Source organism: Colias croceus, chromosome 20 (genome assembly GCF_905220415.1).
Source record: "Colias croceus chromosome 20, ilColCroc2.1".
In the NCBI taxonomy this organism is placed as follows: domain Eukaryota; kingdom Metazoa; phylum Arthropoda; class Insecta; order Lepidoptera; family Pieridae; genus Colias; species Colias croceus.
This window is the reverse complement of record NC_059556.1, coordinates 9,405,575-9,549,753: the sequence shown is the minus strand read 5'-3', so window position 1 is coordinate 9,549,753 and position 144,179 is coordinate 9,405,575. Positions and strand designations below refer to the sequence as shown.

The following is a 144,179-nucleotide window of genomic DNA, read 5'->3' as shown; positions in this document are numbered from 1 at the left end:
TAATTTATCATGTGCTCGATGTACCTAACATGCAATTTTGCATTTACGGTTCAGGTATCACGAAATTATTCCACAAGTAACTAGTTAGGAACCGGTCATTTTGCAAGTGGCCGGCGACCTAGGCGTTTGCGACACTTCCCATGTGGTCAGGTCGGTACCATCCGCAGTCCGCACGCTACTAGTCTATCAGCATTTTCTAAATTGCAATCACTCATTGGAATAACAGATGCATTTACCAAACCAATTAATTATGCTTCACTTATCAAATGTGTAACGACATTCGATTACAACATTGATAGAATACATACCCATGTAGGACTAGCATTGGATATTTTTGTTATGTAACATGTTACAGGAACTGCTTGGTAAGGAAAACTTTATCCACGTACAAGTTCGCTGATGCAATATACATTGGAAATATGATTTTATCATTTAGCTGATACATTCAAACTATTGGAAATGTTTCTTCAAATGTTAGTTATCAATAGTACCCGTACAGAACTTGACAGTTATGACAGACGTTTTAGAGAAAGTACCCTTGAATCGAGACCGAGAAACTAGACACAATCAAATGCGACAACAAAATAGGAGCAGTTGATAGTAAACAATCTGTGGGCGTTAACAATAAATCAGTCAGCGCGGGAGTACACACCGCAATCAGCTCGATCACACGAAGGAGAAAGTACACTCGTTCTCATTGTATACATTACTTCGGCGATGTAATAGTGCAATTACTGGTAGTGACGCTGACTGTACATACACAACACATGTGTTTAATTTTTTGGAATATTTTAAGAAAATTATCCAAGTTAACGTAGATAACTGTAGGTATTTACGTCCTTCTTGATAACAAAATACTTAATGTAATTTTTCATAGAACTAAATGAGGTACACCTCATTTAGTTCTATGTACAGTACACTGTAAGTTGTAACTAACACAAGTGGTTATGAGTGGTATGATATCGTACACTAGTCACTCTCTTGTTGAACAATATCTACGAATTCAGTTAAATCGCGGATAACAACCGATAACATAACTTAGCGCCATTTCGGAGTATTTTCTTGTTCATAAGTTTTTCTATTTCTATATTCTACTTTCAAAGATAAATAAATACAAGGAAATAAATGTTAATAATCAATGTAGTTCGTTCTTTCGAAATATCTAACGTAAATGCAGAATTTAAAATAGACTTAGACACCATGAAAGACTACAATCCATACTTATTAAAAGCATTATAAGCAATAGGGAAAAGCCATAGCATTAATGGATGTGTGCCCAATAATTCTGAAGCAATGATACATTTCACAAGGCACGGTTTGTTACAAATTAGGAAGAACTAGTTAGGAGGATCCGTATTAGCAGCCAAACGGAACAAAACAAACGTCCAGTTAATGAGAACATAGGATATATGTCAAAGAACGTTTTAGAATAGGAATATTTGACTTTGTTTTAAGAAATTTATTATGGTCAAATTATTATTGAGCTAAGTTTATTTTGATTGTGCTATACTAAATTATGATTAATTATAAGAATTTGTTTTATAACGATAAAAATTAGTAAATTAATTAATGATTAGTGATTACACAAATGGCTTGCCCTCACACCTCGTTAGTAACGTTAGAGATAAGACTCAAATATTTTCCTCACATACCTACGCAACACAAGTACTCGAAGTAGATGTAACTGACGATAAAATGAATGATAAAAACGTTTCAAAACTCTGCAATACTTAATTACAACATATATCTTTTATCTGATATATGATGAATGCTGTTGAGAAAAATACGTATGGTTTTGAGACCTTAGGACTTCAGAATAAAAATTATTAATAAGAAAGGTATTATGTTTGTGTCTGTATGAACATAATAATGACGATTTCATAAATATTAAGTTTTCTTGTGAGATCTTGATAATTAACTGATAAGATTTTAGACTGTCACGTTTACATAGAGAAGATAACCAACTTCAATGAAAATGAAAATTATCTCAAGCAGTCTTAGTATTAAACACATATAAAGGTCAACAGGTAACACGAACATGAGTATGATAAATAAACAGTGACAGTACGAAGGCAGGTTATAGCAGCATCGTAGAGGGAAGATCATTGACAACACAACACGTACCAATACCTTTGCAACCCAGCAGTCATTGAAATCTACGTTTCATTAAACTAAGTTATTTAAGTTTAATTAAGTAATATTATGTCAAATACATGAATTCAAGGGCGTGTGTCAAATGCCATACACAAGACAATTTAATGAGGAGGTACATATAACAATTACTAGTTAACTACACATGTCCAAATTCTAGTCTAGGTGCAGCAATTGGCAACCCAATAAATCAAAGTCAATCTCTAGTGATATTCTCTTGATCCTATTATTGTTATGTATTAGACTCAATGACTGTGGGCGTGGTGACAATGATCTTACCTCGCAAGAAGCCGCGCCGGTCGTGCATCCGCGCGACGGCCGCCGCCACCGGCCCGTCCGGCTCCCCTTTAGGAAAGGGTTATGTTATTGCATGCATCTAATGTTTTGTGAGTTATATATTATGCTTATGCACTCAAATCGGTCACGCTTCACTATCTACGACTGGACAATATAGGATAAAGCACATAAACTTCATACATTATGCCATGTGCTCTTTTAGAATTGTTCGTATTACATTCATCTTTTTTGTAATTATTATTATTGATAGTTTTTATTAAGTTATATATAAGAGCTGTTCAATTTTATAGTTTTTTTATCAACAGATTCGATTTAAAAGTAATGCGATACAGTTTTAGGACTCGAAATATATGCATGCATTTGAAGTCACATGCAATTATTTCTTTGAAAACTTAAGTTAAAAGAGCACATCACAATATTTAATGCAAGCGTATATTATGTTAGTGCCAGCGCGCACGAGCAACTTTGTCTCCGCAACTATTTTGTCTCTCCCATCAATTGTATGGGGAGTTGCGTCGCTACGTGCGCGCACTTTCATACTAGCCCATGGGTGGGAGAGACAAAATAGTTGCGAAGACAAAAAAGTTGCGGAGACAAAGTTGCTCGTGCGCGCTACCTCTAAGAAGTGATAAAAAACTGACATCATGCACACAAAATATATGGTGAGTACGTCAGTTTTATACGGCTTGTTTGTTCCAATTAAAAACAAACAACCCAATGAAAGAAAAATCGAAGACAGAACAGCAACATCAAAATATGTACAATCAAAATCTGTAACGTAAATCATGTAAAACTGATCGATACCATTCAATAATATTGCCGACATTAATTCGTACGATATTGGGTAGTTCAAGTGCAAACAAGGCCACAGGTGAGCCCGCATCTCCATATCAGTGAGTAAGCGTTTGACGAACAATTTACATACATTTTTATCATTATATGCGCTACGTTTGTATTCCACTGATAACTATACAATAACGTAATCTTTTAAATTTCATTAATCAATAATCATAATCATTTCAAACGAATATACCTTAACATGTTATTGCTATAAACCATAATATAATAGACTTGCAATTCAACCTGTGACCCCAGAACAAGGTACTAATGGACTTTATATATATGGAGATTAGTTCAACAGAGCTAAATGATTTTATGATGACAAACGAGATCGTAAACACGGTTGTAAACTTGTCTCTCGTAACTATATTATCAATTTGAGCACATCTGAATGCTATAAAGGAGAAAATTACACCGTGCATATCTGTTGCTCAAGGTAATTCAGATTGGGATTAAACAAGCTAGCACGATAGATTGCATTTTAAGGGGTAGATATAAGTATAGGATAGTTTTTCAGAAAATAATTTAAACGTACTCGTCTGTATATTAAATGTTTGAACGAAACATGTAACTTATTATGGAATTATCGTAATTTTCTGAGAATGATTAAGTTACAATTAGTGAAAATGGGTATCATCTTGATAAATATTTATATAAACCTTTCTGTAAACTGCTCTCTTAAAAGCATTTGTTATTGATTATTACAAAATCTTGTTAGTTTTTCTTCATAGAATCTAAGGCCTAAGCGTATAGTAACACACACAAGTACTACATGTAACAGAATTTTAACAACCAATCGAATGGTTTTCATTTTTTTTTCCTCTAAAAACCTATTTATCAACCAAAAAGGCTTAACGCGAAATCAAATATTTGTATTACATGTAGAGTAACAACAGCTATGTCGACTATCGTTAGTAAGCAGTTTATAAGGCAAGTGTGTCGATCTGAAACACGATAGGTACCCGATTCTTGGAGTAATGAGTCAAATGTGACAAATATATCAATTATCAGCGCGATGGAAAATAACATGGGACCTGTGCTATGTGTCTAGATTCCGTTTATACCAAGTGGAAATTACGACTGATGTTTGAGCAACGCTAAAACACGCTAAAATGACTCATTGCTTACGCACCTCACAAAGTAAACGTTAATTATAATACTTCTTGTATAATATATAATAATATGCAAATAAGAAAATTCACTGCAAGATTGTCAGGCTAGGATATCATGTCCAGCATACAACCAGGAAACAATTATTGTATGTATTCATTAGGCTACAATCCGCTCTCCTTTATGAAATGTAGCGTATGATACGTATCCCACCAAAAACATAAATGTAAAAATTGGAGCCGAGTTCAATCGTTGACTTAATTTGCCAAAAAAAGAAATGAGATCTAAATGTGTGCCAAGTTCTGCAGACAGTCCAGAAATTTATTTACAAAGATGTATTAAGTTCTTAGTTTGACTGAAAACTCAATTGTTTTATTTTCCCTTAGAGAACAATGTTTATTCCAAAATATAACTTTTTTAATTTGAATAATATAATTATTTTCACAAAGCAAACAACTAATGACCTATTGAACCCCATAATTTGATGAGGCTAGTTTTTAGAACCTCACAAAATATAAACAGTATGTAAAACTAGCCTCATCAAATTATGGGGTTCAATAGGTCATTAGTTGTTTGCTTTGTGAAAATAATTATATTATTCAAATTAAAAAAGTTATATTTTGGAATAAACATTGTTCTCTAAGGGAAAATAAAACAATTGAGTTTTCAGTCAAACTAAGAACTTAATACATCTTTGTAAATAAATTTCTGGACTGTCTGCAGAACTTGGCACACATTTAGATCTCATTTCTTTTTTTGGCAAATTAAGTCAACGATTGAACTCGGCTCCAATTTTTACATTTATGTTTTTGGTGGGATATCATTACTTTTTGTACAGAAAATTACTCTGCAAATTTGATTTACTTTATAAATATAATACTTTTTATATACGATTTTTTTTTCTTGCGTTTTCTCTGTATGGTTTGTTTAGTATTATTTTCTATATTTTCTTGTATGTTATGAATGTCAGCGCACATTGCCCCGTCATTATCTGCAATTTTTTAAACTCGTTTTCTGTTTAAAAGATTACATGATTTTCTAAACATCCAGCGTGAATTTGTACACACACTATTTATTCCTACCAAGATGCAAAGATCGTTGTAGAAGAATCGTCGCCTTACTCCATGACGTTACGGTATTGCCATGACGCGATCTTGAAATTTTACTCTAAACGCGCCTAAAGATGTTTCACTCATATTAATATTACGCAAATTAAATCATTTCGACCTTCGACGAAGCCTTCTTCCATTACACCATTTATGGTAATTATTTTTGCATGCTTGTATTGGCTAAACATGTTTGTGCTTTATTATTATAATTGTGTCACCATTGAATACCATGTTTAAAGCAAAATAAAGATTTTATTTATTTATTTATTTATTTACACTGAAATTAAAACTAAACTAAACACTCATAAATAAAGAATAAATAAATGTGAATATGTAAAATTATATATTATTTTTAACTGTATGAGCAATAAAGGCAATATTTTTATTACAATTTTCTTTTATTTTACGTTTAATAACAATTTTGAATAAAGAAATCATGCAATCGAAGTAATCCGCCCTAGCGATACTAGCGCGAGTGAGTGTGATGTCAGAGGCGCTTCGAATCTACAGATGTTTCGTCCTAAAATATGTAAACTTCAATAATCTATATCTCAGTCATTTATTGATGGATTTCAAATTTTTTTTCGGCCACTGATTAGTTTTGATCTATTTTTTAAGACTAGTAAGGTGAATATACTATTTTCTTTTTTTTTAAACTTTTAGATTTTTCCATACAAACAAAATTTATGTCATTGAAAAAAAAATTAAATACAAATAAATTCAGTATTTTCTGATTTTTTCCTTTGTACACTCACTATTACCTAGTTGATTACAAAATTTGAACTTTCTAGGTCATCTGGAAGTGGGTTAGGTTTTGTATATGTCTATAAGTCAGTCAGTCTTAAAAATTGCGATTTTTGGATATTAATATCTACGCAACTGTTTAATCTGTATTTATGAAATTTAAGGTTCTTGTTTATCTTGAGGTCCTCTTGATATGTACCAAATTTGGTTTATATAACTTAAATAGTTTTCGAGTTATAAGGGGGTGAAAAGTGGCTCGAAATGGTTCGTGTAAATATACACACGGCTGCTGCTCGCCAGTTCTCTTCGCTTGAACTCGGCTTGACACGCTGCCGCGTGTCTAGATTACGTCTAAGACAAATCTCATAGAACCGTTGGTCGGTGGTAAATGTGAAAAATATGTAATGACGATTCGAAAGTGCTTCTAAAAAAAGTCTAATTGTTATTCAATTAGATATTATAATAAATGTTTGAGTTTGAGTTGCATTGTTGCGACTTGCAGCTAGGGTAGGACCAAGATATAAACGCGCTTATAATACATAATATATAGTTACATTATACATATAAATAATATTTAACCACAGGGCTCGACCTGTAGAACACGGTAGGTATGTCGCTAGTAATGAGAGAAACAGGCAATAGACGTTTAATGATTTTAATGTCGAGCAGCAAGCAGCCAACCAGAAACTTTGCTGTTTTGTACATTATGCTGTGTGTACTTACAGTTCCAACGAATTCAACAGCCTAATTCATGAATAGTTAAAAAATAATCTCAGAGACGATTGCGTGATGGATAAAGTGGTAAAGGTGTTCTATAGTTTCGAAAAATAACATTAAATAATATTAATATGTTGATGCATTCCTAAATTTACTGAATCTCCATCCATCCAATTTAGTTTCTCCGCTAATAACCCATAAAATAAAAGAGACACGAGACAGTGCTAGTAAGGATGAGTTTCAAGTCAAGAAGAAAATGTAAAATGATTGAAACTACGAGTCTCGCTTAAGTAGGTGTACAGCTTGTGTTCAATAATTACCAATGAATGTTGGAAAAAGCATTCATTATCGTTTGAACGAGAACAAATGCCAGAGAGGGCATCGCGAACAAAAAAGGTCAGGTTTTACACACGCCAAGCCTTCAAATTTATGGCCTGATTCAAATTTTCACTTGCTGCAGTAGTCTAGGGTCAATGAATCTGTAATTGGATTTCTAGTACACACCGTTATTTAGGTTCGTTAGCATACCTAGATATCATTGTAGTTATGGTTGTAACTGTACGATGTATGATGCATTCAATCCAGTTAATCTTTTACCTTCGCAAAGTATATCTTACGATATTTGTTTTTTAATTAAGAGGATTTAAGCGATTTTTCTTTGATAAAAGTATATTATAGTATGTTGAGCTTGAGACACAAACCACAGTACAACGGACGCGCCTGGCTACTTGCGGACAGCGGGAAGAAGTTGCGGTCTGCGCTAACTAGACGTAATTGAAACCATGTACACTTCATGGTTTCGAGTGCTGTACATCTCATTTATTTTATCAAAATTATTAATTAATAAAAGATCGCAAATTCTTCATTAACACTAATGTTTACATGATGTGTTTGTAATTATACATCATTTTATACTAATTAATATTTTCAGGGAAGCATAATCAATTAAAAATAAGATACTTAGCTTTACTCAAATACATGCCAAAATGTGTAATACTAAAATGTTATATTTAAGTGAAAACAAGTTCGGATAAATAACTTTCACTGCAACAAAGGCGCTATTAAAAAGCAATTTCAACTAAATGTCCACCGTGCTACTTCCTGTGCTGTGCTATTGTTTGATTTAAAACTATTTACTTTTAATATTCACTTTTATGTAATTAATAATAAAATTCTGATTGAATTCAACAATACTTCAGCTTTAGTTTAGTACATATATTATCATTTGAAATTATTAGAAAATACATAGACATGTTATGCATTATTTTACATAGCTAAATAGTAAAAAGTATGAAAGGCTCTAATAATTTCTAAACAGGATTTTTTCATAAGCTGTAATAGTTGTTGACTAATAAAAATGTAGTTTCATTTTGAGTCAAGCAATTATGTAACTTCTTTAGTGAAAGTGTAAACTTCTTTAATCATTTTAAAAATAAATTAAATATAAAAGAGTATCAGAAATCTGTTATCTATACATATAATAAATCTGTAGAAGGGTCAATTCTGTACATTGAAAATATTGAAAAAATAAATAGCAGGGGGTGTTACTGGATCGATACCAAACCCAAATATGTGATTATAAAAATTTTTGTCTGTCTGTCTGTCTGTCTGTATGTGAAGGCATCACGTGAAAACTAGCGGTTCGATTTCGATGAAACTTGGTATAATTATACCTTATTATCCTGGGCGTAAAATAGGATACTTTTTATCCTGGAAAAATACGTAGAAAAAAAATAATCTTAATTTTTCAGTTTTATCCATAGACGTTGTTCCGTAGAACCGCGAACACACGTTGCGTATTATTATAGGCCTAGCCGTATTTGGGAATTGGGTCCAATAGATATTTATAAGATGTTATTGTCAGAGGTACTCAAAATGGATAAATAAACCATCCACGCGAAGACCGACATCCGCGCGGACGGAGTCGCGGGCGGAAGCTAGTAAAAAATATAAAAGAAACATGAATGAAGAAAATTGACTCAAAGTTTCCTTCAGCAAGTAATATATTATTAGAGCTGTATCCTGCAATGTTATCAATGATAAGAGCACTTGTATAATATCTACTGATAATATTCTTACATGACTTCATGTGCGAACATTATGTGCAAAGTAATAAGTCAGCCTCGCGGCCAATGTGTTAAATAGTATCCCACCAAAAACATAAATGTAAAAATTGGAGCCGAGTTCAATCGTTGACTTAATTTGCCAAAAAAAGAAATGAGATCTAAATGTGTGCCAAGTTCTGCAGACAGTCCAGAAATTTATTTACAAAGATGTATTAAGTTCTTAGGTTGACTGAAAACTCAATTGTTTTATTTTCCCTTAGAGAACAATGCTTATTCCAAAATATAACTTTTTTAATTTGAATAATATAATTATTTTCACAAAGTAAACAACTAATGACCTATTGAACCCCATAATTTGATGAGGCTAGTTTTTAGAACCTCACAAAATATAAACAGTATGTAAAACTAGCCTCATCAAATTATGGGGTTCAATAGGTCATTAGTTGTTTGCTTTGTGAAAATAATTATATTATTCAAATTAAAAAAGTTATATTTTGGAATAAACATTGTTCTCTAAGGGAAAATAAAACAATTGAGTTTTCAGTCAACCTAAGAACTTAATACATCTTTGTAAATAAATTTCTGGACTGTCTGCAGAACTTGGCACACATTTAGATCTCATTTCTTTTTTTGGCAAATTAAGTCAACGATTGAACTCGGCTCCAATTTTTACATTTATGTTTTTGGTGGGATATCATTACTTTTTGTACAGAAAATTACTCTGCAAATTTGATTTACTTTATAAATATAATACTTTTTATATACGATTTTTTTTTCTTGCGTTTTCTCTGTATAATATTACGCAAATTAAATCATTTCGACCTTCGACGAAGCCTTCTTCCATTACACCATTTATGGTAATTATTTTTGCATGCTTGTATTGGCTAAACATGTTTGTGCTTTATTATTATAATTGTATCACCATTGAATACCATGTTTAAAGCAAAATAAAGATTTTATTTATTTATTTATTTATTTACACTGAAATTAAAACTAAACTAAACACTCATAAATAAAGAATAAATAAATGTGAATATGTAAAATTATATATTATTTTTAACTGTATGAGCAATAAAAGCAATATTTTTATTACAATAATTTTCTTTTATTTTACGTTTAATAACAGTTTTGAATAAAGAAATCATGCAATCGAAGTAATCCGCCCTAGCGATACTAGCGCGAGTGAGTGTGATGTCAGAGGCGCTTCGAATCTACAGATGTTTCGTCCTAAAATATGTAAACTTCAATAATCTATATCTCAGTCATTTATTGATGGATTTCAAAATTTTTTTCGGCCACTGATTAGTTTTGATCTATTTTTTAAGACTAGTAAGGTGAATATACTATTTTCTTTTTTTTTAACTTTTCCATTTTTCCATACAAACAAAATTTATGTCATTGAAAAAAAAATTAAATACAAATAAATTCAGTATTTTCTGATTTTTTCCTTTGTACACTCACTATTACCTAGTTGATTACAAAATTTGAACTTTCTAGGTCATCTGGAAGTGGGTTAGGTTTTGTATATGTCTATAAGTCAGTCAGTCTTAAAAATTGCGATTTTTGGATATTAATATCTACGCAACTGTTTAATCTGTATTTATGAAATTTAAGGTTCTTGTTTATCTTGAGGTCCTCTTGATATGTACCAAATTTGGTTTATATAACTTAAATAGTTTTCGAGTTATAAGGGGGTGAAAAGTGGCTCGAAATGGTTCGTGTAAATATACACACGGCTGCTGCTCGCCAGTTCTCTTCGCTTGAACTCGGCTTGACACGCTGCCGCGTGTCTAGATATTTGTGTTAATTATATATTTATACCCATGATACACACTTCCTCTAAATAGTTGTGTGATTGATAATGTTACTATACATGTTTTATACTTATTTGAACAATTGATATCAAATTGTTATCAACTGTAAAGGTTTTCAAATACATATAAGTAATGAAATAATAATTAATGTAAATTACTGAAGCTTCTTGTAACCTTTAATTCAATACCTTTTTTGCAGGCATGTTTAAACAAAATATATTGAGAAAAAAGTATTTCCTATAATTATTTTTTGAATATATATATTATAGCATATAGACTTACCTTTGATGAGAGGCTCGTTGACAACATTAACATCTTCCTGTGGGATCAAGTCCATGAGGCGCGCGATGTCAGTGGCCAGCATGTGGTCCACCACCTCCAGCAGCTTGGGTTTCAGTGGGTGGAACTTTGTGAAGTCGTGATTAGCTAACAGCTCCTGCATCTTCTTGATGTCAGGGAAGTCTCCGGGCGAAATCTGCTGTTCCCTTTGAATTCTGTCGTACACTTGAGCTAGGTTCTTTATTAATTCCTTCTTCTTGCCATCCTTGCCGAACATAGATGGCATTTCTTTCCTCAACTCACTGACAATGTACGCGTGAACTTTAGCGAGGCGCGCCCTTTTAATCAAGTCGTTCAATTTTCGTAAAGCAGCATTCCTGGGGAGGGACTGCATGTCTCTGAAGAGATCTTGCTCTTCATCTTCAAATAGACGTCTGTTAACATCGTATCTCAGAGGCTGGTCCCAGAATGAGCCAATGTACACTCTAGCCACCTCTGGGGTCTGCAACACCTTCCCTAATGACCACATGAGCGCTCCGTACACACGCATTAGCTGTTGGTGGTCAATCATATCAGCTTTGTTCAATACAATTCGAATTTTATCATCGTGACCCCTCAGCGCCTCTATACTTCTCCTGAATTCGTCAGATATGTCGAGTTTGTGGGCGTCGAACAACAATATAATGCGATCGACACGCTCCGCGAACCATTCTAGAACTCCTGTGAAGTCGTAGCCCCTGTCGACGCGCTGCTTTTCCCCTGACAATATACCGGGCGTGTCGACGATGGAAATGCCCCGCAACACCGGCGACGCAACGGTCGAGCATTGGAATCTGTTCAGGAAGGCGTTTCCGAATTTACTTAGAGGTCGAAATTGCTTTTTGGGGTCTACTACGAGCGCATTACCGGGTATTACACCCTCTTTCTCATCGAACATAACAGCGATAAATCTGTCCGTAGTGGGCTCGGGTCCTATTCTAATTCCGGGGAAATCTCGCTCTAGAAGGTATTTGATAAAAGTAGTTTTACCCGTCGAGTATTGTCCGACGAGCAATATCATAGGTTTAGCATCGAAATCGGGCTCTTCCAGTTGGGGCGAATGAAAGTCGTGGAACTGATGGTGCAGCTCGAGCGGCAATAGTTTAGTTTTGTATATCCTTTTGAGACCCTCCACGACATTTTCGATACTTTCTGTTTTTTCACCTTCTTTCTTAAGCCAGCTAAACATTTTTGAGTTAAATTGTTTTCTTTTTATAGAACCGTATATGCACTTTTCACTCACTACCACTTTATACAAGAATAAAAATAAAACTATTTGAGCGAGACCACTGCGATCATCCTCTTCCACAAAAATGAAAATGATTAATGAATGACGATTGACGTATGACGTGACCAGTGACGTCTTTTCCAAGTTTGCCATTATAATATTAACCTACATGTTGCCAAATAAAAAAATACAATTTCAATACGGATAAAAATCGTTTAGTCACTAATCCTTAGCTAAAATCTTGTTAAAATCAACAAAATACTGGTAATGTTAATTAGATTTACGATAAAGTATCTATTATATAGTTTTTAGCACCTATCGTAGACACTAATATACATTGCTCTGTGCTGTGTATATCTATGCAATATGGAAAAAAAAGGAAAAAAATGTTTGACTTTTGACGACTGCGGAGTGCGGATTCACATTGACATCAGTGTAAGAGCGTTTTCACATTGTCCGGTCCGATATCGGATATCGGGCGCCGATAGCCGATATCCGATATCGGAGGCTAAGTAAAATGTATGATTTAAAGGCCCTACTCACGGTTCAACACAACCCACAATCTGCTGACACAATTTGTTGAAGTCGCGATTGAGCGTTCTCTACTCACGATTCATCCAACCCTCAATCTGCTGATACAATTTCATTCCGCGATTGCTTGCCACAACGTGTGCACGTCACGTTGATGCCTGGCCTGATGCTAAACCTCAACGCAATAATACGCATTATTAATGGATATACTAATTTATGAAATATAAGATAATTATCTTTGTAAAGCTTGTATTTTTTCCAATTTTATTGATAGATTTCAAGGGCTATAAAGTATAAACGGCTATAAAATATAAACATCTTCCTCAAATATGTAAAAATGTCTTTCCCGCGTTTATCTCAAAACCGCCATTTTGCGATTACTGCGCAGCGCGATTGAGCCGAGATTGGAGCAATCACAATACTCACGATTCAACACGCACACAATCTGCTGAGACAATTTGTCGGGTTGCTTCCGCGCCGATCCAATACACAACATGTTGGGTTACGCCCCCAACGTGCCCTCAACTATACTATTCACGACACAATCTGTCAGCTCACTGCAGATTGTGTCAGCAGATTGTTACTGAAATTGAATCGTGAGTAGGCTACTTTAGGTACCTGTCTTTCACATTGTCCGGTCCGATATCGGATATCGGAGCCAACACCGATATTCCCGTGAACTATCGGACGATAATGTTCAGTGTTACCAACTCAATTTTCGAAAAGGTAGTATACCAACAGCAAAAAAAGCACTAGTTTGTGTATTTTCAGTCATTTCTAGGCGCTAAATGTAAAAAAAAATCCTTTCATTTACTTTAAACCTTTTTATTAAGAAAACATTCATTTAAGTATATTTTAAAGGCATTAAAAATACTATTTTTACGGGAGCTATTTTAATACCGTCCTTTAATATACGGCAATTGGCTGAACTGAAGTAAACAAAAATATATTGCGTTCCTAAATTCAACCGTATCTTCGAAATATTAGTGTCTTTTATCTTTATTTACTCATTCTGCCTCGCTCCTCCTCCTACTTGGACTACTGTTGTGCTGTAAGCTGTTTATTGTATTGTTGTCATTGAGTCACAGATTTAGTGCTTTGTTTTAGCGCCGATATCAAACCTGTATAATAAATAGCACATCTAAATAATATTAAGTAATTAATAATATCAAATCTTTTTTTATATTTTACTTTTCCAGCTGTTTTTGAAGTCGGTTTCTTTTTTGTAGTTATTTTTACTGTATGTACAACTACGATGTATCAGTTGATTTTTTTTAAATCAAACCCTTTTTATAAAAAAAAAATTTACAATACGGCAATTTTGTTTAGTTTTCTCTAAAATTTCAGAATTAGAATGCGGTGACCTTACATTTTGTCAAGAACGCGCGGCGACTTTTGAGCTTGTTTGGTTTGTTTACTATTTTGGTTGTCATGGCTCGAATGGCTATATTATTATTAGTCTGTGGTACTACGTAGATAATTTACTGTTCTGTGGTAGATAACTACTACTTGCTCTGTGGTATATGTATATCTTTTTTTACGTCTCAAAATAAATACAACAAATAAATATTTTTATTATAGTTTGCCATGATGACCAGTGTTGCTAGACCTTATGATTTTTCGGGTGATCAACTGATTTTTCAAATAGGTACTAGCTTGGAAAGAAAGGTGTAGTTATAATATTTGTTAAATACTACCCAGAATATTTTAAGAAAGGAAAAGTAAATTTGCATATTATGTTAACGAGGTATCAAAATATACTGCACTTTCCAACATGTACAATAAATCAACAAAAATAGTATGACATATTTTAGAAGAAACTGACGAAATAGTTAATGGAGAAACAATTTTATGACATTCAAGAATTTATTACATTGCGGAATCTGTGACAACGAAGAATTAGTTTAGTTTAATTTATTTCGTTAAATATTTGCACACCCAGATAATAGGTAGAATGATGTACATTCTACCTATTATTTATAGGTATAATATATTATTATTAGCACTATAAAATTGTAATAACAGCACCTACATTTGTAAATGTAATTTGAATTTATATTTGCCAGTTTCGTCGCTTTAATACTGAGTTGAATTTTATTTTATTTTATTTGTTTATGAACATAGCAGTCGTACATGATTTAATATAAAAAAGTTATAAAATTCACTAAGTAATGTTTATACAGGGTTACAGGTTAAGTCGACCTATTCCTGTTAAGAGCGTATAGTAGGGGTCAAAACAAACTGATTTGATCTTATAATACCATATCCAAAAGTTAGTCGTTGAAGAGTTATTGCAATTTTAATTTTTTTCTTGAAAATGCCACTTTATCTTCGCATTTTGCGTTTAATTTTGTATTTTACTTATTTGGTCTGGGTTTTTTTGAGTTTTTATGTAAAGGTTGAGTTAAACAATAATTCTCAGCAATAAAAATCCATATCGCTGCAAACAATTCAAAGAAATGGCTTTTAATCTAAAAATAATAACATTAAAGTAATTTAGTTAACTCGTTTTAAAGAAAGATATTGAAAAAAATCTCTATGAAAATGTGTCTGCAGATGTTTGTAAAAACATGTGCATGTTCTTAGCTATGTAAAAAGGTATGATAACCTCAGGTAGCATTCGTAGATTCCAAGAAATCGGGGATAAACATGGGACAGTGGTAGTAAAGTACAACATCAGAATAAATTTTGTCATAATTTATTTTTCTTAAAAACTTTACAGTTCCTGCTCAACATGACTTCCTCTATTGCGAACACATATTCGAAACCTTTTCCGCAGACTCTTAGTCAAGAGCCAATTAACAACTGGGGTAGTCACCCCAGTTGTTAATTGGTTCCTCATCTTATAGGCTGCATCGATAATTTTTTGTCGTAAAATATCATCAGATGGAATCGGGTTCGGCTCATTGTACACCAGACTCTTCATATGCCCCCATACGTAAAAGTCCATGGGGGTTAAGTCTGGACTTCTAGCCGGCCATGGTATGGGCCCACCTCTTACGATCCATCTGTTTGGATAGTTGATGTCTAACCATTCTCTAACACTTCTTCTGTAATGTGCAGGGCAGCCATCATGTTGGAACCACATGTCTCTTAACAAAGTCAGGGGTATGTCTTCAAGTAGGTCGCTTAAATGTTGGCGCAGAAAGGTCTCATAATTTTCACCATTTAGGTTGTCCGGAAGGAAGTATGGTCAAATTAATTTATTTGAAATTATCCCCATCCACACATTAAGACTGAATCGTCTTTGTGATTTTTTTGGATTCTTCTTGTTATGATTGCCACGTGCTTTCGGAGCCCAATAGTGAGCGTTATGGTAGTTTGTGATCCAAGTTCTCGGGCAACGGTTGCCCGAGAACTTGGTCTGTCTCAGTGGAAAGTATAGTTCACAATTAACACTTCAGGATATTACCCATATTACTACATGCCCGTGCACGTGATGGAAGAAGGAGATCCTTTAAGAGGACTAGATTTTTATTAGATTCATGTTGAATGCGGATCTGAAAAACCCCTCGTTTTTCAAAAAAAAAAATATGGACAGATGAGTCCAAATTTTATCAAGACGGTATCAACGGTGAAAATTATGAGACCTTTCTGCGCCAACATTTAAGCGACCTACTTAAAGACATACCCTTGACTTTGTTAAGAGACATGTGGTTCCAACATGATGGCTGCCCTGCACATTACAGAAGAAGTGTTAGAGAATGGTTAGACATCAACTCAGAGTCTGGTGTACAATGAGCCGAACCCGATTCCATCTGTTGATATTTTATGACAAAAAATTATCGATGCAGCCAATAAGATGAGGAACCAATTAACAACTGGGGTGACTACCCCAGTTGTTAATTGGCTCTTGACTAAGAGTACTCTGCGGAAAAGGTTTAGAATATGTGGTCGCAATAGAGGAAGTCATGTTGAGCAGGAACTGTAAAGTTTTTAAGAAAAATAAATTATGACAAAATTTATTCTGATGTTGTACTTTACTACCACTGTCCCATGTTTATCCCCGATTTCTTGGAATCTACGAATGCTACCTGAGGTTATCATACCTTTTTACATAGCTAAGAACATGCACATGTTTTTACAAACATCTGCAGACACATTTTCATAGAGATTTTTTTCAATATCTTTCTTTAAAACGAGTTAACTAAATTACTTTAATGTTATTATTTTTAGATTAAAAGCCATTTCTTTGAATTGTTTGCAGCGATATGGATTTTTATTGCTGAGAATTATTGTTTAACTCAACCTTTACATAAAAACTCAAAAAAACCCAGACCAAATAAGTAAAATAAAAAATTAAACGCTAAATGCGAAGATAAAGTGGCATTTTCAAGAAAAAAATTAAAATTGCAATAACTCTTCAACGACTAACTTTTGGATATGGTATTATAAGATCAAATCAGTTTGTTTTGACCCCTACTATACGCTCTTAACAGGAATAGGTCGACTTAACCTGTAACCCTGTATATCTGTGACTACGACCACACAACATGTTCTATTATTAAAAAAAGAAAAACAGCATATAAAAAAAACAAGCCTCACAATGAAATTGAATATTGAAACTAGATTCTGACTCTGCAGAGGGTACAAATCCAAACTCCGCAGTCAGCAGATTAAACCGGTTTGAAAAACATAGTTTATTTATTACTATTTATTTTATTTAAAATAAAGTTTATTTTTTGTAACATAAATGCATCCACTGTTTTTTTTTTAATTCTCCATATATCTACTTTTCCAGTTTCTGGCAACACTCATGATATCGGGACGATATTATCGGATAATGTGAAAGGGCAAATTGTGTCCGATATCGGATATCGGCTATCGGCTTCCGATATCCGATATCGGACCGGACAATGTGAAAACGCTCTAATTGTCAAATGTCAATGGAATAGTTGAGTTAACACTTAACCATAGTTAATTATTTAATATCGATTACTTTTATGTTTATCACATGTGATTGCTTCTTGAAAAAAAATAAAATCATTTGAGCAGATTTGAGAATGACTGTGTTTCATGACGAGGTAGAAATTGAAGATTTCGAGTATGATGAAGACGAGGAAATGTATTACTATCCGTGTCCATGCGGGGACAGATTTCAAATCAGTAAGGTTAGCTCTAAGGGTTAGCTGTTCTAATAAGTTATTTGAAAAAGTGTTTGGGCTTCAAATGTTAAAAATACAGTATGTATGAATAATTAATGTACAATAAATAATTATTCTAGGAGGAACTGATGGCTGGAGAAGAAGTAGCAACATGCCCTAGCTGTTCCCTTGTTGTCAAAGTTATTTATGATTTGGTGAGTATTGATTTTTAAGAAGGTACTATTACTAATTACTCTTTTATATCAGAATCATTTCGTTGAATTGTTGTAATAAACAAATATCTTTTTATTATTACAATAATAATATGTAACCTGTTGTTATCAATTTTAGGAAAAATTCAAAGCAGAATCAGAGGAAATGCAGAAAGACTCTGGTGATAAAGAGGCTGTGAAAGCTTGAGAAAATAACTGAAGGCCGCAAGGTCGGGATTGAATAATTCATGCTCAGGATCTACAGCAAGTGACATGGAACAGGGAGCTGTGAACCAAACCAATAAATGATGCATACTGAAACTATGTTTAATTGACTACTCATTAATATTTCATGACTAACTGTAAAATTAATCACAATAACATACCATTTGAATACATAGTTCAGAGATAGCTAAATCAGAAATCAGAAGTTCTTTATGATCAGTTTCTTTAGCTGCAATTTTATTAAATTGCCTAGAGAATTGGTTTTAAGTATATTAATTCATTGTGTCTTTTAATTCTCACAAAAATGGAGATGGAAATTGGAATATTAAACAAGTTATGGAGCCTTTACAATTTGTTACAGTATGCGTCACGTAAAAAGAACGCTGGATGAAAGTGATGGGGTGTGTTTGCGCGTGGATCGAGTTTTGCACGTAAGCTATGTGCCCATTATTTTATTTTTGAACTAGGCTAGCGAATTGTGGCTTCGCAACTACCTATTTGTTATTCTTATACCACCTCATAACACCAAATAGACCGATAAATCGCCAATGCGCAGCTTAACCGTCAGCGTTATTTTTACTTGACGCAACCTTATCAGGAGTATAAATGAAATACAATACTTTCAAAATTGTCCTTTATTTTACACTATTCACACAATTTCTTACACATTGTTTAAGCACTGCAAATATCAGAGACTGTCTTTAAACATGTCCAGTTATCTGAACATATTTCTATAGACGAAGAGAAAAACATGTTTAAAGACAACCCTCATGTGGCATAGTGTTTCAAGTCAGCGACATTTGTCCTTAAAACTACTGGATCTTATAAGTACATAGTACAAGGAGAGCAAAAATAAAATGCGTTTGACTAGCTACAGATAACATCTCTAGATTTGCTATTAAAGTTTATAAATATTGTCTATTTTTAACTTTATATAATATGATCAGTATTATGCAGATATTTATATGCACCTATTTATATTATAATTATTATATTTATAACTGGAAAAAAATAAATACTACAAAGTATACTGTGAAATAACAAACATGATAAACTCATAAAAAAATAATACTTATAAGTACTTATGTATTTAAGGTGTACATAAGTTTCCATATTTTTATGGGTAAATTTCAAATTTGTTATTTTTACATAATCTTTACTACAAGAAATATATTTTAGGGCAGTAAGCTGCTGCATGATTCTGATGAATAAGTTTGTAAGCATTATAACACGAATTTTTTGTATTTACACAAAATTGATATGGCTGTGTAAATACTGAGTAATATTGGTTTTTATGAACTTTACATAAAAATGTAACCATATTCGAAATTTGTAATAACATTAGGATTATTAAAAATACTGTAAATATAATTTATAAATACATTATGACTAGTGGAATCATTCAATTGTGCATTTGGAGTGCTTTATGATTAAATTTTTACATCCTATTTATATGTTTAACAAATGTGATGTGCTTAATAATATATTTGTTTAGATCTGCAATAAATAATGAAGTATTTATGATCTTTTTATTGAAATAATCTCTTGATTACAATATGTCATGTAAAAATTAATAATAATCAAAATAAAATTCTTATGTTCAAATATAAATGAACTAAGTGAGCGTAAAAATACGCAAAAAAAATAAAGTAAAATACTATGGAATATTTTAAAATTAATCATTGGCCGAATTTCCGTTATGCTAATAAAAAAAATATCACACCAAAAAATAAAGCTTTTTGCATTTATCTGTATCTCTTATCTATAAATATTAAAGAGTCAATTATTTTTGTCAGACATAGACTAAATTATTTTTATTATTGCGTTGAAATCTAAAAGAGTGGAGCGCCAGCACCATGGAGATCAATGACTTACATTTTTTAGTTACCATCAAATAAATAATTTTGTTTTTGTTCCTTTCATGTCCATTCCACTCTTTTAGCTCAGAACAAGCTAAGAACTATTTAAATCGTATTCAGTAGTCGTAGTCGTATTTCAGAGATTTGCTCTCTTTAAATAGTTGAATACTAAGGCGAAACAGATTATTATTGTATGAAACTGTATATCTGCATACAAATTCATACATGCCTAATGCCGGCACTTCACATAGGCCAACGCGTTCGCAAGCGCGTTGGCACATGCACTTGTCCAATGTGTAGAACGGGCGTTCGCGCGCTCGTGGTAGGTATTTGAACGTTGGCCAGCGCGCTCGCGAGCTTGCCGCGCGGTGTCGGAAACATCAAAGGACACTTGTCGCAAGCTTGGCGCACCATCCACACATTGGCCGCGCGATCAGTTTGACTGTAGCAGCTATCAGGAGTGCACGTTTTTTTCTTGCGGCGAATTAACACCTAACTTGACAAAATGGCGAACAATATGAGTAACGAGGAAACATTTAAATTTATTGAGCTCTATCAGAGTGAAAACTGCCTGTAGAACCCAAAAAATAAGTACCATAAAAATAAAAATGTTGTACCTATGTATTAAAAGTGCAAAATAAATAAGGTTCTTGGACATGCCGTTTTTCTCACAATGTTTTACTTCACAAAGAGCATCCTACTTTAATATTATTTATTTATTCAATTTATTTCAGATAATTGCAATATCCATATAATTGTTAGTATCTTGGTACCTTAAAAACTACGTTAGTATTAAAATTACACAATTAATTATTAACAATACTATTTTAAATCAAAATGTGCTTGAGACATGGATTTTAATCCAATGTCTCAAGACATTGCATTATAAATGTGAAAGTGTGTTTATTTCTTTGTTTGTTACATCCATTTTGAATACGTCCGCACATTGGCTCGAACCAAACCATACTGAACGACCTTCCAATGTGTGGATTACTCACAAGCGCGTTTGCAAGCGCACCGCCAGCGCGCTGGCGAATGCGCTGGCCTATGTGTAGAGGCGACATTATGCTATACGCACGCTGGTTACATCCTTACATTCTGTATACTTTACATACCTTTTAGCTTAAACAATAATGCTTATAAGTAATATGATTTTCATTCGACTGATTTAGATGGCAAATATTGTATCGAAGTTTTAAACATTTCAGTACCTTATTTTGGCAGTTATATTTTGTTATTTACTTGCATCTTCTTTAGCGCCATTTCTTACTTTAAAATATTTGATACTGTTAATTGGTAATGTTTTACTGCCATATTCCATATCCAATAAATTTTAATGTAAACACGAGTCTTATGCCCGATTTCACCAGTAACCCCTAAACAGTCTCCTAAGTAAGGGTTCCTTATTTTAAGGGACCCTTCAAATCACTACCTAACCTAAATTCTGTTTCACCATCCTAAGGGTCACCTAAATAAGAGAACCCTAGTTAAGTGACGTTTAGTGTGGGGATGCTACGCAATGTTAGTCGAAAAGTGTATCGACTATAGGATTCTATTGATATTTAGTTGAAAAATCACTTGATTTTACTTAGTTTATGTGTAAATATTGAGTTTGTTACCTTAAAAATATATAAAACCATAAAAAAACACAACTTTTTTATTTTGTCTAAAATCAAACTTCACAGTGACATTTTTAATGACAAATGACAATGTCATCGCGTGACTCAAGTTGCTTCGTGAAATTATTTAGGTTTTTTGATTTTGTTGCCGGTTGCATTCATTGTTTGATTCGTGTTATTTTTCTTTGGTGTTTGTAATTATATTAGGTAGAATAATGGCAGAAAAGAGAAAACGTGTACAAAATTTATCTGTCATCATATTTTTTTTAATCCTTTTGATCTTTCGCAGTAAATTCGCGTTCGCCTCGGTTATTTTATAATTCTATAACTTCAATTGCTTCTAAATATTTGTATCGTCGTCGCTATCCATTTTTAACACGTTAAATAGGATAAATATCTGTCACTTAAACGTTAGGGGATCGAATATTCACCCCCTAAATTTTAAGGGCTACCTAACGCCTTTAGTACACCGACGCGTTCGCGTGCGGCAGCGAATCTCTGCGAAACTACAGCGTAGCGAAATATCTGCGAAACGTTAGTACACAGCAATGTTTCGCAACTTTTTCGCATTGATATGCCATTGTCATTTTTGACGACTGCAGGTGCAGACGTAATTTCAGAATGTCATCTCAGTCAATGTCATTTTTAGCAACTGGTGACACATACACAACAATATATTTTTCTTATCGTTTGGGTGAATGCACCGTTTCAAAGATAGTAACTCAAGTATGCGAACAAATTTGGAAAATACTACAGCCAGAGTACATCCCGGTTCCTTCTACTAAAACATGATTGGAAATAGCTGAAGCATTTCAAACAATATGGGGTTTTCCTAATTGCCTCGGGAGTATTGACGGCAAGCATATTGTTATTAAATGTCCACCTAACAGCGGCTCACTGTTCTATTGCTATAAAAAACGATTTTCTATTGTGTTATTGGCAATAGTTGATCCACATTACAAATTTACTTACATAGATGTAGGATCATAATTATGGTAAAGATTCCGATACTACAATATTTGAGAACTCATCATTTTATCAGCTTTTAAAAAGTGGACGGTATCTGAATTTGCCAGCTCCAAAACCTTTGCCAGGTTTCAAACAGACTACACCACATGTATTCATTGAAGATTTAAATTAGAAACCTTTCTAATGAGACAAGAGACGCAGCAATGAATGACAATGATAAAAAAAGATTTAATAAATCATAAAGTAGGGCACGAGTAGTAGTAAAATGTGCGTTTGGCATTTTAGCACAAAAATTTAGAATATTCTTGAGGCCCTTTGAAACAGATTTGAATAATACTATTAAAATTGTTAAAGCTGCAGTATACTTGCATAACTTATTGCAGATACAAGAAGGTGCACACACATACGATAATAAACAATTTTCGGACACTTTAGGAGCATTCGTACCAATGCATGCCAATAGACATAGGGCAGACTTAGCAGCGCTTAATGTTCGATCACAATTTGTAAATTATTTCAAAGAAAATTAAAAACATAAAAATAAATGTATGAAATATAAACAATAAATTTTTTACCATCTATCAGAGTCTTTTCTTGAAGTTTTCTCCATGCTACCTCTTTTTTGTACGTATTTTTATAATCTGCGTGTCCAATTGCGTATAATACGGGATAATCTCGAATAGAATGCAAAAATAATTCAGTATTTTCGGCATCCATGGCCAATGATATTTTATGTATAGATACGTTATTATAATACTCACAATATAGTATATAAATAAACAAATAGTTGCCATGGCAATTGGCATTTTGGTACGTTGGTGGCGTATCTACCTCTTGTTTCTATATACATATAAATATATTATCTGTACATATAATAAATCTGTAGAAGGGTCAATTCTGTACATTGAAAATATTGAAAAAGTAAATAGCAGGGGGTGTTACTGGATCGATACCAAACCCAAATATGTGATTAAAAAAATTTTTGTCTGTCTGTCTGTCTGTCTGTCTGTCTGTATGTGAAGGCATCACGTGAAAACTAGCGGTTCGATTTCGATGAAACTTGGTATAATTATACCTTATTATCCTGGGCGTAAAATAGGATACTTTTTATCCTGGAAAAATACATAGAAAAAAATAATCTTAATTTTTCAGTTTTATCCATAGACGTTGTTCCGTAGAACCGCGAACACACGTTGCGTATTATTATAGGCCTAGCCGTATTTGGGAATTGGGTCCAATAGATATTTATAAGATGTTATTGTCAGAGGTATTCAAAATGGATAAATAAACCATCCACGCGAAGACCGACATCCGCGCGGACGGAGTCGCGGGTGGAAGCTAGTATATATTATTTCTATATCACTTCTATATAATATCATTGTCCATGGACGCGAAAATCTGTCCTCACCGACAGAATGCGAGCGGACGCTATGCGATGCGAAACTCACGCGAAACTTCACTAGCGAAACTTAAGCGTCTGTGTAATGGCCATTTCGCAGTTCCTTGCGAAACAATACTGACAAGGACGCAACTATTTCATCTATCTATGTGCTAGAGTGAGACATATCATATGCGAAAACCTTCCATACTACTGACAGATTTTTCGTTTTTTCGCTGCCGCTCGCGAATGCGTCGGTGTACTAAAAAGGCGTAGTAAACAGCAATGTTTTCGCAACTGTTTCGCAATGCGTCTGTGTAATGGCCATTTCGCAGTTCCTTGCGAAACTATACTGACAAGGACGCAACTATTTCATTTATCTATGTGCTAGAGTGAGACATATCATATGCGAAATCCTGCCATAGTACTGACAGATTTTTCGATGTTTCGCTGCCGCACGCGAACGCGTCGGTGTACTAAAGGCGTAACGATATAAGTGACACTTATCCGTCGGTGAAAGCAAATTTTACGTTAGGTATCCCCTAAAGTGACTTAGGTGACACTTAAATTTTACGGGTTGTTGGTGAAAACGGGCATTAGCGACCTTTTTACACCGTACCATTTATGACAAATCACATATTTTACAATTTCTTCAAAATCAAGTCAGATCGATCATCGAACATACAAATAGTGCATAATATTCGAATATTAATGAAACTGTATACTTATCTCTACGCGGAGCGAGACGGCGCGGGTGAAGGCGAAGCGAGTTGAGCCGTTGTTGGCAGCTGTGGTGCGTTGGCAAGATGTGGCGTGGCGTTGGCAAGATGCGGTGTGGCGTTGGCAAGATGCGGCATGGCGTTAGCAACGTGTGGTGTAGCGTTAGCAATATGTGGTGTGGCGTTTGCAACATGTGGCGTGGCGTTGGCAACGTGTGTATTTGCGCTAGTGTGTGGTGCGGGTAATGCCGCGGGCACACTGAAGTGTCGCACGGCCGCTTCCAGCGCCACGTTGTTGCCGCTGAAGTACGCGGACACCGCGTTGTGGAATAGTAGCAGTTGCTTGTTCATCACTTTCACCTGAAATGTTCAGTTGTTTATTAGTATTTTTGTCTTACAAAATGATGGAATTTGGATATGTGTGAACATGTAGGCAGAATGTATTTTTATGAATGTGCAAGTGTTTGTGCCGGCTATTACATAATAGGTATGTAGTGAGGAGAACGATGTTTACTGCTTGACTGCAATTGTATGCGTACAATGTGTACACTATAGAATACGATATAGCTGACTGTGTGTCTGATTGGTCAGTTTTATGTGTGTGTGTGCTAACCCGGTTCTCGTGCAGCAGGCGCAGCTTGACGGCGGAGTCGTCGCGCAGGCGCTCGTACACGGCGCGGTGCCGCTCGGCCGCCGCCCGCAGCGCGGCCCCGCTGGCGGCCCCCGTACCGCCCGCTGCTTCTGCTGCCTCCGCCTCGCTGCGGTACGCGTCGTACTCCACCCTGTATAAAATAAATATTTCAGGACAATTTTCACACACGGCACGATCTGATCCCATACTAAGCTTTCGCTTGTGTTATGGAAACCAGATGGCTGATAAACATACATATATAATTTTTAAATAAATACCTATATAAGTATAGATAATTAACACTCAGACACAGAGCAAACATCTATGTTCATCACACAAATATTTGCCCCGGGTGGGAATCCAACCCACAACCTCTGGCTTGGAAGGCAGGGCCACTACCAATCAAGCCAACCGGTCAGTCGTATATACACGAATATTTCAATATGCTGTAAATAAAAATATCGTAACTCTCATATACATATAGTTCACTTAAAAAACGGAACCAGGCTTCTGCAAATAAATTTTTTTGTAATAAAAATTGGCACTTGTTTGTTGTACGATGTTATTCTTGTAAAATTAAGATTATTTTTTTCATTTCATCTGCAATCAACGGTATTCGCTATAAGCGAATGTGTTGCCTGGGAAAGTATGACGTGTAGAACGAGCCCTCCAGTGAGGACAACTGCTCTTCTAGTAGTAAATTTATATTATATAAATTAAGAATTTATATAAATAAGAACACTAGTCCTGCCAACCTGGCGGCCTCGTACTGGCGAATGGTGAGCAGCGTGTCCTCCATGCTCTTGTGCGTGAGCGTGTTGAGCGAGTTGTTGAAGAAGTGCAGCGCCGCCAGCAGCGTCTCACCGTTGCGCGTTAGCGAGCGCTGTGTATCCGCGTTGTACAGGAACCTTAACACAATATTATATTGTTATATTGAAAATATTGTTGAATTAATCTTTCCATTATGTTGGAAAAGTTCCGGTGTTCTTTAACCAACTGCGAAAGAAGAAGGGTTGTTTATCGAATGTGTGTATGTATTTTATTATATTTGACACGCTCTACAGCCATAAATGGTGATCGGATTTTGACTAATCATGTTAATCATCAAAATTGTGATAAGAACAAAGTCTTCTATTAAATTCGAATTTATTGTATTCATAATATCTTCTAATTTCAATTAAAAATTGTCTGAAAAACCTGCTGTCAAAACATGTTCATTGCTCATTAATTTCTATACATTACGATTATTGAAAAGTGAAGGTAAAAGCTTAGAAAAGTGTCTCACTGGTTCTGCAGCTCGGGCGACTTCTGCGCGAGGTCTGCGAAGGCCTCGCCGAGCGCGCGCTGCGTGGCGGCGGCCTGCGCCAGCTGCGCCGCCAGCGCGCCGCTCAGCCGCAGCACGTGCACGTACTTGCGCTGCGTCTCGCGGAGCGCCTCGATCTGCGCCTCCAGCTCTGACACACCCACACATTATGATATATCACTCCTAACCAATAAGCTAGAATAATAACTAATAGAGTGAACTTGTAAACTATCTATACTAATATTATAAAGCTGAAGAGTTTGTTTGAATGATTTTATTTAATTTAATTTACGAGTGTAGCAAAAAATTATACTTTTATTTCTATTTATCCGGTATAATTGAGACTTAATAGTGATACATATGATCATGATAAATATAAATAGGAATATAACAATATCATGAACATGTGACAACTAAAATTTTACCGATACCACCTATGGTATTTGTCCCTTTGAATAAAGAGTCAATTATAATTTAATGAGATTTACCTGTATCTACAGTCCGGGAGCTCTTGCCCAGTTTTTCATACAGCAGCTGCTTGGTACACTTGTATGTGGAGACACTCCAGTTCTTTATGTTCTCAAGTTTGGTGGAGCCCGAACGGAGCAGCGTGCTGCTGCCTGCTGCTCCATTCTGAGATACATCCGGTGGAACTGGAATAGATTTATATTATTTTTAGAATTTCATATCAACAATATTGAATACTTCACAAAATAAATTCTAATATGAATTTATGTAACAATTAAAATTATTTTACATTTGTATATGTTAATTTTATTTTCATTATAAATATCTACTTATTAGAAAGATGAATTATTTTAACAGTTATTAATAATTATTATTATAAAGAAATTTTTTTATGATAAATTTGCATTTATAGTAGCTCTATGTAGAGCCAAATATTATATTATTTATTTATTTATTTATTTAACAGTTTTATGTACCATTACAAATTTTACAAACTATAATATTAAAAGAAAAGGAAACATTCACAGCACATAAGGCAACCTTATCGCTTATCAGCGATCTCTTCCAGGCTGCCCAAGGTAAAGGATAAAGATTAATATTAAATGGGTACACGGGTGGCAATGAAAATAAAGATAAAAGAGAGAAAATAAAATACAATATTACTTACCATAAGCAGGTGGAAAAGTCATGGAGCGCGAAGTAGGGAATTTGGCCTCTGTTCCCGATGTTATGGAGTCACTTGATTCGCGTAAGGGTGGTGTATCTTTTAGCATTTCGTGGATACTCCGTTCCGATTGCCTGACACACAATAAACACATATATTTTGTTTATAGCACGATTACATGTTAATTATGCGTATAATCGGCCTACAAAAAAAAATAAACAAATCCTATTTAAATTCCAAACTCTTACACATAAAATGCTTACCACTTCGACATCTTGCCGGCGCAAGATAAGTTGCTCGCTAACAAGATAGGTAAGTCTTCGTTTTCTCTATAACAGTACTTAGAGAAATATATATTGAATTAAATACGTATACGCTTATGCTTATTCAAAATGTCAATCATATTAATTTATGTACAGTTTCTCAGTCTACGAACGTTACCTATGCACTCTATCTTTGACTCTATCATTTTTTGACAATTTTGTAAAGAATCAAGAATGAGTCACAGATTATATATCTGACTGTCAAAATTGACAGCCGCATAGTGTAGCCAGAGCGTAGACAGAGTAGAGCGTAGGACAGAGAAACTCTCTGTCTACGAGCCAGAGTTTTGAGTAGGTATAGGTAAACCAGAATCTGATGGCAATTAGGGAAATCAAAATTTTGAGTGTGCAACCCTAGGGAAAATGGACTGAACGATCTTGATACTGCTTATTTTTTATTTTGTCCTCAACATCATTAGTCACATTACATAAGTGCACAATACTGTACTAAATAATGAGATATCCACTTAATATTATGTAGGTACATACTTACATGTATAATATACATATTACTATTATCTATGTAATACATATTACATATTATTTACACATACCTATATTTGTATATTCATTATCATTATGTCATGTAAAAATATGGATGTAATGATAATGCAGATCAAAACTAGATAATGCTAATAATTTTTTTATAAAATAAATAAAAACTATGTTTATTTTTAGTATTAACAGATAAACACAATATCAAATTGACTTAGACAGCTTGGACTTGACGAATAGCCGTATTGGAAACTCTTGTAATAAGTTTTCATAAAATTATGTTGTAATCAACAAACAATATTATAGTTACCTACTTATAATATTTTTAATTTTAAGTATCAAAACGGGTAAACAATATTGTATTCACTGAAAAGTGCTTCATATTGGTTGAAATGATTGTTAAATCATCTCAATAGATGGCGCGCGGTGTGTCCCTTAAGACACATAAAACTGAAAGGATAGAATAAATTCGATTGCTCAGGCGGGTCACGAGTGGCTGAGTTGGTTAGGCATCCGCCCCGGAATGGCGCGAAGGATGCGGGTTCAAGTCCCGCCTCGTGATCGAATTTTTTCTATCCTTTATAAATTTATATTTATAAATTTATAAAACGGGTAAGTCCAATTTACTAATAAAATATTCAAAATTGAAAATTGTGATGTGTTTGACCCTTCTTCATCGAATGTTTTTCCATACACATTATAAATAACATCTCTTGCTTGTGATCGCAGCGGCTTTTTCGACATTTTCGAAGATTTTTTAGACAAAATCCTAAAAATTATTCATTAATTCCAAAGAAGACAAATAATTTGACAACCAATTTGATAGTTGTTAAATAACATTGCCATATGAAAATCTTTTATTTCTTAATTATAAATATGCCATCAGATTCTGGTAGACCTATACCTACCTACATCCGCTGCTATTCGGAACAAAGTTCGGAACCTGTGTTCGGAACATTAATAATACGTGGATGGTGAATGTGGTGCTGAAATTTGGAAATACGCCGGGCCGGGAATAAATTTGATACCCGAGAAAGGACATAGGATAGGTTTCATCCCGGAAATCCCACGGGAACGGGAACTATGGGGGTTTTTCTTTGACTGCGCGGGCGATGCCGCGGGTGGAAAGCTAGTATGATAATATAATATTCATTGATGATTTATTAAATGGAAGCTTACCAAAACCGGTTCAAGCGAGAGCTTTCCTAACGTTTTGTTGGTTTTGAACGATTACTGGATAGATTTACTGGATTGAACGATTACGGATAGAATTACTGGATTGAACGATTACGGATAGAATTACTGGATTGAACGAATACGGATAGAATTACTGGAAACTGGATAGATTTACTGGATAGAATTAGGTACTGCCCCTTTAGTCAAACGTCAAAACAAGTCAAAACGCAAAGGAATAGAATCCGCTAGCGATAACAATTATTGTCAAAAGCATACGATATTTCGCTAAGGATTTGTTCACCCTACCAACGGCGAAGACGACCACAAACAAAATTTACATTCAGTCGCAATTAAATAAAATTGTGCAAAACACAATTATTAAAAATGAAATATAAGAATTTCCTGTTTGGAAATTTTTTTTTGAGATCATTTGGATAAAAAAAAATAGGTTTTTCATAGAAACGTTGGCTCGTAGAAAAAAATGTATTTAACCTTTTTTATAGACAATTTTATGGTCTACAATTTTGGTCCAGGTGATTTGTAAGATAAACTTATAGTCCATTGAAAAGTTACATTTGGGGTTGCATTTCTTAGAGGACGCAATTTTATTTTTTTGATGTGTAGAGGGGGTTAGTGTGAAGCTATCACCAAGTTTGTGGGGTCGCCACCCTTGTCCCACGGCCGCCATCTTGAAAATAGCGGAACATATGGTTTATACGATATATCTCTTAAACTGTTTATCTGATAAAAAAAATTTCGTAACATTATTTGTTGCAAATTAAATTCTCTACAATTTTGGTCCAGTAACTTTTTGTCATAGAACTATAAATAAAAAAGTTATAAGCGAAAATGTTCAGATAATAGAGATATTTATATTTTTCAATAAAACTTTTTTTTATCATTTTACGAAGAAATGATATCAGACCATTTTTGTAGATTTTTTTTCGAGGAACAACTTTTATATACAACATTTTTTCATAAAGTCAATAGCTAAGGTTTTAAAGCGCTCCGAAATTAGTACTATTTTTCAGTACTCTTAGCTATACATTATACATATAAAATGTGTGTACTAATAATTATTTGTCATCAGTAATTGTTTTTTTTTGTTATTATAATATTTTTAATAATTAATTTTGCAATATTATTAATAATTAATTATTGACTCTTTTCCTCACCACCCAGGAGGTAGAGTCTGGAAGCACGTTTTTTTTACGTCGAAAAGCAGGGCTGAAATGTTCTGTTCTTGCAGTGCTGCATGGGAAAAGAGCCAATAGCCAATATATGTATTAGTTAAGAGTACTGAAAAATAGTACTCACTTCAGAGCGCTGTAAAACCTTAGCTATTGACGTAATGAAAAAATGTTGTATGTAAAAGTTGTTCCTCGAAAAACAATCTACAAAAATGGTCTGATATCATTTCTTCGTAAAATGATAAAAAACAATTTTATCGAAACATTTAAATAGCTCTAATTTCTGAACATTTTCGCTTATAAATTTTTTATTTATAGTTCTACGACAAAAAGTTACTGGACCAAAGTTGTAGAGAATTTAATTTGCAACAAATAATGTTAACAAATTTTTTTATCAGATAAATAGTTTATGAGATATATCGTAAAAACCATTTCAACCACTATTTTCAAGATGGCGGCCGTGGGACAAGGGTGGCGACCCCACAAACTTGGTTTTAGCTTCACATTGAACCCCCCTACATATCCAAAAAATAAAATTGCGTCCTCTAAAAAATGCAAGGTTAGGCCAAAAAAATGTAACATTTCAATGGAATATTACCGTCTCGGCGAAAATCGCAAAAAAACAATTTTTTTATTTCCGAGTACGAATACGGATAGATTTTATGATTACTGGATAGAATTACTGGATGAACGATTAAGGATAGAATTACTGGATTGAACGAATACGAATAGAATTACTGGATTGAACGAATACGAATAGAATTACTGGATTGAACGAATACGAATAGAATTACTGGATTGAATAACTGGATTGAACGATTACGAATAGAATTAATGGATGAACGATTAAGGATAGAATTACTGGATTGAACGAATACGAATAGAATTACTGGATTGAACGAATACGGATAGATTTACTAGATTGAACGAATACGAATAGAATTAATGGATTGAACGATTACTAGATAGAATTACTGGATTGAACGAATACGAATAGAATTACTGGATTGAATTATTGGATTGAACGATTAAGGATAGAATTACTGGATTGAACGAATACGAATAGAATTACTGGATTGAACGAATGCGAATAGAATTACTGGATTGAACGAATACGAATAGAATTACTGGATTGAACGATAACTGGATTGAATGATTACTGGATTGAACGAATACGGATAGAATTACTGGATTGAATTACTGGATTGAACGAATACGAATAGAATTACTGGATTGAACGATTAAGGATAGAATTAAGCCCCGTATTCATGGTAAACATTTGTTTAGAAACAGTTGATCAACATTGTTGGTGAACGGCGAGAATGTTGCTAGCAACTATGTTTAAATCAATACAGGTTGTCCACATGCCAGTCTGCGTTAAAATGTTGCCCGAGGAGGTAGTGTTGTTGTGTTCTCTGTATCTGATGTATAGGATTTCTAATAAAAAAAAGAGAAAAAGATGGTGGATTCGAAACTATCTTTTGCAAAGAGGAAATTTGATGAGTGACCTCAGAATGGGAGATGGTTCATTTAGTAACTTTACGAGAATGTCGAAAAGTGATTACGAACATCTTCTGGAAATGATTGGTCCCATAATAATGGTTTTGATTGAAATAATTCTATTAGTTGCATTATTTTTTCATTGCTCCACACTACTGCCATGTTTATAAACTGTTGCAAACACGTTCACACACGTCAACAATTGTCGCTAAACTGATGTTTACGCTTGTCGGGCGAGAGATTGTCAACATGACGCTATCAACTCTGCAACACGCAGTGTTGCCAGGAACATGTTGACAGCAATTCCGCAACACATTGATTCAACAGTTGCTAATCAAATGTTTACCATGAATACGGGGCTTTACTGGATTGAACGAATACGAATAGAATTACTGGATTGAACGATTAAGGATTGAATTACTGGATTGAATTACTGGATTGAACGAATACGAATAGAATTACTGGATTGAATTACTGGATTGAACGAATACGGATAGATTTACTGGATTGAACGAATACGAATAGAATTACTGGATTGAACGATTACTGGATAGAATTACTGGATTGAACGAATACGAATAGAATTACTGGATTGAACGAATACGAATAGAATTACTGGATTGAACGAATATGAATAGAATTACTGGATTGAACGAATATGAATAGAATTACTGGATTGAACGAATATGAATGGAATTACTGGATTGAACGAATACGAATAGAATTACTGGATTGAATTACTGGATTGAACGAATACGGATAGAATTACTGGATTGAACGAATACGAATAGAATTACTGGATTGAACGAATATGAATAGAATTACTGGATTGAACGATTAAGGATAGAATTACTGGATTGAACGAATACGAATAGAATTACTGGATTGAATAACTGGATTGAACAATTACTGGATTGAATGATTACTGGATTGAACGAATACGGATCGAATTACTGGATTGAACGATTACGAATAGAATTACTGGATAGATTTACTGGATTGAACGAATACGAATAGAATTACTGGATTGAACGAATATGAATAGAATTACTGGATTGAACGATTAAGGATAGAATTACTGGATTGAACGAATACGAATAGAATTACTGGATTGAACGAATACGAAAAGAATTACTGGCTTGAACGATTACTGGATTGAATGATTACTGGATTGAACGAATACGGATCGAATTACTGGATTGAACGAATACGAATAGAATTACTGGATTGAATTACTGGATTGAACGATTACTGGATAGAATTACTGGATTGAACGATTACTGGATTGAACGAATACGGATTGAATTACTTACTTATTAATTGAACGATTAAGGATAGAATTACTGGATAGATTTACTGGATTGAACGATTACTGGATTGAACGATTAGTGGATTGAAACAATATTAATAACTCAGGCCCCGGAACCACAGACACAATAGAAAATCTATTGTGTCTTGGACCGATCGAGCCGCTTGGGGCTCAATGGGTTAAAAAAAACTACTGTAAAATGTGTGTGAAGTGTCGTGTTTGTAGTGTCTGTGTGTAGTGTCGTGTTTATAGTGTCAAACGCTTTTTTTTTTATTCAGGATTAGGCAAGCATTTGAACATCGCTTCGCCGTGACAAGCGTGGTCTAGGATGGAGCATGCTGACCTAAAATATACCTATTCACTTTTTTTTTTAAATGAGTCCAGATTATAATTATCGGGAAACACTTAGGCCGGAAGATTGTTCCATTCCTTGCTGGTACGCACGAGAAAGGATGAAGCGTAACGCTTAGTGCGTAAAGGTGGAATGTCGATGACATAGCTATAGGGGTGGAGAGCAGCGCGTCGACTCGACCGGTGGTAAGAGGAAGAAGCAGGTATCAGGTTATGCAGTGTCGAATGTGGGGAAATTTTGAATAAAATCAATGTCTAAAGTAAATTGTACCAGTCTTATCAACTTTTTAACAGGTATATTTTCATGAACCGCCCTGAATAAAACACAAATAAAACACAATTTGTTATGGCACAAAAATGTAATTATGTACAATGATAATTCAAATCGACCACGTCTTATGAAAAACAAATCACTAATTAAAAGCTAAATACTTATATTATTTATATTTTCTAAGCTTATAATATAGGTACTAACATTAACAATTATTACAATAATAAAATTATACTAACATTAATAATTATTATGAACGTTAATATTTGGGTAATATGATATGATTTTCTGGTGTCATAAAACAAGCCAACAACTTTCTATACATAGAGCATACATGTCACTTAATTAGTAGGTAGGTATTGTTTAATAATATGGTCACAGAATAGTTAATAGTACAGGTATGGTACACCTCATTTTGAAAGGTAGGATAGGTACAAAATATGAATTTTTTGGAACAAAGTTCTTTATCGGGGGTACGCAGGGGCTAAGCGAATGCACAGTCGATTTAAAAAAAATTAAATACCTATCTTAAAAACAATGGAATTTTCTAAGCTGTGTTATTATAACACAAAAAATCACATAATATTATTTTACAGGTTCGAACGGTGTACCTAATTAGTTAGAAATGGATATGTAACTAGGTAAGTATATATTATTATTTACGAGAATATTACATCATAAAATATAATTATACGTAACTGATATTCATATAACCTACCTATTTATCAAATAACCTAATAATATTAGGTTAGATATTATCTACCTTAAACAATAGGTATTATTATGAAAGAGATTCCTTTTATATAAAATGATTATTAAAGCTTTAATCGGTCAAATGTAACAAGTAGTAAGGAGTATCTAGATTCTAGATAAATTGGATTGAGACTTTTGTAAAATTATTCACGTGTCAATTTCTTTTTAGTAGAATTGTTTGTAAAAACCACTTTCGTACAGTAATAAGTACTAATCGCCATGTAGGTAAATTATTAATCTACAGCGTACCTAACTACCTACTCACAAATAATAAATTTTAAGACTAGGTTTTTAACTGGTAACTTATTTGACATTATGTAATAAAAATATGAATAAATTTATATCATATTCAAAAATATTTTTATAATTTGTACATTTTTGCGACTTATTTGTCTTAATCCTAGCCGATATTCTAATTTGTAGATGTGAAAATGGCAGAGTGATCCCACTTCGGACGGAGTGTTTGGGTAGGTATATTCGTTTGCCAGATATATATCTACTATTTAGATACCTCAATGATATTTAATTTTAAGGTAAAAAATCTCAGATTTGAGAAGTATTATTTTTCATGTCTCTTTTTATGGAGTGATTTAACTCCTCAACGTTTTTTAATCACTAGTTATTCTGTACAAACATTGTAGGTAGGTATAAGTCACATGTCACTGTAATTATTGCTCCATAATAATCTTTTATTCCGGGGAATCACAGACACAATAGAAAATCTATTGTGTCGTGGTCTCATTGGGCCGCTCGGTGGTCAAGGGGTTAATATGATAATCTGTATCATTTTGTTGTCTATCTACAAATAGATCACATTACAAAAATCCATCAGCTAAATGCTTTGTTGGGGAGACTAGAATGTTATTCAAAAATGAGATGTTTTTTGGTATTATTTACAGGGTGAGAGAGCTAGACGCAGTTTAATATTTTAAATATCACTGAACATCGGAGGGAAATTTTGTTCAATCGGGTTCCCACTGCGACGGCGGACGAAATTCTTTTTTCTATCGAAAGTTTTATCGGAATATGTGAATCTTGGTAAATGCGGGTAGGTGGTTGTATGTCAGTCGTCGACGTTGAAGATAGTGGCACAGGGGGGGGCGCAGGGGGGGGCACACGGATGGGCACAGGGGGGGGCGCGCAGCGGGCGGAGCTCTGCGCCCGAACTGTCGCTGATCACGAGCGTCTCCTGCGGGCAGCAGGACGTCTTCATTGAGTCCGTGGACGTCTTGTGGTTCTAGAAGAATGAAGAAATTGATCAATTCCTATGTTCATCGCTTTGGAAAGACAATAATAAAGAAATTAATTATTGAAGTTTTAAGCTATGGTATGACGATGTATAGTAATTTAAACCAAGAGTTATTGTAAAATATATCACACCTAAATATAACAATATGGACATGGTAATGCTAACGTGTTAAATCGGCATTCACAGCCATAGTATACATACGCTACATAGTTATAAATAATTAAAGTCAAATTGAAATAAAGACACTTCCGCACACTGAGTAGGTAGGTGCTAAAAATACACCTCCGGAACTACGCCGGAACAACGTGTATGTTGTGTGCATACAAATTCCCTTTAAATGTTACAAGTCCATTTGGGTAACGGTATTGTAAATAATTGTTATATACCTTATCAGTTATCAATTATCATTTGCCTGTGGATACTCAATAATATTTAAGGGCTTTCCTTTGATCTGTCGGGAACTCTACATTTGCGAACATGCAGTTTTAGCATAAATTTAATTTCACGTGCGAATTTTATTATAAATCGAATATGAATTCGCAATAATTACAAACGATACGGAACTTATGTTCAAAGTTAGAAGTTCCAGAAAGTTTTATAAAATATTACTCACCCGCTTAAAACAATGCGCGATGTTATGGCAGAGCTTTGTGAGCGAGCAGTGATGGCGCTGGCGCATGAGCACGTACAAGATCGGGTCCAGCACGTAGTTGAGCAGCATCAGCATGTCGGACAGCGCGCCCAGGCTGTCCAGCCGCCGCCACGACGCCGGGCCCAGCGCCAGGTACAGCGCTGACGTCACCTAACCCACAACAATCACGTGTTCATTTTAGGGCTGATTTGTCAATCCTTGCTTAAAACACATTTGTCGAATAACGTATTAAACTACCATTTCAAAAATGTATTCAAATTGCCCTTATATACTTAATTGGACGGGTAAGTAACCAAGGATTGAAAAATCAGCCATTAAAATCGATCCGTTTTTCTATTTATGATGTGATTTGTGTTTTTAAATTATGTGCGGGTAGTTTGGTGTAGCAATTATTTTGTTGTAACATTGGGTGATAAAATGTTGAAATAATGGTTCCTTTATTCCTTTTTTCAATAGCTATTTCATATTATTAAGTTACATAGATTGTTAAATTCCACATCTTCTATATTAATTCCTAGATACGTAGGAAATTACGACCACTGTCAAGTCGCGATTATTATCAATCGGAGTTAACCAAAAAGAGGTTAGGTCCCAATATAGAAGTGAAACGAGAAAATTAATTGATCCATCAGTTGTAACGAGGTGGACAATACGCAATAACATTGCGAGCCATCAAGCGGCAGGTGGTCCGTCAATTAGATAGTGACCCGCTCCCGCCCACATTCCTAATTGTTCGTTTTGCGGAAAACACCATTTCAACTGCTAATCGAAATTGCTAATGTTTGACAATTCGTTATCTTGTATTTACTAAATTAAGATAATGGCTTTGTTGATATTTCATTAAATTAAGTGTTGAAGTGGAAGACGTTTTGTGGGTGCAGCTTTTGGGTTGTTTTTGTTTGGTTCAAATATTTTTTGTAGCTCCAGCGCGTAGCGTCGCTCGTATGTTATCACTTTCTAACCCTCTAACTAAAATAATATTGGGTAATATCTCCACTCCCCACTAAGCTGATTTCAAAAGGAATCGTTGAATGGTAAAATAATAAAGGAAGAAAAAATGGACTACAAACAATGAATAAGTCCATGGTAGTTAAGTCCCAAATTTTTATCGAAGAAACAAAGCAGATGTACAAAGTTGTTCTTTTGTAAAAAATACGTCTTTAAAATAAATACACACTACTTGTAGGTCTTTAAAAATTAAAATATTCTAACGAAGTGTCAAATCTATTTTTATTGCTACACGGGTCAACGATATGAGTTTGTTCGTCTCTAAACGAAGAATTTTATTCTTTGCCATTTATTGAAACAATGAAATATTTTTGCCGACTATCAGATGTGAGCTGAATGTTAATAGAAGTGACAATTGTTATCATTTATTGACGGAATGTACGGATCTGTATTGTGTTGCGACACGCGACGATTATATAGCACCTTTTAATTGTAATGAATGTTTTCGCTGTATACTAACAAACAAGGTTGTAGAATGCGACATAGTTTATCAGAAAATAGGTAGATTGGTAAATATGTACGTACATGTAATGCCATTTGATTGAAGAGCTGTGCTCTAAATTCTTCTGCATATGAATTAAGGATTGATTGATTGATGAAGATTTATTATATAGGTAATTAAAATGAAACCACAGCACATATCAGATATCAATGAAAGAGCGAACTGTTCAGTCAACAGTATTCTTATTGAGCTCATAACAATGTGCATTGAACCTGAAGTCGAGTTCAGTTCAGTTTAATTTGAAAGGGCATCAGTTGTAATTGTATTACTGAATTCTCTTTATTTTATGGTACTCGATTTAAACTCCATTTGAAATAAATTTTAATGTTTGTGAATAATATCTTACTTATTTCATATTTTATAACATTTTATATTCGTGATAAAAATACGGTCTATGTTTATAATTAAACCTGAAATAAAATTAATATTATGAACTCACGATATGTAGACTTCTGTTAAAATTAACAATATTTTTTGTATTAGTAAAATGTTATCATAATATAAAAAAGAAGAATCAATGCGACATGAGGTCTATTATGTTGCGTGTAGCGCCACTTAAATTTATAGGTTTTCCTCAGGAGGAAGTAAAATAATCAACAAAAAGATCTAAGCCTAAGCTGGATGTTTGATAGGAGCAATTATTATTTGTCGATCGATTTGTGAGTCCACGCGCGTTCAGTCATGTACACGGAACCTTTATTGGTATTCCGCTTGAGAGTGCTAGTGATCAATCTGTGGCCTTGAGTATAATAATATTAATATTGGCTATCGGATTTTCGCGATGCAGTCGAGATGATAATGTAGATGTTAGGTACTTTATTAGTACCTAAGTATAATATGAAAATGGATATTTTATGCATTGCATTTTGTTAACATTTGCGCGTAATATCCAATTGAATGGTTTTAAAAATATATTGTTTTAGGAAAAACTAGCTGTGCCACGCGGTTTGATTCGCAGGAAAGTTCAAATTTTCAATCAAATTCGTTCCGTCGTCGAACGGATGTCGAGAGATTTCATTTACAAAAATAGGTACCTACATAAATTATACATATACATATTCTATCCTCGCAAACTTTCGCATTTATAATATCAGTAGGATTACAGTTACCTACACTTCTTTCTACGAACATTTGCATGTTTCCTGATAGCCTGTTTTAACTGATTGCCTCTGCAATATATTATAGAGCATCATCTTCCCAAACACTCGGAATGACAACAGCCGAACCTGCAATACAGACGTGCACTCACCATCTGCGGCAGCCAGCAGATCATGAAGAGCACGGAGAGCGTGGCCATGAGGCGGCTGAAGGCGACCTCCTCCGCGGTGGCGGCGTTGTGCGCAGGCGCGGTGCCGGTGCCGGTGCCCGTGCCCGTGCCGGTGCCCCGCCGCGCGCGGCAGCTCGACTTGGACACGCGCCGCACCACCGGCCCGCCGCCGCGCGGGCCCGAGATCGCGTACAGCGCGCGGATCACCGCTAGGTTGCAGTACACCAGTATTGCGCATAGCAGTGTGCCTGGTCATATAACAGAATCATTTTTGTATAAGTATATGTAATGCCCCCATTTATATTGTCTACGCCCTACGGTATGTAAAACATCAGTTTTTTTTGTTATTCATCTCTGTACATAAATTGAGCGAAAGCATAACCAGCGTAAGATTTTATAAAAAAAAGAATTTAGTAGTTATCGTGCCGTCAACGTACGTCCTAGGCACTCAATTGAATGTCGTCACTCGTCATTCACTAAACACTATAGTCATTGAATCAGATAACAGATTCAACCAGATGACTGCGATATGTATATCAAGATGATGATAAATAAAATGGGAGATAGGTAGGTACTAGAAATGCTTAAATATTGTAGGCAATTCCTGAGTTCACATTCAACATCATTTACTTTTGCCTTGAGTTTTGCTGTTTGAAAAATCTCTTGTAATATTTTTCTTGGAACTGATTCCGATAATAATTCTTTCATTGGATTATGAAACAGCCATGAATATATTATCGGGTTAAAAATAAATATGTAAGTGCACAAATAATTACCATCGGTATGCAAAGTTATTTTTGTTCATTCAAGTGGGTACATTGTAATTACGAACGTTAGAACAAGACAGGAAATTCACACACGAAGTATTAAATATTTATATATCAACAGTACATGCACGTTATCCTAGTAATATTATAATATTAATCGATGTAAAAATAGACGTAGTTCATGATATTGATCGATCGTAAAATCGTGATTTCCCTGGGAAGAGCGGTGTTTATGCATAATGGCTAATGCATACATTATTGTAACATCGGTTATTTTCTACAGATCGTATCGTGAATATAAAATTGTTGTTGTAGGCCCGCGGCGTAGAGTGCCAATGCATCGCATCAAAATAATAGAGGTTTTATCTCTATAAAGGTTACACTAGAAAAAGCTGTGTAAGGAAAAACAATAATTAATCATCATGAAAATTAATTTTAATTTTTTTTCATAGATCAATAATTCCGTTGGTAAAAATTAATCTCTCCCATCTACTTTTTTCATATATACGTAATCAAGAGACAAATTCAATACTTATTAGAAATTAAAACATCAAAGCGTACATCTTTGCATCATTCGGTTCAGTACTTCAGTCCTTATAAAAAGCTTGAATTGCGATATTTTTAAACCTTAAGTACATTATCTCTTATAATTGCTCTATAATACGGGTATTTTAGTGCTATAAAACTAATTATTATCAAATTCAACTTGAATTCTGTTATATGAATAGTATCTTTATTCTATCTTTAACAATTCTTTCTTCTTTTACTCCAACTCACCGAACATAACATAAAACACAGCATACGCGAAGTCCATGCCGTGCGTGGCGTTCCGGTAGCGCACGCAGCATCGCTTCGCGGGGTCGTAGTACAGGCCCAGGCCGAGCACGGGCGCGCACGTCAGCAGGGCTGCCCACAGCCACGACACTAGCAGCGTCATGCGGATCACGAAGTAGGTCACTTGCTGGTGAGAGATGTAGGAACAGTTTTATCAGGGACAGCACAACACACAGATAATGAAAGAGCCATGATAGTTATTTGATGACGCCGTGAATTATTTTCAATTGTTTTGCTATCTGAATAGGTATTATTTAGTACATAATATTATACAGTATATTTTCCAACTGAAGCACTAAACCTGTATACAATCAATTTTAATCATTATTAAGGTAGGTCAATTAAAAAAAGTGAAATGCAAACTTAAAACCATTTTCTAAATGATCGTGATATTATACAGGGTGTCTCAAAAGAAAGTTTATATTTTGTGGATGAATAAAAAAAAAAGTAAGCGGTGTATTGAAAAAATGTTTATTAATTATTAAAGTGCATAATATGGGAATTTATTTCTTAAAAATAATATCGTCCAAATACTGCATTTGGACGATACCATTGCGTTCACGGCACTCATTTAATCGAACAGTAAAATTACAGTATTTATGACAGCTCGGCAGGTAGACACAGTGATGGCTGCCATTTTTGTCGGATATTTTCTTTTAAATGCTCTAGAGAAGTTGGTTTGTTGGCATACATTTTTTGGCATGGCATTTCTTTTGAGACACCCTGTATTTATATTATCACGATCACTTAGAAAAGCTGGAGAGTGAGACACACGAAATATTGCCAGTAATTGCAAAAGTTTCATAATTGCAATCGCAAGTAATCTAATTCACATAAAATCTATTCGAATTATACTTAATCCCCAAATAGTCCCATCACGCGACTCAATAACCATAATTTGGAGCCATAAAACGAAACTGAACAATATCTATCATCGAATCCCGCGTTGTCACTTGCGATTGCGCAACACGCGGCCCATATAGCGTTGCATCAGTCATCTATCTGCAATAGGCGGGTCCACACAGAGCGAGCAGCCGAGCGAACACAGAGTACTTTTATATTTGCGAGTTACTAAGTGAAGCAGCTAGGTTAATGTGGACGTGTCTCTAAATAAAAGTACTCTAGTCTCGGCCGAGGAAATCGGTTACACACCGAGCTTCGTGAGGCTGCTCGTTCTGTGTGGAACCGCCTTATGCTAACAAGTGGCCAATCAATGGAAGTAGGTGACGAGATGCGCTCCTATATGTTTCGTTTACTCTTTATTTGAGTTTGATGGATTTGTGCCATCGATAACGGGACTCTATTTATGTTTACGACTTAGTTATTATGAGTTAGATTCACTTTCAGTTGTGAAGCTATATGCATACAGCATACTTAGTTTCAATGCTCTGTCTCGATTTTTTATCAACAATAACTACCGACTACCGCCCCTGTCCTTAGCAACAGATCTAGTTCTAGAAACAGATGACCTATCTATATTATTGCTCTATAACCAATGTCTATAACACAATACCCTTTATGTACGCTATCCTATAAGAACTTTTACTGGTTAATATTAATTTTAAAAGAAAAATAACATATTATTTTCTATATAAATGGCCTATCTTAAGAAGGCAAGTTCAGGGCCACGAACTTCCGCTACACAATTAGCCTCTTGGTATTTCCTCTGCAGCTACAAGCCTGTTAAATTGTTGTTAGCCACAATGTAGCACATTCCAATAGATATTCCAGTTATAGATAGCTTGATATCAACAACAAAGAAGTACCTATGTAATGGTATTAACTGAATAGAAGACGAGAGAAAATAAAAATGAAATAAGTATATCGCGAGAAAAACAAGTGCATAAGTACTTACTTGTGTTAGATTTAAAAACATACAAGCCTACAATGGATTAACATGCCAACAATAGTTTTAATCGAATAAGATAAAAAACTAAAAATCTACTACAAAAAATCTTAATAATAGGTAGGTACCTACATAATATGCAGGACATTAATAAACTAAAAGTGTTAACAGCACAGGTAATATTATGTATCTGTTACAAGCAAGTTTTTTTAATCATCATTCAATTTTTATACTGCATGTAAATCAGAAAAATATGTGCGCTTTATCAATTTAAACCGATGTAAGTATGATAGAGAGCAATAAATCGGAACATTTCGCATTCTTTTATGCGTTTGTTTTGACGGGGTTAGGCGGGTTTGATCCAAAATAGAAATACTTTCGCTGTATCGCTATTTGCATATTGTAGGATTGATTTTATGGATGTGACCTACAATATCTTGTATTCAATCATGTTCAAAGAAAACACATTTTGAATCTATGACTTGTGTAACAATTTAATATCTACCAAAACAACGGTATATTATGTAAGTAACTAGTAATATACCTACTCAATATTCAAAAACCAAAAAAAAATATATACAAGAACTAAAAACCCAGGCCGACCGACCTCTACCAGTAATTCAAAAACTAACACGGTGGTCTTTGATAAGCCATTGATCAGTCGTAAATGTCTTTCTTGTATTTCATTATTTATTGAGCCTTCTTCACAAATAAAAAGCTGCTAACAGCTCACCACATTTATAAAGTGAACAACGCTTGGTGTCGTATTGCCTTCAGTTATAACTTGGATGGCTTCACTGGCGGCTTCCTTTCATACAGGTTCCAGACCCTTAGCAAAACCAGAACAGATGGCCAAGATATCGGTATCAAAAATAATGAGTCTATTATTCTTTGTTCCACAACCAACGCGAGGAAGACCGCATTGTAGTGTTCTGTTTCCTTGGAATGAAAAGTTTTTAACTAAAAATTTAACAATCAAGTCTTGTAGTAAATGATTAAAGTTTGAAAAAATTCCAATTTGAACCCTGAGGAAAATCCTTTCCTCAATATGAAAGCAACATTTGTCATTTTCATACTTTTATATTATGTAAATTGATTTACATACCTACTAAATTACTGAACTGATAATAATTTTTACTCAATCTAGAGTCTACACGATAATGCGCGGGCGCGGGTATTATATAAAAGTCTCGTATAATAGGTACCTAACTAAACGGCTACTCAAAGAAAAGCTTTTAGCATGTGACAACTGTCAGCGTCGTATATCATAGGTGTTTTAGCTTAGTTATCGTATACGTCTGAATTCACTGTATCAACCGTGACCCAGATCAAAGAAAATATTGCCAAGTGAAGAGGAAAACGGTCAATAAATAATTTAGTTTATCTTTAGAAATGCAATCTATTGGTTAAGCAGTGTTGAAAGTTATAAGGATAGGTGGGTTTTTACAGTGTAAAGAAATGCATTATAATTTTACGATTTGCAAACGAAACCTGTTGAATGGCTATGATAATCTAATAGCTATAGAACATTAGGGAAATCACGAATATAATATTATCGTTATTTGCGCTAAATACCACTTCTCCTAAGTGTTCGCTTTTATATTATGAATCCACAGGCACCCCGCAACATACAAGAGTACAAGACTAACGACTTTTTGGTATTGATAATGTTTAATGTGACTCAAATGAAAAAGCTTGAGTTGGGTCCTGCTATTTCTGGCAGGCGGATAATGATGACTTACATAAATTACAATTATTGTGGTAAACCACTTAATTTTACGCAAATTTCTACAATGACTGTTGAGTAAAGTCATATTATGTTATATATAATATCCATTTGTTTATAAAAATGGAATTTCTTGGACGTCATTTTATTCTATAATGCCTGAAATATGCGACACTTTTCCTCGTTTGTTTCAATAATTAATTAAATACTATAAAACATTTTCAAAGTTTTTCCCCTCGCGAAATTATTTATTATTTTGTGTTTTTTTCCTGCAAATATTTACGGAATTAAGTACTTTACTCATTTGTATTAGATTTTCCGACGTATCTACATGGAATTATAAATCCAGAACTTGAAATATGGAGTTACTACTATCAATCTTACGAGGTCTGATTTCGAAGACGCGTCATAAGTTTTTTTTATTTAAAATATGTGTGCTTAGAATAATGTCCAACTTGGATAATGTTTTCGTAAACTATAAAGCACGAAAGAATGACGTCAAGAAGTGTCCTTGGTCCTTCGTGGTCGAAACAATGTGCAATTTCGTTCGCGATATTTTTGTTATAGTCATGTTAACATTACACTCCAGCTTAATATGGTGTGATGAGATGATAAGCATAATAAAGATATTGATGCCATACAGGGATATAATTGTTTGGTCCTTTTAACCTTGATATATGAAATCAGTTCAAAAATCTTGACTAGGATCAAACTGTACCAAGTTAAGCTAAAATAAATTTAAATTATTATTAGTTATGATATAGTTTATTATGACCGAATTCGCTTACGCAGTTTATATAGCTCTACAGTCTACTAATCAGTAGGTAAGTAATCTCAGGTCTTGTCAAGGGTAGATTATTAAAATTTTCAAGTGGTATTAGCCATCCCCTTGCCATGCCATAAACTATGCCATAAACGTATGTATGGATATTGTAAAACGAGGGTACTAGAAGGTAGAGTTCTCTGTTAAAAAGTTAGTTATTGGTGTGTACAGGTACTTGATGCTTATACGAAAAAAACGGCTGTAAAATTGATTTAGTTGGAGCTATGTATATTGTGATAGTATGCAGAATCAATCTAACTAAAATTCCTTTTCAATCACAAAAAATACTCTTAGACACTTTACCAAACCATTTTTCTAATTTCCATATCCATTTCCAATAACTTTCCAAACAGAAAATATTATAACGTTTACGGTTTATGAATCAAGCGGTGTAGCCAGCTGTGAATCGATTCACTATTGCTTGTCGAATTTGACATTTGCACTCAAGATATGAGCACAGATAATTTCTATACTAATATTATAAAGCTGAAAGTTTGTTTGTTTGTTTGTTTGTTTGAACGCGCTAATCTCGGGAACTACTGGTCCGATTTGAAAAATTCGAGGAAGCCTAGGCTATAATTATATCATCTCGCTAAGACCAACAGGAGCGGAGCACTGCGGGTAAAACCGCGGAGCATTGCTAGTATTATTATATGGGCAAAAATACTGGCTTGTGACAAGGGTGTGTTTGAGAATCATGTCAGCTCCTGTACATTACAAGGGTCGTAAAGTTTATGTTGTTTGTTTTATTTGCACGGACTTGCGACGTTGTTTGCTGATGGCTTATAATAACTTGTAATCAAATTATACGACTAGATACAGACATAGAATAAAAAATATACACAAACAAAGGGTTACACAAAACTTGTAGGTACATTTTGTTTTACACTAATATAAAATAATGTTTCAGTAGCGAACTGTATTGAGTTGGATGTAGGTAAATAATACCATAACAATGAAGCTTCGAATGGCTCTCGAAAGCTCTCGTAGTACAGAATATATTATATTGTTAGATTTTGAATTGCAAGGGCATTGTTTTAATAACTATAATGTTTATTCAAATAAACAAATGATTGAACAGCAGTAGGTATGACAGCAGTTATTAATTATTCTTTCGATAAAATTTTAACATCGCACATGCAGGAACAAAAGTGTTTAATAATATTTTTGAATATATTACTATGTAAACCTACCTGATGGTAGAAGAAATTCGATCGTTGAAATGGCTGCATAAACGCGGGTTTATGTTTCACCTTACATTTTTTTTTATTTTTTTCTAAAGTTTTGTCAAATATTTACAAGTTAAATTGAATGCCATCAAAATAACATGCAAAAACATAATTATCTCCACTTCATAGTCTCCAGCCTACCTTCTGATACAGGAAGGGTCTGGTGAGCGCCAGGTACCGCTCGAGCGCCATAGTGACGGCGATGCACACGCTGCCGATGCCGAACACGCGCAGGCCGACCCGCGCGGCGCAGTAGTATTGCGTCTTGCTCAGAGATGGGAACTGCTCGGCTACTAAGAGTGCGCTTAGCATGCCCACCTGGGAATTTTATAGGATTGAAGATAGATCGATAGAAATACAATAATGAATTAGTTAAAATCAGTAGGTAAAGGAGTTTTCGTTATTGAATTTTATTATTTTACTTGATTGATGTGATTATTCTTGTGAGTATTTTGTTAGTAAAGTCCTTCAAACTATGTTGGTATAAATTTAAAATTACACAAGAAATACAGTTTCAATTTCATTAATCTGCAATCTGCTTGTACCAACGCAAGACGGTGCTCTGCCACTTGTCGTAGAAGACAGGTAGTATTGAATAATTCGTCTACTTTTAATATCTGAATTAACTTAAAAACTCAAAATATGTAATAACTAATAAATAATTCTGCAATATGCAATATCTATATTTTTGTGGTTGCATATTGCGGACGTAACTCATCACTGCGGCTACATTCACCTAGTTATTATAATGACTACTTAGTCAGATTATTGGCTTTCCTCTTCGATAAAACCAAGCTCGTACTATATGAAATTATAATGAATGAGTTCTGCGAGTATACATTATTATCGCGTTTATCATAATAATACATCATTCATAGGCTCATAGCTCATAATTCTATAAAGTCCTGTAACCGCCTCATAGATGCACCCAGATTGCAAGGCATGAATTATTAGGCTCGTTAAGTTAAAATCTTGGCGCTCATTAATATTGCATGGGGCATCCCATGCAGCCAATTATTTCATTTATCTCCCGTCGCTAAGCTGTGACAAAAACGGGTTTTCTAATGTCAACAGGAGGCGGCCATTCCAGCCTATAATAAGCTTCGACTGAATGGCTTCAAAGTATCTCAAAGAGGCTAATTTAAAAATTCTTAAACTTAATACAGAAAGTAAATCGAATGTAGCATCCTTAATGAGGGTTGCTTGTGAATTTTCTCTTTGAAATAACTTGCCGAAGAGAGTTAATTTTAAACTAGAATCCTTAGTAATATTATTAATGCGAAAGTGTGTTTTTGTGTCTTTTGCTAACGGACGATGTTTTGGTATGAATTCAAAGGCTGGCGCTGAATTGTAAGGCAGAAGAGTACCTACTGAGTATTTTTTTCGCAGTGAAACATCTCATTACCATGGGTATTTCTTTTGACCAAGTGGGCGGTTCTATTATGTACTAACTACTTTTATTAAAAATATTTAAAAATGATTTACCAGCGCAACCAGGTCGTTTACAGCCAGCGAAGTGAGCAGCAACAAATGTTTCCTATTTCGGACTCGTTTCTCGCCGATTCTCAGCGCCACTATCGCCGCTGCGTTGCCAACTATGCCAATAACGTATGCCACTTTGACCACGTACATAAACACATGTTTGTGGGATCGAATGCTCGAGGTGGTTTCCAACGTGGCATTATCAAACGTGGCATTATTAAAAGTGGCGTTTGCAAAAGTGGCATCGAACGCGTAATCTACGGCGCTCGTGTTGTATTCGGGAGCGAATGTTGACAGCATTTCCATTTTGGTTCACAGCATTAGCAGTCAGCTCGGAGGTGGCGCGTGATGGAATGTCTATCGATTGATGAACATTATCGGTGCCTGCGGCTGCAATAAATACGTCGATTTAGTGACTTCTTTAAGATATTCTAAGTGCGTAGCGAAAAGTAAAAAATACTTAAAAGTCAGTATGTAAAAATCTAAAAATAACCAAATTGCTACTACAGAATAAAAAAGTATTGTTATTGTATATTATCTATTTGAATCTAAATCTATGCACGTAAATTTTATAATAACTATCCTGAGACACGACTCACGGTAGCAAAGTATGTTGTTGTATCTATATTTTATTACTAGTTATCTGTTAAAAAATCATTTGAACAGCAGGAATTATAAATTCGAAGAATGAATGAATGAAAGCATGTAGCTCGCGAGTCACGATGCCGTACGTTAATTTATAAAAGCTTTGCTTCCAAGTGAAGCTTTCGCCTTTATGAACTTATATTAAAATTTTAGCGAATTGTTTTGAGATTTTCGAAGAAAGTTTTTTTAGAACTAGGGATGATTTTCATTTTAATGGTTAGTTTTGACCATTACAATGGCCCCTATACATTTAAAAAAGTGATGAGCATTTTACTTGCTACCTATACAGTGGCATACATCGCTACGAAAGCTCTATCTCCTTTTTTAACCGACTTCAAAAAAAGGAGGAGGTTATCAATTCGGCCGGTATGTTTTTTTTTTATGTATGTACACCGATTACTCCGAGGTTTCTGAACCGATTTACTTGATTCTTTTTTTCTTCGATGCGGGATGGTGTCGAATTGGTCCCATAAAAATTTTATTCGGATAGGCCCAGTAGTTTTTATTTTATGAGCATTTTTGTCTGTATTTGTAAATGTTGCAAGTGCAAGTTTGAAGTCGGTTGTTTTTAACGCAGTTATATAGACTTGTCTATGTCAAATACTTCCAAATATTTCAATTAATGTAACGTTATCAAATTTCAAACAGCTGACTGTTGTGATAACAGCGTTAACGACGTGATAAGGCTATCTAAAAATAATATCTGAGAGATGACGCAGCCCGTGGCCCGTGCGGCCCGTGCGGCCCGTTCCTCCCGGAGGCGCCAGTTATCACCTAATTGTGTTTATCTCTAATTTCTATATAAACCTTATGCGTTTTTATTTTTACTTTGTGTTGCGCTATCGCTCTACATAATGATTATTGTAGACATTATACGAACATCTCGGAATAACTACGACCAAAATCAAGTGTTCTAGGCATAGGTACGTTATACCAGCATAAGTAATTCTGAAAAAAATCGCTTTTTAAATCCTTAACTAAGTATCTTTACTTTTTCTTTTGCCAATGAAGATTAACAACTGTGAAAATATGATGGCTTTAGTGAAGAGGTCGATTGATATAAAGCTCGTTGGTTTTGCTCACGGCACATGCCAAATGTCAATGCACAACATGGAAAGCACGGCAAGAAAATTCTAGAGGATGAAAAAGATTCACAGGACTGTAGCTTAGAAAAGCTTTGTGAACTACTTAGTATTTAATTGCATATACATATAAAGAGATTGATTATATTATAATTTTATTATACGTTTTTATTTAGGCCTACACCTAACTAGTAACTACATCATATTAAAGTACTAGGTTTCCGCCCGCGGCTTCTCCCGCGCAGTCAAAGAAAAACCCGCATAGTTCCCGTTCCTGGGGATTGCGTCATTTTCCCGGGATAAAAAGTAGCCTATGTCCTTTCTCGGGTATCAAAATATCTCCATACCAAATTTCATGAAAATTGGTTGAGTAGTTTAGGCGTGATTGAGTAACAGACAGACAGACAGACAGACAGACAGACAGAGTTACTTTCGCATTTATAATATTAGTATGGATGTATAAGTAATATTTAATTTTTAATCATCGTCCCTCTCCCCAATTACATTTATGTTCAATAAAACAAATTGGGCTCACACGTCTGTGTTTGTGTGTGTGTGTGTGTGTACACAGCGCTCAGCAGGCAATTAAGTAATTGCTCTCTTATGAAGTTATTGATTTGTAAATATTTTGAATAGCTGTCGACGCTTGTCCGTAATCGAGCATTACGTATTTACATCAAATGGTTCTCATATTACGCTTTATCGATCCTTCTATTAATAATGTTACTCCCACCAAGAACATACTGTATAAAAACTGATTTTATAATTGTTAAAAAATGTTTTTCTACACTAACAATGTTCGTTAAAAATAAATGTTTATTCGAACTATTATGTCATTTTGTTATCTTTGTACACACATTATGCAAATAAAGTTATTTATTATTACCTATTTATTTATAAAAATATGATTACCAAAAGTCTTTCTATGCAATTTCAAATATTTTCTTCATCATTCATTAATATTATAAGTTCTATTTTCCAGTCCTATTTATTACCACAGTCCATTTACCAAAGTTCGATAATAACTTTGATCTTCACTCGTAACTTCGTAAGTCAAGGTTGCGGGAACTTATAAAAGGAAAAGTTTCAGTGAGAGAGCTTTACGTCATGTTGTGATAGTGCGATTGTACCTTTATAGCCATTCTAAACATTTTCCTATTACTTATATCTATACGTATACTAATATTATATAGCTGAAGAGTTTTTTTGTTTGTTTGAACGCGCTAATCTCAGGAACTACTGGTCCGATTTAAAAAAAATATTTCGGTGTTATATTCATAGGTGTTAGGCCCATAGGTGTTAGATTCATCGAGGAATGCTATAGGTATAGGCTATATATCATCACGCTAAGACCAACAGGAGCGGAGCCACGCGGGTGAAACCGCGGTGCGCAGCTAGTTTGTAATAAAGAAGAATCCAGACAAACATAAGCTTTGAAATTGACATGACATATTTTTAACAAGTTTTAGCTAGTAAAATAACCAAAAAAGAATTCAGTGGACGTTATCAGCCAACGATTGGCCAACTATCACTATCAATCCATAGTGACAAGTAAATTGCGTGCTGAAAGGTGATATTACTAGCGATTTATATTCATATTGGCAAGCAAATAATATTACCTCAGTAAACAAGGTGAAAACATAATTGTATCCCACTACATGTAGGTTATTTACGACGTTATAATATGAACCATAAATTATAGTAAAATAATTTTGCGTTTACAAATCATGCGCTGCATATGCATTAATTCAATATTCAGATTTTTTTTACTTTACAAAGAGATAAGAATCTTTCTTTATATATAATAATGCGTGAGTGGGTAATTAAAGTATGCAAAGAAATGATGTAGGTAGGTAATTTGTAAATACCTATAGGTTGGTACGTACTACGTAGGTGTAAGTCACAAAGTTACAGCTATGCGTTTTTTCCAAGTGATAAAGTTATATCTGTAGTTATCTGAAAACAATATGGATTTATGAATGAAGTCCAACGCAGCTCGGGATCAAGTTTTTGTAGCCACAGACTTGCAAATGCACACAATATTTGGGTCATTTTATTTGAATAATGCTTGTGTTACTCAAGATTGAGAGAGCACCGTTACTGTTTTGAATAGTTACGTAATTCTTATCCTGCACTTGATAGAGATACGAATAGAGGAAACATTATAATTTATTTGTAGGTACCTTATAGTATCTAAATCTAGTACTGAGTTGATTTAAAAAAATATTTTCCAATAGAAGACTAACTAATTTTTTCTTGTTAATTTATTGTTTTATTAATCCAAGATGAATCCGGATGCTGCAGGGACGTTTGCCTAGTCTATACAAATATTATAAAGAGGAAAGGTTTGATTTTTTGTTTGTTTGTTTGTTTGTATGAATTGAATAGGCTCCGAAACTACTTGGCAGATTTGAAAAATTCTTTCACCATTCGAAAGCTACATTATCCACGAGTAACATAGGCTAGGTTTTATCCCTGAAATCCCACGGGAACGGGAACTATGCGGGTTTTTCTTTGAAAACGCGGGCGAAGCCGCGGGCGGAAAGCTAGTGTATCATATTTTACAAATATAATTTTGTCCTAATTCATTTCGAGATGGTGTTGTGTAAAACAACCGGAACCAATACCTATTATTCATGATAACAGCAAAAATTAATTATTATTCAATTTTACCCTAAGATTTTACCTGATGCAATGAATTATTTAACCACGTCATATTATAATACATAATAATATACCTATCAATTGCCAATTAAAAATTTCCTTTTCTGGAATTACTGCTTTTGACGGGGAAAAATTGTATTTGATCTCTTTCAATGTACCTACCTATGACAAATTAGGATTTTTTATGACTTCACCGGGGTTCGAATCTGCGACCTGATTTTACGCTGCTTTGATATTATCAGCTACTAGACCGAGAAGGTGATTGAAATTCAAGGGCTTCTTTATTTAATTAATTTCAACTTTTAAGTAGGTAAGTAAGTAGGTATACAAATTACAATTTTAAATTAAAAAAAATTGATGATCACTTTTGTGAATGAATATTCGTTACCTACTTACTTATATTTTTATAAGTGTTAGACATGTTTACTTACCTGGGTATAAGTAGTTAGTATGTGTAAGTATTTAAATTTAATTAGAAATGTTTGAAAAATTACGTCAGTCACTAGATGAAGACCCGGGACTCGTCCACACGCACTAATTAATCCATTTACACATTTACTCGATAGTTTTTTATTAAATTTAAGTGATAAAACATAAATAATAATATTATAGACGAAACTAAGGTAATAGGCATGACATAATTAATAATTATTATCTTAATTTAACGTTGAGCATAAACATATTAAATTCATGTGTTAAATAACGTTACTAAATCAAAACCTAATCACTAATTTATAATTGTAAAAAAAGATATGATATAAATATTTGTAAAATGCAGTAGAATGCGCGGTTTACAAGTACTGACAAAACTTGAGATAACTTATGGAGATCAACTTTGCTTCGCTAGTTTTCTAATCACAGGTAGGTACGATCGTTTGCAGCATTATCCTTTTAAAACTTAATTTATTTTGTATAGAATATAATAAATCTAGGTATATATATGTAATGTGACATACCTAAGAAAAACTTAACTTGAATATCAAACAAATAACGATATAAAATATACAAAGGTACTTAATATAAAATCTATTTAGTATAATAATATAGGACATCAGTAACTAAATATTAATTAATTAACATAAATAATTTAAAAAAATTCAAAAATATCACATACTTAAATTAAATCATTATCAAAATTATAATAATATTACCTTGAAATTTAAATTTTCGGCACAATCACAAAATAATGTCACAAAATTCACTCAGCTGTTTCGAAATATTGCGTAATATTTTTTGTTTCTATTGTCTATAAATTTTTTCGTAAGTTTTTTTAATCTGTGATTAAAAAAAAGTTTACGCGCCAAGTTCGCGAGCGTCGAAAGTTGCGGCTACGGCACACGCGCGCGCTTCTGCCGAAATCCGACAAAACAGTGGCCACAGAGTTAGTTAACAAGGAACAGTGGACCAAACGCTGGCTATACGCGAATGAAACCAGGATACAATCCATTACATACAATAACAATCGAACATCTATTGTAATTGATAACTACTATTGGAACAGCTTATATCTAACGTCTAAAACTGATATTTAATGCGTGTTTAATTTTAAATATTATAATTTTTAGGATAGATAGACAAGTTTTATTAATTATTTTAATAATACAATTTAATAGCTAATGAAATTTATAAAAATGTTACGCAAATTCAACTACTGTAGAATAAATATCTAAATTATGAGGAAAATCAAAATCATAATTTTTCAATTCGAACACGTAAGTAGTTCCTGAGATTAGGGCTTTCAAACAAACAAACAAATTAATAAGCTTTATAATATTATTATGTATTAGGATAGATTCAATATTTCCATTTTCCAGTCCCTTAACTAAAATTGTTTAATTTCTTAAAAATAATATTTATACCTATGGCTGTTATTTTAAGAAATTGGTTACCTAGTTACTAGCACCTACCTAATTGGCTATTTATATTACCTATGTGATAAGTTCAAATGGGAATATATTACATCATAAAAATTACCACACAGGGAAACCCACTCCTTTGATAAAAATATAATATAACGTAATATGTTATTTGATCATTATTTTTTATATACTTAGGTAACAATACAACCCGCCTACGCAGCTTTCCTATTGATAAAAATTCTCAAGGCAGAAAACCGCTTAGTAACCCGCTCACCAAATAAATAACTAATGTAGACACTTAGATTTATTCAGTATTTATAAAAACACTAATTTGTGAAATATATTGCGTAGGTTTTCAAAGTAGATACTTACCTATCATTTGCTAGCATCTATCATCAATCATAAATATATCAACAAGGTAGGGGCATATTTTATTTTTAATCTTAATAAGTTTCATTGCACTTATCAAGGTAGCGATTGTAGTTGCTTAATTATTTTTTTTTGGGCTGTAAAACATTTTTTTACACTAAGTACCTAATTAGTATATTAGTGAAAATTTTGCTCTAGTTTTTCTTGCTTTGGCAAAAAAGTAAACGTAGTAAAAGCGATAAGGTTGTGTTTATATCCTAGACAGAAAGAGTTGATCCTAAGTGGTTTTTTTTTCTTTTTAACCTAGCGAAAACTATTTGTGTTCATGATGTGATTTTTTATGACTGAAATACCGTGTGCAATTGTATGGAGTATAGTGCATTTTAAATCTTTGTTATTTGATTTTTGTCTCCACTGATTGTCAAACCCACGCTCAGTTAGATTTACAATGCGTTAATCACTGTATCAAGAAGGAGAACTACAAGTAAGTAATGTCATCAAAGTTTCGTACGAATGAAGATGCCAACTAGAGTAGAAATGAATGTTCGATGTGTCGCTAGTATAGATGTTATATAATTACAGTTTGCGAAATATGTTCGGGAAGAATTTCCGTTTACTTTCTTTCACAATTATATTTACGTATTGAACACCCTTTCTTAGTTTTATCTTAGAAAGAAATAAAAGAAAAGTAGTGTAAATACTATGATTTATATTCTATACGAGAAAATTATATTTTACTCTAAGATTTTTCAGAATTAACTTTTAATTTTGAATGAACTTTGGGCCACTAAGTTGACAAGTCGTTTCAGCATTTCGATGTACAACACATAGGTAAAGGATCTATTACTATCTGCTAAGGCAATTCAACTTATTCTATAAGTACACAAGCAATTGGAAAAACGTAATCTAACTTTTTTATTACAGTTCCAAAATAAACCTGAAAATTCGCCGAAAGCTTCAGAAGAACCATTTTCATTCTCATCTATTTTTACTAATATTACTAGCGGTCCGCCCCGGCTTCGCCCGTGGTACATATTAACGTTTTCTCTACATAAGAACCATCCTCGTACTTCAAGGAATATAATAAAAAAAGAATTATCGAAATCGGTTCAGCCGTTCTCGAGTTATGGAATTACAACGAAAAGTGGCATTGATTTTTATATATTAGACTAGCGGTCCGCCCCGGCTTCGCCCGTGGTACATATTAACGTTTTCTCTACATAAGAACCATCCTCGTACTTCAAGGAATATAATAAAAAAAGAATTATCGAAATCGGTTCAGCCGTTCTCGAGTTATGGAATTACAACGAAAAGTGGCATTGATTTTTATATATTAGAAGATAAAGCTGAAGAGGTTGGTTGTTTGTTTGAACGCGCTAATCTCAAGAACTCCTGGTCCGATTTCAAAAATTCCTTCGGTGTTAGATAGCTCATTTATCGAGGAAGGCTATAGGATATATATCATCACGCTACGACCTACAGGAGTGGAGCCACGGGGGTGAAACCGCGCGGAGCAGCTAGTGTTTTTAATTTGTTTGTATCAAAATTATTCATCAATACATAATCATATCTATTTACCTCTATCTTTACGTGAAAGTTTGTAAAGATGGATGGATTTATGGATTTGTTTCAGTTGATGAAAGTAAGAAAATAATCGTGGAATCTAGGTGAAACGAAGTCCACCTAGTTATCTAATATCTAGCCTAGTATCTATTATATCGAGTACTTTAATAAAGGATTGTATCTTTGGCAGCAATACAAACAAAAATGAGTAAGGAAGCGCTGCATATTCAATGCACCGAGTTACATACAAAGTAGTGTGTCATACATAGGTACATACGTCGTCAGTATGGGCGCCGTGGAATTAATAATAATAATTATTTATATGCGGCTGACTTGAAGTGAATTCAAATGGCGATATTTTTGTATCATTGTTTTAATTATGTTTATTAGTGACGAGTCTGTTTGTTGAATATGCTATTGAATCGATAATGAAATATGCACAAATGTGTTTCAGATTTATCCGCGTCAACTTGTATTTTTGTATATTTGTCAACACTAAAAAACAGTTTTTAATTGAGTTTGAAAATTGTATCACCAGTAGAAAGTATTATTCTGTGTTACTCTTGTAACTTCTCTTGGATGACAACAGGAGTGAAATACTTGTTTACTTAATTCTTATATGTACATATAAATATTTCCATTATATTATATTTGAATACAATTTCAAAGACTTACGATTTCGAGTTATGTTAACTTAGGATGTGTATAACTTTCATAAGAAAAGATAAATAAAGAAAAATAAATGTTTATCTCGATAGCTTATTCAATATTTACATAATATGAGAATAAATGGAAATCTATATCTTTTGTCACATCAAAAGTTATGTAGGTAACTAGGTGGAATAAAAGAACTTCATTTAAAAAATAATTGGTCTGTATCTATGGTGAATTTCAATCAATTTTATAAAACTCGCAGTTGAATTTAACGTTTTTTTTGTCATAACAAATTACATTTTATATTTTACATAGTTACTAAATTACATTTAATATTTTAAATCGGAAGCTTCGATCATATAGGAAGGTAGATGACTTTGAGCCATAAGGCCGCCATTTGTGCATTTTGATTGGTTTTGTTGTAGGTACTTTTATTTTATAAGACTTTTACGTTTTGTACAATAAAGAGTAAATAAATAAATAAGGTATATGTGGACGTATGTGTGCCCAATTTAGACATAACTTATGAATTTATATTCCTGAAAGTTTATTTTTATTTGCACCCTGTTATTACAATAAGGATTTGGACCTCAAGGCCGCCGTTCTATTTAAAAGTGATTGACAGTCATTATCGAGTTGTATGCTAATCTGCCATCAATGTTTCAGCCCCTTCAGCATGTGATTCGCGAACAATAGCCGAGCGAATTCCTTTTATAGCGCGCACTCCATCGCTCGTTTCCTTTATGATAATGCCATGTTGTCCCATTTACGGCCAGCTATAGTGTCATTATACGATATATTGTGTTTTGTTCGACGCGATTATCTATTTAGGCGAAGTGACCGGAATGGGGGTGGAAAAAAACATAATGCTCGTAGAGAAATAGAGACGACAATATGCTGAAGATACATGTAGCTACTAAGAATAAGATTACGTGCTATTTATTCAATGGAGAGAGTCTCGTTTCATAAGATGAATTTATAGCAAGTCTATTTTTCTGCCCACGGCTTCACTCGCGGTATCGCGTGATATATTGTATGTAAATTTGGTGTTAAATTAATCGATGACGCATTTTATTGTACTTTGTTTTACCCTTACAATTAATTAGGCAGTTGTACTTTTTTCATAGAAAATTGCGGAACACATTCAGTGATCCAGAATCATCCAGCGAGAGTTCAAACTAGCGGAAATAAATGTAAGTAACTACTTAATATTAAATTGAAAAATAAATAAATTTAAGATCTATTTATCTATGTGACCTTTAATTAAAGACCTTGTCTCGATTCTCGGTGTATTTGTAAATATTAGCAAAACATCTCAATTGAGTCTCTTTTTGTTACTATTCTTGTTCAAGGTCAGCAAATTATTTCCACAGATAATATAATCCTATACTAGTATTCTAGAATTAACTTTATACCTAGGGTATGGAGAGATGTTTAGGTTCTATCGCGGGCCTTGAGCGCGGGGACCGAATCGAGAAATTCCGTAACGAAAAAACCTCACGCTCCCCACTCCGATGAGCGGAGGTTGTGCTTGAAGGCATAGCATGCATTCATGCAATAGCTCGTCGTTTTTTTTTTTAAGTGTTTTGGTCTTTGAGGTTCTTATACACTCACCGGCACGGAATCTTGGCCACTTACAAATTTGCCGATAAAAAAAGTTTGAAGTATTTTTCACGATTTTTTTGTATGCAGATATGTTAACATATTAAATATAATAATTTTATGGTAAGAAATCATTGAGTTTGAGAATAATCTTTTACCACTTTTTAAGAGTTACTCGAAATTTGTGATTTGTGCGGTTAAGCCGAAGTTACGAATTGTTCGTTTTAAACTTTTTTCAATATCTTTTATGCCGTTTTAAGATATTGTTATTGTTGTACTGTAGTCAATGATCATAACAAACAATAAAAAATGCCATTAACATCTGAACAACCTACTCAGGCCATCACAATGTTAGACCAATGACTGCCGCAACGTAAAGTACCTAATGTACAGTACGTACCTCGTTCTGCGATGCACTATGCATGGAGAAGATACCAGTAGACTGGCAGCCACATGTGCAGACCAGGAAATGAAGGTGTGAGGTGCACATCAGCTCGAGAAGACCCGTTTATTGTTCGAGAGATACTCAGAAATGGCTTTCTGACAGTTTTTAGGATACGCCACCGGCTCTAAAACACCAGGATAATAAATGTGAGTGAGCAATCGATGAGAAGACTAATGAAAGAAGTTAATTTGAAGGTTTTCAGACCAGCACGCCGTCCAGAACTCCTCAGACATCACAGAGAAGCACGTCTTCGTTTTGCACGAGAACATGAAAACTGGACCCACAGCCAGTGCGCTCGTGAGGTGTTCACAGATGGCTGCTAAGGCACTTTACGAGCTTCTGATAGCCAACAGTCAGTATAGAGGAGACGAGAAGAGAGATTTTCACACATCACCACACTCAAAATGCGATTTTTCATGGAGGGTCAGTAATGGTATGGGGAGGTATAAGTTCCGATGCTCGCACGGAGTTATTTATCGTAGATAATGGCTTAAATTTGATCAGGTACATCGAGGAAATTCTCCAGGAACATTTTCAGTCCTATTACAGGTTTATCAGTGAAGAAAATTGGCTACTTATACACTATAACGCACGTCCGCGTGTCGTACGATACGTATAAGAGTACCTTCAAGAGGTTATTATTGAAAAATTGGAGTGGCCAGCTCGTAGCCCGGATCTTAATCCAATAGAACATATCTGGGACATGCTTAAAAGAAACATAAAGTTCGATTTCAACCCAGCACTAATGTTAGATGAGCTTAGAAATACAGCTGGGGCCGTTAGGTACACTATAGCTCAAGTGGTCTCCAAAAATGTCTTCTAGAGTATGCCAGACTGGATGCAAACAGTGTTTAAGGCAAGAGAAGGAAACACCCTTTATTAAAAGGTTCAATTTTTTTTTATGGAAACGTTCTTTCTAATTTTTTTGCATTTTTTAAGAAATCATTTAAATTTCACAGGAAAAGCGTAAATTCTTGTTTAATTCATATCTACTCGGTAGTACTTCTTATTAATTTCCAATTATTACTAAAAGTTAGTAAAAACATTAAAGTAACTACTTTTGATAAAATTTTTATTGAATTTTGTAGTAGAAAAGAAATAGTGTTATTTTACGCAAAAATTTGCAGTGGTCAAGATTCCCTGCCGGTGAGTATTATTCAATTTTATAATTTACCAGGAAGATACCTACTATATTTATATGTATAACTACGTACTTACCCAATACACAGCATTTACTTTTTTCTACTTAATTAGGTATAGTAATAATCGTTTAACAACAACAAACATACAAAAAGAATAACGAAATTCGATTAATGAATTACCCACGTGGTTCTACAAAAAAGCTACAAGAAAAACTCAATGAAAAACCGCAAAAAATCTGCAAACCATCGATACTCGCACTCGTAGAATAATAAGTGACTTCCTGATAGGGTAAACGCAGCTATCAACGACCCATCGAAAATCTGAAGGTATTACCGACCTATAAAAGTAATTCGAAATTTAAACGTTTCCAGAACTATTCTAGCTATAGGTAGGCAAAGTTATACACGAATGTATTACTTGAGCATCGTATACTTTTACGTTAGTGTGAGTAACTGTGCAAAAAAGAGTTAAAATACGTAAGTTGCTGCGGGGTAGCGTGGACGCAGGACGTTTCGTACTGTTCCGTTGTTCCTTCGGGTAAGTACTGTGATTTATCTTTTTAAGACATTTACAAACAAATGACATCTATACTTTATTTTATATTACTAAATGTCAATGCATTTAAGTGTCAACTTTTCATTTCTCACAACATTTTATTAATAGAAAGTAATTTGAAACGATAAAACTTTAAATTAAAATGGGACGGTGTTAGCTTCACCAGTTTAAGTCGTGGCAGGTATCAACGACCCATAAGTCGGCAATGGCAGCAACGTAACTTTTTGTTTTAATTTTCTTTTATGTTATTGTATCACACTAACACAAGTGGTTTTATAGACCAGTTTAACTCTAAGCTATGAGTCTTCATAAAAATCTATTAGCGACCTAAACTTTTTTGTCTAGTTTTTACCTTTTAGCGTTGTCAATTTATACAAAGTTATGATATTTTTCGAGGATCGATATCGAATAGTTACAGTAGTAAATCATTGTTTTTTTGTTCAAACAATATGCATTTGTTCATATTTTGTGTGACATTAATCAATTATAATCTATTTTATAGTCTGATGGTCAAATGAATTAAAATAACCATTTTTTTTTTATGGGTCGGTAATACAATTTAGGTTTATACTTACATACTTTATTACCGACCCATGTGGGTCGGCAATAGCAACTATAGGAAGCTATTACCGATCGAATATAGATTGTTTAGTTTCTCATCTACAAATTCGAATTCAAATTGCTTTATTTGCAGAATGTAGAATAAAGATGTTTGTAGATACAGATAATATTGATCCTTAAACATTCTGCTCGTAGTTGAGCGTGCAAATATATTTTTATTACTTTTAGGAAATAATAGGTGCCTATTAAAAATTATATTTTTTTAGGTTAAATTAACATAAAACATATAATTATATTTTTTTCCAGAAATATGGAGCCACGAAAGCGGCGAAAAGTATACAGTAAAACACAACTCGCTGAAGCAATCAATCAAATAGCATAAGGAAATATCCTAGAGTTTGAAATTCTTAATTTAATATATGTACACTAGCGGTTCGCCCCGGCTTCGCCCGTGGTACCTACATGTTTACGTTTTTTTTTCATAAAAACTATCCTATCTCTCAAGTTGGATCGAATTGTACATGGTGTGCGAATTTTATTATGATCGGTTAACTGGTTTAGGAGTCCATCGAGGACAAACATTGTGACACGAGATTTATATATATTAAGATATATTATATTAATAGTATTATGTTGATTAATTTAAAAGTTTATAATTATTTTAGTTCATTACTAAGAAGTACTCATTTGTTTTATTAAAAATAACTATACTAAAAAAAATACGAATATATTTGCATTTTTATTTCATTTTATTAAGATCGGTAATCATCATCATCACTAGCTTCTATACATTCCATTGCTGGAAAAGGCCTCCTCTCACATACGATCGGGAATAGCTGCATAAAAATCGTTAATAGCTTCACAGCCGTTTTTATGGGTCGGTAATAGCAACAATCGACTAAGTCACATTGTAAATTATTTTTTACAAGATAATCCTTTATTAGAATGTATTTTCTTCAATAAAAACATTTTTTAGACATAGCACTAGCATATAAAATGAAACTATAAATCTTTAGAAGAACCAGTATACTTAAAAAATATGGTTGATTTTGAAATTGCCTTAGAGGGGTCGTTAATACCTGCGTTTACCTTATATAAAAAGACTGGATGTGTCATTATCTATTTACGAATTTAATTTAATCTTTGGAAAATCATGCGTTTATCGGAACAATGGTAATATTTTGACCAGAAGATTTATACATTTTTTTTAGACCTACCTACCTAACTATTTCTTTATTACGCAAAGATTTAAACGAACGGCAACAACTCATATTGCACAATGCGGTCTGGTCATTCAACAGCGATTTCTACCAGACAACCTTTATTTAAGCTGACAATATACAATTATAAGCGATGTAACCGTTTCCACAAAGATAATATTATGTACTTACTTATAAAAATTTATTTAATGAGCACCCATGACATACATAGAAAAAATTAACAATCACAATTTTTTTCACGACCTTGCCGATTTTTATACTTCCCTAATTTTTGCGTGATTATATTTTTTTACCCTAATTTACTTCTTATAGAGGCTTTATGGTATTTCCTGCAATTTATATCCGTGTGTTCGATTGTGATCGCTTGGCATACAAAACACCTTTTCAATAAAATAATATGAACAATAGGTTCATCAACTTATTATTTAAAGGGGTGGCGATAATCGTTCATACAAACTTTGTTTTATTGGCATTTGTTTTATTTAATCTATACTAATATTATAAATGCAAAAGTAACTCTGCCTGTCTGTCTGTCTGTTACTCAATCACGCCTAAATTACTGAACCAATTTGCATGAAATTTGGTATGGAGATATTTTGATACCCGAGAAAGGACATAGGCTACTTTTTATCCCGGGAAAATAACGCAATCCCGGAAATCCCACGGGAACGGAAAATACTATGCGGGTTTTTCTTTGACTGCGCGGACGAAGCCGCGGGCGGAAACCTAGTTGAAAATAAAATATACACAGAAAATGCTGGACAGTAGTAATATTTAGACGGCTTATCTTTCTTTGTACGTGTGTAACGTAAAGAAAAGGGACAATGAGACGATTTTATAGTACATATCGGTAAAACACAAATATTTGGGTCGAGAGCTTTTTGTAACATACGTTTTAGCTATATTTACATCTATATATTTACTGCTATAAAAATAACTTTTATCGGAAAGGAAGTGTTTTTGTTTAAAAAAAATGTAACGACAACGTCTACAATATAAAATATTAGGTAATTCTAAATTGTAGTCGTTTTTGTTAATGTAGAGCATACCCATAGCACACAAAATTCACAAAGAGAAAATTCTTTATATTGTGTCTCCGAAAAAATAGAATAAAACAATTCAATTACGAGGATTCATTTCTAACTTTCCTACATGCTATCAAAGAAACTCGTGGATTACCAAAAACCGTTGCTGTCTGTCGAGCTAAATCGATCAGCGAAGCACCCCTTTAACCCTGGGGTTTAATTTTATAAGTACTTCCTATACTACTAATATTATAAATGCGAAAGTTTGTGAAGATGTTTGTGTGTGTGTTTGTTACTCTTTCACGCAAATACTACTGAACAGATTACAATGAAATTTAGCACACATATAGAGGGTAACTTGGATTAACACATAGGATAGGTTTTATCCCGAAAATCCCACGGGAACGGGAACTATGCGGGTTTTTCTTTGAAAACGCGGGCGAAGCCGCGGGTGGAAAGCTAGTAATATGATATGAGAAATATATAGTCAATACTTATTTTCGAAATACATCTTATTTTCACATATTTTACCCTTTTAGCATTTCACATATTATAAGCCTGTATCATGTATGCAATGATTTTTGAAAAGCAGTGTGAAACAGATAGTTATCCAATTATGTATTAGCTCTTAGGATACCTATCATAGGTCATAAAACACAACCCTACAATTTAAGTAGAGCTAACTGGCGCCTCCACCAACGTCCTTGGAATTATACTGAGTTTATTGAATCATAATAATTATAGATTGGTTTGTAAGCTATGAGTAATTCACTATATTTTATATAGACTGTAAAATGAATAATTACCTACAAATTACTTTATTGAAGATATAGATACCAATTTTCTGTGCTGAAGCCAACTCAACCAAAAATTTAGAAATACACATAATATTTTCCATACAATCGTAAAACGTTAAAACCTTGCTCAAACAATATTCTAACAGTCTCTGAGGAGCTGTATACGTTAGTATCGCAAAACTTGGTGATACATATTATAAAACTTGAAGTGGAAGGCTTTTAATATCTCCAAGTTTTGCGGTAATAACGGTTTGCGAATTAATTATTGGATTGTATAACTAACAATATTGCCAATATATTTAATTAAGCTACTATACATTTTTGTTAGAAAATACTATCGAAATAAATTAACGGTAGGCCGTAGGTACCATAAAGTTTATAACACTTAATTGTTCAGAATAATTGTAAAGGTGATGGTAATAGATAAGAGGTCAAAGTTCTCAATTACAACCTGATATTATATGTAATAATATTATGTAGTCTTATAAACAACTAAAATAAAAAAGAGACAATAAATCATTTGAATTTGAATTGAAGAGATTTGATTTTTATCGGCATAACTAGTTACTTAGATTTTTTTCTTTTTTATATGTGCATGTTTAAACTAATATTGTTATGGTATGGCAGGGGTTTTCAGCTAGGTGAATAAATTTAGTAAGTATGTAGGTATTTAAAAAAATGTTCATTGACGAAACACATGACTTTCATTTGTTATTTTGTTTACATGGATCATGGTAGGGGTTCACTAACCCCATAATAAACGTACTTACATAATATACCCTATATTCACGTGGGTAGAAAAGAAACTACGTGTTGAGGTGACCTTACAAAGCCATTTAGTTAATTGTTTTTACAATAATTATAGCAGCTAATTAAGATCTTATATACTTTTTGTAGATATGTTTTATAACTACTAATATTCTAAATGCATTGTTTATGTTAGCCTTTTCTTGGACGTTGGAGAGCGAATTGGTGATATGTCATATGTGGTATCTACTGTAATTCAATATGAATAAATAATTTATTACCGGTAGGATACTTTTATGTATTTAGATTACAGGGTGTAAGCTTGCTGGTAACATAGATTGCTGGTTGGAAGGTAAAAAGTCATTTACAAAGTTTTGTACCGTATTTTATGTGGTATTTTACCAGAGTATGAAATCGACAATAGTACGAATCGTTATCAACCTTTTCTGAAAAAGCTCTAGACTCCTTGCAATCACGCCAAAAATATGTCAAACTGCGAAAATTAAATAAATGTCAATCAGATAAAACACATAACACAAAGCAAAATCCGTAAAAATACTATGAAAATGAAATAAGCAAAATGAAGATGAGTCTGCTGCACGCGTTGGCGGCGCTGCTGACTGTGCTGATGCTGGTGGTGCGGCAGCGGCACGCGCTGGCGGCTGTCTGCTCTGTAGGTTGCGTGTACATGAAGATGAGTCTGCTCACTGCTGCACGCGTTGGCGGCGCTGCTGACTGTGCTGATGTCTGCTCTGACCATACCTAGGCTTTGTTCATAAATTGATTTACTCAGATTTCTTAAGTTTATAGTATTTGCCTATATTTTTGTAAAGTAAAAATGTTGATAATTTTTTACATATGAAATTTCCACTCGTGTCCTAATCCACTAAACATAATATTATAATATAAACATGGTGTTTATAGTAGTTGATTGCTTTCGTGGAAACTAATTACCCTTCCAAACCGAAAATCGTTTTCTGAAGCCCACTGCTCAGAAGGACATTTAATTTGCGGTTCAATCTTGAAATTATAACAAAATTTCAATTAATTCCCTAATCCAAATACTCACAGGCTTATTAGTTGCAATTTTTGTAGTACCTAATTTTAAACTAAATGTCGTTATTTTGAAATGTTGGCGAATAGCCATAAAGATTTATAATAGAAAATGAAAACACAGCACTTCGCTTTTAGGACATGTAGGTACTGATAACTTTGCCTAAAAATCCACGAGATACAACATGCACAGCATTTGTTAATAAAAACAAATTGCATATTTCAAAACTCTTGTGTACAAAATATTATTAAAATTCATATTCCTTCTTTCTTTTACAGAACAGCATAAAGCCGAGGAAACTGAAACTGGAAACACAATTACAAAGCAAGTATTGCGACAAGCCATCGATCAGATCGTGCAAGCTGATGCATTGCGCCCACAGAGAAAATTGCGCCCAGCAGACTTCGTTCTTCCAGAGACCCAAATACAAGAGAGACCCAGAAATAAACATAGACAACGAACAAATCGGACATCGTCCTTGTGAAGATTAAGCTAATAATACCCGCAAAATAAATTGTAACATGTAAAAGCACAATAAATATGTAGAAAAAAAATCAAAGTTTTTTTTGACGAGATAATTTAAGACAATAATTTACCTAACTGTATAACTTTTAGCTATGATATTATGACTATGATGAAGGTTAGGGAAATAAATGATTTTTGTAGAGTCTACGTTAGATATCATCTATTTTACTTAATTAGTAGCGTATTTTTGATAAAGTTTTGTAGTTAGGAACCAATACAACAAAAACGAAGTGGGTGCCTATTAATTTATCGATATAATGCATAATAAATAAAATACATTAGGAACAAGGTCGAGCTGGTGAATTATACTGTCGTCGTCTCGTCGCAGGTACTAAAAGATATCTGACGTTTTTCTTGTAATATGGACAGGCTGGTTCATCGCAACCTAAAACTTCAGCTTCGTGGATGATATGACCACCTCCCTGCAGTAATTCGTCTCCTAAAATAAGTCTTCTCGCACAAGCAAGTAAGCACGGTCCACACACCGCCACAGCACATAGTGCAGCTAAGAACTCAAGAATAAACATTGTTGTATCAAAGTCGCTCCACATTGTAATTTAGATTGTAGGTATCCCACATTAAATCTTCCATGCGTATGTATTGGTTCAGAATTATATTTTTAATTTTATTTTGACTAATATTACGGAGAGAAAAGGGTTAAAAATTATATTGAATCAAATGTCAGTCTATATTATATTTTGATTAACCTTTGTCATATCATAATAATATTATGATAATGAGGTAATACCTGTGGGTAATACTGTGTTGTAATACAATGAAATTTTAAACTTTTTGTACGAAGGAAAATAGTCAACATTTTCGTATATCCTATATATTTAGGCAATAACTAAATGGTAATTATATACGTACGGTACGTATATAATTACCATTTACGTACCTGATGTCTTATATAAATGGTTATCATTTATCAATATTTTTATTTCCGTTGGTTCTTTTCTAGTCTAGATTCTAAATAAAATCATAGTTAAGTATTTTTTATAAAATTAGTAGTAAGATGGCAGCAACCGCAGCAACGTGTTTCTAGAAGATTATGTCCTGGCAAATAGGCATATCTTCTTGCTTGCTTCTTTCCATTAAAAAAAAAGATTATGTCAATTTTAGCCTCGAATTTTATTTTATATCAATGTTTTATAATAGCCAAGAAGCTTATATCCTCTAATACACTGGAGATTGCACTATGACCATTAATCTAAGCTTCTTGATAATAGCTGATAGCTCGACGTTGACAGTGGACATGTTTGACACAACGTTGACAGTTGACACTTACTCTTTGGTTGACACATAAACATGAGTCTTGTGATGTTTCGAAGATGTAATCACTTCGTTATTAAATTAAACAGTGATTGAATCCTACTAAAAACGTAACTAGACTATTAAATCTAAGATCTTAATGAATGAAAAATCAAACATGAAGGGAAAAGTGTTAATTGGGTAAGATAATGTACATTGTTTGTTTCCTTTTTACAACAAAAATTATTAATAATTGCATAAATTGCAATATATGAGGTCAATGACTACCGGCTAGTAAAATTTCGCTACGATCGTACAGTTAACGTTTTAGTTACCGTTATAATATTGGCAACAAGTTTGTTAGTATACATCTAAAATGTTTATTTTTTATACAAAATTAAGTGCACTCCGTAAATAATGTATAATCTAAAGACTTTAAAGTATGTATTATGATTATTCTCTAACATTTCTTTGAATTTCTATCAATGGTGGATTTACAAACAGATGAATAGGTTTAAACTTTAGCTTATGGTGGAAAATGTTTACAGACTGCAAGTTCAGGGACAGTTATGTTGACTGTAATAAGTCAGGCCCCGGAATCACAGACACAATAGAAAATATATTGTGTCGTGGACCGATAGGGCCACTTGGGGCTCAATGGGTTAAAATACTCCTATAGCATAACAAGTATAGCATGATTTTTCTTTTTTTCTATTCTAGAGTAATATTATTTTATAATTTTCTCAATTCATAATCATTGAAGAGCAATGTCAAATGTAAATCTCCCACCACTTTCAATTTGTGTATAAAATAAACATCAAATTTTCCTCAACAAATCTTATTGATACATTTTATTTGAACAACTTTATATTGTTACTGTGAAATTGCATGAAATAAATCTTTATTGATATTATATATGTGTAAAAATTGTCACAGTGCAATAAAATTACGTGAACTATTTATCCGTGCATATTTCCCATATCAGTAAAATGTAGTGTACTATTTATTTGAGTAATGTTTAATAAATGTGTAATAATTTAACGTTATAATGTACAGGTTGGTGCTAATATCATGTGTGCTGGTGACATGGCTGTTTGGACATTTTTACCATGAATTGCTGGAAGCATATGAACAGAATGGGACTCTCGCACAATCTGAATATTCATGGTAAGAAGTATACAATACTGGTTCAATTCTATATTTTAATTTATAGCAATGTACTGTATTGCTACAATTTTGCAAATTTCCTGTAAGTGTTGGTATGTAAGTAATCCATTGATTATTTCAAATTGATTATTACTATTTTGATAATAAATAGAGATAGACTACCTATTGAAAACAATTTTAATAAATCATCATTTTACAATAAAAATGTTTACTGTAATTTTATGTTTTAATTATCTTTCACACACAACATTAAAAATCAAATCTGATGCTAGTAAATTATAGTATTTTTTTTGTTTGTTTAAAAATTATTTTTATAGTATTTTTAAATTTATTTAAGTAAGTATTGTGTTCTTTATTTAAAATATCTCAATTATTATCACTTGACCTATAATTCTTACTTGGATATCAAAAAATGATAATTCATGACATTTCAGGGTTTTACGTCTGCTACTGAACTGTGTGGGTTATTCCACAATAGTGCTGCCTGCTTTTATCCTGTACAAGTATTTAGAACGAATCAATTATTTTGATAAAATATGTGAGTAACTATCTTTTAAAATAAATATGATCCTTTAAAAAATACTAAATTGCTTAAATAACAAAAATTAACTTAAAACCAACCGTCAAGAAACAGTCGAATTAAGAATGAAATTTCATTTAAACTAATATTTGTGTTCATTCATTGAAATATTTAATTTTATCCATGAAAATCTTTATCTTTTGAAATATGTATTTTTAATCTTTATAGGCTATTTGATATAAAAATATTGGGTAATTATGATTGTATAAGGTAGTAAAACAAACATAGATAATGAGAAGAGTTAACAAAGTCCACAGGGTGTTATTTTTCCAAAATTTTTGTGACTCATTTTAAAAATTAGAACGGAATTATTATAAGACCTTATTCTGGGGCTTCGCAGTCCGCTCCTGATGGACTTGGCGTGATGATATATGCCTTTAGCCTTAGTAGATAAATGGGTTATCTAACACCAAAATAATTTTTCAAATCATAGCTGTAGTTCTTGAGATTAGCGCATTCAAACAAACTCTTCAGCTTTATAATATTAGCATAGATTTATGGTGAAATAAAGTAAACATAATGGTGAATGACGAATTGCATTGTGCATGGTTCATTATAACGTAGCTATGAACATAAGCCTATAATTTGCTCTCTGTGACAGTATTTCAATAATTTACGTATTTATTTTATAGCTAGAGAAAATGACAATATTGATATTTAAAAACATTAAAATGTTTTTTATTAGTTTTGGTTTTAGGATATGTTTTAATGTAGGAGTAGGTACTGAGTTTGAAACATTTTAAAAGAATTGAAAAAAAGTATTTATTTATTTAGCTCTTATCAAAGTTCAATAGGCAAAGCCAGAGTGAGGTACCTAGGTATATAAAATTTGTATCAAACTATGTATCTGTAACGGCAAACATTGTTTTGCTTACTTCTTATTACTTAGGGGTATGAAAAATAGATTTTATCCTACCTGATAAGCACACAAAATTTCATGAAAAATTGTCAAGCTGTTTCAGAGGAGTTCAAACATCATAACACAATAATTTTGTATATTAACCTAATATTTTCATAGCAAATACAACATGGATATCGCGCATCCTGCACGCGTGTTTCGCGGAACAGAACGAGCGGCTGCCAGAGTCGGTTAAGCTGAAGGAGGAGGGCCAGCACGAGACCCTGGAACTGGTGTTCTGTTTCTCGGGGCTGATGGCTGCGTACCTTGTGTGGGGGCTACTGCAGGAGAAGATTATGACACAGGTGATTGTGGGGGGTGTAGTAGTGAATGTAAGGGGGGAAGTGAATGTAAGGGGATGTTTTGTGATTGTTGTTGAAATAATAGTTGATTGAAATTCCAAAATTAGAAGTTTGTAAAGGGGGAAGAGGGAGTGATGTATTTGGTTGGATTACCGTTGAAGGAATAACAACTGAAAAAAAAAATCTAATGCAATTTTTTTTGCCGTAAGAAGTCTAGTTTGCTGAGCATAGTATTAACTTAATCATTTGACTACTGTCAGTCATTGGTCTATACTCTATACCATTAATAAAAAAAATATTTATTTTTGATCTCAAAAACTACTGATTATAAAAAAAAATAAGTACCATTTATTTTTATTCTCTTTCGTCAATCTATATTTCAATGTGTCATTGCTTGAGCCAGAACTACACGCTTGCCGACGGCACTGTAGTGCGGTTCAACGACTCGCAGTTCCTCGTGTTCATCAACCGTCTGTCCGCGTGTATACTGGCGTTCGCCCGTTTGCGCTGGGTCGGGGCTCCGCTGTTCGCAGCTCCGCTGTACAAGTTCGGCTACTGCTCGCTCACCAACATCGTGAGCGCCTGGTGCCAGTACGAGGCGCTGAAGTACGTCAGCTTCCCCACGCAGGTCGGTACCGCTATACATTAGGTGCTGTAGAGCAGCTCTACAAGTTGCACTACACTATTACATACTTTAAACAACTATACTCACAATCGCCTATTAAAAGGTCGTCAATATATGTATCAGCGGCGTGGTGTTTTGTTCACACAACATTCACACAAATAATAATAATTATTCCTAAGCTTTTAGCCGATTAACAAGGAGTCAGAAATTATCATTAACTATCTTAAATGATATTGGAATGAATATAACATCATCGAAACACCAATAAATTGCCCGAAAATGTGATCCTTCGAGCCGGAAAAATATATAAAAAAATATTTCTAGTTTTAGTTCTAGTGTGTATGTGGATGGAGGAATATGGCATTCCTCTATCGAAAAAGGGAGGATTCTTGACCAGTCTGCTCGACTGGCCGGTAAGGCCCTGATGAATGTTGTCGGAAAGTTGTATACAGGGTATAATCGTTAAGTGTGCACAGGCGATTATTCCGTAAGTATTACAGATAACAAAAAACGTTAAACTGATATCGAAAGTACTTAACCTAATGAGTAAAATGGCCGTACCTAATAAATTTTTAAAAATAAATCGAGAAATATCACAAAAAATTATCTTTAAACCCTCCCATACATTAAGTATGAAATATGAATATCCCATAATATACATTTAATATGAAAGATTTCAGCTTTCTTTTTCTTTTTATGGTTTTCTGCTTAAATTACTTCGCAAATTTGAAGTGGCATTTTCCACACTTTTCCCGGACATTTTCACGCATTTTCCGGATATTTTCCGGGAATTTGCCGGTCATTTCCCTGTCATTTTCCTGGCATTTTCCGGGGATTATCCAGGCATTTTCCACGCTTTTCCCGGACATTTTCACGCATTACCCGGATATTTTCCGGGGATATCCGGAAAATGCCTTTAAAATATTCGGAAAATCTCCGGAAAATGTCTGGTTAATGCCCGGAAAACTCCCGGAAAATATCCGGAAAATGCGTGAAAATGTTTGGGAAAAGCGTGGAAAATGCCTGTAAAAGTCTGGGAAAGGCTTGGAAAATCCCCGGAAAATGCCTGGTTAATGCCCGGAAAACTCCCGGAAAATATCCGGAAAATGTTTGGGAAAAGCGTGGAAAATGCCTGGAAAAGTCTGGGAAAGGCTTGGAAAATAACCGGAAAATGCCTGGAAATGTCTGGGAATTGCTTGGAAAATTCCCGGAAAATATCCGGCAAATGCGTGAAAATGTCCGGGAAAAGCGTGGGAAATGCCTGGAAAATGTCTGGAAAATGCTTGGAAAATCCCCGGAAAATGCCTGGGAAATTCCCGGAAAATAACCGGAAAATGCCCGAAAAATATCCGGGAAATGGCCTGGGAAATGCTCGGAAAATTCCCGGAAAATATCCGGCAAATGCGTGAAAATGTCCGGGAAAAGCGTGTGAAATGCCTGGAAAATCCCCGGAAAATGTCAGGGAATTGCGTGAAAAGAAAGAAAGAAAGAAAGAAAGAAAAAACATTTATTTCAAGGACATCAATAAAGAACATCAATACAAAAAATAAATAAACAAAACTGAACTAAACTAAAAATGAATATTACATTAAATTTACACACAAGAGAAAAAGTAAAAAAGAACATGAGAAAAAAAAATAAAAATAGAGAAAATCAATTGTAAAACAGTGTCCTTGAAAAAGGGAAGCCAACTCAGCATTATCTATGCTGCAATTGAGCACACACAGAGCTGGTTTTCAGTGGCCCCTAGACATTGTAACGATTAGAGAAACAATATATATACTACTTACTATTACTTACTAATATTAAAATGCGAAATAAAAATAGAATAAATACAGAATGTAATCACAAAAACATATAGAAGGGATCGGTAGACAAAAAATATTTTCATAAAATAGTTATATTTAAAAAAAATAAATAAAATAAAACAATAAATAAATAATAATAATAAATAAAAATATTTGATATATTTACATACATACCATATTTAAATGTACATATCGCCACTAAGGTTGGATTTGTTGCATAAGTAATACAATTTTGTATTTTTTCTTAAAATTCTCAACTGTTCTAAGGCTGGGAAGTGGTGGTGGTAAGTTGTTCCAACACTTAGTGGCACTGTATTTGAAACTTCCTCGAAAACTAGCAGAGTGGTGCTTGGGAATGGTGAGTTTAGTTGCAGCTTGTCTAGTATTATATACTGGATTTTGGTCACCTATCCAGACAAGCTTTTCAAAGAGGTACTGAGGAGTTTCAGACTTAATAATTTGAAAAAGGAACGAGGCAAAGTGGAGCCGTCTACGGTTCTCCATATTTAAACAACAGGCTTTATTAATAAATGGTGTTATATGCTCCCGTGGAGGAATGTTCCAACAGAAACGGGCACATGCATTTTGTACCCGTTGTATTAGCTGCTTCGTACGAGCAAGTATCCGCCTCCCGTATACCACGTCCATGTAATTAAATTTTGATAATACGAGACTGTCACACAGCCTAACACGTAGTTCCGGATTTAGGTACTTTCTAATACGGTACAGGATTTTAATGCGATAGAAGCAGTTAGCTGCAGTAACACCGATATATTTTTCAAATCTGAGGTTTTCATCAAAGATTATTCCCAAATTTCGAGCTTCACCAACACGTTCCAGAACTTTACTACCTATACAGACAGGAATAAGATGACATTGAATTGAGTTTACTACTTTCGGTGTGCCTAGGATCATATACTTGGACTTAGTTGGATTAAGAACTAGTGAGTTACGGTTTGACCAATCGAGTATGGAAGCTAAGTCTGAGTTTAACTTATTTATCGCAGAATGTGCTTCGTTCGGGTGAAATGATATAAATAACTGAACATCATCAGCATATATATGATATCGGCACGATTTTATTTGTTTTACAATATCAGCAGTATATAATATAAATAAAAGAGGGCCCAAAATGGAGCCTTGAGGAACTCCTTGTGTAACAGGTTTACGCTCTGACATCTTATTACTACCGTCTTCCATTGCTACTGACACCCTTTGTGTTCGATTACTCAAATAACTGTTGAACCATTTTATAGTAGAATGACTGAGACCATAGTATGCGAGTTTAGATAATAGTAGTGATGTATTTAAAGTATCAAAGGCTCTCGAATAATCCAAAAGCACAAGGATTGTCCCTTTTCCTTCATCTTGCGCACTAAGAATGTCATCCAGCACATCAGCCACAGCTGTTGTTGTACTTTTGCGTTTTCTGAAACCAGACTGACGATCCGGTAAGATGTTATGATTTTCAATAAAACTCATCAACTGCTTGTGCGCCAGCTTCTCTATTACCTTTGAAAGACACGGTAGTATGCTAATCGGTCTAAGATCTTTGAAATTTTGTGGATTATTAACTTTAGGTATGGGGCGCACAAGCGCGTTTCGCCACAAACTGGGAAATGTATCAGTTGCAAATGATTGATTAATGATATACGTTAGAGTTGATAGCGTCGATGGGAGTGTAAACTTGATCATTTCCAACGAAATATCATCAATTCCAACTGCTTGCGACTTAAGTTCCTGGATAGCATGTAGTACATTGGACTCATTTACAGACGTAAAAGAAAATGTGGCATCTCCGTGTCGATGAAATTCATAAAAGGTCAATGCGGACAATGGTAAACTGTTCGATGGAACATCAAGGAAATGATTATTTAAGGAATCAGGATCGCTAAGATGTCCGGGCAACATAGGCTGCATCCGGGAAAACTGAAAATGTCTGGGAAATGCTTGGAAAATCCTCGGAAAATGCCTGGGAAATTCCCATAAAATAACCGGAAAATGCCTGGGAAATGCCCGGTAAATGCCTGTAAAATATCCGGAAAATCCCCGGAAAATGCCTGGGAAATGCTCGGAAAATTCCCGGAAAATATCCGGCAAATGCGTGAAAATGTCCGGGAAGAGCGTGGGAAATGCCTGGAAAATCCCCGGAAAAAGTCAGGGAAATGTCCGGAAAATGCCTGGGAAATGCCCGGAAAATGCCTGGGAAATGCCCGGAAAATTCCCGGAAAATATTCGGAAAATGCCTGGAAAATGTCTGGGAAATGCTTGGAAAATCCCCGGAAAATATCCGGCAAATGCGTGAAAATGTCCGGGAAAAGCGTGGGAAATGCCTGGAAAATCCCCGGAAAAAGTCAGGGAATTGTCCGGAAAATGCCCGGAAAATGCGTGAAAATGCCTGGAAAATGTCTGGGAATTGCTTGGAAAATCCCGGGAAAATATCCGGCAAATGCGTGAAAATGTCCGGGAAAAGCGTGGGAAATGCCTGGAAAATCCCCGGAAAATGTCTGGAAAATATCCGGAAAATGCATGAAAATGTCCGGAAAAAGCGTGGAAAATGCCACTTCAAATTTGCGAAGTAATTAAAGCAGAAAACCAAAAAAAGAAAAAGAAAGCTAAAATCTTTCCTATTAATTAATGTAACTATATGGGATATTCATATTTCATTTATGTATGGGAGGGCTTAAAGATAATTTTTTTGATATTTCTCGATTTATTTTTAAAAATTTATTACGGCCATTTTACTCATTAGGTTAAGTACTTTCGATATCAGTTTAAAAGTTTTTTGCTATCTGTAATACTTACGGAAAAATCGCCTGTGCACACTTAACGATTACACCCTGTATATGCTCTGAACATTGCACATGCTTGAAAACATTGAACTCAGAGCATGTATGATATCCATGATGTCAAATCTGATGTATAAATTTGCGGGCTCCAGGTGCTGTCGAAATCGTGCAAGGTGATCCCCGTGATGCTGATGGGCAAGCTGATCTCTCGCAACACGTACGAGCTTTACGAGTACGCGACCGCGGTGCTCATCTCCGTGGGGATGGTCATGTTCATGTACGGCAGCCATGATGATTACGCTGGTGAGATTTTAAATCTATAAAAGTTTTGAGGTGCTAATTTCGAATTTGCTTATTTTAAATTTAATTTTGAGTTCTTTAATATTGATTTTGAATTGCCCGTGAATATAATAAAAAGGCCGCTATCGTGTGGGTTGTTCTAGATCAAGAAGTATATTATTGTGTAATATTTTATACTTTTTAGTTTTTGATAAGTCATAAGGCCTTTGATTAAGTGAATCATATTCCGCTGCTTAAAAACTTGTCCGGGGTTGTTCATATTTTAACTTGATAGTAGCTTGTGGCTTATTTACTCAATAGAACTTTAAATAATATTTTTGTAATCGTTTGGGATGGCATCTCTTTTTTAACAGTTTTGGTGTTCCACAAGGGTCGTATCTGAGGCCTGTTTTTTTTTTAATTTTTATTAACGTTAGGTTTAGTGTGATCGAATATGAATGCGTCCCAAAGATTTATTTTGGTATAATTTGACGTTTATAATGCAATATTATGAGGTTATGTACTGAACCCGTGTGTGCGCGTAGCGTCCACAGCGACATCGGTGTCGGGCGTGTGCTTGCTGGCGCTGTACATGTCGTGCGACAGCTTCACGTCGTCGTGGCAGGGCGCGTTGTTCGCGCGCTACTCGCTGCGGCCGCTGCAGATGATGGGCGCCGTCACGCTCTGCTCCTGCGCGCTCTCCGCCGCCGCGCTGCTGCGCGCGCCCCGCCCGCCGCTGCCGGCGCTGCTGCAGGTACACACGCGCTGCTGCAGGTACACACGCGCTGCTGCAGGTACACACGCGCTGCTGCAGGTACACACGCGCTGCTGCAGGTACACACGCGCTGCTGCAGGTACACACGCGCTGCTGCAGGTACACACGCGCTGCTGCAGGTACACACGCGCTGCTGCAGGTACACACGCGCTGCTGCAGGTACACACGCGCTGCTGCAGGTACACACGCGCTGCTGCAGGTACACACGCGCTGCTGCAGGTACACACGCGCTGCTGCAGGTACACACGCGCTTAGTAGTTCTAAATTTAAAACTTATATAAAAAATGTACTAGTTCAGAGAGCGTACTACAGTATTCAGGAATATATGGACGATAAAGACCCATGGAGGGTTGTCGCATAAAAACCACAGGACAGTTCTTTGGCATATTATAATATATTATGTATAAGTTAGATATATGTTACATATTATATATTGACATGATTTTAAAAGAGCAACTATGGAGTTTCTTGCCGATTCTTCTCCATAGATACTGCTTTCCGAATCGGTGGTAAATGTTAAAAATACTTATGTAATGACGATTCGAAAGTGCTACTAAATAGTAGTCTAATTGAATAAATGAATGTTTGAGTTTGAGTTTGAGTTTTGTAAAGATGGAACACGACTTTTTTTGTTGAATTTATATTTTTTGGTTTTATGGCATTCAAATGCTTTGTAAATATAAATTTATAAAGAATAGAAAAAATTCGATCACGAGGCGGGACTCGAACCCGCATCCTTTCGCGCCATTCCGGGGCGGATGCATGACCAACTCAGCCACTCGTGACCCGCCAGAACAATCGAATTTATTCTATTCTTTCAGTTTTATGCTAAGAGCAATAAACCTATAGAGTACTTGTATCGAGCGTATACAATTTACATATATTTGTTTCTCTCTATCTAAAGAAAACGTCGTATGAAAGAATGAGACAGCTATAGACAACAAGCTACGTTTCAACATAGTCATGGCACCATTTTTACTATAGGTACGTATTTAGATAGATAGAAGGTGATAGTGATGGGATGTGCTTCAATCGATAAAATCGTGAATGTATTTTGCATTTACGGATTCGTGAAATAATAAATAAAAAAAACAAAACTTATAATTAATTTCAGTTGAATACATTATTTGTATATAATAAATGCGAAATTATGCGAGAATGGATGTTATTCTTTCACTGCGGAACCGATTACAATGAAATTTTGTACATACACACATAGGTTAGGTTTTATCCCGGAAATCCCACGTGAACGGGAACTGTGCAGGATTTTCTTTAAAAACGCGGGCGGAAAGCTAGTATATTATAAAAGAAATTTTAAAACTTGAAATGTACCTAATTTAAAATAAAGAAGGAAATGATGATAAAGTTAAAGGACTGAGGAGAAAGGCACAGTCAGCATGAAGGAATCATGCAGCATTTTAACAAGTTAATAAAAGGACAGTCTTAATGAAAACATTTTCCTAACATCCTACTAATAAAGCGAAAGTTTGTGAGGATGAATGTTTGTTACTCTTTCACGCGAATACTACTAAACCGATTACAATGAAATTTGGAAAAATTACTTTTGATCCCGTAAATCCAACAGGAATGGGAACTATGCGGGTTTTTCTTTGAAAACGCATACGTATATTAAGTATGTATTTCAATAGTAGTTTCTCATCTATGAGAACTGTCATTTAATCAACCGTTTAATTTTCACATAGTTAAGTACACATTTAAAGTAACTTATGTGTAAAAAATTTCAAAATAAAAATTCACTCTCTTTAATCAAATGTATTTATTATCTAACTACAGGAACAAAAAAAACGTAAGCGTAAGATTGCACAATTCTTCTAGAGTATCCATCTTGATAACACGCAGGCTCGAAATGCAGTGAACACAATATAGCAAATTGTGGCGGCGTCCAATCAACTCATGTCTCATGTTTTATACCCATTTTTTATTTAGCTCTGGAAATCTAAAACAAAATGAATTCATTAATAATCTGAAAGAGAAATTAATAAACAACAAACGAAAACTAAAACACATAAGGCAAATAAAACAACCACGTGGCCGTTTTATTTTCCTGCGGTAAAAAATTTACATCTATTATTTGCAACAACAACTACATAATATAAATCTGATATAAGAAACAAAATAAATAAATCAACGTTAATATGAAATAGATTTTTTGTCATAAATCGATAATATACGCTAGATGTGTTACAACACTACGGTTGTAAACAAAATGCCAAACGTGATATTATTGTGACATTTTTTAAAAATTATTTCATTATTCTATATTCCACAACCCCATAAAGTGGGTAAATGTTACAGTTACAACATAAAATTACAAAAAAGCGCTTGATAAAACCTTCAAATAGGTTTAAAACATAAATATTTATCAATTTGCTGAAAATCACTTACCGATGGAAAGATATTTGCACATTGTTTTTATCCAAAACTCCCATTCGACTAGTGATAGCCGGTTGATAAACATACAATAGTTATTTTAGCACACTGACAAATAAAAAGAAACACTGTACACTTTATATTTTCTAAATATTTCGTTAAAAACACTTGACACACTGAGCCCACCAGCTGGTTGGAAAACAAACTGACTGCCGGCGCGCTACGTTTGAAGACAGTGCAGATACTCTATCGCTATCTCAATCTGGCTTATGCTGTTATTGACTAAGAGTAAGTAGATTAGAAAATATGTATTTTGTTCTGTCTCAATATAAGAACTCTATAGGTTTATTGCTCTTAGGTTTTATGTGTCTTAAGGGACACACCGCGCGCCATCTATTGAGATGATTTAACAACCATCTCAACCAATATGAAGCACTTTTCAGTGAATACAATATTGTAACGATGGAACACGACCTCAATCGAATTGCTCTGGCGGGTCACGACTGGCTGAGTTGGTCAGGCATCCGCCCCGGAATGGCGCGAAAGGATGCGGGTTCGAGTCCCGCCTCGTGATCGAATTTTTTCTATTATTTATAAATTTATATTTATAAAGCATTTGAATGCCATAAAATCAAAAAATATAAATTCAACAAAACTGCGTATGCAGTATGACGTCACGCCGCGCGCGTCTTCATAGACACTACACATGTGCAATGTGTAAATGTGTTTACGTTCCAGCTCTTCTTAATCGGCCAATACACACTGAAACTGAACTGAAAGAATATAATAAATTCGATCGCTCTGGTGGGTCACGAGTGGCTGAATTGGTCAGGCATCCGCCCTGGATTGGCGTGAAAGGATGTGGGTTCGAATCCCGTCTCGTAATCGATTTTTTTCTATTCTTTATAAATATTTATTTGTTAAAATAAAGTACTGTCTGATGCAGCACCCGATGTTCGTGTTCGACTGCCTGTTGCTGTCGGGCAGCTCAGCGCTGGGGCAGGTGCTCATCTACCGCACCATCGCGCGGTTCGGGGCCGTCGTGTTCACCATCATCATGACGCTTAGACAGGTAACTTGCACTTTTATACAGCCTTACATTACGAGTACAATGAGTTTTTTAAATACTATTTTAACGCAACTTTTGTATTTACTTTGAATAGTATTTACTTTCTGTACTATTATACTATCTGTACTATTCTGTACTAATCAATTAATGTTATGTCACTTTCATTGAAATTTAATTTCCTCTAAATTCAATTACATTTTTTATATTTTCACTTATTTTATAACTCGTATGTAAGTATATTTTAAATATAATATGGTTTTTCTCACTTCTGTTGTTAGTTCTAACATCCGAAATGGGATTAATTACGAGAATTGAAGTGAAAATTATTTTGAAAGGACTAGGATTCTACATACAATTATTCATTTTAAGTTATTTCTTATTCAAACTCAAATTCAAACATTTATTTATTCAATTATACTTCTTCAAGAAACACTTGAAACGTCATTATATATTTTCAACATTTACTACCGATTCGGAAAGCAGTGTCTATGGAGAAGAACTAACTGATCCCTGTGTTATCCGTACAATTATGGAAAAGTAAATAAATAATATTTTCTTGAAATTGATATTTTTGGTTTTATGGCATTCAAATGCTTTATAAATATAAATTTATAAAGAAAAGAAAAAATTCGATCACGAGGCGGGACTCGAACCCGCATCCTTTCGCGCCATTCCGAGCGAGGACAGGATGCGGGTTCGAGTCCCGCCTCGTGATCGAATTTTTTCTATTCTTTATAAATTTATAATATTTAGTTATATTTGTGTGTGGTGCAGGCGGTGTCGATCCTGGTGTCGTGCGCGGTGTACGGGCACGCGGTGTCGGCGCGCGGCGCGCTGGGCGTGCTGCTCGTGTTCGGCGCCGTGCTGCTGCGCCTGCACTGCCGGCGCCGGGCCAAGCGCGGCGCCGTGCCCGCGTAGCACATACCCCCCCACTGCCCCTCCCCCTCCCCGCCGCACACCCCGCCCGGGTATACGCCCGTGTGCAATCTGGACTGTTCGAGAACGTTCCAGCTACGGCTCTGATCAGCTTCTACATCCTGCAAACATACGCTCCCCTCCCCCCTCCCTTCACCGCACACACCACCGGAGTACTCCCGAGTGATCGACCTTTGTGAATTTGGACTTGGTAACGTTGGAACTACAGGTCTGATTAGTGCCGCCGACACTAACTTTCTGGACTAGAACGTTCGACCTGCCGCTCGCAGCCGTTGCTGCTCTACACGCTTGTGCATATTGTTTAGATCTTTCGATCGCAGCAAGTTAAATCAATTGCAGCACAACACTCTGCTCAACTGTTCTAGAATCTAAACATTCAAGTTATGACTGTAAATTGGTGCAGCACGCTGATGAATTGTTCCAAAATATTTAATAATGGTGTAATTTTAATCAGTATACATCTCAAATTTACAACTACTTAAAAACTTAGTAGCATTCGTGTGAAAACGTAGTAAAATAATATCTTAGCTCTCTGTCTCAATAAATGGCACCGTGTTCCACCTCAATTGTTCTAGAATTTTGTTTTATGGTTGTGGAACTTAAGAGTGATGACACTTAGTGACAATTTAGAACTTTTAAGATAAAGTGTATTTTATAGTAAAATATATAAATTTCAAGGCCTAGTGAATCTTCTAGATAATTCTAGAACTCGAATAATAACCTGAGACTGGATGATTTATATTGGAACATTCTAGAACTTGTATAGAATCCAGTGAAATTTTCTAGAATCTTAGAATTGTTCACGATACTACTTAATGAATATCCAAACCTATACAATATGTAATTAGAACTCGTAAATATTTCTGTAACTAGTGCAAATTCACCTAGAAGCGGAACTTAGAACTATAAGGAGTGGCATTGGAACATTCGATTCCTATTTGTGACTGTTATATTAATTCTTAGGCAAAACATATGACAAAGTTACATAGCAACAAAATACGTATAATATGTACAACACTACTATTTTTAATTTATTCTCTTTTGAGAAATGTTGATATATATTATAGATAATATTTATAATATTATGTTTAATTTATTCCCATAGATATAACTGTCACAAGAATAGGTTATAGAATATTCTAGATTTGTGCCAAATAAGGCCTAGTAGAATTAATTGGAACTTTTGAGAATAAATTAACAAATAGACAAAAATATGAAAGTTGTTTATGAAAAACATAAAGTACTTATAATTTAATAAAACAATTTTATTCCTGACCCATAAAATTACAGTATTGTTGTATGTGATTGTATGATATAGAACTGAAAATTTTTATTGTGTTAAAAAAGAGCATTTTTGTCTTATTTGACTTTCAGAATAATATTGAATGCAATTCCGATGTTTTTATCTTGTATCTGTCACAAACTAAATAATTATTTAAAAAAATATCACTGTAATTTTGTATGTTAAACATTCCTTGATCTCCTCAAAATGATTCTATATTCATAAAAATTATAATCTTCAGATAAACATATTATTTATAATACAAAAAACAGTGTGTGCCGAGCACACGTGTCAGAAGTGAAACTTCTTTGGCATGATTAAAAAAAAAAAAACAAAATCGTCACCTTACTCAATGATGTGACGGTATTGTCATGACGTGACCATGAAATTTATTTTCTCAACGCGCCTAAAGTAGTCACTTCAAAATGTAAATAATATGATTTAAAAATAATTCTATAGTGTAATAGTTACACATATCATGGAATCCTTTTCTAAATGGACAATATTGTATAAAAACCTTTAAAAAGATTACTCTTATAATCTGTTATCAATAGATAAGTTATTGACTATTTATTAAATCATACTCTGCAAACGAAAGTATATACAATTTGTATGAGTGGAATATAGCAAATTGTCTTGAAGTGAAACTTCTTAGAAATATGATTAATAAAAAAATAAACTAAAATTAAACACACATTTCATTTAATGAGTAGATAATAATAATATTATAATATAGAAATGTAACAGAGACAAATATTTTAAGAGGTTTCACTTCTATCTCGCAGCACAAGTATAATCTTTATCTATATTATAATATATACTATAACAGTATCCAGTGTTTAATGTACATAATATTAAATAGAACTACTTGTAACAAAGTTACGTATTTTATCTGTAATTTTCTGTAGATATTGTGTTGTGTTTTTACGTTAAAATAAATATATACAAGAACGCACAAAAGAGTTTTTCATTTCATTTATATCGTATTAAAAAAGGGATCTAATTAATTAAAAAGACATAAGAAAACTGAAGTAAATTATTGGTCCATGATCAGTTGAATAAAAACTCCCATTTGTGTATCGCTTTGAGTTTAATTCCTTCCAACAAACATTAAGATGACACAATGACATAATGAGCAATTTAAATACACATTACTTTCTTTAGCACAGGTATTATATTAATTACAACACAAATTTTAATATTAGATGTGTTCAATACTCAGACGCTAAGATGACACAATGACAATGCATATTACAATTCGCGTGAACAAAAATATAAAATAAAGTGACGGTAGGTCGTAAACATACAGCCCACCAAGGACAAATTTTCAAAATTTTCCTTAATACAACTAACCATACAAAACGTAAATAATAACGAACATCTTAGCGAATTTAACATCAAAAACAAAAATACAAAATAAAATATTACCACATACATAACTAGTAAGAAATTACTATCTAATACGAACATGTTATGAGGCATAAGACAGACAACAGAAAAAAAATCAACATTCGTTGGTAACTGGCAAAAAACACAATTTAGAAACAGGGCGTTTAATTACATTGTTTTTACATTTTAAACTGACAACTCGCGTAATTCCGTCCAATCCGGGATGTTTTTCAACTATAATACCATATAACCATCTTCCAGGTGGAAGATCATCCTCTACTACTAATACTAAATCTCCAATTTTAGGTTCAGGAAAAATATTATTCCATTTATAACGATGGTAAAACTGAGTCAAATATTCATTTGACCAACGACGCCAAAAATCTTGTGTCATTTTTTGAGTCATTTGCCACCGTCTGAGATTTGTGATATTAGAGGTTTCGTAATTGACCTCAGGGGGTAAAACCAGAGGTTCTCCCACCAAAAAGTGCCCTGGTGTCAGTGGGATTGGATTGTCTGGGTTCTCAGTAATTTTAGAAATAGGCCGAGAATTCAGACATGATTCTATTTGACAAAGTAATGTTGTCATTTCTTCAAATGTCAAAGTTGAATTCCCAACAATGCGCCTTAAATGATGTTTTGTCGATTTTACCCCTGCCTCCCATAGTCCTCCGAAATTTGGGGAATGGGGAGGGATAAAATGCCATTCAGTCCCATTTGTAGCCAGTTGATCTGCAATTTCCTTCACTATACTGGACCTCTCATGAGCATATAAAGATTTGAGTTCTCGTGCTGCACCCACAAAATTTGTCCCATTATCGCTCCATACTTCAGCGCAATGACCACGGCGTGCTATAAAACGCTTAAACGCTGCTAGGAATCCCTGAGCCGTAAGGTCACTTACTGCTTCGAGATGGATAGCGCGTGTGGCCATACAAATGAATAAGCAAATATATCCCTTGAATGACCGATTACCTCTGCCTTTAGAGGTTCTTATATTAATAGGTCCCGCATAATCTACTCCACTCCTTAAGAAAGGTCGACAAGCAGTAGATCTTTCAACCGGTAGTTGTCCCATCAACTGGTGTCTTATGCGAGCGGCATATCGTACACAACGAACACATTTTCGAACACACAGCCGTATTAAATCCTTCGCACCTATTATCCAGTATTTAGATTGCAAATAATTTTGCATCAATTGGGGACCGCCGTGAAATGTTCTCTCATGAGCATCCGCAATAATCAAAGTTGTAAACTGTGATTTACGAGGAAGAATGATAGGATGTTTTCTCTCATCACTAAGGATTGCCTGCTGCAGTCTGCCACCTACTCGTAGGATACCGTCTTCGTCAGCTATTGGATTGAGTGAGGTAAGTTTACTTTTTTTATTTATTTCTTTTTTATTTCTTAAATCTGCAAGCTCTTCACCGAAATGTTTTTCTTGGCATCTTTTAACGCATATTTTTAAACTTTCTCTTATTTCAAAACTTGTTATCCAATCCTTCTGATCCTCTACTTCCTTTTTTCTCATTCTTTTAATTAGTCTTTTACAGAGTGCAGTAACGCGGAGCAGTCTTCTCAAAGATGAAAAGCGTGAGTATATTTCTTCTTCGGGATCTGCTTCATCACTGTGAGTATTAATTAAACAAATTTTTATTTTTCTTTCTTCTAGATCTGTATCTTCTATTTGACCTCTTGTAAAATTTATATCCTTTTCTTGCAGCCACTTTGGCCCTTCCTTCCAGAGTTGAACATCCCATTGCGTACTGCCACGCGATGCACAATCTGCAGGATTATCCTTGGTAGATACGTGTTGCCATTGCTGCGGTTCCAACGAAGTAATAATCTCCGACACTCGGTTGGCGACAAAGGTTTTCCAACGACTAGGTTGTCCTTGAAGCCAAGCGAGCACAATTTGTGAGTCAGTCCACGCATGAATAGAAGATTTCTCCATACCCATGACTTGAGACACTTCAAGTAGCAGTCTTGTGAGTAGTACAGCTCCACAAAGTTCCAATCTCGGAATCGAAACTTGTTTAATGGGCGCTACCTTTGTTTTGGAAGCAATTAATGCAACATTAATTTCCCCATTGGAATTAACTACTCGCAAGTACACAACTGCCGCAAATGCAACATTTGAAGCATCGCAGAAGCCATGCAATTCGCGAACTTTATCATCATTATTGATGTTGATCCAGCGTGGGATACTAAATTTGGTAAGTGAATCTAATTCACTTCTATACTTGAGCCAGTCCTTCAGTAATTGTGGAGGAAGTTCATCATCCCACTCAATTCCCGAGAGCCATAATTTCTGTATAAAAACTTTGGCTGAAATTATTACTGGCGCAAGCCAACCAACAGGATCAAATAATCGAGAAATTTCTGAAATAACTTTTCTTTTTGTTACAGGAGGAGAGAGTTGTGGAAGTTTTACTACGTATTCAAATTCATCGGTTCTTCTGTTCCAGGTAAGTCCTAAAATTTTCATGATTTCATCTATTTTTAGTTTCAGGTTTTCTGCTTGATCTTCAACATCTTCGTTAATTTCTTTAATTATTTCTTCGCTATTACTACTCCATTTTTGCAAGACAAATCCACCTCCTTGTAGAAGTTGTGTTATTTCCTTATAAATTTGCTTACCTTCTTCCACAGAAAAGCAACCCGACATAAAATCGTCCATGTAAAATTCACGAAGTACCCTTTCAGCAGCCAGCGGATACTTCACCCCATCGTCGTGTGCAACTTGCTGTAATGATTTCACAGCGAGATAAGGTGCTGAAGCCGTACCAAAGGTAACTCGTAAGAGGCGCAGATGCTGCAATCTTTGATCTGGATCTTCACGCCACACAAAACGTTGAAAATTTGTATGTAATTCAGATATTTTCATCTGTCTGTACATTTTTATAATGTCAGCGACAAGACAAATTGGATATTGACGCCAACGCATTATAATGTGACGTAAGTCAGGTTGTAGTGATGGGCCTACCATAAGTTCGTCATTCAACGTGATGCCATTGGTTCCTGGACAAGAAGCGTTGAAGACAACTCGGACCTTGGTAGTATCCTTATCCTCTCGGATCACTGCATGGTGAGGTAAGTATACAGCCTCAGCCGAATCTTCTTCATGAGATGGCACAGTTTCCACGTGACCTAAATTTTTATATTCTTTTATGACAGCAGCATACTCAGCCTTAAGTTTAGGATTCTTTAATAAACTATTCTCGAGCCGATTAAATTGTTTTATTGCAATAGCCTTTGAATTACCATATTTGCAATTCGGATCATCGGTTCGAAATGGTAAATGTACTATATAGCGTCCTGAACTATCTCTCCTAGTAGTTGATGAGTATATATTCTCACATTTAATTTCCTCCTCTGTAAGAAGTGATTTATCAGAGGCAAATTGATCCGATTCAAGCTCCCAAAACTTCTTCATAAGTTCGTATTCATCGTTTTGATGAATATGATTGCACCAAATAGTGCTGGAGCTCGATCTGGATTGAATTGGACCCGATAGAATCCACCCCAGCTGTGTATTTTGCGCGATTAATGCACTGGGTGAATTCTTGATCAGACCTTCAAGCAAAATCTGACCATAAACATCTGCTCCAAGGAGCATGTCAATTTTATTTGGTGTTGCAAAGAAAGGATCTGCTAAAACTAATTTAGAGACTTCAGGACTAAGATTAACAACAGCATTCCTTTCCGGAAGTACTGAGGTGAGCTTATTGAGCACAAAAGCTTGGACGCAAATTTTAAAGTTGCAATGGCGTGATTCAATCTCAATTTCTACCCTCGCTTTAGAGGCAACAGAACTTGAGTGGTCACTACCCAAACCAATAATGGAGCTTTTGTGTGGAATCTTTCTTAGCCCAAGAAGTTGAACAGCGGCTTCAGTCAAAAATGAAGCCTGTGATCCTTGATCAATGAGACATCTTAACGTGATCAATGAGCCTGTGTGTGACCTGGCATTAACTAATGCGGTGGCAAGTAAAACTTGTCCACTGAAACGTGAAAAGCAGGCTCTGATATTATTAATATTTTTTACCTGTGTTGATGTAGATGCTGTTGCTTCCTTAGCATCTGGTTCTGACTCACTCATTTGAGGCACCGATGGGAGCGATACACTTTTGGGATGTAGTAAAGAATGATGTTTCTTCTTGCAAATACGACACCTGGAAGACCGGCGACACGAATACACATTGTGACCTGCACCAAGACAATTAAAACAAAGATTTTGTGATTGGACAAAATTTCGTCGAGTATCAGTTATTTCTCTTGAAAAACTTTTACAATTTCGCAAATGATGATCATCAGAACAATAAATACATTTTAAATTTGAAATATGAAACGCTTTCGGAGTAACATTAGTTCTATATTGTTGACTATTTTGTTTAGCTATCTTAGGATCAATAAATTCTAATGAACGTGAACGGATTTCTAAAAATTCTATAAATTCTTTATATTATGTTGGTAATAAATTACAATTTTTACTACTTTGCAGTTCCCACTGCTTACGGGACTCGGAATCTAATTTTAAACTTACAACATAAATAACAATAGTGTCCCAAGTACTTACATCTATTGACAAATTTTTAAGTGCAAACATACATTCATTAGTAGTATCTAAAATTTCGCGTAACGCTGTAGCCGATTCAGTTGTTACAGTTTTTTGATTCATAAATTTCTTTAAGATACAATTGGCAAGATACTTTTTGTTGCTGTACCGATCCTCAAGCTGTTTCCAACATAACTTATAATTTTCTGCAGTTATTGGTATGTGTCGCAAGAACCGTTCCGCTTCTCCAGTGAGTTGACATTTTAAATAATGTAAGCGTTGAACGTCATCCAATGTAGGGTTACTATGTACCAGTGACAAAAACAGGTCTCGAAAGCTCATCCATTCTGCATATTTCCCGGAGAAATGTGGGATAGCAATCTTTGGTAATTTAAAACCTTGTTGATTCGAATCTGTAGATGTCGTGCTGCCATCTGGCGCATGATGTACAGTGGATGATTTAACAGTTAAATTAGCTCGAGCTTCCCGCAACTCATACTTATAATCGATATATTGTTCTTCACAATTGCCATATGTATCAGCTTTGACATAAGTAGTAGCATTCAATTTATCACTTTCCGAAACTTGAATAATTTGCGTGTGAGTTTGCAAAAACTGAGACCAAAGTTCCTCAAGCGCATCCAATCTTGTCGATAAATACGCATCATTCGCTAAACGTTCTTTAGGCGATTTCTTAAAATTAGATCTAGCTTTTGTAATTCGCTCATATATATTGTTTTGCACTTTAATATAAGATTCCATCTTTGACAATAAACAAAATGAATATATAAAAACTTTATAAAAATCTCAACGTGAAATACCTATGTAATCTAATAAATCAAATATATTTACTATAGAAAATCCGAAATAGATTTATAAATTCAATGTTCATAAAGTGACAATTACTTATTCACAAATTATAATATTTAAGTACATAATTATTTAACTATTTACTTAATGATCTAAGATAATTGTTTTTTAGATTCAGCTAAACACGTAACCTTGAACTATCTAACAAGTTCACATTACATCAATCTTTATAGTACAAATCAATTATTTTGTAATAGCAATTAGCAAGTTTTATATACGATTTACACTTAAAGTCCCAATATATTATAGTCCAATTATTACGATATCTCGAATGTACTCACGGTTTGTCCACTTATTTACTCACTCACAGCACTTATACACAAAATAACCTCCAGGTGCAGATGTGAAGAGACGAAACCCGATGATAGAACACCCAACTCGATGTCACGTATTATTAGTCGTAATCCACCAATAATTATTACTTCGATATTGTCGTAACTCCAAAGCCAGTATTCTCCAGTATCGTTTTATATTATATCTTATATCTTATATCCGGCAATCGTAAGGACCATGAATAAAAACTCCCATTTGTGTATCGCTTTGAGTTTAATTCCTTCCAACAAACATTAAGATGACACAATGCATAATGACAATTTAAATACACATTACTTTCTTTAGCACAGGTATTATATTAATTACAACACAAATTTTAATATTAGATGTGTTCAATACTCAGACGCTAAGATGACACAATGACAATGCATATTACAATTCGCGTGAACAAAAATATAAAATAAAGTGACGGTAGGTCGTAAACATCAGTCTTTCATCATTGTGATCTCTATTAACAACTTTTTCAATGCTCCAAATTAAAATACCGCTGTTAATTTTTTTAGTTATTATTTTTGTCTGTAATTCCAACGCGAGCGAATTCGCGGGTATAGATAGAAATTTTATATTGATCTTTAAACACTGTGTAGGTATTTACTACCTACCAAAGCTTTAAATTAATATGGAAAATTTCTAACGAAGGTTCTATTAATTTAAATTATGAAAAAAAAGTATCATCAAATATGTCGTCGTTGATCAAATTCAAATAACATTGATATTGTCAAACTTAAATATTGCAGAAATTTTGTTTACTATTTTTGAATAATATTTTTTGATAATAATAGTATGAAAACATGTTTTGGCTCTCGAATCCTATCAGTGTGAATAATTACTATGAATTTAAAGAGTTCCAGAACAACCTTTTTTCGAAATCACAACAGTAGTTAAAGGTATGATGCAGTACCTATAAACAGCTAGGGAATGGAAGTTTGTTAAATTATTCTTTGTATACCTATGTGCTATCTAAATTCTCTCCTATCTTCTGCAGGCTCTTCCCTAGTGCATGTAGCAAAACCTTGTCTTCACTTGCTCTATATTCATATTTGTGTAAATGTTATAGTCAAACCCCGAAGTTCGGGCACTCTTAGGTTGGACTGGCCAAACCTCAGGTCTGGCATAATGACTTTCCCAAAGCCCAAATGGCCAAATAAATGTAATATTTCGGCCTTTTACCAAACAATTTTCGTCTGTCGTTGTCAAGTTGAGGCGTCTTATCCGCGTGCGATGCCTATGCTGCGTTCGCCTACGCCAGAGACTGTTGCTGATTTCAGTCAAAGGGTGCAATTCAAATGTATTTCGATGATTGCCCGATGGCTTTTGCCAAACCTAAGATAAACCAGTCCTTCCGCGAAGAGATTGTGTTTCGGGATTTTTGTACATATTAGTGTATATCTGTAGAGCGCATGCTAGGCTCTGTGCTGGTGACGCTGGCGCTGGCGCTGGGCATGGCGCCGTGCGTGCTGCAGCGCGCCTGCCCCGCCCGCGCGCCGCACCCGCCCTCCAGCGTCTGCCTGCATCGCGTACCGAATCGCAAGTAATATAAGAGAATATACATGGATTGAAAAAAGAACGTGTATTAGATCACTAGTGTCAGAAGTGAAACTTCTTTGGCAAGATTTAAAGCATAACACCAAAATCGTCGCCTAACTTCATGACGTGACTGTATTGCCAGGACTTGAAAATTTTACTCTCAACGCGCCTAAAGAAGTTTCACTTCAAAAGTCTTTTAGTAATTCAGCTAGGCAACCGATTAAATGTCTACAAACGAAATTCTTCTACTTTCTCGTCTCGTCGCCCCTTATGTTATTTCTCAACATCTTTTCATATAGGTAATTACTTCACACTATAACACCCTAAAAACCAAAAGCTAGCTAACTAAATCTCGGCATTAAATGATAATTCCAAAAATGCCTTGATGCCGCTCCGGCGACTTTCTGATTCCAACTTTCAATACATTTAGAAGTTCCTGGCTCATGTTACATGTACCATGTCTTAGTTCTCGTAGATAACAAAGATTAATCATAATATGCTTTAGCTACAACTTGGTCAATGAGGTCATCCATGATCATTTGAAATTTAATCATACTAACAGGTATTTAGCTTTACCAAAGTAATAGGTTGTAGGTTTATAAAGCACAGGCAAAACTATAAAACCTAGATAATTATATCTATGTAAAATATGTAAAATTGTCTATCATATTCAGGAGTTCAACACCCAAATTCTCCAAAAAGTGTTGAAGAGTTACTCCACGACTAAATTCCAGAAAAAACAACGTCGTTACTTTTCCATAGAGTTATTATAGGTAAGTTAAAAGATACCTTATTTATTTGCATTTCGTATATGTTTGTATCCACCTATACATAGGTATGTCGATATAAATAAATTAAACATGTCGAAAGAATCATCCAACATAGAAACCTAACTTAGTATATATTACCTACTTAATTATATCTATATGTATTATATACAAATAGATATAATTACTTAATTATATCTATATGTATTATATACAAATAGATATAATTACTTAATTATATCTATATGTATTATATACAAATATATACAGGGTTACAGGGAAAGTCGATGTAGATCCGTTAAGGGCATGTAGTACACATCATTTCTGAATGATTTCACTATGTAACCCCCCATCCTAAACTTAACCGTTTTCGAGATATTCGAGTTTTAATTTTTTTTATGAAAATGCCCAATTTTTCGGCTATTCAATTGAATATTTTGAATATTTTTGACTCTTATGATTATTTTTTTTGTTTTTTACATGAAGAATGAGATGCTTAATTACCTCAATGACTAAAATTGCACGTAAGTTAACTAAATAGGTCATTGTAGACGATCGAAACTTAAGAAAATAAGTACAAATTATAAAAAAATATTTTTCTTTTCTGGATATCTCAATTATTATGGCACTTGCTCTGCAGATGTGCTTAAAAACATCTACATTTTATCAGCTATCCAACGAGGTATAACACTCTAGGGTATTTATTAACCTCAAAGGTGAAACTTAGTTTCTAAGGCTACATGGCAGTCAGAATAAATAGCGCTTATTTAATCTAATTAATTTGACTTAAGTTCAGCATCATCATTTCAGCCTACTGGCTTCCACTATTGAACATAGGCCTCCCTCGGCTAGGTACAACCTTCATGCATCCATCGATATCCCGCTATCCTGACCTAGGAGATCATTCAGTTTTATAGCATTTTTTTTGTTCACATCGTCGATCGTACAAATAATGACCGTAAGTACGCCAACTATTAAATAAAATAAATAAATAAATTCTTTATTTGAGAACAGAAATACATGTGTACATATGCAATTAGATTTTGGGATAACTTACATATAATTAAAACATAAACCGTAGGTTAATTGCGCTATTTAAACAATGTCTCCTATACTAGGGAATGTCCTGTGTTACAGGAGACATTTATCCGTCCGTTGATACAAATGATATACCTGATTATTGTAACAATTCTATACTATGCAAGTATCACTTTAGCCAAAGATTTGGTGAATTTAAAAAATATACTCTTTAGGAAAAAAAAAAAAAAGAGAAATTGAACTAAAAATCTAAAAGAATTTAAAAGAATTTAAAAGAAAGGATATACGTATTGAGTGTGTGTGTGTGTGTATGTGTGTGTGTGTGTGTGTGTGTGTGTGTGTGAGGTAGTGTTCGTGTGTGTGTGTTTTCTATTTTGTAGTTTGGATTAAACTTGAGCGTAAGTAGTCACTTACGTCCAGTAACTAGTCAGTTACTGGCTATTGTTTGGAAAATAACGTAATCGATGCGTTGTTAACGCTAGGTGGCATACAAAGTCACTCACGCTCAACTCATAGTTGGCATACAGATCGTCGGTGATTGTAGTAAGCAAAATGAAACAATAAATCAGTTCAAAATAACATTTAATCACCTAATGTTTTTGAATAAAATTTTATAGTTCATGTTCTACGTGTCCACCTCTATTTCGCACACATTTTCTTATTCTTTCACGTAGTCCACTTTTCACTACACCATGTGGTTAATGTTCTTCTTATGTCGTTAGCAGCATTAATTATCCTTTCTTTGAGAACTTCCACTGACGATATGGGGTTGGGCTCACTGTAAACGAGGCTCTTCATGTGCCCCCATACATAAAAATCAATGGGGGGTCAGGTCGGGACATCTGGGTGGCCAGGGTAAAGGCCCACCTCGTCCAATCCATTTGTTAGGATAGTTAGTGTCCAACCATTCCCTAACGCTTCTTCTGAAATGAGCAGGGCAGCCATCATGTTGAAACCACATGTCCCGCAGTAATGGGAGATCATTAGTAGGTCACCTAAGTTACACACATAAGTCGTGTGGGAATCCGAAAGCACAATAATTCGCATCTACCATGGACGAATCGCATGAGTAGACTAAAATGGATGGCAAGCAAACAAACGACCAAATACAAAACAATGGGTATGTTGTATCCCCAAACTTGTTTTTGAACATTATTTTTCTCACTCTCATCTGCATAAATCGAAAGTTGTCTCGCTCACATGCACCGGATTAACTTGAAGGACAATATCCGAGGGACCCGTTAGACCTACTACCTGAACCTTTTCAACTATGTTTTTTTCTATGAGTTTAAATACAACCCTAGGTTGTTATACCTCGTTGGATAGCTGATAAAATGTAGATGTTTTTAAGCATATCTGCAGAGCAAGTGCCATAATAATTTTTTGAGATATCCAGAAAAGAAAAATATTTTTTTATAATTTGTACTTATTTTCTTAAGTTTCGATCGTCTACAATGACCTATTTAGTTAACTTACGTGCAATTTTAGACATTGAGGTAATTAAGCATCTCATTCTTCATGTAAAAAACAAAAAAAATAATCATAAGAGTCAAAAATATTCAAAATATTCAATTGAATAGCCGAAAAATTGGGCATTTTCATAAAAAAAATTAAAACTCGAATATCTCGAAAACGGTTAAGTTTAGGATGGGGGGTTACATAGTGAAATCATTCAGAAATGATGTGTACTACATGCCCTTAACGGATCTACATCGACTTTCCCTGTAACCCTGTATAATTAAGATTTATTTGTCTTTTTGTATAGATGCATTAGGGAAAGGTATGATGAGCGAATATTTGACGAATGATCAAATATCTCATCCGCCGCTACCGCCGATTATTATTTACAAAACACAGCGATTGTTGTCATTTACCACATCCATTACCCTCCTACCACGAGATACATTCATAATTAATTAATTATTTAATTTTAAATTGTATAAAGTCAAGATAATAATTTTTTGTTAATGGAATACCTAGACATAGTTAATATGGTAATTTATAAAATATAATACCAACTGTGCCATCGTTTTTTCATATTATGTTATCCCATTTTCCCACGTTTTAATAATACTGAAACAACATTGATAGATTCACAAGTATGTTTTTTTTTATTACAACCAGTATTCCTTGACTAACTTTAGGATAGAGTAACTACTCAAATAATACACAATCATACTCTATAATAATTTAATTCAAAAATCAAGTTTTAATAGCACACATAAGATATATATATTTTCAGTTAGTACCGCATTAGGATAATCCTGTAAAGGTAATTGATATGTGTGAACTGTGAATAAATAAATAAATTAATCGCAAACGCCAGCCCATAGTACGGGGTCGAGCCATGTCGGACAGTGTATATGAGCGGTCTGGGCAGTGCACGCGCGAGTACTCCTGCCGACGCTGCTACTGTTGCCGCTGGCTGCTCTGCTGCTTCTCCTGCCGCTGCGCCTGCCACAAGTACACGGACTGATGGATGCTGCACTAGCTCTGGTGATCGCGCTCGTTGCGGTGCAACAGGTATTTGTTACATCTGTATTAATGTGTAATTGATTGTTGTACGTTTCTGGTAGTTCCTGCGATGTATCCAGATTATACGAGTTTTAAAATTCAAATTATTAAAATTTATTGGTTGGAAAATGAAATAAAAATAAATAATAAAAATAATAAATAAAAAAGGTTGAATTTTTTTGACAATCACGCGATATAACTTTCTTTGCTTTTTTCTTTTATAACTCGACATTTGAATAGCTTTCTGAATAGATTTTGGTCATAATTGGATGATTTGGGAATTTGCATTTAGTTAACAGTTGTTTGTAATATTTATTTGTAATCTATATATATAAAACTTAAAGGTGACTGATATAGTGATCTATCAACGCACCGCCCAAACCACTGGACGTATCGAGCTGAAATTTGGCATGCAGGTAGATGTCATAACGTAGGCGTCCCCTAAGAAACGATTTCCCGAAATTCTTGCGGGAACGGGGAAAAATGGGGATGCACGTACAAAGTCGTGGGCGGAAGCTAGTTTTCAAATAAATTCATTTGTGCTACCTATACCTACATATTTACTTTGAGTCGAAACTTACTACATCCCTAAATATTTATAAACCTATTCAGAACTTAATTTTCTTTTTACAGGTAGCTGGAGATTGCAAGAATTGCGTAGTAAGTATTACCATGACGTCCAGTTCCATCATATCAAATTTTTTTTCATTTTCTTATCATCCTTCACAGTCTCTAGGTAAAGAAGAGAAGGCGATGTTCCGCGCGCACTCTGAAGCGTGTCTCCCAGAGTCGCACGTGGAGCCGAAGCTTCTAGAAGCGATGCTGCGCGGGCAGCTGGTCGATGACCCGGCGCTCAGGAAGCACGTGTACTGCGTCCTGCTCAAGTGTAAGGTGATCGGGAAGGACGGCAAGATGCAGAAGGCGGCGGTGCTGGGCAAGCTGGCGGCAAGGAGCGATGGACGGAATGTTACTAAGGTTTGATGTATTTTGCTACTACACTCAAACTGAAATATTAATCTACGTTACGTTTCGTTATAAAAAAAAGAAAAAAAAAACGTTGTGTGGTTTTATGAAACCACGGTAGAAGTGAAACTTTTTTTCACACTATAGACATTTAACTAAAAATTATCGTATTTGTACGATAATTATCGTACGTATCGTGTCACGCGACATGCGCTACACAGACCAAAAAGTTTGAGACGATGTAATAAAAGTTTCACTTTAAAATATTTGATGATTGATTGATTGACTTATTTTCGGGCTATTTCCTGAATTGCAATTTTCGCGTTGATGATTTACTTTCACTTGATTTTAAATTCAGTGTATTCTTAAAGAGCGCTACTTCTCGTAAATTTGTGTCATGTATTTTGTAGAGATATATAGAGACGACAAGACTAAGAACTTTTTGTAGAGATATAGAGTTAATAAGAATCAGAACTCAAAGCATGATAATAATTGTAAAATTCCTTTCTTGCGAATTATAACTCTACATTATCGGTTTGTTATCTTTAGGTATTGGAGAGCTGCGCTGACCAACGCGGAGACAACCCCGAAGATCTAGCGTGGAATCTCTTCCGTTGCGGCTACGACAAGAAAGCAGTGCTCTTCGACTACATGCCCATGGCCACAGATAACGATAGCTCAAGCTAATCGATTGTGTAGACACACCCTTATCTCAATATGTTTTTTTAAATTAAACCAGTCTTGTTTTATTCACTACATTGTAACGTTTTTTGAGATGTATTTAAATAATTGTACTTTCCTATTTAATAAATAAAAAATACTTACACCAATGTTGGTTTTATTTTATTCAATTCAAATTCAATAAGAAAATCGTTGAAAATCCTACAATTGCAAATACACAAATAATTCATTGGTTTACCCATTTAGAAAAAGTTCAGTGAAAAACACACGTACATTTGAAAATCAAGATGAAGGTAATAAATAAGAAATCATAAAAGTTATTTATGTATCGAGTTCTTAGATGGGCTAGTAAGAAAGTGCGCTGATGGGAGAGACAAAATAGTTGCGGAGACAAAAGTTGCGCTAGCGCGCTAGCTCTAAGAGTGTCATGGAAGGTACCGCCTATCAGTTCGCACTTGACTGGTTCTGATCCGGCACATCCGCAAATGAAGTCATCGCCCATGAATGAATGCATGTAGCGCAATGTTGACCGGCTATCTCTCGTTTAGATGCCTATTTACAATAGCTTTGGAATGTCTTCATAGATTGTGTTGTAAGAATTTAAGCTGTCTATATTTCATAGTATCTTTTCGATTCCTACACAACAACATAATTACTTCATTATTACAATTGAATGCTACACGACTATCGTTATATCGTATCGTAGTTTATATTTTATACAAATTACTAAAGAGTTGATCAATGAAACGGATTTAATAATAAATAAATAAATAAATAATACATATTTTAATTCCAGATATTTCATCCTTATTTGTGTTAGTATACATTAATCTTAGAAACTATGTTAGTAAAACGATTATAAAATTAAATTCCATACAAATTAAATTCAAACACAGATTAAAACCATTAAATATTATTCAAATTATCCATTATCCAATTATACTTATTGCATACAATGTAAATTTGCCCACCGCTTAAATCCGACCACCGATTTAGCCTTTAGAAACTCAACAATATTTTTCGGTTTTCCACAACATTTTCATTGAACATATTTTAATTTTTACTACAAAATTTGAGAAATATATTTGAACTCAGTGAAATCCGTAACTGTTACAGCCTACTTGATATTCAATAATTGTCTAGTTGCACTTAGCACACGTAAGTGTAAATTATGTTCGAAACAGCTTTATGATCTCATTGCAGGCTGTAGGCGGTGACCCACTGTGAGCCTGTGTGGAGCTGGCAGTATGCTCGTAAGCCTGTGCCTAAACACATTACGGGTTGACATTGCGTTTCCCGCGCTTTCCGAATTGTTTATCTGTGCACGAAATCGCTTGGCGGGAATTTATTGAAAAGTTTTACTGAATGAGTAGTAATTAGTTTAATGATATTATAAGTGTGTTTTTGTGAATTCGTTTAGTGAGGTGTGAATGTCTAATGTGTGGAAAACAAGCGAGGATTAGAGGAATAGTTATCGACGGTAAATAATATTATGAATAATGATAGATATATTAGTTGATATTAATATAGGTAATTATAATATTATTATAACAGGTGGTTATTGGTAGGTATGCATTACATGCTTAATTGTGATTTTGTAATACCTACTAAGAAAAGCATCTAAATCAATGTTCTGTTTAACTCTCCTATTAAAATGAAAAATATGCATAACTAGCTGTGCCGCGCGGTTTTACCCGCGTGGCTCCGCTCCTGTTGGTCTTAGCGTGATAATATATAGCATTACTCGTGGATAATGTAGCTTTCGAATGGTGAAAGAAGTTTTAAAATCGGTCCAGTAGTTTATGAGCCTATGCATTACAATCAAACAAACAAACAAAGTTTTCCTCTTTATAATATAAGTGTAGATAAGTCGCATTATAAAACTGTTTAATCGTTTGATTTTTTTTACATATCACTATATTATTGTTTGAATATTATAATGAATTTTAATAATTTTAAATTGCTCTGCTCTATCCAACTGCCTAAACATAAACCCTTCTAATTTTGTAAATTCCTAAGTAGGTACATAATATCTGCCTGTTGGTCGGCCTGTTTTGAATGAAATTTGATATAACGGGGATGGGCTTTAGTTACAGGCTACAGCTATCGGTAAATAGGATCTCAATACATTTTTTTCATAATACACAATAAGGATACGAATCGATTATTGTAAAAATCAAAATATTTTATGAAAAACTCTACATTTTTTAACGTAACAATATTTTTTATAAATCGATAGTCCGCATGCGTACATACATCATATAAACGACAGTGTTATTGTCACGGCTTGTAGGCGTCACGGAGGCTGCACTTTTGGTGCGAACTTTACGTCCATTCTGAACCTACATAACGCTTGGTACCTACTCATTAATCATTTGCGCATTATTTATTGATAAAAAACGATAAAAATAACCAAAAAAAAAATATTATAGATACCGAAGATTAATAATTTTTATGGGTAAATGCTGAATCTTGAGTGTATGCACCTATGTATCTTTGGGAAGATACATAAGATGGACATAATGTGTCGGCAATAAACATCTAAGGTAAACGCAGGTATTAACGACCCCTCTAAGGCAATTTCAAAATCAACCATATTTTTTAAGTATACTGGTTCTTCTAAAGATTTATAATTTCATTTTATATGCTAGTGTTATGTATAAAAAATGTATTTATTGAAGCAAATACATTCTAATAAAGGATTATCTTGTAAAAAATAATTTACAATGTGACTTAGTCGATTGTTGCTATTACCGACCCATAAAAACGGCTGTGAAGCTATTAACGATTTTTATGCAGCTATTCCCGATCGTATGTGAGAGGAAGCCTTTTTCCAGCAATGGAATGTATAGAAGCTAGTGATGATGATGATTACCGATCTTAATAAAATGAAATAAAAATGCAAATATATTCGTATTTTTTAATTGTAGTTATTTTTAATAAAACAAATGAGTACTTTTTAGTAATGAACTAAATAATTATAAACTTTTAAATTAATCAACATAATACTATTAATATATGTACATATATTAAATTAAGGATTTCAAACTCTAGGATATTTCGTTATGCTATTTGATTGATTGCTTCGGCGAGTTGTGTTTTACTGAATACTTTTCGCCGCTTTCGTGGCTCCATATTTCTGGAAAAAATATACCTAATTATATGTTTTATGTTAATTTAACCTAAAAACCTAAAAATATAATTTTTTAAAATTTTTTAAATTTAACTTAAAAATATAATTTTTAATAGGCACCTATTATGTCATAAAAGTAATAAAAATATATTTGCACGCTCAATTACGAGCAGAATGTTTAAGGATCAATATTATCTGTATATACAAACATCTTTATTCTACATTCTGCAAATAAAGCAATTTGAATTTGAATTTGTAGATGAGAAACTAAACAATCTATATTCGATCGGTAATAGCTTCCTATAGTTGCTATTGCCGACCCACATGGGTCGGTATTAAAGTATGTAAGTATAAACCTAAATTGTATTACCGACCCATAAAAAAATGGTTATTTTAATTCATTTGATCATCAGACTATAAAATAGATTATAATTGATTAATGTCATACAAAATATGAACAAATGCATATTGTTTAAACAAAAAAAAAAAACAATGATTTACTTCTGTAACTATTCGATAGGGATCCTCGAAAATATCATAACTTTGTATAAATTGACAACGCTAAAAGACACAACACTCGACAAAAAAGTTTAGTCGCTAATAGATTTTTATGAAGACTCATAGCTTAGATTTAAACTGGTCCATAAAACCACTTGTGTTAGTGTGATATAATAACATAAAAGAAAATAAAACAAAAAGTTACGTTGCTGCCATTGCCGACTTACGGGTCGTTGATACCTGCCGCGGCTTAAACTGGTGAAGCTAACACCGTCCCATTTTAATTTTAAGTTTTATCGTTTCAAATTACTTTTTATTAATAAAATGTTGTAAGAAATGAAAAGTTGACACTTAAATGCATTGACATTTAGTAATATAAATTAAAGTATAGATGTCATTTGTTTGTAAATGTCTTAAAAAGATACTCACAGTACTTATCCGAAGGAACAACGGAACAGTACGACACGTCCTGCTTCCACGCTACCCCGCAGCAACTTACGCATTTTAACTCTTTTTTGCTCAGTTACTCACTCTAACGTTAAAGTATACGATGCTCAAGTAATACATTCGTGTATAACTTTGCCTACCTATAGCTAGAATAGTTCTGGAAACGTTTAAATTTCGAATTACTTTTATAGGTCGGTAATACCTTCAGATTTTCGATGGGTCGTTGATAGCTGCGTTTACCCTATTAGGTATTTAATTATAAGATCGTAAATTGTTCTCAATACGGGGATTTGTCCGTAAATAATATTAAAAAAGTAAGCAAAACTGTCTTGCTCTACATATTTATGATCTCAAATAAAGAGCAACTTGTATTCATTTTATAGACAACTCGTATAATATACCTGACGCAGTGGATCATTTTAAAGAAAAATGTTTAAATTAGCAAAAGTAGAGACTAATTTCGGTATAATTCAGTTACATTTAATATCAATATACATTATTAATGAACTGTGTGTCCTGTGCCTATATTACAATTTATATCGAACCAATTCTTATGAAAAACATATCAATAGCAGATAATGTCGCAGTGTTGGCGGCTAATTAATTAATTGCTTGTAATTGATAGAGTGCTGACACTCCAATCTCCATTAAATAGGATGTGTAATGAGCGTGGGTGTTCGGTCCAAATTTGCCAATTTTCCGCCTCTTGGTTTATTTGAATACCTTAGTAAGTGTATAACATAAAACTATACTTAGCATATTTTTAGCTACTTTTCACGGTTTGAGCCGGGACAAAGAGGTTAGGTCAGATCAGAAGGTCATCGGTAATGTTGTAATTTTCTTCCGTTAATAGAATGTACCAAATTACTCTTAGGGTCCGTTCACACAGACAGGCTCGGAGAGCATCGGCGCGCATTTTTCTTTTCACACAGACCGGATCGTATACGCTTGGAGTTGGTCGGAGCGGAGCCGTCAACTATTTCACATAGACCAGCTGGAAGCTATCTGAAAGCGGATGCGAATGTAATCGGAGCTGAACGGCTGCGCGATCGAGAAAAAGTACGCGATCGGAGCCGGTCAGCTCCTCTTATTATTTCACACCAAGCGCGTTCAAGCATTCTTAATGTCAAAAGCAGTGCACACGCAAAAATAAACCTTAAGTTACAAATACTAAAAACTCTGTTTTCATCGTGATAAGAATCCGCTCTCCTCTCAGAGCCGGTCTGTGTGAACGGACCCTTATAGGCACAGAGATTACGCACTTCAACCTTTCTTAGTTTATTCGTGATTGATTAGTGCCCTATGGGGACGAGTCTTCAAATATGTACATATTTATTTCTCCCAAATACGAACGTATCCAAAATATTCCGAGTATTATAGGTACCTAACTATCACACCTCACACTACTTAGGTATAATAAATAATAAGATTATATTCTGCTGTACCTATTACAGCCGTATTTAATAATGGCTAAGGTGTGATTCAGACAGAATATGATACCAACGCATCATTATTTAATGTGAGCGTATAATTGCTAATAATTATCTATAGTTTTTGTGTATGGTAGTCATATATTGTATCGTCTTCAAGCCGTTAAATATTGACTTCGGTTTTTCATTTATCAAGCATTAGATGGCGCTGATGATAACTGAATCCTAAAACTGAATCATTGCTCACTGGCTCTATAAGATATAATTATATTAATAGGTTAATAGGCAATAAATGTAGTAGAGCGATCAATATATCGAGTTTCATTTTATACACGATCTATTAAAATAGAGTCCAGTTATAAATACTAATTAATATTGCGCAGGTCAGAGCACTGCACTTTTGATTTCGCGCCAAAAATAATAAATCAAACCAAAGATGGCGGCTCCCTTAAACGGGCAGAGACAATGGTCTACGGGGTATTAAAGATTATGGTAATATTGGTAATACGGAAATGGGTACGGCTCGTACTTAAATTATATTTTATATAGACCCCTAGAATGGTAGCGGACAGATTTGGTGTTATTATTGATTCTCGAACGAGATAATAATATGACAGTCATTTGAATGTGAATCAGATATGGCAATAAGGAAACTTCGATGGCAATATAATCATAACCCACTCGAAGTGAACGCGTTCCTTATTTGCACTTTGCAGGTAACACGATGTTCAGTTTACCTAATGGCTGTAATCTTGGTGTACCTATAATGATTAGTTTTCAGTTTGCCGGTCAAAAATGATTTTTTTTCTTTATCAAGGCCATTGCAATTATGCATTCTCGGATCCGAATTAATCCAATTTACATCATGACATCAATCGTTCAACGTCTTACATGCACCAAAATCTCTAAATTTTCTCAATCCAAGGCATTAAGATCTTTGATACACTTCTTGTTCAGTGAAAGGCGTGTTTGCCTATACTTAGATAATCTAGAACTTAATTTGCTTCAGCCTTGCGCAGCATTCGCGTTAGGTAGGTACATTCAAGATAACCCGCCCTAACCGAATTGTAATCAAGACACATACTTAATTCCCGATTACCTAAGATGGGCTTTAGGAAATTTCCTTATAGTTCACGAAACATCTGTCCAATCGGGCTCTATCTATGTAATAAAGTCTACATGCGTCAGATGGTCAATATTTTATCGTTTTTGTTATTATTTCCTTTTAGACGTGGTCTATATATGAAGACGGTGAGGCACGTAGGCTGTTTGTCATGTTGAAGATGCCAAAACTTAGTCCCACGCTCGCAAACATTACCATTTATACCTTTACTGCCATCTTTATTAAGATAATAAGATATTTTATTGTTGGTTTTATTGTTACCTTAATAATAATTAATAACTTATTACAATGTAGGGAAATATATACCTAATGTTTTGTTTGGTTCATACATCCGTAGAGTACACACATATTTGCCTATAATAATGATGATGTTAACATAATATTTGCTACATACAATCTACATCTATTCTTCTATCTCTCTATAATTGCAAAAACATATTAAAACAAAACAATGAATACAAACTATGATACTTTGAAAACTCATGTGACTAGGATTCGGATTTCCATAAACAAATAGGTAGGTAAGTATAGAAGATGGCATAGGTGTAATTAGTGAAGTACTGAGAAGTAAGGAGCGCCGTTTCGGGCCAGGTCTATTTGCCGCGTGGGAGCGGGTCGGCGCTCAGCTGTGGGTGGCTCCACTTCATCATTGCCAAGTGATAGATAAGCGACTTGCACTTGCTGTCAAGATACGGAGTTGATCCAGATGGTAGAATATAGATAATTTGCAGTTCACTTTGTGAATGGAAATTTACTTCTATGAAGGATGTTACTCAGCATTAAGGAAAGTGTATTTCTTAAACACTAAATAGAACAATAGATATCCATACTACTTAATATTATAAATGCGAAAATAACTCTGTCTGTCTGTCTGTTTCTCAATCACGCCTTAACTACTGAACCAATTTGCATGAAATTTGGTATAGAGATATTTTGATACCCGAGATCCCGTTCCTAACATTGGCTACTTTTTACCCCGGGACATAGGATAGGTTTTATCCCAGAAATCCCACGGGAACGGGAACTATGCGGGTTTTTCTTTGACAGCGCGGGCGGAGCCGCGGGTGGAAAGCTAGTAAAGAATATGTGTAGATACTCAATGTGCAGTTAGCACAGAGCACTCTACTCTGTAGCGTTCTACTGATCTTCAGAAGATAAAATATAAAAAGATGATTTTGTTCATATTTTCCTCTCTTCACCACAAAGACATGCAATAACGGTACATCAAATTTCATACCTAATGTGATGGTCATTCTGAATATTACTGTATTATCTGAATATACGAATATTTTTTATCAATTTTTCAATACCAATGGGCGGGTATACAATCAATTAACCCAACTCAGTGAGTCGAGTGACACAACGTGGGTGCTCTTCTAATGGACAACTTTTGGTTCTAATCATCACACGGGGCTGTGGTCATTGATCTGTCATTACAATACCACTGCCCACACTGAGCGAATTTTGAATTATATGTTTATTGTTTTGTATTGTTCAATCTGTGTATTGTGATGGTAGGTACTTAACATGTCAATTGCTACAACCTTTAATGATCTAATTCTATAAGGCTACAACAGCTTATCAACCTACTGAGAAGAAATTTCGTTTTTACATAATATGCTTTACAATAAATTCCATAAGGAGAGATATAACAATAAAATAAATTCTGCTTATTGCTACAGTGGTAGTGTACTTAGTGATAAATGTACTTGCCTACTAATTACCTACATTTACCATACAACATACACGGTATATACATTCATAGTTAGAGAAAGATATAAAAGATATACCTAATATCTGAAAGATTTTGTAAATCGCTCTCTATGTAGAGCCTTATTTAAAATCCGACATTCACACATCCTCCTACCAATTAACATTCAACAACCTAACTTGTGTGACTTCATCAAGTACGTAATAAAATTGCAATTCCAATAACTGGCACAGTTCTGATATTAACCAAAGGTGTTGTTTCGAAATAGTAACGATAAGGTGTTACAATAAAACCTACGCCAGCCGCCGATATGGTCGCAAACTCGTAGTTGGATGCAAATCGTGGGCCAAGGGACTGTTTATGCTAATACAATCGAGTTATGCATGGAAATAATTATGTTAAGGCTGCTTTCAACAGACTCTGAAATTGTAATACAGCATTGTGGAGCGATATGAATCGGAGCTATGACTTAGGTATGCACGATTGGCTCAATTTTGCATGTTCGTGATTGTAATTAATTATAATAAATTGCTGCAATATTTTACTTAAATTTTGCAGACTTTTTTTTTTCAGAGAATATTAAGAAATGCTAAGTATTAAATCGTGATTTTAAGTAGGAATTTATGCTAAATGCTAATTTTCAAGTAACGTTTAACATATCAACCACCTAGGAGAGCAATTTTAATTAACAATATCACGTATTATTGTATAATAATATAAAATAGGAAATATACTATTGTGTCACTGACCACTGTGGTAAATATAGTGGTGGGAAATAATTTACTTTTTATAAGTTCCATAAATACATATATAAATCCATAAATTCGTATTATAGATATGAATTATACAGCGACTACTATGGGTATATTTCGCATATATTTCTATTATTATGTTATGATTTTGCATTTAAATTAAAATTAAAAAGTGACGATGAAAATGTTAGTGAGCGCCCTAAGTAAGCGCTTATAATATTAATTGCCTCTCGCCAAGGTTATATTTGTATGCATAAGTGGGTAAGACTCGTTAATCTTTACATATTGATATTTTCTATTTAGATTTAGATTAGCTAGACTTCAGACAAGCTATTGGTTTCGTTGCAGAAGCGCGACGTACTTCATAGAGTCATTATTTATTTCTAATTATAAATAAATGTACCTAACTATTTAAATTTTTTGAATGTAAAAAGAGCTAGGTAACTAACTAATGTATATTTTCTTCAATATGTATTTTCTTTTATAAGCTTTTTTCTCGAAATCATTTCGAAAAAAAAGCTTATGAATTTTATGACGCACGCAAAATATATTTTAATTTTATTTATGTACGGACATTGCTTGTTTATATTTTATTTACCCGTTGCCACTGAAAACACATAATAAGCAGAAATTTATTGCAACACAGTGTAATTTTTCCGCGGTCGTATGAGTAATGTGCGGTTCGAGTCCAAAATAAACTTTTTAACTCATCGCCATAATTATGCAATTAATCCCACAAATAATGCAGAATTATGAAATCAAGGCATCGACGGTTTTAATCTTGATAGGTACGTAATTTTACTTTAAAAATGAAACTTCTTAATTTTGGCACGATTTTTAAACTGTATCACGTGTGCAAAATGAAATTCTAGCGCCGTTTCGCGCCAAAAGGGTGACGTGCGAGTGCAGCGGGCCGGGAGCGGGGCGGGCGGCGCGCGAGCTGTGTAATGTAAACGCGCGTCCATATATGGCAAGCGCGCAGGTAACGCATCCCGGCGAGACCCGCCCGAATTAGCCCAACGCAAGCCGATACATAACCAAATGCGAGTTCGCGGCTGCCAAATACGGCACGAATCTCGAGTTTCTCTGGCACGGCACCAGCCTCCGCGAAACTCTCTATTCCCGTCTAATGCTCGTGAAAAAACACGTAAAAACGCATTTATTTCTGTAGCGAGCGGCCTCTAAATTTAGGCCGTATGGAAACCGAAAGCAATAGCGATTTTGGTCGGCTTGTCTGAATATAGATTAGTGTGCGTCGCGCGCGAGTCCCGGCTCGGCGTTGATAAGCGTGCATCGCGCATCGGTGCATCTCCCCTGGCGTCGCGACGGCCGCTCCATGCTGCCAGAGGGCGCAGGTACACCCTCACCACCCTCACCACCGCCCTCACGCATGTGCGCGCCACTAATCACCATTCGCAAGTGAAAACTGAAAAGCCATTCCGTGATTTTGATTGAAAGTGCACCGCGTCGCAGTTATCGAGCTGATAACATCGCGATAACAAAACAACGTGCTACTGTGATTACACTTAACTGTACGTGGACAATACTTTTTTTAATTAATTCCATTGAGTTCTAACAATTATTGAATTGAATTTCAATTGAATTCACTATAGTGATGTGTGAATATAATTATATTCTTTATTTTATTAAATAATAACAAATATAACTAATGTTTTGAATGTTTATCTAATCTGTGATTAATTGATTAAATAATTAATCTGTCACTAAATAATAATAACTAATAATTTTAATGTGCAATCAATGTATGCAGGATTTTTATGGCATAAATTATTGCAATAAGTGAAGACTACCTAAGTAGGTAACCCATAACCATGACTGTATGTTGCAATTGTAAGTAGGTAGGTTTATAATGATATGGTGATAAATAAGAATTAACATTTTGTCACAGTATTACATAAGTTGAAATGTTTAAAGGTGAATGAGATATGCTTCGTGCGAATCTTCAAATTAGTATTGCCCATTCACAAACGTAATCATTTAGCCAAACCAACCCTGGTAAATAGGCAAGTATTGAGAAAGCGAAATGTTGATATGTACTCACTAATAAGAACCCGTTTCTAAATGCCAGATTTGTCAATTGAAAGAATTACTAGTAAAACAAATGAAGGATAAACAGTAATGTGTGTCATATTGTGAAACTGTGTGCACAAGTCATTACGCCGGAAAGCTATTGCAGCAAATTAAGAAAAAGCACCTAGCCGCTGCTCAAATAAGGCGGGTGTCAAATTGTCTCAAATAATGCTAATTTTACGTATTTGGCTTGTGTTCTGTGGCCTTTATCAAACTGATATTAGAAAATATGAGACTGTTCCTTTCAGTTTGTAGTAGAAATGATGGTTAACATTTAACGCATAAAGTTGTTTTATTATACTTATAGCTACTTTATAACCAATAAAATTGGCAAATTTCCGTCATATTCACTACTTTATAATTTTAGGATATCATTATTTTATTATCTTGTCTCTATTATAAGTCATAGTATACGATAAGTAACTAGACATCTTGAGTCAACGTTAACGGTTTTTATACCTAACGGGTTTCGTATAGTTTACGGAAAATAATAGCAACGTACCTACATGAATCATGCACCATAAAATGAGTCTATTTTCCTTACAGTAAGCGTAACATAACCGAAGGATTGTTACCGAGCGTAATGTTATCAGTGAACATCGGTCATGAGGTTATCGGTGACATAAGCGAGCACACCCACGTTACACTTGCATTATAATCTATAAGTACTAATATTATAAAGCTGAAGAGTTTGTTTTTTTGAACGCGCTAATCTCGGGATCTATTGGTCCGATTTGAAAACTTCTTTCGGTTTTAGATAGCTCATTTATTGAGGAAGGTTATAGGTTATATATCATCACCCTAAGACAACCCTATCTATCAACAGGAGCGGAGCAATGCGGGTGAAACCGCGCGGCACACAGTTAAAAATATAACGTATGTACTCTATATTCATATTTTTTAACAATTCTCATTAAAAATTTAATGTTAATTTTGTATTTTTAAAATGTCCTCGATTTTTCTGACGCATACTGTTTATTTTTATATTTATGACTTTAGAGTATTAAAATTATTTCAATAAGAGCTTTTTATTAGCTGATTATTGCTCAATAAAGCTTTTTTATTCATCAAAACTTCTTACATTCACACTGTAACAATGCGATACTAGAGGTATAGAGTGGTTTAATTATTTTTACACATTCATACAAATATACCTATGTTTAAATTAAATATAAACGCTATTATTTCATTAAATATTAGATTTTTTGTATAGAGTCTATCAGTAGAGTCTATCAGTCTATCTAGCAAGTGCCTAGAGTATATACTCTAGCACTTACAGAGTAAAACATAGTTAGATGAAGTCATTAAAATACTGAAGCAAAGTGATGTTGTTTCGTGTTAAACCCTGATTGTTTGTTATTATTTACCTCAAACTGCCCACGCGCAGCTGTGCAACCGGATCTAAGAACTGCACTATATCAATGTGAATTCGATAGACTTGAGCGAAAGTTGCATATGTTTTATTTTATGCATATTCCATGTATTGGTTTGTATGGTTGTCACATCAAATTTTTTAGGGATAAAGCTTTTTAGATAAAATGTAAGACATGTAAAAGATGAGAAAAAAACTGGTAAAAAGTGTAGGCGAGAAAAATCTATTTTCAAGTAAATTCCTGAAATTATCATTTAATGTCAAATTATTTCGTCTTCTTGAAACTGATAAATCATTTGAGGTTCTTAAAAAAAATTCATAATCTAGAAGTAACCAACGCAACGTAGAGACACGTAGAGCGGTAGGTACATAACGATTGACGTCATTCAATTGAGTTGTTTTCAAAGAATGTCACTGTATTTAATGTTCTGAATATGCGCATACTATTTGACGTAAACAATGTTCGAAATAAACCACAAATAAACATCTCAATTTGACAATATTTGAATTGTTCCGAAGATATTATATTCCCGCGTGTTGGCAGCCCTAGCTCGCCGACCACGCATCTTATGATTCATGTAAATAAATTCATTCTCTTTGCACCAAATAAGGATGTTATTAAAATTCCCTGTATGTTTATTTGCCTATTGTAATAATCGATTCTTAGCCGCTGCTTTATTAGTTTAAACATGATATCTATTTTTATACTATAAAATATATTAACTGGTTAGGAAATAGTTTATTTTAGGTTAGTTACTTGATCGAAAACGGAAGCTATTGGTTATTATTTAGTACACGGCGGTTGTGAGCCATACTTTATATTAACATTATTTTGTTTAAACAATGTTTTAGGTTATTGATTATGGAGATTACACACAAACACACAACGCGTTACTCCTTACCTTATAGTAAATAATAATGCATAATGAGTTGTTTAAATTCGATAGAGATCAGCCTCTAGCTATAATTGTCTAAAAGGGAACAGTATGTAGCGCGTAGGTTTGACCATTGTGCCTATTTTCGTATCAACTATCAGCCAACCTAGTCTCAGTTAGCCAATAAGTATTAGTACGTTTTCACTTTTCAGTGCTTCTCCATACAAGGTTAGATATTTAAAGTTTGCTGTCAAAACTGGGTGTTATGCAATATGCATAGTACACAGTAGCCACATTCTAATAATCTGTATTCTGTACTATAGCGGAAAGAAACACACACTTATTTTTGAAATATCCAATAAATAATTAATGCAATAATTGTACGTATAAATTAAAACACACTAATTTCACTCAATTTATTCAAATCGAACTCTACCCATGTCGTATAGGTAGTAGAGTTTTGCGATAAATATATTATTATATCCCAAACAATCATTCGAAGGCCTTTTGATAAATAGACCAAAACAAAACGTACATCTATTTAGTTACGTATTTTAAAAAGTTCATTGAAATCCTAAAAAGTGTAACACTTCCAAAGGGAGTCGTGTGACGTCACAACTCGCGTCTGGCCATCCGCCAGCTCATACGTAACTCGTGAACTCGGCATGGGAGTAAATATCGTTACTTATCTCACACAGTTTTTGGTTATCGACTTTAATTATAATGATCGAAGCTTAATAAATGCATTTATTAAATAGTTAGTTTTCAAATATAAAATTTTGTTCTTATCGAATTATATTGCTAATAAACGAGAAATAAACTCAGGATATCCTTTTACCTTCACTTTATAATGATGATAATGTAGAGTGCTGCGACTGGAACTTAGTATTAAGTGAAAAGTACTTAAAGTAATCTTTCAGTAATTCTGATCCACTGATCCTTACTTAACTAAAAGCTCTACATTTGGAAAAGGGATTTTTAAAGGGTCTGTGCTAAATTTATCTTAATAGGAACCGAATCGAATTGATTAAAATAAAACATAAAAGACATCCGATCGCCCCAATTTTTATATATTAGCACCAATTTGTCGTTCAAAGAGAATCATATCCGACGGATGCAAGAATAGAGCTGTTTACACGAATATTATGAACTTATTAATAACATCCGAACACTTCGGAGAAACTACGAATGAGGGCATGGGGCTTCATACATTTAGCAAAGATATGCTCTTTTGATTATTGCATTAAATCTCGAAAAATTGATTTATTAACTAACTGATAATTGTTAAATTCGGAAATATGTAGGTACCTAGCACACAATATATTATGATATTATTAAAATTAGTTTGAAAGAATTAGATTAAATGTAGTTATAGGTATATTAATTAATAAACTACGTACTTAAACCAAAAGTAAAATGGGAGAGATTTGTACACACCAAGCAGAGTGGTGATTCATAATTATTTTTGTATCGGATTCGAACGCGTAATATTTGCCCATAATGTAATATGGACCGACCACCCACTGAGATAAACTAATACTTGTATGCTGCTGTAAGAGTTATTTTAATAACGTACCTAATTATAGTTTGAAATGTATCTAATGATTAGTTTGGGCTTAAATTATCGGCTATGGCCTATGGCTATGTTTATCGTAAGAAAGTAACTAGTTACTAACACTATCAAACGAAAGTTATAAGTGATCACATCTTCTTAAAATCATTAATTAATTAGTAAAAACTTATCAGAAAATGTTTAGGAGCTCAATAATCATTTTATCAATATTATTGTAATAATAGATATCGCCTCTTTGCGAGAAAAACGTGATATTTCGCAAAATGTTTTTTTTTTTTATTTGATAATCGAAACCGCCGTATTCAACTTTATTTTGTGCAAAAACGTGGTGTTTTAAAAGTGAAGGACAGCGAGACCATGAGCGAAAAGGACGTCACTACAGTGGTACGTTGCGTTATCGCGTTGTCCCTTTCACATAGTACTCTGTTTTCAACACTGTGACAAGTTAGTTTTCTCTTTAAGCGCCAAAGGTAAGGAGCTCTCAGTTTTCTGCAAAAACGTGATATCACGAGTGTACCACAGTTTTATTGCAAACATATCTTTAAATTCAGTGATATTTTTTGTTATTATACTGTGGTAAAGCAATATAACTCGGTTTTCTTGAAAAAATGTTTCAAATGCAACTTTTTATAAAATCTGATATCACGTTGTTGTTGAAATAATAACATTTTTGAATTGTGATATCATAAGGTGTAACATTGTTGATGATGAATGGTTTTTTATTACAAGAAATGAGTGATGGTCATTTATTGTTGTTCCGTTTTTATAGATATGTTTCTTATTTCAATGCAATACATAATGATTTATCACGTTGTAAGCACTAAAAGAAAATACTATTAAGACTTATTTTTTCAGATGGGGACGCGGTCCAAATACTTAGTTTTATTAGCAACAAAAGAAAATAATGACGGAGAACAAAGCAATTCCATTTCTCAAATGGAAATACATGAAAATGAAAGCGACAACAATAATATCGAGCAAGGCGATTCAACTTTTCCAATGGAAACTAACTATGAAAGCAACCGAAATGAGGAGGTGACTGGTTGCAGCGCTGCAGCAGTTGCCGAATGTAAGTAACATTATTAGTTAATTTTATTGTATGTAATGTTATTCGACGCCCGTCTTTTCGTGTGTTTCGTGTGAGGCTTATAGATGGTAAAGTGAAGCGTGGAAAACATTATGGTAGTTATCATAATATTTATCATTTTGATATTGTTTTAGACAAAGAAGACTCAATGGTCACTAATCGTCGCCGTTGTGAATCAACTAGTAGTAGCACCAGTAGTTCCTCAAGTAGCAGTAGTTCATCAAGCAGTGGTCCGTCTTTCTACGAAGGTATAAATTTAATAAAACTCATATTATTGTGGGTACTCGATAACTGTATCTTACATTTATTTACTGACTTATAGATAATTGAAAGTTTAATAGATTTTTTTTGGTTTTTTTTTAGATAGTGATGATTCCGTAAAAGACCCCAACTATGAAATTATGAAACCAGCACGTGTGAGCTCTTCAGAATCTGACGACAACAATGACGTCTATACCAACATCGACTTTCGAAAGGATCAAGACGTTTTTCATTCTAGTGCAGCTACTGTAAGCACAGTACTCAATGCTATAGACCTGAATGTGACCCCAACAGATGAGCATGAAATTGTATTTCATACCGTAAATCAACAGGACCTGCTAATATCAGAAAATGAACCACCTGCCGTCGAAAATGTTAGCACCACGCAAGTAGAGTCAAATGAACCAGATAATACCCCTACTAAAAAAGGTAAAAAAAGGCCCAAAAGAGAATTATTATGGAAAAAAAATGTTGCGAAGCGACTAAGAAACTGTGGAAAATCATACAAATCAACAAAAACTAATAAAATTATACCGGAACGTAAACTAAAACCATCTTGCAAAGAAACATGTACATTTAAATGTGGATCTAATATCACTGAGGAGCAAAGACAACAACTTTTAAAAGAATACTGGGATTTAGGCGAGATTGAAAAGCAATGGTCTTTCATCGCAAACAATATCGAAGTAGTCGTCCCTAAACATCGATACGTTAAAGTTAATCCGGACGGAACCATAGCATTAAATCGTGATAATAATAATGCTTTCTTTTTGACTGTTTCTGGAGTGAAGATTAGAGTATGTAAACTGTTTTTTAAGAACACTTTGGGGATTAATAATCGCCCTATAGAGACGGCTTTAAAGAAAAAAAATAAAGATACTAACATTTCATTAATGAAAGATAATCGTGGGTGTCATCAAAATCACAACAAAGTGGATGAAAATATAAAAGATGGTGTAAGAGTGTTTATTGAGTCAATACCAAAAATTGAATCGCACTACATTCGTGCTAACTCGAAAAGACATTACATCGATGGTAGCAAAGCTATTACAGACCTCCATAGGGACTATGTTGAACAATGTAAATCCCAAAATACCCGTTTTGCAACATACTTGATGTTCTATCGCATATTTACACAAGAATTTAACATTTCATTCTTTATTCCAAAAAAAGACTTGTGCGATATATGCGAAGTAAATAAAAATAGTACAGCTGAAGAGAAGGAGTTAGGAAAAGAAATCTATGAGATGCATCTAAGAGAAAAGCAATTGTCACGAATTGAGAAGGCAAACGACAAGAATAACAAAAATATTTTAGTTGCTGTTTACGATCTTCAAGCAGTCTTTCAATGCCCTAAGGGTGAAATTTCAGTTTTTTACTATAAGTCAAAACTGAATGTACTTAACTTGACAATTTATAATATTCAGACTAACAATGCTGAATGTTTCGTATGGGATGAATCAAACGCTAACAGAGGCGTAAACGAAATCGGCACTTGTGTATTCAAATATCTGATGAAAGTTTCAGAAACGGCCAAAGATCTGGATGTTGTCTTCTACTCAGATAACTGTGCTGGCCAGCAAAAAAACAAGTTTATGATAGCGATGTACCTATATGCTGTACAGACTTTGCCAAATCTCAAGTCAGTGACACATAAATATTTAATCAAGGGTCACACACAGAACGAAGGCGATTCAGCCCATTCTCAAATAGAAAGAGAAGTAAAACGTCAGTTAAGATCAGGTCCTATGTATACCCCTGACGCATTTATTGGTGCCATAAAAGCTGCCAGAAAAAAAGGGGAGCCTTTCCATGTGAATGAATTGAGTTTCTGTGATATAAATGACTGGAAAAATGTATGCAACCTGATGAACTATGCGCTGGTAAAAGATGAAGATAATAACGCAGTGAAGTTTTCAGGAATAAAGGTAATACAAGTTAAAAAAGAGGACCCTAATGCCATATTTTTTCAAGATTCGTATGCCGACGTACAGTTCAAGAAGGCCATCGTTTTGAAGAAGAATAAGAAGAATAAGAAGATAAGTAACAATACCAATATTGAATTGAAAAAAGCTTATACTCGGAAACCTGGATTAGCCGAAAAAAAGAAAAAGGATATCATGGATTTGGTTAATAAAAACCTCATCCCAAGATATTATAAGCCATTCTTTGAAGCCTTGTAAGTTTTAATAATACTGTTTTGGAAATGAATGGCATTTCAGCACAAAATATGAGTGATATGGTTTTATCTATTTAAAGTTTTAATAGGCGATTTTTATGTTTTTTGTTATTATAATGTTTAAGATTTTGCTCATAGAGGAGATTTATGTTTTGATAATTATTATTTTTTGTTTAGAATTTTGAATTTTTATAAACATACGTTTATAAAGTAAGCACTTAATTGTGCAAATTTACTGATTACTTAGTTTATGACCGAGACTGAAAACTTAGATTACTAGTTTTTTGAGATTATATAATTAAGATGATTACAATGTAAGAAGAAATAAGCATAAAGTGAGAAGAATATTGATTACATTCAATAAAGGCTGACTAACTGTTGATTAGTAATAGTTTTGTCCAAAGAAACCACTGTTTAGCTACAACTATTTCATCTGTTTAATAAATGTTTCTAATTTCAACAATGTGTTTTTATATTATAATTTAGCATAAAATAAAAATAATAGCATCAACAACGTGACAGATTAATTTGCTACATCGTTCTTCTTATACTTTTTCAGAAAAAATGTGACATATTTTTTCCTTTTTTTTTTAATGCTTTTTTTGTCCTAAAATCTTTTAAATTAGGGTATTTTTTTTGCATTATGCAATAGTTAATAAGATAATTCATATAATTTGTTATAGATGTAACCCATAAAAACGTTCATTTACCTAATATACCTTTTTGAAAGTTTAAAAATGCTCTCCTGTAAAATCGCCTTTTTCGAAATAACACGGTTTCGTCGCAAAGAGGCGATATATATTATAACTTATTAGAACTATATTACGTGGCAATTACTGGCAGGTGATTCACGGGCTATCCGTGACGTATTGATGCGTAGTTTGTTTCGGCTTCGTGGTTTGTTATTTACGAAATGTATAATTGTGACGTTACTTACAGACTACAGTACTAGAATTTCTTCCTATAAGGATACAGTATGCATGGAAAATTTTGACTCAGAGCGAATATTGTGTTAAAGAAATATTATTACTTACTTATACCTATAACCTAAGTATGTAATTACGTCTTGTACACAGAAGTTGTTAATTAACAATTATTATAGAGCGGACGTAGTATGTAATAATAGGTACATGACTATTTGACTTTAGTATAGGTACCTAAAAGTTGAAAAAAAGTACTGACTGAGTGACTTTAAATATTTATACTGTGGTTTTAGTTTATTGATTCCCACGGTAAATACCTACGTCTTACTCTATGTTTTCGATTTTTGTGACTGTTCAGTAAGTTTTATTTTCTTTTTCGCATAAAAATGCAGAGAAGATCGGGGTATTTAGAAGGTAGCTAATAATATTAACAATAAAGTTCACCAATGTTGTAAGTAAAACCTATGATAGTCATGTATTATCGTAGTAAGAAAGTTATTCAAAATCAATTCTTCACTTTCTATATTACTTTGTCATTCCTAACCTCACTTGACTGCACTTTTATAATCAGAATGAATGACAATATGGATTTACATTCTATCAAGGAATCTATGGCACAGATGTCCGAAATGTTTAATAAAAGAATGCTGGAATTCCAAGAGGATCTCAAAAAAACTTCCACTACCACTTCATTGGCCAGTCCTCCGACTAGGTTGGCATCTGACTTTACAGCTTTCCGATCCTTTGTTATCACCTCACTGCAATGCCTTCAGACTCAGGTTGACTGTCTGTATAAGTTATGTGACAATCTGGAAATGAGAAGTAGAAGGAAAATTTTATTGCTGCATGGTGTTCCGGAGAATAAAGATGAAAATGTGACCTCTCAAACCTTGAATATTTTATCCACCAATTTAAAGTTACCAAATTTGTCCATCAATGGAGTGAGTCGATGTCACAGGCTAGGAAGCCCTAAGGAGAACAAGCCACGACCTATTCTCATCAAACTCCGTAACCTGTCCGACAAGGAGCACATTTGGTCATCCAAAATCAATCTGAAGGGTACGGGGATCACTCTCTCCGAATTTCTTACCAAGAGCAGGCATGAAGTTTTTATGGCTGCTCGGGAACAATTTGGCATCACTAAATGCTGGACAAGAAATGGGCATATTTTTGTCATTGGACCTGGAGGTGTTCGTCATCGGGTGGAGAACATTGCTGACTTTAAATCTCTCTTGGCAGCTCAGAACGATAAACCTAATCCAGGTATCACTGCAGTATCCAATATTCCTTCCAAAGATAGCAAAATAGTATCTCGTTCAAAAAGGCCTGTTAAAGCGAAGTAGTGCACAATAGTATTATGTATTTCACATCATAGGACCCTCACAACTCCAATTCTCTTCTCTGTTTCTTAAATTGCGTAATTTTTGTTAACTTTTTAGTTTGAATTTGCTTGACACTATTTATTATGACCTTCATAAACTGTTGTGACGTATTTTTATATTTATGTATAACTTTCCTATTATTTTCCAATCTACCTTCTGCTTAATCTATTTTTGCTATCTAATTCTTTCACTTTCGTTGTTTACTTAAGTTATCATTTGTAATTGTCATTAATTGTCAAGTGTCAGTTCACAGTTGTCATTTGTAAACTGTATGTCAAACGTCTAATTATTCCTTGTTAGATATACTTGCCATGTGAAAATTGATTGTGATTTACTGTTTTTGTTTTTAATATTTTTTTATTTTTTATTTCTGTGTTGTGATTAATACGAATTGTATATTAAATTAATGTTTAGTTAAATTCCGGAGGGTACGAGGTGTTAAGTATAGTTTTTAGTATCTGTAATATTATAATATTATTAGTATATATATTTTTATTTCTTATATTTATATATATTATTTATTTTTGTTTTAAATAATTATTATCAATATTTTATAAGTAATTTATTTTTATTGTTATTTATTAGTACTTTTTATTTATAATGTCTAATATTAGTTCTGAGCATTCCGAGTATCATGATTGCAGTCACTCAACGTCTTTCGATTCTCTAAACAGCGATGAGAATAGTTTTCATAGTGCTTCCTCTCCCCTTTCCCTCGTCCTCCCTACGTTGTTCAATGATGTTCCCAAAAATTTTAACGTCACTCACATCAATGCACAGAGCATTCCGGCTCACTTTCCCGATATGCTTGCATCATTCGTATCTAATAATATCCATGCTATCCTGGTGTCCGAATCATGGCTCAAGCCTTCCCTTCCATCTGCCAATTATTCCCTTCCTGGTTTCCATCTTATCCGAAATGATCGCATTGGCAGGGGTGGTGGTGGAGTTGCGATATATCTTCGTAATTTCATCCCCTTCAAGTTGATCCGATCTTCCTCCCAACCTCCTCCTAACAATACTACCGAACATCTCCTTATCGAAGTCCAACTACCTAACTCCAAAATTCTCCTTGGTGTATTCTATAGCCCTTCCCTAACCAATAATTACTTTTCTTCCTTTGACCTCCTCCTTGATGACCTCACTCCTGAGTATAATCATCTTATTTTTATGGGTGACTTTAATACATGCCTACTTAAAGACGACCACCGCAGTAAGAAATTATACTCTCTCCTAAATTCACACAATCTCCAAATACTACCACTTAATCCTACCCACTTCTCTCCCGGCTGCTGCCCTTCCCTCCTTGATCTCATCATTACCTCCTCCCCCCTTTCCGTATCCAAGCATGGTCAGTGCTCCGCGGATGCATTTTCCTATCACGACCTCATCTACTTATCCTATAAACTCCGTCCTCCTAAATTCAAACCCACCTCTATCCTGCTGCGTAATTTTGCCGGTATGGACCACGACCAACTTCAATTGGATGCCTCCGAATGTGATTGGCAAGCAGTTTTTGATGCTGAAACAATGGACCTTAAAGTGAATATATTTAACGACATTATGCTTGCTTTGTATGATAAGCATGCCCCTTTAAGGCCCGTGAAAAAGAAGCACACTCCTGCCCCTTGGCTTTCGCCTGAACTTAAATCTCTTCTTAGCAAAAAACATCGTGCAAAGACTAAACTGAAGACGGCCAAATCAACCGAGATGCAGGACAAATATAAAACTATCCGTAATCGTTGCAACGTATTGTGTAGGGATGCACAAAGACGCCATATTCATGAGTCGGTCGAAAACGGCGACCCTGTTAAAATTTGGAAATTTTTAAAATCTCTAGGAGTTGGTAAATCTTCCCATACGTTCCCTTCTTGCAACATCAATATTGATAATTTAAATTCTCACTTTGCGTCTCCATCTATTCTTAACGATACCGTAAAAAATGCCTCTACTCTCAAAAATCTCTCTACCGTTTCTACTCCTGATTTTCCTCCCTTTATTTTTAAACAAAGTTCTGTTGATGACGTTAAGAAGACAATCCTGTCCATATCGTCGAATGCCATCGGTACTGATCTTATCAGTCGTAATATGATCATTCCTATCCTTGATATCATTATTCCCATCATCACCCATATCCTAAATTTTTCAATTATCTCCGGAACATTTCCTAGCGCCTGGAAGGACGCTCATATCATCCCTCTTCCCAAAAAATCGAATCCTTTAAGTTTGTCTGATTTCCGACCCATCTCCATCTTACCTTTTCTTTCCAAAGTACTTGAGCGTCTTATCCATTCCCAGCTTAGTACCTTCCTCAACACTAATAATATCCTTAGTCCTTATCAGTCTGGTTTCCGTCCCGGTCATAGTACGACCACTGCCCTTGTCAAAGTTACCGATGACATTCGCCACGGTATGGATAGTAAGCAACTCACAGTTTTAGCACTTCTGGATTTTAGCAATGCTTTTAACACCGTAGATCATAATATACTGCTTAGTTTGCTACGTCTTATTAACTTTTCATCAACAGTTCTTGACTGGTTTCGAAGTTACCTGGGCGATCGGCGGCAGCGTGTTTTGCTTGATGAAAAACATTCATCTTGGTGTGCAGTCTCCGCCGGTGTGCCACAGGGTGGCGTCTTGTCACCTCTTCTCTTTGCCATTTTCATCAATAATCTCACATCCCTATTAACTTCTCCCTACCATATGTTTGCTGACGATTTACAGATATATGTCCAGTCAACGCTTGATGACCTACCGAATGCTGTTCGCTCTATTAATAACGAACTGGCTAACATAGTTAGTTGGTGCGATCAATTCGGCCTTAAGTTGAATCCATCAAAGAGCCAGGTTATCGTTATCGGTAGTCCTTATCAACTTTCTGAGGTTGACTGGGGTATATTGCCTTCCATAAATATTCACGGCGTCATCATACCTTACAGTAAGAATGTAAAAAATCTAGGTATTCACTTGGATCAGACTTTATCTTGGTCCCATCAGATTCAGGAACTTGGTCGGAAATTTTACGCTGCGTCTAGTTCTCTACGGCGTCTTCGTAACTTCCTACCCATATCGACAAAAATTTTGCTAGCACAATCCCTACTCCTACCCATTATTGATTACGCTGATGCATGCTTTCCTGATCTATCAGTGGAGCAATTAGACAAACTTGAGCGTCTTCAGAATTTTGGTATCCGGTTCGTATTTGGTCTTCGCAAATACGATCACGTCTCCTCCTTTCGCAAGAAGCTCAAGTGGCTCCCAATCCGTCTTCGCCGGAATGTGCATTATTTGCTGCTACTATATCGTATCCTTTTTGACCCTAAGACCCCTTCCTATCTCAAAAATAAATTTAACTTCCTGCATTGTGAAAATTATTCTCTTCGTTCTGTTGATAGGCTTGTTTTGAGTATTCCTTTTCACCGCACACACTTCTATGGCGATTCCTTTACGGTTACTGCCATTAACCTCTGGAATGCCTTGCCGATAAATATCAGACAAGCCCAAACGCTATCCACATTCAAAAGCCTTGTCAGAAGTCATTACCTGAATCTTGCTTTTGACTCGGGATAGTTTAGCTCATGATCTCTCTTTCGCTGTAATTTGCCTTTTTATACATATTATATTATGTATATGTATTGTATGTATTTATTTATTTATTTATGGTATGTATTTATAATAATTATAGGTATATACGTATTTTTTATATGTATGATATCTATTAACTATACATCTATGTATTATTTATAGTATATTTATTAGTATTTTTTTTATTGGTATTATATTACATAATTTTTGCGTATACTTTTTACCCACCTCCTTTTTCTATTATGTTATCACATCTTTAGTTGGTTGCCTGGAAGAAATCACATAAAAGTGATAAGGCCGCCATCTGTGCTGTGTCTTCTTTTAGTATAAGTTTTCTTTTTGTAATTTTTTTTTGGCAGTACAATAAAGTATTTAAATAAATTTAAATAAATAAATAAGAACGTATGAAATATCCTGTTTATTCCTCAATTATCAAAGAAAAGTTTCGTAACTATGTCCGTATAGGTACTTGGTAACGGACGTAAGTAACTATATTTTTTCTATATTTCTCCCTTATCACAAAGGATTTCATAACTATTGTAACTAAGTCCCAAGATAGTGTACGTGCGTGCGAGTGCGTATTGACGCATTGCGAAAGACGCAGCCGCGCGTATTTCTGTCGGCCGCTCGAGTTTCACGGCTTCCCGATTCGGACTCACTGACTCAATGACACACAGCTTATTTGGCCTGCATTATGACCTAATAACGATCAATTCAGGAATCATTTTTAAAGCTCTAAAATAGCGTAAATTCAATATGGTATAATTAAATGACACTTTTCTTTTTAGTTAACTTATTAACTTGATGATTATTCTAAATATCGTTATTATGAGCTTTCATCGGGTTGATAGACCTACCAGCCTGTGCTACCAGCCATTATTATTCTTTATTTTATTTATTTACCTTAAATTTATTTGTTTATTGCTGTTTATTGTTTCACAAATTACAATTTATTTACTATAATAATTGTACAATTAAATGAAACATGATGCAATTCTTCTGAAAATTCATTGAAAATGCATATCGTATCGGTGTGTTTATTATTTCGTTCGGATTAAAGTCATATTTAAATCTCTTTATTGTTTGCAATTTACTATGGTTCGATAGAATATTAGATTCGTTATGACTAACAGTTAATTATAGCTATTATGGTGTCAATATAATATTTACTCGGCTGCGGATTCAATGCCGTCTAGCACGTCGCATTATTATAATTGTTACCATTTTCATTGAAGCACTCGGTTTCATTTTGAGATTTTATAAATAGATTGACGCTCTTAATTTCCTATTTTTCGATAGCTCACATGAGACTTTTTTTTTATAACGTCAAAGTCAATATATAGGTATTTAGTGGAAATATCGTACTAGGTACCTACCTACTAGTCTTCCTTCATATTCTCTTAGTTATTACTATAGTTACTAACATTTCTAAATTTCACTCGAATCGGTTCAATTGTTTAGGCGTGAAGAGACAGACAAACAGACAAGAGTTACTTTAACATTAATAGTTAGTATAGATAAAACACAATACGTGTGATATTATTATAGGTACTTAGATGTAGAAAATACTCTAGTTCATTATTAATAAGCATGCGGCATGCCATCTACTCATTAAGTTATTACCTACTTACAAAATAATTTGTAATCTTATGAAAAGATGTTTAGCTCCTATATTATAAGCTAAAAGTGATGGTATTTTGTTTCAGAAGTAATGCGTCGCGCGGCGTGCGGCGACGTGTGTCCTGCGCCGGCGCCGCAACCGAACAATAGGTAATATTACTCATAATATACACATAATTAATTACCTACTCTTATCTATAAGAGGTGACAACACCATTCATGTTGAAGGAAAACATTTATTGAATAAGAAATAATTTAATTGTTGGAGTTTATAAATATTTGTAAATAAACTTAAAAATAATCAGTCAGATGGTGTTAATCATTTCCTTGTTTTTAAAAACACTTTCTTCTATTACAGGTCATTGGAAAACAAGGAGTTACTTCGCCAGCAATTGCTGTCAGCTAACAAGGACCGTAGCGACAAGTCGGAGCCGAAGGTGAAGCAAGCTCGCAACCGGCAGAAGAACCGCTGGAAGCTGAAGTTCCACCACCAGGCGCTGCCGCAGGAGTACCTCGACCACTATGAGCAGAGCCTCCAGAAAACTGCGCCCAAGAAGAAACCACAAGAGAAGCCGAAAGATCAAAACAGTGACGTAAATATCACTAGTGAAGCCTTCAAACTGTGGGCACAACGCCTCGCCGGCGCTCAAAACGAAACGCTAACCGTTCCGCAAGCCCCAGTCAATATGGTCGCGAAACTCAAGGAAGAAAAGAAAAAGAAACAACCCACCATCACTCCTAGCAAAATTATGACGTATGAGGACTTGCCCTACATGGGAGAAATGACGCTCAACAACTCGAAGCCACGCCGCGGAAGGAAACCTAAAAAAGCGGATATTTGCCACCTAATCTATGAAAATTACGGCACAGTTGTACCGGGACAACCTACGCCCCAGGATAAACTGAATTCAAACGCGTGCCAGTCGCTCAGAAACACCGATACGCCTGTCAACACGTCCAAAACTGATTTACAGAATAAAATAATATCCAGTTTATTAGAACGGAAGCTATCTCAAGAAAATAAGAGAAGGTTAGAGAACCCGTCGCCCCCGCGGTTCCTGAGCCCGGACGAGCCGATGCCGGCGGCGCCGCTCACTGCGGCCGGCCCGCTGCACAGCGACGACGAACCGCTCAACCTGTGCATCAGAGACTTGCACGATCTTAAAATACAAATACAGAAGAAATTCGGAAACATCTACACCTCCACGCCGGAAATAAAAACGGAGATTGAAGATTCTGAGCTGGAGAGTGTTAAAAGTGAACAGCCGAATGCTATATCTGTGATTCAAAGGAACACGAACGTGCCGCACACGGCTAGCAGCTCGCCCGACCTCTCGCACCAAACAAGAAACATTTCACCAACATTGTCTGAACCGGCACAGTCGACCACTAACACAGAAGATGACAAGTTCCCCGGATACGTGTACTGGCCAAATGCTGGTATTTACATGCATCCTCTTGCTTTGCAAACGCAATTATTATACTACCAAAGGTTAGCCGCCGCTGGACAGTTACCGCTTAATCAAGAAAAGGATAAAGTAACGCCGTCAAGCACGAGCCCCGTAGAAACCGTGCTAGATGACAATAAAAATAAACTCGTCCTGAAACAGCTGTCAGAATTACTAGATCCTAAAGTTATCAAACAAGCGGAAGAAACGAAAAGTCCAGAACCTCCGAAGAAGCGCGCTTCGCCGAACCCAGTTCAGGCGCCAGTAAAGAGAAAGCGATCAGCAATCTTCATCCCGCCGATGCCTGCTAAAAATAATTCGTCCACGCCGACCACAGAAGTCAGCATCTGCAAGTTCAAATTCACAGGCGGTTCGAAACCGTCGCTACAAGAAAAGAAAATGCTGTCCGTAGACTCGGGCGGGAACTTCAGGTATTACAGTGGAACAGGCAGCAAGGGAAGCAAGGGGTACGATTACATCCAGAAGAACAACGAGGAGCGAATCACATCGCTCGACCCGGCGCCGACTCTACCGCTATCGGATACTCAGAACGGCTTAGTTTTAAAAGACGAGTTGAACAAGAAAAAGAGAAAGTCTAGACGGACGCTGCAACGGGAAAAGTTGGAGCAAACGTTCAAAGAGAAGGGCTTTCTGATACAAACGCAGCAGTTGCAGTCCGCGGAGGGCGCTACATACTGCAAGTTCAGACAGCTACGGAAGTTTACCAGATATCTTTTTAGAAGTTGGAAAGATTATCTCCCGGGAGAGTTAAATGAAAGACCAGCAGAAAGTGTAGAAACTCCCCCTACTAATGATAGTGTAACGGAGTGGGGATGAACAATTAATCTAGTTTGAACTCTTGAACTAAAACCAAAGACGTTCGCTAAGTGTTCGCTAGCGAACGAATGCATTTATAACAATCGCCTTTAGTGAGATTTATTGAAAATCGTGTTTCCGTCCAATTCAGATTTTGTGTGTTGTGTCGTGTAATTTATTAAGAACGCTGTTGATTAGATAAAATAAGGAGCTGTTTGGTGCTATTAATATATAATATTGATTAAGAAAATCAAGTTTAAGATTTAAATCACAAATTGTATTATTTTACCATGTTAACTTGCCAGTATTGAAATATATATTATTTACTAAGGATGTTCATAAAAATATAACATAGTACCAAAAATTGAGAACAATTTGTGTAACAGTTAATATAATGTATATAATTTAAAACCACTAACGCAACTAGTCAATAATAATTATTCTATTCAATAAGCCAAGTGTGGGTTGTGTAATTGCCTCGTTGCCTTATATTTTAATAAATAATGTACATAAGAACGAGTTATTCTAGTCATAATGTTAAGTTGTTGTTCGTTAACGGAGTTTATGTAAAATGAAATAAAACAATTTTCTATTTGATATAAATTTATTAAAAACAATGCGCTTCACAAAGCAAATGCAACAGGAATGTATGACCAATAAACATTTTAACTCAATTTATTTGTGCTTTATTGTTCTCACGGAAACCCGCCTTATACATAAGAAAAAAATGATTAAATAAAAAATAAATTGGTCCCAAATAAACGCCTTATAGCAATCAAAAATAAGCCTGGGAACGTATAAATCAATTAATATAAGAAAAATGTATCAAAACTGCACAACCGATTATTGGCATATAACAGAGTTTACAAAACTATTTGAAATTAATAAAAAAATGACAAAATTGACAACAATGTGCGACAGACAGACCGACACGTATATAATATAGCTTACAACTACCCTCAAAAACCGTTACAAAACCCTAAGGCACTTCCCATATAGAATGATATATAAACATACATTTGTAACAATAATTATAACAACTAATGTATAAAAATACGCGCTCTGGTTCCATTGAGGAATGTAGAGGAATGTGCCGATTCTCTATGGCTACAAATTTAACAGGAACGTAGGTTATAGTTAATCATTGCACTTTTAAATATAAGACATATTTTAGCACTATTTTTTAAACTACGTTCGAGACTTGTAAATACGCTTATAGCGTTTGGATTATTTCTTATATGATACAAAAATATAAGGGCACGGTTTTGGCTGGTTTCTGTTTAGTTTACACCTTCCCCTTTTCTATTTCTCTTAAATCACTAAGTGCACTTTATATAAGGAACGTTAATCCCCCCATTTCTATATATTATATGTTATTCTTTCTTGTAATCACCCCCTCCCCCGTTTTATGTTACGTTTGTTGATTTATTTAGTATTTTCCTTATGTATGGATGTATAGTCGGTTTGTGTTTATGTTTGTACGTCTGTACTCTGTACGATACTATGTGTGTGTGCTCATTTCTATGTATTTGCGTGTGCGCTCGTTTGTGAATGTTTCTTTCTGTATGTCTGTACGTTTGAATATATCAGACGTTGCGTGTATTTATGTCCAGTTCTGTATGTATATATCTACTTTTTATGTCTGTGTTTCCTTCGTGTATTCGTTTCTATGTCTGTCTATGTGTTTAGAAAGCCTATATATTTAGGGGAGGGGGTTTCAATCCACTTAAGCGCTCAATATCTTCTTGGCAGCGGCCACAATGTGCGGTGCAGAGATGCCATATTTGTCCAACAGTGCTTGTGGCGGGCCGGAGCGAGGCAGTTCGCGGACACACAAGTGCTGCACTATGACGTTACGCTCTAGGGCTAGAGCTGATAGTACCGCTTCGCCGATACCACCTGATGGGATAAATTGTTTATTTAATTTCTTTATATGATTATGGATACTTATTTATACATAATTCCTAAATATCTCGTTATTTTAATTACTTTTATAGAAACAACTGATGACTGTGTCAATGAATGTTATTAAATGCATATAAACTGTGCACTTCAACTCGCTATGATATAATGTTAATAGTATTACACAAAAAATATTTTCGTACAATATATTATCAAATCAGGTTAGTATTTTTTTGAACGAACCAAGATCAACAGAAAACTGTGCTATTTGACTGCAAATTCATGATAATTAGAATACTAAAATTTATCAACAAATACACTACGGCACACACTTGCAACTATGTGCCATTTTTTTTAATTAAATGAGAAATACTACGAGATAATTCGCGACAAATATAACTAAATCAAAGACAAAACATCACTAATAAAACTATTGATTCCACTGACCAGCCTGATAATGATCTTCAACCACGACAACTCTCCCACCGACCGCCCGAGCATGGCTCAGCACCGCCTTGTCGTCCAGCGGCTTGATGGTGAACGGGTCCAGCACGCGGGCTTCGATACCTGTGGTTCACAAATGTTTACTAAATAATTCAATCTTCTTAATATATATAAATCTCGTGTCACAATGTTTGTCCTCAATGGACTCCTAAACCACTTAACCGATTATAATAAAATTCGCACACCGTGTGCAGTTCGATCCAACTTGAGAGATAGGATAGGTTTTATCCCGGAAATCCCTCGGGAACGGGAACTATGCGGGCTTTCCTTTGAAAACGCGGGCGAAGCCGCGGGCGGAAAGCTAGTTTTATATAAATACTTGCTTAATTTCCTTATTGGCATTTCTTGAATACTCTTTGGAAGAGGGCGCGGACTCCTGACATACAGGTTTTTACTTAGTTTGGGAGTCAGAGACTTCAATATTAATTCAACATGTAAAATCTTTTGTCAATAAAGAGGAATTTTTTTTTTCCGCCGGCGGCGCCGCCCGCGGTTTCAAAACAAACTCGCATAGTTCCCGTTCCCGTGGAATTTCCGGGATAAAACCTATCCTATATTACTCGTTGATAGTGTAGCTTTCGAATGGTGAAAGAATTTTTAAAATCGGCCCAGTAGTTTATGAGCCTATTCATTACAAACAAAGTTTTCCTCTTTATCATAATGTTAGTGTAGATAACTGAACCACGCTGTTTTAACCGCGGGCAAATACTGCAAGATTGAGCAGTTAATTATTTTTTGATACAATTAAAATATCTTAAGTATGACACTCACTATGATTTAATATTTAGTAACGTTAAAATATATAATATTAATTGGTATACGCACAATATTATTGAGAAAATTACCCAAAATCGTTGAAACATTAAGCAGAGTAAACATTTTTTTTCCTTTATTACTAGTTTTTATTTTACAACTACTTATGTTAAAAATCATCTTTTAATTCAACAGAAAATAACTGTACATAAAATATGCCCTATATAAAAAAATAGAAGAACTATAACAGTAAATGCCATACCTTCCTGCTTGAGCAGCTGTGCAGCGGCCAGAGCCTCGTGCAGTGTAACACCAGCTCCTACCAGCAACACGCTGTCCTTGCTGGATTCGCGCACGATTTTAGCCTCTCCCACCTAGAGCATAAGGGACAATTTTCAATGCTATCATTTTAAGGTATTTATAAGACTATTTCTGAAGCTATATATGAAGAACTAGATTTCCGCCCGCGGCTTCGCCCGCGTTTGCAAAGGAAAACCCGCATAGTTCCCGTTCCCCTGGGATTTCCGGGATGAAAACTATCCTATGTGTTAATTCAAGTTACCCTCTATATGTGTGCTAAATTTCATTGTAATCGGTTCAGTAGTTTTTACGTGAAAGAGTAACAAACATCCATACATCCATACAAACTTTCGCCTTTATAATATATATGATATATGAAGAATAACTTGTAAAATGGAGTTTCTTCCCGATTCTTCTCCATAGATACTGCTTTCCGAATCGGTGGTAAATGTTTAAAATACTTATGTAATGACGATTCGAAAGTGCTACTAAATAGTAGTCTAATTGAATAAATGAATGTTTGAGTTTGAGTTTAACACTAGATCTATATCTAGTGTAGGTATAGAAAGTTATAAATGTAAAGAGCAATGGCCAATATTTGTTATTAAAAAAAATATGTATGAATTTGTTGTATTCTTAAAAATGTATATTCATAAAGCATTTGAATACTCTTAAAAACTAAAATATATTAAGAATACGTATGATCAATTATTTAAACATAATATAAATAATAATGGTGACAAATGTCGCTGCTTATTTACTTTCATTGAGAATACGAAAACGAGCCACTAGAAATGGTAATTGTTCTTTAATACGACCAAACATATACAATATACATCTATAAACTATATAGAATGTTTCATTTTGAGATAATAGTGAACAGGACAGTTTAAGATACATATAGAGCACGAAGAGTCAACTAAATTTAGTACATTATGTAATGACGAAAAATATTGATTTAAGATGTAAATGTGTGAGTGTTACTGCCCATCACATCCAACAGTGGCTGTGTGAGTACGACAAACACTTTGCTTTAGCACTTGTATCTAGAAGGTGGTATAGACACACCATCTTTTTAATAATTACTCAGTGCATGATTTATCAAGTGGCCATCTTGCCCCTTTGACTTATAAAATACACGATATACGTTTATTTACCATATATTCTTGTCACTTTATATATTACTAGCGGTTCGCCCCAGCTACACCCGTGGTACATATTTCGCAATAAAAGGTAGCCTATGTTCTTTCTCAGGGTCTAAAGATTGTCTGTGCCAAATTTCATCAAATCGGTCCAGTAGTTTATGCGTGAAAACTATACATACATAATTACAAACCTGTCCTCTTTATAATATTAGTATTTATAATTATTATATAGTATAGATAATATTTATAATTATTATATAGTATAGATAATATTTATAATTATTATATAGTATAGATAATATAGATAATAATTATTATCCTCAGAAATATCCCTTATTTTACGCATAACAAGAATTTACCATTCAATTGTTTTGGCGAATCCCACCACGTGATCAAATTTTTATATTCTTTATACACATAGGTACATATAGGTATTTAATATCATTGAACACGCAAACGAGCCGCTAGAAACAAAATAAACAATACGCTAATAAACCAAACAGTTAGAAGCACAGCACAAACCTTGAACACGGTGTTATTGTCGTAAATAACGGCGGTGTTGGGTCTCGAGGTGCGGATGTAGCAGATGCCGCGCGTGTTGGCCGCTAACTCCACACTGCGCTCTGTTGATACTGCGTCACTAGAATAACATTCATTGTATACAAGTGATAACTGCGTTAAAAACAACCGACTTCAAACTTGCACTTGCAAAATTTACAAATACCTACAGACAAAAATGCTCATAAAATAAAAACTACTGGGCCTATCCGAATAAAATTTTTATGGGACCAATTCGACACCATCCCGCATCGAACAAAAAAAGAATCACGTAAATCGGAAACCTCGGAGTAATCGGTGTACATACATAAAAAAAAAAAAAAAAATATACCGGCCGAATTGATAACCTCCTCCTTTTTTTTTGAAGTCGGTTAAAAATAAAATCGTTTCTTGTAGAAATTTATAAAGAATAGAAAAAATTCGATCACGAAACGCGATCGAATTATTTTTATTCTTTATAAAGCACTAGCTTTCCACCCGCAGCTTCGCCCGCGCAGGCAAAGAAAAACCCGCATAGTTCCCGTTCCCGTGGGATTGCCGGGATAAAACCTATCCTATTTCCCGGGGTAAAAAGTAGCCTATGTCCTTTCTCGGGTATCAAAATATCTCTATACCAAATTTCATGCAAATTGCTTCAGTAGTTAAGGCGTGATTGAGTAACAGACAGACAGACAGAGTTACTTTCGCGTTTATAATATTAGTATGGATTTGTGTAATATACAATTGTATAGTACAATATATTTTATATTATAGAGTTTGAAATAGAGTCAAAATTAATTTAAGAGTACTCTATAACCTATGAAATGATAAATAAAACCCTTCATGTTGATTAAAGATAAAATTGTCTGAGTGTTACTGCCCATCAAAGCCAACGGTGGCTGTGTGAGTACGACAAACACTTTGATTTAGCACTTGTAGTTAGAGGGTGGTATGAACACACCTTCTTTTTATAATAACTCAGTGCATATTTATTTGTTAAAATGAATAATAGTAAAAAATAATGATCTGTACATTTTTATTGTAATTACATATATAGCTATAGATGTTTGTTTAAAAGCGCTTCTGAAGTAAAATTAATTGAATAAATATTATAGTTTATCTTTTACAGAGTGAGAGCTTAAGAAAGAGAGCAGGAATCAGAGTTAGAGATATAGAGCAATAAATAGAGTGAGTGAGAGTCTTTAAATTTCATAGTGAGAGGTATAGGTTAAAATATAGAGCGAAAGATAATGGTAGGAACAATTCAAAATATAGAGCAAGAAATAGTGAAAGGTAGAGTTAAAGATGTAGTGCAACATAATATAGAGTGAGAGGCAGATTTTAACATATAGAACAATATAGATTAGATAGAGTTTTACAAGTAGAGCAACATAGGCAGATATTAAAATAGATAACAATGCATATACAGAGTGAAAAATAGAGTTTACCACATAAAGCAATAACGTGGAAGATAGAGTTTACCACATAGAGTAATAGTGTAGAAGATAGAGTTTACCACATAGAGTAATAGTGTAGAAGATAGAGTTTACCACATAGAGCAATAGCGTAGAAGATAGAGTTTACCACATAGAGCAATAGCGTAGAAGATAGAGTTTACCACATAGAGCAATAGCGTAGAAGATAGAGTTTACCACATAGAGCAATAGCGTAGAAGATAGAGTTTACCACATAGAGCAATAGCGTAGAAGATAGAGTTTACCACATAGAGCAATAGCGTAGAAGATAGAGTTTACCACATAGAGCAACCGCGTGGAAGATAGAGTTTACGTTATAGAGCGTGATATATAGAGAGATATATGTAACTAGTAGAGCAGTCACCTGGGGTAGAACACAGTGGCGGTGGGCACGGCGCGGAACAGCGCGAGGTCCTCCAGCCCCATCTGCGAGGGGCCGTCCTCGCCGATGCTGACCCCGCAGTGCGACCCCACCAGGTTCACGTTCGACTGGCTGATGGCGCCCATGCGGATCTGTGCACAACGATATATTGTAGTAAACTGTCTTCAAGCGAAGAGTGAACCGGTACCCACTTGGGAAGCGCGTACCATCTATACTAATATTATAAAGCTGAATAGTTTGTTTGAACGCGCGCATCGCAACGTGATAATACATAGGCCATAGCCTATAATCCTCCATAAATGAGCTATCTAGTACCGAAAGAATTTTTCAAATAAGACCAGTAGTTCCCGAGATTAGCGAGTTCAAACAAATATACAAACTCTTCAGTTTCATAATAATATCCATACTAATATTATAAATGCGAAAGTAACTCTGTCTGTCTGTTACTCAATCACGCCTTAACTACTAAACCAATTTTCATGAAATTTGGTATATAGATATTTTGATACCCGAGAAAGGACACCTAGACTACTTTTTACTCCGGGACATAGGATTAGACATAGGATTAGAGGTTTTATCCCGGAAATCCCACGGGAACGGGAACTATGCGGGTTTTTCTTTGACTGCGCGGGCTAAGTCGCGGGTGGAAAACTAGTAGATAGATATATATATATTGTGTCACCTGGTCAAAGGTGCGAGTGAAGAAAGCTGCGAATGTAGAAGCGAAGACAACAGCACGGTCCCGACACGCGGCACCCGTCGCTACGCCCACCAGCGTCTGCTCCGCTATGAAGCACTCCACGTATCTGCAAAACATTCATTTATATATTAAGTTGTAAACGAGACATTAAGTTAGGTTAATAAGGATAATGGAGCAATCGGAGGTGCGGAAGTTAGCTGCGAATGCACGAGCGCTCAGGTATCCGACCCTTAACATTCTGGTTATATTATCTAAAATATTTTTCTGTGCATCAGATCGTTCGATGTTCCGAGCTGCTATTAAGTTTGAATCGTAGTGTGTACACAGGATTTTAAATTTTCAACTTCAAGACGGGTGAAGACGTGTTTACAAACGTTTAAAATGAGCTATGGAGCAATGATGACATTTATATAAAAGAGAGCGTGTTTGCCGAGCGCACGTGTCAGAAGTGAAACTTCTTTGACAAGATTCAAAGATTTCAAAATCGTCGCTTTACTCCTTGACGTGACGGTATTACCGTGACGCGACCTAGAAATTTTACTCTCAACGCGAATAAAAAAAAATTCAAAAATATTAAAAACTTGCAACTGTTTATAATCGATTTGCAACAATTTAAAATAAATTCTTTTGGACATAAATAAAAGTGATAAATTACCTTTCAGGGTAAGCGGCTCTCAGTTTGTCACTGAACGTAGAGTTCTTGGTGTCACCATCCATTGCGATCACTCTGCAATCAAATTTGTTATTATTAATAAATTATAATATTAAGATATAAGCACGCGTCGCGTATATGACTGTGTTAGAGCGTTTGTAGTGCGTCAGAGCGCGTGTGGAAGTGTGTTAGAGCGTTTGTAGTGCATCAGTGCACGTGTGGTAGCGTGTTATTTATTTATTTATTTATTTATACTCTTTATTGTGCTGCCAAAATACATACAATACAAACAAAACTTATTCTAAAAGAAAAACAGCACAGAAGGCGGCCTTATCACTCAAGAGTGATCTCTTCCAGGCAACCAACTGATAGAAGGATAAATAATAAACTAGAAATAGGAGGTAGGTTGGTAGAAAGTATACGCAAAGATAAATAAATAATAATGTTATACAAAGATAATAAAAATATTATTTAATAAAGATTATAAACTAAATACTATAAAGTAAAAACAGTGTTACAGCGTTTTTAGTGCGTCAGTGCACGGGTATCGTGTAAGTGCTAGAGTGCGTGTTATCGTGTAAGAGGGTTTGTATTATTGTAAGTGTTTTATTTTATATAATCCTGTCTGCAAATAAATGTGTGAGTGTTACTGCCCATCACAGCCAACAGTGGCTGTGTGAGTACGACAAACACTTTGCTTTAGCACCTGTGTATAAAGGGTAGTACAGACAAGCCCTCTTTTTAATAATTACTGGGTGCAATTATAATGTTTAGTTATTGTCAAACATAGAAATACATATTTAACGGCTTTAAATCTTACATTTTAAATACTCATTGTGGTATGTATTTGTATATATTTTTCTGACGATTCAAAAGCACTTCCAAACTAAATCTAGTAAAATGCTTGACGTAACAATAACTGCAATAAAGCTGCCTTTACACGAAAGGTCCTGTTTTTGCGAATTATTTTATGGATTAAGATTAATAACTAGATAATCACCTCATATTAGTGTCAGCGATCTTCTTCAGACCCGTTCCGTAGGCCAATCTCGTGGCGACCAGTTCCCCAAGCTTGTATGCAGGTGGGGCGGACAGGGTTATGTCCCCGATGTGCACCTGTGGGGCTTGGGCCACGGGGGGCACGGGTTTGAGGCTGAGGGACGCGTTCTTGATCTGGGATTGGAGGTGCTGGAAGCAAGATAAAGTTGAGAATTTAATTTATACTCAGTAAAAATGTTTAAAACACAACTAATAACGACAGTTGGACACTCAATGCAGAATTTTTATCATAAACAACAGCTTCTCCTACTTTTTACGTATGTGTGCGGTTTTTTTTTTGTAAGATTGTATACTATAATATTACATATTTTATTTGCGTTTCCATTGGAGTGCACATTTATTAAACCATGTATTTTTTTGTGTGTTCCGTCCTCCGTGGGGACAGCACATGCGTAAAAGCCGTAGTTATCGACATATCGACAATAATGCAACGAAATCCTCAGAGCTCATTTATATTTGTTACATAATAATAAACGCTATACACTTCTCTATTAACTTTAGTTTACAGGTAGATATTAAAATTTGTAAAACATTTTTCGATTTAACAATTAATAAGTAACTCAAGTAATAAAATACATATTCTAAGGCCCGGCCAGACAATACAATAAACCAGTAAATACCTTGATAATCTTCTCTCCGTCAGCACCCAAAGCCTTTCCGTGCCAGTTATCCTTATCCTCAATGTTGGGGAAGCCCTTGCCCTTGTACGTCTTAGCGAGCACAGCGGTGGGCTTGCCGGTCACTGTGGCAGCTTCATCGAAGGCCTTCACCAGCTCGGAGACATCATGCCCGTCCACCACGAGGGAGTGGAGCCCGAAGGATTTCACACGGGCATCGTAGACGTCCATCTGTTATTGTTAAAATTGATAAATAAATAATATTAATTAATTAAAAAAGAGCATGTGTACCGAGCACACGTGTCAGCAGTGAAATTTCTTTGGCAAGATTCAAAGATATCAAAAACGTCGCCTTACTCCGTGACGTTAAAATTTTACTCTCAACGCGCCCAAAGAAGTTTCCCTTCAAAATCAGTTATTGAACAAGTTTGAATGTTAAATATAAATTGTAAGTATTGATTTTGGTAGTTACAATTGTGGAAATAAGTTGTAGGGAAGCTTTGCAGTTTTATCAATATTGATTGGTTTGTTTATTTTGTAGGATGAGTTTATATAAATTAAATTCAAAGAAAATCTGTTACGTTTACATTTAAAGATTGAAAAATATAAAAAAAAACACCTGCTTCATTTAAAACTGATGTACATTAAACAAGAATCATTATTCATTTATGCATCATGTTACAAGATACAATATCCAATGACATTACATCTATAACATGGACCATGGCCATTTATCAACATTGCTCTCATTTCTAAATTACATTAACATGTGAAAAATAACAATAATAACATTAAAATATTAAGATGCTGTTCGTGATGATAACTGCAAGGTAGGTTTAACCTGTTGCATCATTGTGTAATCAAATCACAAGTTATATAGCACATTTTGTCTACATTAAGAGAATATACCCTCGGATTGCTTTTTTATGTGCTTATTATAGACTTGTTATTAATTACTTGACGATTTTTATGCTATTCATATAATGGAATTGTAATTAATATTATAGTCGTTTTTTTTGGAATCTCTGATTAATAAGAAATGATTAACTTTTTTTGGAATACATATTGTTTTATTTTAATGAACCTTCTTTTTTTTATTCACAGTTAGGTTTATTTCAATATTTATTTTCAGTATTATCTTACAAGATTTCTATAGAAATTAAGTACTCATTAAACAAAATCAAAATCTAAGTCTGATGTCATAATTTTTATTTCAAATTTTTATTGAAAACATTTCCCTGATAACAAGTGATTTAATAGATGAGTAACGCCGGCAAAGATAGTATTATCATAACATCATATCAAAATATACTTTTTCAGATATGATATTCATTAATCATGTTTTGTATAGGCTTGCCATTAAATTGAGAAAAACATGTCACATTCTCTACTGGTAATAATTCTTTGCTGATATTATGGTGCTTTCTAAGGTAAGGAACCCAAATTAATACAATATAAAATAATACAAAGCTAAATATATATAATTGCATACCTGATGTTGCAGAGAGGTGGGTTCAGACTGTCCCAACCTGTTGATGTCGAAGATCACCACGAGGTTGTCTAGCTTGTAGTGGCTCGCAAAGTGCAGGGCTTCCCACACGCTGCCTTCCGCTGCCTCTCCGTCACCAACCAGACAGTATACCCTGGACAGTGGCAGTTTAGTTAATACAAGATGTCCAATGGAAACAGTGGAAGCTTTTAAACAATTGTTGTAACTCAGGAGAGTGTAATTTGTAACAAGTAAAACTTTCATTACAATATAAGCAATTTTTAAGTTTACACTATAAAGTGTAATTTTTATAAATCAAATTTTCATAACCATATATTATTTATAAGAACTTTTGACTAGTATGCATAGATTAAATAATCACTTAAACAATGTATTATAGTACATTTTAAGTAGCAAACTCGAGTTTACTTTTCTTTGAAATATTAGTAAATAGATGGCAAAAATACGATTTTATTCACAATATTAGTATCATGTTACCTGTATGGCGCTTGGTCGAAGTACTTCCCGACGTACGCCATACCAGCCGCTACCGCAAGACCTTGTCCCAACGACCCCGTACCAACATCCACAAAGCTCAAGCGAGGTGTGGGGTGACCTTCCAAGTCGGAAGTCAGCTGACGGAGCTGCTTCAGTTCTTCTACAGGGAAGAGACCAGCCTCTGCCCAAGCAGCGTACAGGATTGGGGCTGCGTGACCCTAATAGAAGGATCATATTTAGTGTATGCCTTCAAATCCTTACAAAAATGTTAAATTATTAATTATTGATGGATAATGTCACGGACATGCTCTTCTATACATAAACTATTCAAACCAATGGTAACATCCTTTTTTATGAAGTCGGTAAATTTTTATATTGAATATTTGAAATTTATTAACAAAGTCTAATTGGGATTGGAGTTTTCTAACTGAATTTGACAAAATAAAAACTTTTTTTTCGATAATACATGACACTAAATGTTATCGAATTTGTTATGTTACTAATTTAAGTTGATAGTTCAGGATACATCGCCCATTTTTGCAAGTGACTACTATCAAGCTAATTTTCCGTTTGTAGCTTTATTTTGATGAGACGCCCAATAATTTCGTGTACGAAAGTCTCGATTGTGGTAGCTAACAGAGATAACAAGGATAAAAAATTTTGATTTTATGGTTCTCAAATATTTATTACTAACTGAATTTTTTTTTTGTTCAATCTCAAGATAATTACCTAAATTATTCGAAAAAATATTTGTCCTACAAAATCTATGGTTGGTTCAAAGAGTCCCCCTTTCCAAAGTGTATCGATAACGAGGTCATCATAAATGATTACTAACAAGCTGATTTTTTTATTTTCACTTAGTTAATGTTTATATAATTCAACAGACATATTGTCCTACAAATTGCGTAATAAATATTTAAGAACCATCAAATCAAAAATTTTTATCCTTGTTATCTCTGTTAGCTACCACAATCGAGAGTTTCGTACACGAAATTATTCGGTGTCTCATCAAAATAAAGCTACAAACGGAAAATCAGCTTGATAGTAGTCACTTGCAAAAATGGGCGATGTATCCTGAACTAACCAACAATTTAATTTATATGAAATAGTAAATAAAGTAGAAAATCATTGAAAGTAACTAAAAGTACAATGTCTGAATGCTACTGGCCGCACACAACAATGATAGGTTGCTGCGAGTACGACACACATTTACTTTAGCACAACAGCTGTATCACTAACTAAAGAATTAGTGCATTTCAGTAAGCAGAATTGTGCAAAAAAATTACCCAAAAAATAATTGTTTCACAATATATGATTGTAAAACTACAAAAAAATGCGTGTGTGTCGAGCATATGTGTCAGAAGTGAAACTTCTAATTGGCAAGATTCATGGATACGAAAATCGTCGCCCTACTCCATGACGTGACGGTGTATTGCCATGATGCGACTTTTTAAATTTTACTCTCAACGCGCCTAAAGAAGTTTCACTTAAAAAATATTACATAAAAAATGTGATAAATTCTGTTTATCAGTGTCAAGGTTGTATGATCTCATTGTAGTAAATTTACATAAATAATGAAAAACAGAAATGATTAGGCATTACTTTAGTAAATTATTCAAATTTCATCGCTAAAAAGGGTGTGACAGGTGAATGAATATTTTCTCATCAATTAAAAATGGATATTTTACTTTATCTTAACCTTATTATGATTATTGAGATTTTATGTGCGGTATTTAATTTTATTATAAAATAGTTAAGTTAATTTTAATAGAAGATGTTTCTCTTTACTTCTAATATATCACAAATTATGTACATTCGTTAAATTCATCTATTATTTTGTCCTCTCTAGTGTGTACGTCATCAGATCAATAATAATTTAGCGCGCGTAATAATTATGACGTAATGTAAGGTAACAACAAATACAAATACCTAAGTTCAGATAAATTATGTGTTAGTTGTATTACACAGATTTATGAAATTAAGCGTTTTTTTTAAGTATTTGAACACAATTTTCATAACAACATATTATAATAGCTAAATAATATACCTTTGAAAGGATAAATCTGTCTGCGGAGGCATCCCTTGGCGCGGAGACCTTGTACTTCATGGTGTGGAAGAACAGCACCGACATGATCTCTGCCATGGACGCACATGATGTGGGGTGTCTGGAAATGCCATATTGTTATTGCATCGAGGAAGGCTATAGGCTATATATCATCACGCTAAGAACATCAGGAGCGGAGCAACACGGGTGAAACCACGGCGCGCAACTGGTTTCCTATATTTTATTGCTAAAGGTTTTTTAATGATAATTTAATTACATAGTTTTAATTATGATTACCAGGATGACCAGGATTTTCAATATTAAATCATATGACAAATACTAATAAATCAGGCAACTTCCTTATTGAATTAATAGGTATACAATATTCAGCATGTGTGCAAACACAAGTGTAACACAATTCTGTCATTGTTAGACTTAAATGGAAATTGGAACGGGGAAGTAGAAAACAATATTATTCATCCCTTTTTTTCTTATAAATGCATTGGTTTTACAGACATGTACATTTCCTTCATACATTTTGCCTAGTTAATCACTGAAGCATACAATGCATAATTTTAATGCATTTATAGTTATGTAGTCATTAGGAAATGAACACTAATGAATCTATTTTCACAATAGTTTTTGTTCACATTGTGATTATGTGATTATGGATATAATGAATGTCTGAATGCTACTGGCCGCACACAACAATGGTAGGTTGCTGCGAGTACGACACACAGTTACTTTAGCACAACAGGTCTTACACTAACTTATGTAAAGTTAGTCTGTTTTCATATTGTTGTGCAATAGTGACTTCAAAAGATTTATTTACATTTGAAGTATCAAATATAATAAATTACTAGCATTATAAAAATGAAGAGTTTGTTTTTTTGTTTGTTTGAACGCGCTAATCTCAGGAACTACTGGTCCGATTTGAAAAATTCTTCCGGTGTTATATTATAGCCTATATAACCTTCCTTGATGAATGGGCTATCTAACACCGGAAGAATTTTTCAAATCGGACCAGTAGTTCCTGAGATTAGCGCGTTCAAACAAACAAAATCACGCTAAGACCAACAGGAGCAGAGCCACGCAGGTGAAACAACGGCACAGCTAGTACAAGGTGACCTTACTCAGTTATCCTTCAATATAAGGAAGATTTAGAAAACAGGGTTTCATGTGTGTAAATTGGTTTCCCTAAGCAAGTAATATTTGTTCAGAAGATATCCTTAATTTATACAAAATGCAGTAGACTGTTAAGGATAAGAAAATTACATTAGTCTAGTTAATTTTCATATATTATAATAAAAATCAATATTCTTGTTTTCCATTACAAGTTGTTATCACTCTTATATAATGCTAATAAGCTGTCGACCTTGAATACTATCATATCATATTTTGGCAATACAAGTTCAAATATCTGAATATTTTCTATCAAACATTTTTTTTTAATTTTCTATAATTATTTTAAAATAAAAGAATATAAAGGAAATACATTTTTTAACTCCGTTTGGTTACAGAAATTATAATGATGCAAAGCAAATGTAATGAACATTGGAAAGGTCAGAATTTAAAATTTTAATTTTTGGTTGCATGAATGGATGGACTAGTAATTAGGTAAGACCTACCGCTAGTTCTACGATTTAACTTTCTTCAATTCATAACTAAGTATAAACCGTAGTATCTCAAATACGTTTAAATTAAATTATTATATATTGGTATTTGTTCTACTTTCGATAACTTTGAAATAATGTGTTCTGGAGCGTTTCGATTGTAACTTGACCTTTAATCGTTATTCGTTACTCATGTTGCTAAGAGACCCCTGCGGACTGCGGTACTGCCGGTACCTTTACGTTTACTCACCAAACTTTTATTTCAATATGTAAAATAAGGAAACTAAATTAAACTACAATGCTAATCATGTTTTCTACGTTAGACTAAAACTGAATAAGTTTCTAATAGGAATTTCTAACTTATAACCTTCATTAGTCCTTCAAGTAAGCGGCAAATTACTTTTGAGGTTATATTGTGCTTACCCGGATTTCGATGCATTTGTAGCCACGATGCTGTCGATTCTCAGCTTATTGGCCATATCTTTTAAAGCTTGGAGGTCTACTTTCTTGTCTCCCTTCATTTTGACTTATGTTATTATAAACAATTTAAAACTTAACAACACGTTTCACGACCACACACCACGCGCACCAAACGTTCGCTCAATTGCTCACGAGCTCAAATCAAATGAAAATTGAAATGAAATCAGTCTCCGCACTCCGCAGTCGGTGGAATTTTTCCTACTCTTGTCAATGTCAATTGTGTCAAATCACCGGCCGGCGCGGCGTTGCTGTGTAGTGTGTGGCGCCACTTGGGCGCCACAGAGCAAGTAATGTGGCGCTTGTGTGGCTGTGGCGTGATGGTAATATTTTTTTTTTTTTTTTTTTTTTTATTGACGTTTAATCTGTGGTATAATTATAAGCTTTTCTTTTTATTTTATAGGTAACGTTTTTGTCTTGTTTTTGCATTTGTTTTTGTGTTTTTTTAACTATGTTGAAAACTTTACATTAAGTTCTTTTTTTCTTTAATAAATCATATGGAGACTTTTTATTTATGAGTTATAGGTTTTAGCATGGTTTTAGCAAGAGTTTTAGTGATTTTAGTTGATAAAAGTCAATAGCATCTAAAAACCCACTAAAAACCCAACGCTCAAGATGTTACCAACTTGGGCTTAACTTGGGTAAACGAAACTTTGCTTATTTAAGTTTTTACTTGTCCTGTTGCCATGTTGGCTGTCCACAGATGTTTCCTAATAACCGATAGCAAATTAATTATCGCTCATACTCATACCCTCGATCTTAACACCAGTCACCATCCAGCTAAGCCAGATGCCATTATTAAGAAGTTGATCTGGATAGTCATAATATAATGCCGACTACCGGCACAGATAATTTATTACCACATAGGGTAATTGTGCTGGTTTGCCGTCCAGCTTCTGTTTTCGTCCATTTGACTGACCTGCTACAATCACGTGCGTAAAACTTGAATACAAACCTACCTTCCCGCGCAAGTTTGCACTTTTTACGGTCCATAATGTTTAAGCAACAGTACTATCAACATGAAAATTTGATTTGACTAGAAGAGAGTTCAAAAAATTAACGTAAAAGTGGCCGCTTCGCATCCGTGCCTTGCAGATGTCATCGCGCGAGAGAAAAATTTGCCGGCGAGAAAAGTTCATGGTAAGCTAAATCACTGTTTTAGCTAGTTTACGTAATGTTTTTGGTACGTATGTTTATTTATAAGCATAATAAACGCAATTATAAGTGTTTATCATACTTTTTTAAAATACTTTTCGAAATATTAAGTGGACGGATACTAGGTTACCAAATTCTCAAAATATTTGGTTTTCGTCCAAGTGGACGGAAACTCAAACAGCTACGTGAATATTTGTTAGGGTCATTTTACTTTATCGGACCTTTAAAATACTGAATAGTTTCTCCCGAAGTGAACTTTATTGCTATTAGTTTAGTTTTTTTGGTTTCCGTCCACTGCTATGTCAGTGCTGCCAAAATAAAAAAATATTTAAAGAAGTGGACGAAAACTAAATTAAGCTTTAAATGTTTTAGTTTTCGTCCATGAATGAGTATTGGAGTAGACAAAAATTAAATATAGCTATTCTTTTGCATTACTTTTCGTCTATTTTTACGTATTGAA

At 34.4% G+C, this 144,179-nt stretch overlaps 11 protein-coding genes and 1 long non-coding RNA gene across 16 annotated transcripts in view; 6 read left to right on the top strand and 6 right to left on the bottom strand.

The window, feature by feature from the left end:
- The window catches only part of LOC123700728 (EH domain-containing protein 1), a 29,452-nt gene extending 16,950 nt beyond the window's left edge, over positions 1-12,502 (bottom strand). Inside the window, exon 1 of the mRNA XM_045648045.1 lies at positions 11,131-12,502. Coding sequence (XP_045504001.1) covers positions 11,131-12,355 — 1,225 coding nt within the window. The 5' untranslated portion in view covers positions 12,356-12,502. The remainder of the gene's footprint in view (positions 1-11,130) is intronic.
- A 5,325-nt stretch (positions 12,503-17,827) lies between these two features.
- Positions 17,828-19,074, top strand: LOC123700738 (DPH3 homolog). Its single transcript, XM_045648055.1, has 3 exons — positions 17,828-18,036; positions 18,150-18,224; positions 18,361-19,074. The coding sequence occupies exons 1-3, from the start codon at positions 17,929-17,931 to the stop codon at positions 18,427-18,429; spliced, it is 252 nt and encodes an 83-aa protein (XP_045504011.1). The 5' UTR covers positions 17,828-17,928; the 3' UTR covers positions 18,430-19,074.
- LOC123700739 lies at positions 19,067-21,666 on the bottom strand. Its single transcript, XR_006752647.1, has 2 exons — positions 21,368-21,666; positions 19,067-20,534 (listed from the first exon to the last, which is right to left on the bottom strand). It is a non-coding gene; the product is annotated as an uncharacterized LOC123700739 (long non-coding RNA).
- A 3,200-nt stretch (positions 21,667-24,866) lies between these two features.
- Positions 24,867-28,472, bottom strand: LOC123700737 (arfaptin-2). Its single transcript, XM_045648053.1, has 7 exons — positions 28,320-28,472; positions 28,060-28,190; positions 27,413-27,577; positions 26,907-27,075; positions 26,377-26,529; positions 25,604-25,772; positions 24,867-25,350 (listed from the first exon to the last, which is right to left on the bottom strand). Exons 1-7 carry the CDS (start codon positions 28,328-28,330, stop codon positions 25,003-25,005), a joined length of 1,146 nt encoding a protein of 381 aa, XP_045504009.1. The 5' UTR covers positions 28,331-28,472; the 3' UTR covers positions 24,867-25,002.
- Positions 28,473-36,390: 7,918 nt separating this feature from the next.
- LOC123700765 (prostaglandin E2 receptor EP2 subtype) lies at positions 36,391-54,556 on the bottom strand. The gene is made up of 7 exons (XM_045648089.1): positions 54,352-54,556; positions 48,813-49,199; positions 47,469-47,645; positions 41,647-41,830; positions 40,085-40,350; positions 37,287-37,475; positions 36,391-36,661 (listed from the first exon to the last, which is right to left on the bottom strand). Exons 2-7 carry the CDS (start codon positions 49,113-49,115, stop codon positions 36,488-36,490), a joined length of 1,293 nt encoding a protein of 430 aa, XP_045504045.1. The 5' UTR covers positions 49,116-49,199; positions 54,352-54,556; the 3' UTR covers positions 36,391-36,487.
- An 11,718-nt stretch (positions 54,557-66,274) lies between these two features.
- On the top strand, positions 66,275-67,340 carry LOC123700856. The gene is made up of 2 exons (XM_045648206.1): positions 66,275-66,413; positions 67,073-67,340. The coding sequence occupies exons 1-2, from the start codon at positions 66,321-66,323 to the stop codon at positions 67,283-67,285; spliced, it is 306 nt and encodes a 101-aa protein (XP_045504162.1). The 5' UTR covers positions 66,275-66,320; the 3' UTR covers positions 67,286-67,340.
- A 1,327-nt stretch (positions 67,341-68,667) lies between these two features.
- On the top strand, positions 68,668-82,186 carry LOC123700855 (adenosine 3'-phospho 5'-phosphosulfate transporter 1). Its single transcript, XM_045648205.1, has 9 exons — positions 68,668-68,771; positions 69,627-69,737; positions 70,172-70,275; positions 71,336-71,520; positions 71,921-72,145; positions 76,892-77,042; positions 77,564-77,772; positions 81,131-81,256; positions 82,028-82,186. Exons 1-9 carry the CDS (start codon positions 68,731-68,733, stop codon positions 82,169-82,171), a joined length of 1,296 nt encoding a protein of 431 aa, XP_045504161.1. The 5' UTR covers positions 68,668-68,730; the 3' UTR covers positions 82,172-82,186.
- Positions 82,187-84,975: 2,789 nt separating this feature from the next.
- LOC123701070 lies at positions 84,976-90,180 on the bottom strand. The gene is made up of 3 exons (XM_045648481.1): positions 89,588-90,180; positions 85,836-89,035; positions 84,976-84,992 (listed from the first exon to the last, which is right to left on the bottom strand). The coding sequence occupies exons 1-3, from the start codon at positions 90,178-90,180 to the stop codon at positions 84,976-84,978; spliced, it is 3,810 nt and encodes a 1,269-aa protein (XP_045504437.1).
- A 6,099-nt stretch (positions 90,181-96,279) lies between these two features.
- LOC123700933 lies at positions 96,280-98,175 on the top strand. Its single transcript, XM_045648311.1, has 4 exons — positions 96,280-96,476; positions 97,101-97,127; positions 97,197-97,442; positions 97,980-98,175. The coding sequence occupies exons 1-4, from the start codon at positions 96,429-96,431 to the stop codon at positions 98,115-98,117; spliced, it is 459 nt and encodes a 152-aa protein (XP_045504267.1). The 5' UTR covers positions 96,280-96,428; the 3' UTR covers positions 98,118-98,175.
- Positions 98,176-99,374: 1,199 nt separating this feature from the next.
- On the top strand, positions 99,375-127,091 carry LOC123700982. Of its 5 annotated transcripts, none has more exons than XM_045648380.1 (3): positions 99,375-99,591; positions 124,240-124,303; positions 124,512-127,091. In XM_045648380.1, the coding sequence occupies exons 1-3, from the start codon at positions 99,549-99,551 to the stop codon at positions 126,436-126,438; spliced, it is 2,034 nt and encodes a 677-aa protein (XP_045504336.1). In that variant the 5' UTR covers positions 99,375-99,548; the 3' UTR covers positions 126,439-127,091. The 5 variants fall into 5 exon arrangements, with proteins under 5 accessions (XP_045504336.1, XP_045504337.1, XP_045504338.1 ...); XM_045648381.1 differs by lacking the exon at positions 99,375-99,591 and adding an exon at positions 108,214-108,560; XM_045648382.1 differs by lacking the exon at positions 99,375-99,591 and adding an exon at positions 108,215-108,737.
- Positions 113,598-117,227, top strand: LOC123700986 (myb-like protein C). Its single transcript, XM_045648387.1, has 6 exons — positions 113,598-114,185; positions 114,338-114,451; positions 114,567-115,389; positions 116,649-116,655; positions 116,708-116,820; positions 116,864-117,227. The coding sequence occupies exons 1-5, from the start codon at positions 113,972-113,974 to the stop codon at positions 116,765-116,767; spliced, it is 1,218 nt and encodes a 405-aa protein (XP_045504343.1). The 5' UTR covers positions 113,598-113,971; the 3' UTR covers positions 116,768-116,820; positions 116,864-117,227.
- Positions 127,008-142,776, bottom strand: LOC123700985 (transketolase). The gene is made up of 13 exons (XM_045648386.1): positions 142,511-142,776; positions 140,478-140,595; positions 138,431-138,648; positions 137,936-138,086; positions 136,447-136,674; positions 135,768-135,955; positions 134,771-134,842; positions 134,098-134,221; positions 133,398-133,546; positions 131,544-131,661; positions 129,839-129,950; positions 128,767-128,886; positions 127,008-128,316 (listed from the first exon to the last, which is right to left on the bottom strand). The coding sequence occupies exons 1-13, from the start codon at positions 142,606-142,608 to the stop codon at positions 128,144-128,146; spliced, it is 1,869 nt and encodes a 622-aa protein (XP_045504342.1). The 5' UTR covers positions 142,609-142,776; the 3' UTR covers positions 127,008-128,143.
- Positions 142,777-144,179: the final 1,403 nt, after the last annotated feature.

Bases quoted from the DNA above. Each gene is read 5' to 3' on its own strand.
- LOC123701070 (XM_045648481.1), bottom strand. From the start codon at position 90,180: ATGGAATCTTATATTAAAGTGCAAAACAATATATATGAGCGAATTACA. The intron at 89,036-89,587 runs GTACAGCAACAA...CCGGTCTTCCAG, and splicing joins TGGAAACAGCTTGAGGATCG to GTGTCGTATTTGCAAGAAGA.
- LOC123700765 (XM_045648089.1), bottom strand. From the start codon at position 49,115: ATGGAAATGCTGTCAACATTCGCTCCCGAATACAACACGAGCGCCGTA. The intron at 47,646-48,812 runs GTAAATCATTTT...TAAAATTCCCAG, and splicing joins TAAACGACCTGGTTGCGCTG to GTGGGCATGCTAAGCGCACT. The intron at 37,476-40,084 runs GTGAGTGCACGT...GTTGTGGGTTAG, and splicing joins TCTGCTGGCTGCCGCAGATG to GTGACGTCAGCGCTGTACCT.
- LOC123700985 (XM_045648386.1), bottom strand. From the start codon at position 142,608: ATGAAGGGAGACAAGAAAGTAGACCTCCAAGCTTTAAAAGATATGGCC. The intron at 138,087-138,430 runs GTAACATGATAC...GCCACTGTCCAG, and splicing joins TTCGACCAAGCGCCATACAG to GGTATACTGTCTGGTTGGTG. The intron at 134,222-134,770 runs GTAATTTATCAC...AATGTTTTGCAG, and splicing joins AGAGCCGCTTACCCTGAAAG to ATACGTGGAGTGCTTCATAG.
- LOC123700933 (XM_045648311.1), top strand. From the start codon at position 96,429: ATGGATGCTGCACTAGCTCTGGTGATCGCGCTCGTTGCGGTGCAACAG. The intron at 97,128-97,196 runs GTAAGTATTACC...CATCCTTCACAG, and splicing joins GAGATTGCAAGAATTGCGTA to TCTCTAGGTAAAGAAGAGAA. The intron at 97,443-97,979 runs GTTTGATGTATT...TGTTATCTTTAG, and splicing joins ATGGACGGAATGTTACTAAG to GTATTGGAGAGCTGCGCTGA.
- LOC123700737 (XM_045648053.1), bottom strand. The intron at 27,076-27,412 runs GTAAATCTCATT...TGGGTGTGTCAG, and splicing joins CTCCCGGACTGTAGATACAG to AGCTGGAGGCGCAGATCGAG. The intron at 25,773-26,376 runs GTTGGCAGGACT...TATTTTATACAG, and splicing joins CGCCAGTACGAGGCCGCCAG to GGTGGAGTACGACGCGTACC.
- LOC123700982 (XM_045648380.1), top strand. From the start codon at position 99,549: ATGTGTGGAAAACAAGCGAGGATTAGAGGAATAGTTATCGACG. The intron at 99,592-124,239 runs GTAAATAATATT...ATTTTGTTTCAG, and splicing joins TAGAGGAATAGTTATCGACG to AAGTAATGCGTCGCGCGGCG. The intron at 124,304-124,511 runs GTAATATTACTC...CTTCTATTACAG, and splicing joins GCGCCGCAACCGAACAATAG to GTCATTGGAAAACAAGGAGT.
- LOC123700986 (XM_045648387.1), top strand. From the start codon at position 113,972: ATGGGGACGCGGTCCAAATACTTAGTTTTATTAGCAACAAAAGAAAAT. The intron at 114,186-114,337 runs GTAAGTAACATT...ATATTGTTTTAG, and splicing joins CGCTGCAGCAGTTGCCGAAT to ACAAAGAAGACTCAATGGTC. The intron at 114,452-114,566 runs GTATAAATTTAA...GTTTTTTTTTAG, and splicing joins TGGTCCGTCTTTCTACGAAG to ATAGTGATGATTCCGTAAAA.
- LOC123700855 (XM_045648205.1), top strand. From the start codon at position 68,731: ATGAATGAAAAATCAAACATGAAGGGAAAAGTGTTAATTGG. The intron at 68,772-69,626 runs GTAAGATAATGT...TATAATGTACAG, and splicing joins AAGGGAAAAGTGTTAATTGG to GTTGGTGCTAATATCATGTG. The intron at 77,043-77,563 runs GTGAGATTTTAA...GTGTGCGCGTAG, and splicing joins CAGCCATGATGATTACGCTG to CGTCCACAGCGACATCGGTG.
- LOC123700856 (XM_045648206.1), top strand. From the start codon at position 66,321: ATGAAGATGAGTCTGCTGCACGCGTTGGCGGCGCTGCTGACTGTGCTG. The intron at 66,414-67,072 runs GTAGGTTGCGTG...TTTCTTTTACAG, and splicing joins CGCTGGCGGCTGTCTGCTCT to AACAGCATAAAGCCGAGGAA.
- LOC123700738 (XM_045648055.1), top strand. From the start codon at position 17,929: ATGACTGTGTTTCATGACGAGGTAGAAATTGAAGATTTCGAGTATGAT. The intron at 18,037-18,149 runs GTTAGCTCTAAG...TAATTATTCTAG, and splicing joins ACAGATTTCAAATCAGTAAG to GAGGAACTGATGGCTGGAGA. The intron at 18,225-18,360 runs GTGAGTATTGAT...TATCAATTTTAG, and splicing joins TCAAAGTTATTTATGATTTG to GAAAAATTCAAAGCAGAATC.